At 49.7% G+C, this 144,179-nt stretch overlaps 1 non-coding gene across 1 annotated transcript; it reads left to right on the forward strand.

Moving 5' to 3' along the window:
* Positions 1-107,470: 107,470 nt before the first annotated feature.
* Positions 107,471-107,623, forward strand: LOC128943550 (5.8S ribosomal RNA). The gene has a single exon (XR_008483730.1). It is a non-coding gene; the product is annotated as a 5.8S ribosomal RNA (ribosomal RNA).
* The last annotated feature ends 36,556 nt before the right edge of the window (positions 107,624-144,179 follow it).

Raw genomic sequence — 144,179 nt, forward strand, 5'->3', positions numbered from 1 at the left:
AAGGCTTTGGTTCACTGTGAGTGTGGTAGGAATGGCCTGTCTTTAAAAGAAAAAAAATAAACTAAAAAAAAAGCTTTCTTTTAAAACTTTTTCTCCCTGTGAGAAATGACTGTTCACTTCTCAAAATTTTGAAAGGTTTATTAAAAGTTTAACAAAAATTCAACAAGAGGACTAAATAAGGGGAAAATTACAGTACTGGGAGCCTCCCCCACTTCGTGACTGGTAATCATGTGGCTGGCTCATCCACACAATGGCTGCTCTCCTTTATATATCCTTGCTGTTGCAACAGGCAGCCCCAGCTCCTCCCAAAGGCTGTCTGTTGACTCTTGGTTGCTGTCCACTGGTGTAGACTGCTTTCTTGGAACTGGATTGGAGGGCAGGTGTTGCTAAGCCATGCCTCTTAGGAACAATCTGCCCCTCCCCAAATGCCCGGACTACCAAGATCATACCAGGATAACAATGCTGGGCGGGGGGGACACATTGCAATAACATAACTATACATCTGTACAACTTCTCTTAACACACTTAGCACGTTCACCCTTTAATTGGGAGAGCCAACCATCTCATTACTCATCTCAAACACTGTGGCATTCACATTCTCTGGAAAAATCCCTCTGCCCACGATTCTTCTCCTGGGAAGCTGAGAAGCCTCAGAGAAAAAGGAAAACAATTCTTATCTCATTTGCTTCTCCTGTGTTGGGCTCATGTGCAGAATGTGTTTGGAGATTGTTTACCCACAGGTGATTTGTTTGATTGGATTCTGGTGTGAGTTATTTTGACTCATTGGCCAATTATGGCCAAGCTGTGTCGAGACTCTGGAAAGAGTCAGGAGTTTTCATTATTATTTTTTGAACATTCACTAAGAATCCTTTCTCTGTTCTTTAGTATAGTATAGTATATTATAGTATAGTATTCTTTACTATAAGATAGTATAATAAAGTAATAAATTAGCCTTCTGAGAACATGAAGTGAAATGCATCATTCCTGCCTTCGTCGGGCATCCCTGCAAATACAATATAACACTCCCAAAATTCTTGATTTACTCAAAAGAATTTAAATGCCAAAAAAAATCTTCCTATGTCAAAAGTATGTTGAAATTATTTATTTGTCTTGAAATTTGGTTCCCTGGTGGGATGGGGCTGCTGGGTCTACCTGTCTATGGGGCACTGTGGGGCTCTGGGGTTTCCTGGGTGAGGGGCCCTACACAGTCACCTGTAATGCCTGGCCACAGTGGGGTAGAGCCACTGCAGTGTCCTAGAAAAGGGCGAGTGGTTCTACCTGGCTCTGGGGTTGTTCTTGGCCACTGGGTCCATCGGCTCCAGCAGGACTTGGGTGAATTTTGGGGTGGGCCAGGTGGATCAGTTGTCCCTGGCCATCCTGAGAGCTCACCAGGGCTCAGTCGTGTTCGCTGACTCCAGTTCCAGTACTGAAGGAACCACTGAAGGCACTGCCCCAAGGAAGCCTCACAGCAGAACTGGCACAGGGCATTGCCCTGGCAGAGGGGCAGGGAAAATGTCTTGGCCATGAGCAGCAGAATGGCCAGAAAGCCCCTGGTGCAGGAGTTCCCCACCAAAGCAGGTTGAAGGCAGGTTTGGGTTGCATTCCTGCTGTCCTGGCAGTGAAATTCTGGGCAGAGGGCACAGAGGTGTCTTCTCCATGGGGCTCCAAGGTGACACGGAGATGCTGTGAGGGAGCTGAGCCCTGCCTGAGGGCAGACTCAGCCCAGCAGGAGCCCTGGGCTGACACCACGCTGGAGTCCACAGCTGGCTCAGGGGCGCCGCGGTGCCGTGAGTGGGGAACAGCTTCCCCTGAAACAGGGAAAGCTGAACCTTGGAGCCACCTGCTTCACAGCTGGAATGGTGTCAGCATCAGGGAGCAGACTAAAGAGGAGAGGGAGGCCTTTGGTGTGAGATTCTGAGGAAGCTTTATTTGTCAAAGGGAACAGGCACCAAAGAGCCTCAACCACCAGTGTGCTCAGGATTTTATACAGCACTAGAACTGCGAGTGAGCACGATCACTGAGCCAATAGGAAATCAGGGAGGGAGGAGCAAAAGGAGGGGAATACATCTCAGGGACCAATGGGGATAAGGGGGTGGAGAGTGCAGGTCACATGGGCCAATGGGGCGTCACACATGAGAAATGAGGAATTCCAGAGAGGCGAAACCTGCAGGGAAGGCGTTTATGGGAGACTGACAGGGAAGGGTCCAGAACAGGGGCAGAGTTTACAGGGATGGATAGGGAAGGCGCTGGAATATAAGATGGGGGTTATAATGATTGAAGGGTAAAAGGGGAGGGATATAACCTGGGAATAATCTTGGGGAAGTACAACATACAGGGGGTGAACTGGAACAGACCATCCAAAAAACTATGAAATAAAAGGGCACTGCAACAGCACTCGATAAAGAGGGATGCAGCACATGTTTTATGGTGCAAAAAGAAAGGATCAATCCTGTGCTATTTTTATAGGGTCTTTTTCTAAGCCTTTTTATAGGGTTTTTTAAGAACATCCCCTGTCTATCCCCAGTTGGTCAGCAACAAGTTGTTACCCTATATTGATTGGTCACTCAAACCCCTGGTGTGTACGTGCAGGAAAAGTTGTTTGTGAGAGATAGTATTCATTTTTCTATCTAAGAGTGAAAAAACAGTTTATACAGGTGGCTAGTGTTTATCACAGTCCTACAGCTCTTTTTCAAGGAAAGTAGGTTGTTTTCCACAGTCCTAGAGCTCTTTCTGAGGAAAATCAAGTTGTTTTTCACTGCTCCACAACTCTGTTCTCACTAAGAGTTGTCATCTTTCTCATGGCTTCTGTCGGCTCAGGTCAGGATTCAGTTTTTCGGCCTTTGGCTGCTGTTTCACCACCACAGAAAACATCATTACTGTCCCAAAAAATAAAAGCAGCTGAGATGCAGCTCATTGCCTTCTAGAAAGTGAAAAGAGATGCAGGTGCCTGGAGGCCCACGAGAGAAATGGTGGTATTGAAAATGTGAGAAGCAAAGTTTTATCCATAGAGACACTGCCTGACCTCAAGGAAGACCTTTCCTACCAGTCAAGACTTCCTTAGTGTCCTGGGGTGACGTTATGATGCTTGTATCCCCATTCATATGTTCTGTGCCTTTAAGACCGGCTCTGAAGAGTGGAAGTTTTGTTTGGTTTTCTCTTATCAGGGACACAGAGACGGGCAGTACTTAGGGCTGTTTTGGCTTCTTGCTTTCAGCTTGCTGCTTTGCTTGCTCTCTTTTCTGCTCTTGCTTCTGCTCTGCTTTGGCCTCTGCTTATTAGCTAGTTTAGCTAAACAGTCCAAATTCCTTCCTGGACTCTTTCTCCTCTCCTGTTTCTGTGACCATCTCGAACCTGCTCCGGACTGGGACCTGGGAACACCGAGGGTTTGCACTGTTTGGCTGCAGCAGCTGCCCCAGCGCCGGAGGGACTGAGAACAGAGCAACCACCCCCGAAAGAGACTTTCTGATTTTGTCATCTTTCTCAGAGCGGTGTCATCTGGTATTGTTCATTTTGTGTGCTAGGGGTGCTGTGTCTGTCAAATAAACAGGTTCTTTCCACTTCTCTCCGAGGAATTCTTCCCGAACCAGTTGAGGGGGTAGGGGCCGTGTGGGTTTGCTTTCTGGAGGGGCCCTCCTTTGCAGATTCTTTAACAAATTTGCCCAAAACCAGGACACTTAGGGAACAGCCTGCTTCAACATCAATTATAAATTAATGTTATATTGCCTATTATGGAAAGAAAACTAATGAGAGAAAATCTTGGAAAATGGGAAAAAATCATTTGAGGTAATTGCTCATTGAAATCTTTTTCATTAATTCCACTCCTGACAAAATTAATTCTTTAAGATAATTCTGGTAGAGGTGCAGTTCCTTTGGGTTTTGTGCACTCTGAGGAGTCCCATGGGAGATTTGGTGCCAACTCCATGAGCCTCAGTTCCTCAAAGAAGATGTCACAAATGTCCAAGAAAAGGAAGTGCGAAGCAAAGGCAGAAGACACCTTCCAGGGCCCAAGATAATGTTCTCCTCCCTACTGGATTTTTGCCCTGGTCAGATGGGACTGTCCAAGGGGGAGGGAGACTTCCTGAGCAATCCTTTGCTCTCTGGGCACTGATCAGATTGATGCCAGGAGAGGCTCCCTGGAGCAGAGGCTGGGCAGAATTAAAGGAATAAAGCAGGGATTTATTAAAAGCCCTTCAAAGGATTCACCTTGAGCAGGACAAGAGCCCAGCCGTGGCTACACTCAAAATGGATGACTGGTCAGGAGTTTTCACACTTTTCTAAGGTTTGGTCCATTTAAATATTGGGGTTAATTGTCCAGTTACAGCCTCAGGTTATGCAGTCCCATCATCCCGGTTTGCTCTCCTCAATTCGCTGTTGTTTGCACTTTTTGGACCTGAAGCTGCAACAATGTCCGGTTCTGGGGCTGGAAAAGGATTGTTTTGTCTGACTACACTGTGAAGAGAACTTGCTAACACTCTGTATGAAGTCCAGAGTTACAGACTAATGCAATACAGAATCAGGAAATATGATAGCTAAAACTGAAGGCATCAGCCTGTTCAATGTTCCCTTGGTTCCATGGGGATCCACAGTGTCACGATGGCCGCTTGTTCCCATGAGGTTCCCCAGTGTCGCCGTGGTGTCCTTGGACCCTCCTGGTCTAAGTGACCCATGGTTCCATGAGGTTCTGCAGTGTCACTGTGGTGTCCTTGGACCCACCTGGTCACAACTGACCCATGGCTCCATGAGGTTCTCTGGTGTCACCATGATCACTGTCAGAGGCTGGATGAGATCAATGTCCTGACACACCATGGGACAAGCTGTCAATCAGTCACACAGTAGGGACAGTGCTAACCCAGCCCTGATTGCCCGAGTGATCAGAAATCCCACCTGGGGGAGGCCCACAAAGGCCCGGCGGCTTAAAAACATGGAGCAAAAGGTCAGCCCCTGGTATGGACTCTGCCTTCTCCTGGGGTTTGTGTCTCACCTGCACTGGAACCCTAGGAACTGATAGTCATATGCGTGGCTTTCTATAGAGTTTCTGTCTTTCTCTCTCTCTCTCTTTCTTCTTCTTCTGATGCTCTTTATATGGAACATTTTTAGGTACCTCCATAGCTTACGTGTTCAATGATTTCTAGGTCAAATGAGCTAGGTTAATGAAGTTACTGCTATGATGAGTGTTTTATGTATAATTGGATGTTGCATTAAATCCTCTTCCAAAGTTTCTTGGTTTTTTGTACTTTCCCAGTAAAATTTTGTGTCATTTCGACCTCTTGAGAATATCTGGCTGGTGTTTATCCTGTGCACCAAACTCAAGTAAAGGAGCCTTTGATCATCTCCAGCATTTCAGTGTTTTGGGCTGTTACACCCCACAGGCTCACAATGGCCTCTTGTTTCCACACTGGCCCCTTGGTTCCATGTTACATGGCTTTGCATGGGTCTTCAGGGGTGAAGAGATAGACGAGACTCTTGCTTCATGATCAGAAGGCTGGATTTATTAGTTTATGATATATATTACATTATGACTATACTAATAGGAATAGAGAGAAAAGTTCAGGAGCTGCTAAGCTAAGAATAGAAAAGGAATCAATAACAACGGGGCTCAGCTTGTCTTTGATTGGCCCTTAATTGTACACAAGCAACATGGACCAATCACAAGTGCACCTGTTACATTCCAGAGCAGCAGATAACAATTGTTTACATTCTCTTTCTGGGGCCTCAGCTTCCCAGAAGGGGAAAAATCCTAAAGAAAGGATTTTTATGAAACATATCGGTGACAGTTCCATGGGCTCCAACAGTGCCACAATGATCCCCTTGGTTCCACAACTTCCCACAGTGTTGTAGAGAATACATTCAAAAGGAGTAGATATAAAGTTCCAATGATAGTTCTAGATTGTTTGTTTAATGTTTTATAGTTATGTAAAATTCATTATTAATTGTTTGTCAAAGATTTTATAATTATGTAAATCCCCTTACCATTGGGTATTGCCCCTGCTGCTCCCACTCTCATCTTAAATGGCGAACCAACTGAGACCATAAAGAAGATGATTACGTCACCTAATAAGCAAATATGAAACTCCCATAAGACTTAGCAGAAAAGGATTACATAACAAAAACCCCTAGAACAACGAACCACCTTGCAAATAAAGAATCAAAATAACGCCTCTAAACAGAGAGAACATCAGACAATATCAAAGGCCCTGGTCAGAACTTCTTCCTTTTGTCACCCTAACCAGAGTGGGCCAAGAGCAGTAAAAGATTATGAGCCTGAAACCAACAGGTGTCTACTCAGAGACTCTCATGAGGAAAGAAGACCCAGCTCTGCTGGACGGTGGAGCTGACCTCCTCCACCTCCTCACCGTCTCGGGAGGAGCGGTGGCGTGCACACACCCCCATGGGTCCCCTACCTAGACTGTTTCTAGTAAAGCTGAAATCACTAAAGAGCTGGTCACGTGTCATTCATAACAGTCTTGGGGACTGGTCTGGGACAGGCCACACCCAAAGAGGACTGAGGGCCTCTGGGATATCTGGCCCTATCTGGAACCGTGGGCAGCAGCCTAGGACCAAACAGTGTGGAGGATCATCGGTGAGTAAAGGTGGTGGCAGGAGTAGGAGGCAAGCAAAAGGAGTGTGTGTGAGATGGGGCCTGGCAGCCCGGAGCCCCGAAGCAGCTGTGGGCCTCTGAGTACCATGGTTCAGACTCCTGCGAGGGGACCGGCCACAAACGGAGGGAAGCAAGAGAAGCCTGAGTGAGTGAGACGCCTCCCAGGGGAATAAAGTGGGCCCCCCCTCTGGGTGTGTGGAGGAATAGAAATGTGAGTGGCACACAAGGGGTCGTGTCATGGTTTGACCCTGGCACAATGCCAGTGCCTCCATGAGAATACCCTCTCCCTGGTGTCTGCTGTGAGATGTGACCAGGAATAAGAAAAGCAGACTCCTGCTTAGAAATAAAGAAAACTTTATTAACTAAACTACAAGAAAAGAAGAAAAAAAACCATAAGGAAAATGAAAACCTTACAAAAGCATTTTCCTCCTCCCCCCTATCAAATTTCCCAATGCGATACATTCCCCCAAATCACCAACTCTCAGTCCAGCACCGTCCTTTAGAATACTCAGTCTTCAGTTCATGAAGAGGAGAGGAGTCTTTCTTGCACCATAGGCTTCCCCTGGAAACACGTTGAAACCTCGTGTGCTTCCATGTCACTCAGCACCGCCCAGAAAATCCTTTTGCCATCGTGACATCTTCCTTCCATGCCCAGTGCTCTCACCACTGTGCATGGACCAGAGCTGCTTCTAGGATTGTCTTTCAAGGATGCCTTTTCTCACTCCAAAAAAGGCACAGTCTCTCCTTCGGGACATCTGTCCCCCCACAATTTTTTCACCCCCTGGGGCCGAGGAGTACCCACACTGAATCCTCCTGGTTCTGAGGCACTGCCTCCCCCTAAATGCAGTCTCTGTGTCACAGGAAAAAAAATGGTTCCATCTATGGCCACACAAGAAAAGTCCAGCCAAAAGGCTACTCCGTCATCTCTCCCCCCACTCAAGAGTCTTCTGCACTTCCCTAGTGGCCCATTCCCTCTTATCTCATCTCTTATCTCTTTTCTCATTCAGCTCCAGGAGGATCAGCATTTGCAAGGTTTCTGTCATGCAGGAAAAGGGTTAAAAATTTCAGTCTCTGCCTGTCCCAGAGCTCTGGAACTCCCACGCTGCCCTGCCGGGCACCTTCTCACCGCACTCTCCCCCTTCTCCTCCTGGGCCGGCTGCTATCACATTCCATCGCTGGCTCTCCCTCTCTCTCTTCTGGTGAGGGGCGGGGGGGATGGCTGCCCGATGTCTCTTGGTGCTCCTCCATCCTTCCATCCTCAAGGGCCTCTTCACTTCCCATCTCTGTCCAGACCCAGGTCTACCACAGGGCTGCCCCTCCCCCACCCAGCAGCAGCAGCTGAATGGGGGAGGGAGATCCGATCTCTTTCCCTCAAAGTCCCAAGAGAGCTTCTCAGGGGCGCGGCTCTGGTTTTTAAACCCTGTGTGTTCTCAGAGGTGTGTCCGAACCTCACTGGCTACATCAAGTGCCAATTTAAAATCTGAGCACCCATTGGTTTGACCACAGCATCCCAGAATTCCCATTTCCCGGTCAAACCAGCACAGGTCGGCCTTCCCCTTTAAGGCTTGGCAGGTGCCCTCAGGGCGTGCTGAGGGTGGCAGACAAATTAGTGAGTTGGCATGCAAACCCCGAACAGAGCTCCGGGTACAAGGAGGATCGGGGCAGTGTGAGTCACGCACAATCCCTGCAGTGGGGGGACACGGGTCCCTACCAGGGTTTAGGGTGCCCCAAGTACAGCAGCAGCACTGAGTAGAGCCAAGAGGGCCTCAGTGCCCAGGGTGGGACGGCGGTGCTGGGGTTTCAGTGTGCCACAGTTCAGGTAGAAACTGTAAACCCACTGGAGACACCTGGGGGGATTGGGGTCACAGGGCAGGGCAGTGCTGGGTTGGCTGACAGGGCAGGGCAAGGCTGGACCTACCCCTTCTTCCCCCACACATAAAATGTTTAGAGCCAACAATCTCCTCCAGTGGGTCACAACAGGCAATGTTGGAGGTGAAATCCCAATTGTGGCCATGGGCACCTGGCTGAGAAGGACAGTTCTTTTTCATAGGAAGGAAAGCACAGAGCCCCAAGGTTTGGAAGGCAGGTGAGAGCCTCAGTAGGCCAAGGCCAGCTAGACTTGTCAGTAATGGCAGATTTTGTATTTAGGGAATTTTGGAGGTGGAAACCCAAATTTGGCCATGGGCACCTGGAGAAGCAGGACGGTTCTTTCCCATGGGAAAGAGAACATGGAACCTTCCGCAGTGTTTTGGGGACAGATGAGAGGTGACCATTGTGAAAGTATGGCCAGCCAGACTTGTCCTGGCAATATTCCTATTGGAAGAATCCCTGGTTATCAGGAACTTTGGAGGTGAAATCCCAATTCTGGCCATGGCTGCCTGGAGCAGAAGGACAGTTCTTTTGCATTGGGAAGGAAAGCACAGAGCCCCAGTGTTTCAGCAGCAGATGAGAAGTGACCCTCAACATGCAAAGGTCGCTTGGACCAGTCAGGCAGTCCATGGGAGGCCAAACCAGCCAGACCTGTTCTGTGTTCCCTTAGTTTTATGGGGCTCCATAGTGTCACAGTGGTGCCTTGGATCCATGGGGCCCCACAGTGACATAATGGTGACTTGATTCCATGGGTTCCAGCAGTGTCACAATGGCCCCTTGATTGCAAGAAGACCTGCAGTGTCACACTGGCCCCTGGGTTCGATGGGGTCCCACAATGTCACAGTGGCCCCTAGGTGTCATAGGGCCCTGCAGTGTCACAATGGTCCCAAGGATTCCATGAGCCCTTGCAGTGTCTCAATGGTCTCCGTAGTTCCCCAGGCCCCACAATGTGACATGACTCCTCTGTTCCATGAGCCCTGCAATGTCACAATGAACCTTTGGACCCTGGGGCTTTGCTGTGTCACAATGGTCTCCTCTGGCTCCACAGTGTCACAATGGACCGTTGATGACAGGAGGCACCTCTGTGTCACACTAGAGCTTTGGTTCCATGCAGCCCTGCAGTGTCACAATGGTCTCCTTTGGTTGCCCAGTCTCACAATGGACCACAGATGGCATCAGGCCCTGCAGTGTCACAATGGACCTTTGGTTCCATGCAGCCCTGCAGTGTCACACAGGCCTCTTGGTTTCATGAGGCCCCACAATGTCACAGTGGTCCTCCCAGGGTCACAATGGTCTCACTGGTTCCATGAGGCCTCACAGTGCCACAATGCTTTGCTTATTCCATGGAGCCTCACTGTGTCACAATGGTCTCCATGATTCCATGAGTCCCCTGAGTGTCACAATGGTCTCTGTGATTTCATGCCCCTCACTGTCACAATGGCCCCTTGGTTCCATGAGGCTATAGAATGTCTTAATTGTCTTCGCATGGTTCCATGAGGCCTTGCAATATAACAATGGACCTTTGGTTCCATGGAGTCTTGCAGTGTCACATTGGCCCCTTGGTTCCATGACACCCCAAAGTGTCAGAATGGTTTCCATGGTTCCATGAGGCCTCACGGTGTCACAATGGCCCCTTGGTTTGTTGGGGCCTTTTAGTGTCACAATGACCCCTACATTCCATAGAGCCACCCAGTGTCAGTACAGTCCTCTTGGTTGCATGAGGCCCAGCAATGTCACCGTGGTCTCCATGATTCCATGAGGCCCCACAGTGTCACAATGGCCCCTTGGTCTTACAGAGCCCCACAGTGTCACAATGGTCCCTTGGTCTTACAGAACCCCACAGTGTCACAATGGTCTCTTGGTTCCATGGCCCTGTGCTGCTACATTGCCCCTCCCCTTTTCAGGCCGCCCTGCCAGCTGAGAAATGCTCCTTGGGCCTCGGCCTTGGCCAACAGCCCCTGGGCTCAGGTCCTCTTCAGCTCATCACAAACACTGTCTACTCCAGGCACTGCTGCTGCCCAACCAGCTTCTGGTTCCTTTAGCAGCAGCCCTGGGAACTATTTTTGTTCCCTCAGTGGCACAAGATCCCTGTTCTCACCCTGCCAAAGAAAGCTGTTTGTGCCAAGTGCAGCCAGGATGAACCATTGCTGGGACTGAAGCCCCTCTCTTGGGGCCCTGCAAACAGCGCTGCAAAAGGAGCTCTTGAAGCTCTTCTGGGCCAGCGACTCCCTCTGAGTGGGGCCTCTCCGAGCCCGGAAGTCTCCTGTTTGCTGCACTCGGGGATCCTGAACAACCACAGAGCCTGGGCTGATCCCCCCACTCCTCCAGGCTCAGCCCTTTGGCCTTTGCTGGGGAGATGCCAAAGGATCCACAGTGAGCATTGCCTGCCCTCAGGGGAATTTCTCACAGGTGCCTTGCACTGACTCTTTGTGTCTGTGTGCGCACAGGAGTGCCTGTGTTGGGGAAATGTGGAAGAAATGCTGCTCTCTAAGGGGTTTGAGTGCCTTGGATAGCTGAGTTAGTCAGTGCTATAAGTGAGGTTAAGTCATAAGGTGCAAGCTAAGTTAAATGTTCCGAAGAGTTTTTCTTTTGTTGTTAAATTTAATATAAATTATAAACTAAATTGAATAATTTTTAGTGTTATTCCACTATTACGTCATTAAGCCATTGATTATAAATTAGGTCAAATAGTGTTAAGTGCTGTTCTTTTGCTAAATGCTGAAGTCTAAAGTATCAGTTAAGTCCTGTTAAGCTTTTAGGCCATATTCCTTTTATCCTTGCCCTCACTGTCCTTTTGGCACAGACACACACAGGGACAGTTCTCTGTGCATTTCTGGTTTGATTGCCTTGATTTGGTTTGGTTTTGTTGTTGCTTTGTTTCCTTGGTGTGTCTGAAGCGTCCAGTCAGGAGCAGAGTCACTCTTGCCAAGGAACTTTGTGCAGCTGTCCCTTAATATTAAATGTGATTTTTGCTGCTCCCTTGCTGGGGATTTTTTCAGCGCTCTCAAGGCCTTGTTGGTAGCAGGGTGAAGGAGCCCTGGCCCAGGCTCTGGCCCTGGGGGACACAGGGACGCTGCCAGGGGGATCCCTGTCCCCCTGTGGCACCCCCAGGGCCCCGGCCCCCTGTCCCCATGTCAGGTTCTGGCGTCGATCTCGTGGAACATCCTCTGGGGAAGGCTGTGGGGCCGGGGCTGGGGGGACCCGGGGGGACAGGGGACCCCGCTGTGCATGAGCAGGGTTGGACTGCTCTGGGGGGAGCTGTGAGGGGGGCCGGGGCAGAGTGACCTCACACAGCCCCTGTGATGTCACACAGCCCCTGTGATGTCACATAGCCCCTGTGATGTCACATTGTCCCTGTGATGTCACATTTTCCCTGTGATATCACACAGCCCCTGTGATCTCACACAGCCATCTGTGATGTCATACAACCCCTGTGATGTCACACAGTCCCTGTGAGGTCACACTGCCTCCTATGATGTCACAGATCCAACTCTGGGATGTAACCCTGGAATGTCATGCAGCTGAATGTGATGTCACAAAACCATCCTGTGATGTCACTGTCCTGTGATGTCTCAGCCTGCTCTATGATGTTACATAGCCAATTGGTGATGTCACAACCCACTCTCTGAAGTCACCGAGCCACCCTCTATGATGGCAGGATCTGCTCAATGGCCAAACACCCTACCCTATGATGTCACAGACAGCTCTGTGACGTCACAACCCCTCTCAGTGATGCCCCAAAACCCTCTATGTGAGGTCACACTGAAGCTATAATATCACAGCACACACTTTGATCTCACAGCCTGCTCTATGATGTCACACTGCCATGCCATGATATCACAGCCTGCCCTGTGTTGTCACGGAATCCCCTCTGTGATGCTGTAGCTGCTCAGTGACCTCACACAACAAACTCTGTGATGTCAGAGCCCAATCTGTGACCTCACACAGCCCACCCTGTGCTGTCACACAGCCCCTTGCTGACATCACAGCTGCTCTGTGCCTCTATGACACAGCCCCAGAGGTGCTGCTGTGACACAGCCCCCTGTGGGCCATCCCACAGCTCCCGCCAGTGCTGAGCCCCTGTGAGCTCTGTCTGTGCCCTGCTGGTGTCCCTGAGGGGCCCTGGCAGTGCCCCAGCCCTGCTGGGCTGTGCACAGGAGCTGCCCCTTGCCAGAGCTGTCTCTCTGCAGCGCTGCCCTTGCCAAGAGCTGCCTCTGGGCCAGGAGCCCAGCCCAGCTCAGCAGCACAGACAGAGCACAAAGACCTTAATGACCCTCTGGGGCTTTGGTGCTCTTTGCATCAGACCCAGTCCCTCAGAGTGTGCTCAAAAAATTCCTCAAGAACTCAATGTAAGATGGAAACACTGAAGTTTCTTGTACTTTCAGTAAATCCCTTCGAGGCAAAAGACTGAGAAAGTGTCCCCAGGTTCCAGGTAGAGCAGAACACTGGAGGCAGTGATGACAGGCAGGGACAAGCAAGGGAAAGGTGTCTCTGGTGCTGAGCAAACCTGCGCCTCTGTCCCTGCAGGCTGTCGGCATCCCCTGGCTGCCCCACCTGGCTGGCCCCTTCCTTTGCTGACAGCTCTGCCTCCTGCCTGCCTCTGCCTGCCCACACAGAGCCTTGGGCTGCTCCAGGCTCCTGCTGGGGGACGTGCTGCACCACAGGCCTGCCCTGGCAGGGAAATTCCTTTCTCCTCATGTCCAGTCTGGACCTCCCCAGCTGCCCTTGCTGCCATTATTTCCTTCTCATGCTTATATCCTCCATGAAGAAAAGCTCCAGCCTCTCTGAAACCACCCATCCATCCCTCCCAGACTATTCCTGTTCTGTCCTCAGTCTCCACACCACTGAGCCCACAGCCCACAGTCTCTACCTGCTGGTTATGGGATGAGGCCTCCAAACCCCATCTTGGGAGATTTTTGGAAAAAAAAATAAGGTCTGTGAAAATGGAAAAATAGTGGTCAAAGTTATTTTCTCCCAAATCTTGCCATGATAGAAAAGGGTCAGTATGTTTAAACTGAATAAGGGTGGATTTACATTTGTTAGAATGAGGAAATATTTTACAATTATGAAAGTGGCAGGAAGCTGCAGTTGTTTTTCCAGAGAATTGGATGCCCCATCCCAGGAATTGTCCAAGAATGGGAGCTTTGTGCAGCCTGACCCAGTGAAACCCTCTCATCCCCAGTGAGAGAATTCCTGTAGTGTGGGTTCTCTGATGTGCTGGGTGCCCTCACAAGGCTTCTGGCCAGAATGTCTGCTGAGGGCAGCCAGGCTGCTGCAGGGGCAGTGGCCTCACAGCCATCACCATGGTAGCCCTGTCCCTTGGGCCTGGCTCTCCCCTTTCCTCTGCCCCTGCCTTGGCTCTGCTGGCATGAAGAGTTTTGTCATTAATATCTTGTCCTCAAGGTGCTGGGGCCAATGGCTTCCCATTCAGGCTCCTGGGGCAGAAGTGGCTTTTCAGAGCCCAGCCAGGAATGAGCCCTGAGGCAGCAGCTCTGCAGTGGTGGCCACCAGGCCGGGCTGCCGAGGGAGGCTTCTGGCCATGGCCTGCAAGCAGCTGCTGCTGCCAAGGTGCCTTTGGTGCCTCAGGCTCTCCCTGGCACAGCTCCCAGCATGGCACTCTGCCCTTGTGCCCGAGCCCTTCCCTGTTCTGGGGCTGGCCTGGGGCTTTTCCTGCAGCAGGACCTGCCCTGCTCATGGCACAGGAAAGGCAGTTCCTGCTGGGGCAGGAGGCTCTGCCTGCAATGGGCTGCAGCAACTCCAGCAAGGCCCTGCTGACTTCAAAATTGCTGCCTAGAGCATTATATTCTAATAATTGTTATAGCTCCTTAACTGTGGAGTAAATAACTGTGCTGGTGATCTTTCTGTCTGATCATGATCAGAATAAGCCAGAGACATACTTATATAAATTAATCTGGTATTCTATCATGAATCCTGCAGGACAAATTGTGTTAGTCGAATTTTACCTGTTCAATCTTTTACACCTTTGCCAAATTCTGGGGCTGGGATTGGATCCAGCCACTCCCAGTCTCCTCTCTTAGAAGGAAATTTAGAAGTCTAGAGGCTCTGCAGGGGTTTGAGGATCCATGGAGGCTGTTGGGTGTCATTTCTCCACCCCATGTCTCAGCAGAAGTTTCTCCAATAAAGAAATAAAGCTTTTGCCTGAAGCTCCCACTGTGCCCATGACAGGAACCCCTGTGAGTGTCTGGGACATCCCGGCTCTTTGGCAGCCTGGGGACTCCTGGGATGACACCGTGGAGCCCCTGTGAGTCCCTGTGACAGATCAGTGCCTTTGAAGCCCAAGGTCCCCTGGGATGTCACCATTGAATGGCTGTGACTGCCTCTGACCACAGGGCTCTTTACCATTTCAGAAACACGTAGAAGGTGTCCATGGGGCCCCTGTCCCTGCCTGGACATTCCAGCTCCGGAACAGCCTGGAGACTCTTGGAAAGTTCCCATTGAACCCCTCTGAGGGCCTGTGACAAATCCAATCCTTAGCAGGCAACCATCACCAGGACACTGTTGCTATGGTCAGTTTCTGTGGCAACCATCACCAGGACCCTGTTGCTATGGTCAGTTTCCATGGCAAGCCTCACCAGACCCTGTTGATATGGTCAGTTTCCATGGCAACCATCACCAGCGCCCTGTTGCTATGGTCGGTCCTGTGGAAGTCCATCCGAAAATCCTTCATTTTTGCCTCACAATTGTCATGAGAAAAAGACCACCGAAAAGTTAAAAACTCTTGAGCCAGTTGGGAAGGAAAGTCTCATGCTTATTCAGTGTGTTTACAGGTATGTGTTTACAGGTGGTGTTTGCAGAACATGCCATGCTGTACTCGAAGGGGCATGCTGCCCTTTTCTGAACAATGGAACTGGACTTTCTTCCAAACTCCTGACTTGGCTGGACTGAGCTCTGGGGTGGCTCCCCCCTCCAAGAGAAGACCCCTCTTGTCTGCCTTCAAACACTGTGATGGACCAACAGGGATGCGAATCCCCTCATCAAGGAACCAAGAACCCCTCTGGCACCCTATTGGCACCCCCATGGTACCCCCCCCGGCACCCCCCTGGCAACCTCCTTCCAGAGACTGGGATTGTACCCCCTCCCAACTCGGGGAGGGGGGAAAACCTGCCCAGAGTAAATGTACCTGCGAGCATTCGGCCATGAAAACAATGGAATAGCCTCTCCCCCTCCTCCTGTTCCTATTCTTTTCCCCTCCATGGAAACCTAACTTCGGCCACCCTTCCCCCAACCGAGAACAGTATATTTGGGGTTCGGTTTCGACTGTCCTTTGAGATCTCCTCAAAGCGTGCACCAGCAAGTTTTGGTGGCGGGACCCCGAAGACATCACGTTTTGGTAGCTATACCCCTTCCCTAACCTTCTGTCCTCCCTTTTTCCTTTGTCCTACCCTTCTGTTCCCCAGATTCCCTAACCAAATGCATATTCAGCTGTGGTTATCATCAATAAAATTGCATTTTGTTGATTTGTTACTGCAAAACACCTGTGCCTTTGTTGGTTATTTTTGCACCAAAAAATCATTCATCACCCATTCATTTCGAGCGGACCTTCACAAGTCCCTTGGCAGTTCCATGGAGACCCCATGCCAGGGGTGGTTGCTATGGACACCAGCTCAGGCCTGCAGCCAGAGCCCGTTCCATGGCAACCATTTGCAGCTCCATCCCCAGGCTCATGGGATCCCAGAACCACAGAATTGGCTGAGCTGGGAGGGACCCATCAGGATCCTCCAGTCCAACTGCTGGCCCTGCACAGGACACCCCAACAATGCCAGCCTGGGCCTGGCAGCGCTGTCCAAACGCTGCTGGAGCTCAGAGAGCCCTGGAGCTGGGACCCTTCCCTGGGGAGCCTGGGCAGGGCCCCAGCAGCCTCTGGGCAAAAATATTTTCCTGACATCCAACCTGAGCCTGCCCCGACTCAGCTGCAACCTTTCCCTCCACTCCTGTCCCTACGCACGAGAGGGAAGATGTTCCCACAGCCCCAGCCAGGGACCCACTCCCAAGGTTGTGGCCATGGCCACCAGGGCTGAGACCAGCTGGGATGCTCGGTTTCCACGGGCCGAGGTTCAGAAATGGGATTCCCCGATTTCCCGCTCCCATTAAAACCGTGCTGCCCTCGCTGCCCTCGCTGCCCTCCCGCCTCCCATGGAAAGCACAAAAGGCAAAGATTCCGGGCTGAGATAAGAACAATTTACTGAGAACACCAACGAGATAAGGAACAAACAAAAACAGAAACAATATTGATAACAGAAGGGACTGTTTACAGGGAGAACTACAACACAACTCGCTGGGTCTGCCGGGCCACAAATTTCACCCTTCTTCTCAGGGAGAGAGAGAGTCCATTTCCTGCCCCTGGCAATGACCTGATGTGGGAGTGATTGTAATGAGAGGGTCATGGCCAGACCTTCATGTTTTTCCATCCTACATCATGTCATTTGCAGGGACAGGAAAAGGTACATGTGTCTTCCCAGCATGGATCATGGGGAACATGGATCATCAGGGCTCTTCCCAACATGGATACTCCAATGATTGGAGTTGGGGCAGTGCACAAAATCCTCCTGCACTTGGGGCATTGGAGGCCTTCCCTTGCCGGTGCCTCTGTTGGTGACTGGTCAAGGCAGAGCTCTGGGTGAAGCTTTTCCCGCACTGGGGACACTCATAAGGCCTCTCCCCAGTGTGGATGCGCCAGTGGGTGATGAGGGTGGAGTTGCAGTTGAATCCCTTCCCGCAGTCAGGACAGCAGAAGGGCCTCTCATCCGTGTGAATCCGATAGTGCAGGAGGAGACTGGAGCTGCTCAGAAACCTCTTCCCACAGGTGGGGCACTTGTAGGGCCTCTCCCCAGAGTGGATGCGCCGGTGCCTGATGAGGTTGGAATTGTGCTTGAAGCCCTTGCCACACTCAAGGCAGCGGAAGGGCCTCTCCTCTGTGTGAATCTGCTGGTGCTGGAGGAGACTGAAGCTGGTCTGAAATCTCTTCTGAGACTGGGGACACTCGTAGGGCCTTTCCCCAGTGCGAATGCGTTGGTGCCTGATGAGTTCTGACCTGTAGCTGAAGCCCTTCCCACACTCCCCACACTCGTAGGCCCATTCCCCAGTGTGGATGCGTTGGTGACGGATCAGGCTGCTCCTCTGCCTGAAGCTCTTCCAACACTCCAAGCACTTGTAGTGCTTCTCTCCATCATGAAGCTGCTCATGGACCACCAGCTCTGAGCTCTATCTGAAGCTCTGTCCACCTTCTTGGCTAAGGGAGGGTCTTTCCTCCTCAGAGCACACTGGGCTGGGTTTGGAGCCCCTCTTCCTGTGGAATCTCTGGGGATTTTCCTCCCCACTGGATTCCTGTGCCCTGGAGTAACTCATAATGGCCTCTTCCACGAGCTTCTGCCATGGGGATTTTTCCTCCCTGGTCCCAATCCTCAGCTTCTTGTCTGGGGGAGGAAAGACAAGAAGAGGATGGGATTTGGCTCCGTGTCAGAGGGAAGGGGAAGGAGATCCCCCCAGTGCATCCCTGGCAGGATGGGGTTGGCAGTAGGGTTGTCCGGCAGCCAGGGGCTGTGCTCAGCTGGGAGATGGAGCAGGAGAGAGGGGGAAAGGGGCACTGATTTTCTCCTCACCTGCCCGGGTGTCCCGGGGATCCTCCTTGTTCCTCACAGCTTCCTTTTCCATCTGGCAAAGGTTTGGGGATGGGAAATTCTGTTTTGGTGGAAAACAAGGAATGAGTACATTGAGTTTTGCACTGGGTTTAAGGCAAACCTGGGGAGCATCTAAACCAGAATTACAATTTAATAACAAAATGAAGATCAAGGCAATGATATAGAAACACTGCCTTAAACTGACAGAGTCAGGATAGAACCTGACACCCTGTTGGTCAGGGTGGTGGCAGCAGTCCTATTAAATGGTGGCTGCAGTCCTGTCGGAGAGATGAACGTGATTCTGTCAGAGCAGTGATCTTGTAGAAGGGTCTGGTCTTCCTCTGGATGTCCAGTGGTGGTTATGGAGCTCTTGTCCTCTGGCAATCAAGTAGGCAAGCTGCTCCTGGTATGAGGCTCAACTTCTATCCAAGCAGGAATGCTTGGATCCTCCCCCTGGGTGGAGCATCCCACATTGGGATGATGGAATTTTATCAGTCCTGCAGTGACACTCAATGGCCTATTCACAGAAGATGTCTCCCTTGGAGTGCGTTATCAGGGGTGAGTCATGGAAGAGATAAAGAACACTGTCCCACCTGTTTCTAACAGTTTATGGAGATGGTGATTGAAAACATGCATTTGGTTACATCTTACATTGCAACCTGAAACAGTGGGGTAATCCCTGCTCAGGGGGTGAACACCACCCCCCTTACCCAAACTGGCTCAGCTGTAAAACCCCCACACACAGGGGACAATGTCACACTTGCCCTGCTCCAGGGGAGGTCTCTGTCCCTTGTCACTCATCTTTTCTCTTTCTTTCCATGTCTCTCTCTAACTCACATTTATTGTTCAATAAAATCCATTTTGGATTTGGTTGTGTTATCACCTTAATTGGGGCAGAGGCATCTCTCTAACAATTTTCTTGACCATATTGCCATATTATTTTGGCACAGTGAGTTCAGGGCACTGTTCTCTGACCCCAAGTGCCTTTGAAAACAGCATGATTCCTTCCACTGAGGAGGTTGTGGTTCTTTCTGGAAGAGCTCTTGGAAACTTGGACACAGTCCCTCCTTCCTCCTGGGGAGCTTATATGGAGCTTATAAAAGCTTTATTTCTTTATGGGAGAAATGATGAGGAAAATGGCTTTTATGGGTGGCCAGTGTAAACAAAATAATTTGCTGTCTTTCCTTATAAAGTTGTTAAAATCACTGGAGGAAATGGAGCAAATGTTACCAGTGAGACTGACAAGGTTCATTCACCCCACGGTGAGGAATGCAAGGCAGCTGAAAGTCCCCCAAGAAGCCCAGCTCAAGTAGCTAAATTTCTGAAGAAGTCCTGAATTCCCAGGCTTGGGGGGCTTTACCAAGTGTGAGAATCATTTTTCTCTTTATCCCTGTCACCTTTGTGACTGCTACACAGAGCTTTCCCTTCCTTTTAATAATCTGTATTGGGCCAAATTTCCACTTTCCTTTTATCGGAACCTGCCAGCAGCTGAGCTGGAGGTGTGCAGGAAGCAATGAATATTGGAATTGCCACTTCACTGCATGTATTTTTGGTTTATTCATGTTTGGGATTTGTTTGCACTTTCATCACAAGTTACTTGTGGGAAGAGCATATATTCTTCAAAGTGATTTTGCAGAGTCAAGTTTGATTTCTGCCAAATTTATTTTGTCCAGTGCCCAGAGGATGCTCAAGGGGTCTCTGTGCCTCTCGCACTGGGGGATGCTTGGGAGGGATTTGGGGGGATTTTTCCTGTCCCTGTCACCCCAGGCCATTCCCCAGGGGGTGTCCCTGTCCCTGTTACCCCAGAGCATTCCCCAGGGGGTCTCCCTGTCCCTGTCACCCCAGGCCATTCCCCAGGGAGTGTCTCTGTCCCTCTCACCCCAGGCCATTCCCCAGGGGGTGTCCCTGTCCCTGTCACCCCAGGCCATTCCCCAGGGGGTCTCCATCATTCTCACCCCAGGGAATGCCTGGGGGGTCTCCCTCCCTCTCACCCCTGCGCCAGGGGGTGCTCGGGGCAGTCTCTGTCCCTCTCAGCCCAGGGAATGCTCGGGGGTCTCTGTCCCCTTGCCCTGGGGGATGCTCGGGGGGTCTCCATCCCTCTGGCCTCAGGCAATGCCTGTGCAGGGCTGGAGACCAGGGGCTCCGAGTCCCTCTCACCACTGAGGGTGCTCGGGGCTGGGGGGGGTCTCCGACCTTCTGGGGAGGCTGGGGGGGTGTCTGTCCCTCTCAGCCCTGCTGTGACCCCACCCAAACATCATCGGGGTCAGAGGGACAGAGACACCCCCAAATCCCCAGAAGGGCTGAACCTGGGGTTTGGTTTGGGGCTGAGGATTTAGGAAGGGGATGGAATTGGGGCTGGGGTTGGAGTTGGGGCTGAGAGTTGGATTAGAGCTGGGATTGGGGTAAAGGCTAGACATGGGATTAAATCTAGGGCTGGGGTTGGGATAGATGAGTTTGGGACTGGGATGAGAATAAATACAGAACTGTGAGTGTGTCTAAACATGGAGTGAGACTGAGACCAGGATCAGGGTCAGGTTTGGGATTGAGCTCACCCAGAGCGGCACAGGGGGGATGTCACAGTGGGAAGGTTGGGGAAAATCCTGGTTTGGGGAAAAACAGGTGTGAATGCCTTGGGTTGCGGATTCCTCCCACCCATGTCCATTTCTAGAAGTCACCTGATGTCCAAAAATCAAGTGTGAATTAAAAAAAGCCACCAGGAGTTTCCCATTTCCAGTCTCATCCCTCTTGGGTTATAGTTGGTCCCCCATCTCAGGGCTGGTGGGGATCCCATGGGTCCTGGGGATCCCTCCTCTCCAGGGTCCTGCTTTTGGATTCTGGGAGGTTCTGCGGTGCCAAGGTCCCAGCCTCCCCTTAATCCAGCCACTTGGGGTTCCCCCTTCTTCGCACCACCCTGCCCTGGATTAGGGCAAATTTGGTTGAAACCCTCCAAAAGGAGTTTCCTCTAGAATGCCGATTCAGCAGCCCCACCCTCAGCCAATTCGGGAAAATATTTCTGTGGAGAAAAGTCTAAAAAAACTTTATTTTAAAGGCAAAGCATTCACCAGCACAAAATTTGAACATTATTAAGCAATAAAACCTCCTGCTGTTCCAAAACAGATGACAAACTTCGAAAGTCCCTCCTTTGGTTGTAGCTCCGGGCACTCAGCGTCTTATCAGTGTCTTATCAGTGTCTTATCAGTCTCTTATCAGTCTATTATCAGTCTCTTATCAGTCTCTTATCAGTCCATCCAGCGCTGGAAATGCCTCCTCGGCTCAGGCCCATCCCGGTGGGCCTCAGGTGGGAGGTGCCGGTGGTGTTCTGGTTGTTCAGTCCAGAGCAGGTTTAAACAGCTCCAAAGAAAAAGAAAAACCACAGTCCAGGGAACTTCTCTGCCTCAGAGGCCTAAAAACTGACTAAAAGCAAAGGAGAGCTCCATCCCGCTGTCTGTCCATCCAGCACCTGGAATGTAGAGGAGTGAGTACAGTTGCCGAAAACAAACTGCATTCTCTTCCTCCTCCCCTTTGCTCTCAGAACCAGCCTTGAAGGTGCAGAACTCATTTCTGGGCTAAACAGACCGATGGGGTACGAGCATCATGAAGTCACCCCAGGACACACCCCTGTGAGGGTCAGGGGGTCCCGTCCCTGCCTCATCTCCAGGCTGCCGGGGTTCCCCCAGCTCTGGTATTGCCCCTTCCCTTCTCCCTGCCCCAGGGGTCCCCCGTTCCACAGCCCCGGCTCTCACGGGGATCCCCAAAACCAATGTCCCGCCCCGTCAGTACCGGGCCATCCCCACGTGGACCCCCCAGGACCCTCCCGAGGGGCGATTGCGTCTCCTCTCCCCCTGAAAAAGCTCCTCTTAGGGAGCCTGGAGATATCCGGGGCTCAAGTCCGGGATCTGCCAGCTCCGAACACTCTCCAAAGAAATCCTCCTGAAGACCCCTGGCTGGAGTTATTTGGGAATTTAGCTACTTGAGCTGGGCTTCTTGTAGGACTTTTAGCAGCCTTGTATTCCTCACCTTGGAGTAAATGAACTTTATCAGTCAAGCTGATATCATTTTCTCCCTTTCCTCCAGTGATTTTAACAAACTTTTCAAGGAAGGAAAACAAAATATTTTCTTTACACTGGCCACTCAAACAGCCATTTTCTTCATCGTTTCTCCAGTAAGTTCCCTAGGAGGAAGGAGGGACTGTGTCCAAGTTTCCAAGAGGTCTTTCAGAAAGAACCACAACCTCCTCAGTGGAAGGAATCATGCTGTTTTCAAAGGCACTTGGGGTCAGAGAACAGTGCCCTGAACTCACTGTGCCAAAATAATATGGCAATATGGTCAAGAAAATTGTTAGAGAGATGCCTCTGCCCCAATTAAGGTGATAACGAGACCAAATCCAAGGCAGATTTTATTGAACAGTAAATGTGAGTTAGAGAGAGCGATGGAAAGAAAGAGAAAAGGGGGAAGAGCAAGGGAATGACAGGGACAGAGACCTCCCCTGGAGCAGGACAAGTGTGACATTGTCCCCTGTGTGTGTGGCCTTCCCAGGGTGGGGGTTTTACAGCTGAGCCAGTTTGGGTAAGGGGGGTGGTGTTCACCCCCTGAGCAGGGATTACCCCACTGTTTCAGGTTGCAATGTAAGATGTAACCAAATGCACTTTTCCAATCCTCATCCTCATAAACTGCTATAAACAGGCGGGGCAGTGTTCTTTATCTCTTCCATGACTCACCCCTGATAACGCACTCCAAGGGAGACATCTTCTGTGAATAGGCCATTGAGTGTCACTGCAGGACTGATAAAATTCCATCATCCCAATGTGGGATGCTCTGCCCAGGGGGAGGATCCAAGCATTCCTACTTGGATAGAAGCTGAGCCTTACACCAGGAGCAGCTTGCCTACTTGATTGCCAGAGGACAAGAGCTCCATAACCACCACTGGACATCCAGAGGAAAACCAGACCCTTCTACAAGATCACTGCTTTGACAGAATCACGTTCATCTCTCCAACAGTACTGCAACCATCATTTAATGGGACTGCTGCCACCACCCTGACCAACAGGGTGTCAGGTTCTATCCTGACTCTGTCAGTTTAAGGCAGTGTTTCTATATCATTTCCTTGATCTTCATTTTGTTTTTAAATAGTTATTCTGGCTTAGACCGTTCCCCAGGTTTGCCTTCAAACCAGTACAAAAAACAATGTGCTCATCTGTTGTTTTCCACCAAAACAGAATTTCCCATCCCCAAACCTTTGCCAGATGGAAGAGGAGGCTACAAGGAAAAGGAACATGCTCCGGGACACCCGGGCAGGTGAGGAGAAAATCAGTGCCCCTTTCCCCCTCTCTCCTGCTCCATCTCCCAGCCGAGCACAGCCCCTGGCTGCAGGACAAACCCATGGTCAACGCCGTCCTGCTGGGGATGCACTGGGGGGATCTCCTTCCCCTTCCCTCTGGCATGGAGACAAATCCCATCCTGTCTTTGTCCTTCCTCCCCGAGACAAGGAGCTGAGGATGGAGACCAGGGAGGAAAAATCCCCATGGCAGAACCTCATAGAAGAGGCTGTTTTGAGCAGCTCCGCGGCACAAGAATCCAACAGGGAGGAAAAGCCAGAGTGATCCCACAGGAGGAGGGTGTGCAAGTCCAGCCCAGTGTGCTCTGAGGAGGAAAGACCCACCCTGAGCCAGGAAGCTGGGCAGAGCTTCAGCCAGTGCTCGGAGCTGGTGGCCCATGGGCAGCTTCATGATGGGGAGAAGTCTTACAAATGCTTGGAGTGTGGCAAGATCTTCAGGCAGGGCAAATACCCTGATTAGCCACCAGATGATTCACACTGGGAAATGGGCTTCTAAATGTGGGGAGTGTGGGAAGGGCTTCAGCTGCAGCTCTGCCCTTGTCAACCACCAGTGGATTCACACCAAGGAGAGGCCCTTCCGCTGACCTGACTGTGGGAAGGGCTTCAACCACAACTCCAAGCTCATCATCCACCAGCACATCCACACTGAGGAGAGGCTGTACCAGTGTCCCACATGTCAGAAGAGGTTTCAGAGCAGCTCCAATCTCCTCCTGCATGAGCGGATTCACGCGGATGAGAGGCCCTTCCGCTGCCCTGATTGCGGGAAGGGCTTCAACCGCAAATCCACCCTCGTCACCCACCGGTGCATCCATACTGGGGAGAGGCCCTACGAGTGTCCCCACTGTGGGAAGAGCTTCTCAGACCGGTCATTCTTTAACTGGCAACAATGGAGGCACCAGTAAGGGAGGCCTTATGAGAGCCCTGACTGCAGGTGGAGCTTCATGCACTGCTCCATCGCCATCCCCATTGGAGGACCCACAATGGTCAGAGCCCTGGTGACCCACATTCCTTGAGATACACAGTGGGAAGTGATATGTGTTCCTTCTTTGCCTCTTAGTGTCTTTTGATTTATCTCCCTCCCTTCATAACACAAATAATCAGGGTAAAAATCCACCCAATTCATCAAAGGCATCCAAAGCCTCACATTTTACTTGTGTTTTGAGGGAAACTTTGATTCTTGGTGATATCTGGGAGGATATGGGGGGGGTTGGGGGTATTTAGTTTGGTTTTCTTTATTTCTTGGTACTCCAAAAGATGAGAGGGATTGATCTGTCAGCTCAAAACCACTCAATGCTAATGAAAACTACTCAATCCCACCCCAAAATTCCTCAATTCCACATCCCCTGGGGATGGAATTAGATTGGGTGAAGTGGGATGCAAATCAGAAGGGATAAGATGGGCATTGGGTGGGGAAGGATGGGTGGGATGTGGTTTGGGAGGTGTGAAATGGGGGAAATACATCTTGGGAAGGGGGTCATGATATCCAGGAGTGGTGGGATGGGTTGGGGTTGGGACTGGGGAGGTGGGCTGGGGTCCGGAATGAGGCAGCTGAAGTTTGGGGATGATGAAGGGAACGGAAGTCCGTTACTGAGTGAGTTCTTGGATATTCCATGTTCGTGAAGAGATGCTGGGGTATCTCACATTTCTGAGGTGGTTTTGGTGCACTCCCCAGCTCTTGGGGGTTTCCTGAGGGCAGCTCCATGGAGCCCCATTGCCAGGGGTGGTTGCCATGGGCACGAGCTCAGGGATGTAGCCAGAGTCTGTATCGGTGCTGGAGAGCAGAGAAATGATGAATGGCCCCAGACAACTCCAGTGTGTGTTTGGAGACCTGTGAGCTTACTGAGGAGAGGTCAACAGCAATCCCCAGGAGAGATGCACCTTAGACTCCGGGTGTTCCTCACAGCTCAGGGTGAGGAAAGAAGCTTCCCCCATGGTGCATTGCAGCACTATATTAATTTATCCCAATTCTTTCCTCCCTATTGGCCCGTTGGCCTTTCCCACCCCTTTTACCCTTATATGTTCATGTTCTGGTGAGTTCTCCCTTCCCTGTAATCCCATTGGTTTTTGTCTCTGGCTATCCACTCTAGCATTTCCTATTGGTCCCTTCCCTGTGTACCACCCGTGAGCCCTCAGACCATTGGATCCCTGATGCTCTTCTCCACCCTCTCTTTTCCTCATTTATAACCTAGACCCACCTTTGGCTTTGTCTTTGGCCCTGGACCTTTTCAGCGTGAAAAGGTCCTGAAATAAAGCACATTGGAACTGCATGCCTGGAACCTCCCATGTCTTCACTGCCGCCCTTCTCCATGTGTGTGTCTGTTTGTATGTGTGTCTGTGTGTGTGTGTGTGTCTGTGTGTCTGTGTGTCTGTGTGTGTGTGTGGGTGTGTGTGGGTGTGTGCATGGGCTCTCATGTCTCCTGCCTGTTGGTGCAAGATGCTCTCAGGGAAGTTGCATCTACCACCACCGCAGACCACAACAGTGGCACCCGAACAGGGACATTCATCTGGTACCCCTGAAGAGCATCTCCAGCATGGCTGTAATCTAAGTCGCCTTTGGGTCAGCCACTAGCCTAAGACAACCTCTGAGTTTTATCTGGGCATGCTGAGGGGAGAGACCTGCAACCCTCCCAGAGTCGTGAGCTGGAGGATTGCTTTCCTTGACACACCTCCACGAGATCCTTTGTTGACACACTGCTGGTGAGTATGTTTCAGTCAGAGTCACCCTTTTCTTTTGTTTTCTCATTTTAACTTATGGGTGGAAAGACTGCAGAATGGGCACAAAACTCGTTCCACAATGGGAGATTTATATCCAAGTTACATTAGCCCTAGTTGCTCGGGAAATTCATTTTTCAAAGGGGAATTTGAAAGCTTTTGTTCATTTTCCTTTCAAATATTTTATGTTACAAAGGAATCAGTTTTATCACTTGAGGTTTGGGATATGGTTGGGATCAAGTTATTGATTTTGCAAATGGAGGGGAATTTTAAAGTGGAGAAGTTTTATTGTCTTTTTCATTCCATTTATGGCAAAAAGTTTTATCTTCTTTCATGTTCTATTTATGATTCAGTTTAAAAATCAGAGGAAATTTGGGAAAACTTTTGGGTCCCCACTTCAAAACCCCTTCCCCTTCATCTCCCCTCAAGCTCTTAAACCCTTTTCCCTGCCTGAGGAGCAATCAGCAGGTGGATGTCGCTATTCAGCACAGGGTTACTGCTGTCTCCCTCATGCCTCCCAGTCTCCTCTCACCCCTTACCCGGACGGCACTGGCCATGCTGCTCTGGACCTTCCCCTCAACTTTTCTCCTATTCCTGCATACGCTCTTTCGTCTCCCTCAGTGGCCATTACCCCACAAAATGGTGCTGGTACGTTGCCAGCCCTGCCATTTTGTCCCCTCCTGATCCAAGTTTTCCCACCCTTGCACCCCAAAATGGCCACTTTCCCACCTCTCCTCTGGCCTTTCCTGCTCCTCCATAATCAGGCTCCTCCCCTTTGACACGCTCCCCTCCACCCATGGCGTCAATGTCCGCTCCTGTATCAGGATCACCCCTTTTCATCAGTGCTACCCTTCTCGATGCAGGCCCTGCCTCTCCCCTCATGGTCTCCACCTTCTCCACCCCGGGCTCCACCCCTGGTGGCCATGACACTTCTGGCTCCCACATCACTGAGGCTGGAAGTGGACATGATGGTGACTGGAAGGCAGCCACCTAGGCTGCCAGTAGCCCACGACCCAGGGCCGCACTGGTTATCCAGGAGCACTGCTCCTCTACCAGCAGGCACTCCTCCTCAGCAGAAGACAGTGATTCCACAGACTCTAACACCAAGCCTGAGGATGACTGGGCAGGGGTGTGGGAACAAGCTGCTAGGGAAGGTGATTGGGAGATGGCAGGGAGATTGCAGACCCTGGAGGCCCCTGTCCAATCCAAAAGAGGGAGGAACCCAAAGCAGGAATTCATGCCTGAGAGGAAGTGTTGCAAGGCATGCAGAGACTGTGAGAGGGGTCCCTGTCCTACAAGAATAACGAGCCTTGCCAAAAGATGTGATGACAAGCACAAGCAGCATGGAAAAGAAAACAAAAGATGCGGTGTATCGATGCAACCAATAACCTGAAAAAGAAAACAGCTCTACACTGCCTGAAAAATACAACTTCCTATTGGTCTTGCATTCCACAAAAAAAGACAATGTTTAATTAGGTCCTACTCATCCAATTATTTCAGTTGTATCCTAATCTTATGTACTATTTCCTTTTTGAGTTAATAATTTAGTACTATTATGACTTATAGCTATTGTTATGTTAGTTATTATCCCTTATTTTGTAAGGTGCTTGCAGAAATCCATAGGGGAAGCCTTCTAATTAAATAGAAAAGAGGAGTTGTGGGGGCCTGTGAGCCTACAGGGGGGAGGGCAACACCAATGCCCTGGAGAGATGCACCTTAGGCTCTGGGCATTCCTCATAGCTCAGGGTGAGGAAAGAAACTTCCCCCATGGTGCTCTACAGCACTACGGTAATTTGTCCCAGTTCTGTCCTCCCCATTAGCCCCTTGGCCTTCCCTACCCCTATTACCCTCATATATTCATGTTCTAGAGAGTTCTCCCTTCCCTGTCTTCCCATTACTTGATGTCCCCACCTATCCACCCTGGCATTTTCTATGAGTCCCTTTCCCTGTATACCACCCCTAAACCCTTAGATTCCTGATGATCTCCTCCACTCCCTCTTTCCCTGTATTTATACCCTAAACCATCCTTTATCTTTAACCCCTGCACCCCAGAAGCATTTGACCAAAAAAAACCCCTCGATAGAACTCCATGCCTGGATGCTCCCACATCTCAACTGCTGAGCTGTTGCTGTGTGTGTGTGTGTGTGTGTGTGTGTGTGTGTGTGCATTTTTGTGTGTTTGTCTGTGTGTGTGTGTGTGTGTGTGTGTATGTGTGTGTGTATGTGTGTGTGTATGTGTCTGTGTGTCTCTGTGTCTCTGTGTGTGGGTGTGTGTGTGTATGTGTGTGTGTGTCTGTGTGTGTGTCTGTGTGTCTGTGTGTCTGTGTGTCAGTGCTGGTGCTCTCAGGGCTCCTGCCCGTTGGCACAAGGTTGTGTCCACCACCACCATAGACCACAATAATAACTCCTTTTCTTCATTTACTCTGTGGTGTAAATGAGCCATTCAGTCTAATCATGACCAGAATCAATCAGAGCTGTATTTATATAAATTTATCTGGTATTCAGTCTTTAATCCTGCAGGACAAATTGTGTAAAAGTTCAATTCCACCAGTCCACTCCTTTACACCTTTGACAAAGTCTGGGGCAGGGATTGGATCCAGCTGTACACAGTCTCCTCTTTTAGAAGGAATTTTAGAAGTCTAGGGGCCCTGCAGGGGTTTGAGGATCCATGGTGGCTGCTGGGTATCATTTCTCCACCCCATGTCTCAGCAGGAGTTTCTCCAATAAAGAAATAAAGCTTTTGCCTGAAGCTCCCACTGTGCCCATGACAGGAACCCCTGTGAGTGTCTGGGACATCGTGGCCTTTTGGCAGCCTGGGGACTCCTGGGATGACACCGTGGAGCCCCCGTGAGTGCCTCTGACAAATCAGTGCCTGAGCAGCCCAGGGTGCCCTGGGATGTCACCATGGAATGGCTGTGACTGCCTCTGACCACAGGGCCCTTTATAATTCCCAGAAAGTCCTGGGAGGTCTCTATGGACACCCTGTCTCTGCCTGTGACATTCCAGCTCTGGAACAGCCTGGAGACTCTTGGAAAGTTCCCATGGAAACTCTCTGAGGGCCTGTGACAAATCTGACCCTTAGCAGGCAACCATCACCAAGACCCTGTTGCTCTGGACAGTTTCCAGGGCAACCATCACCAGCCCCTGTTGCTATGCTCAGTCCCTTGGAAGCTCCATGGAGACCCCATGCCAGGGGTGGTTGCCATGGACACCAGCTCAGGCCTGCAGCCAGAGCCCGTTGCCATGGCAACCATTGGCAGTCCCATCCCCAGGCTCATGGGATCCCAGAACCACAGAATTGGCTGAGCTGGGAGGGACCCATCAGGATCCTCCAGTCCAACTGCTGGCCCTGCACAGGACACCCCAACAATGCCAGCCTGGGCCTGGCAGGGCTGTCCAAACGCTGCTGGAGCTCAGAGAGCCCTGGAGCTGGGACCCTTCCCTGGGGAGCCTGGGCAGGGCCCCAGCAGCCTCTGGGCAAAAACCTTTTCCTGACATCCAACCTGAGCCTGCCCTGACTCAGCTGCACCTGTTCCCTCCACTCCTGTCCCTGGGAACCAGAGGGAAGAGGCTCCCACAGCCCCAGCCAGGGACCCGCTCCCAAGGCTGTTGCCATGGCCACCAGGGCTGGGACTGGCTGGGATGCTCGGTTTCCAGGGGCCAGGGTTCAGAAATGGGATTCCCCAATTTCCTGCTCCTGCTAAAACCATGCTGCCACTCACTGCCCCCCCGCCTCCCATGGAAAGCACAAAAGGCAAAAATCCCACCGTGGGATGAGAAAAATTTATTGGGAACAGCAACCAGATAAGGAACAAACAGGAACAGCAACAACACTGATAACAGAAAGAATCAGAAAAATTAATTAGAGGGAAAACTACAACACCACTGACTGTCTCTTTCCAACCACATGTTCACTCCTGCCTGGAAAGGACACTCTTCTCCTCGGAGGAGGGAGAGAGACAGTCCCTTTCCTACCCCTAGCAACAACCTGATATGGAAGTGGATATAATGACACAACCATGGCCAGACCCTCATGTTCTTGGACCTGCATCATGTCATTGGCAGGGACAGGAAGAGGGATAGGTGTCTTCCAAGCATTGATGACAGGGAACATGGATCACCAGGGCTCTTCCCAAAGGGGATCCTCCAGTGGGGGATGAAACTGGAGCAGTGCAAGAAGCTTTTCCTGCAGTGGGGGCATTTGCAGGGCTTCCCTTACTGGTGCCTCTGTTGGTGTTTGATCAAATGAGAGCTCTGGGTGAAGCTCTTCCCACACCTGGGACACTCGTAGGGCCTCACCCTGGTGTGGATGCACCAGTGGGTAACAAGGCTGATGTTTTCTCTAAAGCCCTTCCCGCACTCAGGGCAGTGGAAGGGCCTCTCCTCTGTGTGAATCCGCTGGTGCCTGACGAGAGTGGAAGTGGTGTGAAACATTTTTGGACGCTCGAGGCACTCGTAGGGCTGTTCCCTGGTGTGGATGCGTTGATGGGTGACGAGCTCAGAGCCGCACCTGAAGACCTTCCCACACTCCAAGCACTTGTAGGGCTTCTCCCCATCGTGAAGCTGCTCATGCACCACCAGCTCCAAGCCCTGGCTGAAGCTCTGTCCACCTTCCTGGCCCAGGGTGGGTCTTTCCTCCTCAGAGCAACCCAGGCTGAGTTTGGTGCCCCTCCTCCTGAGCGACCTCTGGGACTTTTCCTCTCCACTGGATTCCTGCACAGTAGAGCGGCTCAAAGTGGCCTCTTCCATGAGGTTCTGCTGTGGGGATTTGCCTTCCCTGGTCTCCATCCTCAGCTTCTTGTCTGGGGGAGGAAGGACAAAGAGAGGATGAGATTTGCCTCTGTGCCACAGGGAAGGGGAAGGAGATTCCCCCAGTGCTTCCCCAGCAGGACGGCATTGGCAGTGGGGTTGTCCTGCAGCCGGGGGCCGTGTTGGGCTGGGAGATGGAGCAGGAGAGAGGGGGAAAGGGGCACTGACTTCCTCCTCACCTGCCTGGGTGTCCTGGGGCATTGTCTCAGTTTGAATAGGCAGGTGTCTGCTAAGGAAGGCAAGAGCCTCCCTTGAAATGGAAAAATGTAAACAACCTCCTTCCGAACTCTTATATATTTGAAATTATGGGGCTCTACTATAAAAGATATGGGACTAGGAATAACAGTTATATAGCAGGAAAATTAAAATGTAAATGCAATAGTACAAAGAAAAAACACTGACAGATTCAGAATACGACCTGACACCCTGTAGGTCACAGTCATGGTGGCAGTCCCAATAAACGGTGGCTACAGTCCGTCTGCAGTGGCAGGTGTGGCTCTGTTGAAGCAGGGATCCTTTAGGAGGGTGGGGTTTTCCTCTGAAGATCCAGTGGTGGTGGTGTTGGGCCTCGTCTTCCTCTGGGAATCCAGTGGAAAAGGCTGACTCTGGTCTTCCAGCCCTCTGATTATATCCAGGTAGGAATGCTTGCCTCCTCCCTCTGGGCGGAGCTTCTCACAATGGGATGATGGAATTTTATCAGTCCTGCAGTGGCACTCAATGGCCCATTAACAGAAGATATCTCCTGGGAGGGAGGATGGGTTGTAGAAGAGATAAAGAAAACTGCCCAATTAACAGAAGATAACTGCCCCATTAGATAGGAATAGAATACACGCCCCATGTCCGACCTAAGACAGCTGGGAAATGCTTTGCAGTATTCTGTGTCTGTGTGTCTGTGCTCATGTGTATTTTACACTCAAAGTCCCCCAAATTTCCAAGCGTTTTTCCCAGAGGTATTGGTTTGTCCCTGTGTCCATCTGCACCTCCCTGTGTCACTCTGTCACTGTCACGTCCACACATCTCTGAGCCCACTGGAACCTCCCAGGTTTTCACTGAATTCCTCTCTCCTGCCCTCCAGCACCAGCAATGCCCATGGCAGGGAGCTCAGAGCAGGAGCAGCCAGGCCAGGGCTAACGCCAGGATCAGGAGCACCTGGCAGAGGCAGGAGGAATCCCCCATTCCAGGGGGTGCAAGGGGGGCACCCGTGTCCCCTCTCAGCCCTAGGGCTACAAACCAGGGAGGAGATGCCTCAATTGCCTCAGCTGAATTGCTTCCCTTAGCCCTTGGCCTGGGAAGTCTCTGGCTGGAGGACAATCTCTAGAGGAGAGTTTCCCCAAGGAAGAGCAAAGAAAGGAATTGTTTCTTCCCTTTCCCTCATCCCTGCCCCTTGTGCTGATTTTCTTGGCATCTCTTAGCAAAAAAGCATCAGGAATGAGGTGTTTCCCAGGGTCAGTTCCTAAATAGGGCCAAAGGAAGGTTTTCTGCCAGGGAAAAAGTGACAAATGTGGGATTTGTTCAGACATTTGAAAACATGACAGTTTCTAAGCACTGGAAATCCAGAGACTATAAAAACCAGAGTTTGCAGTTGTAATGGTCCATTGTCCTCCCTCTTCCCACTGCTGATTTGTCACATCCCAACTCCAGAGGAGCAGATTATGGAAAGAAGACCTGTAGGGAGTGTTGGAGGCCTAATCCCAGAAACTAGAAGAAAGAGTGAAATCAGGAAAAGATTTCCAGTTGTTTTCTTATCATATTGTCCACAAATAGCTCTGCAGTCCATATGCAATATCCAGATGAAGAGGCACGTTCCTGGTTTTTAATGCCAAATTGCAGTACTTCGGCAATTCTTTCTGGATGAGAACAAACCACAGGCCAATAATTGACCCACTTCAGTTCCCAAATCAGAAATCATTCAACTTCTACCAAGTTGTCTTCCTCTGCAGGTGTCCCAGATTGCAAGGCAAGATGGATTCTATTTGCCATCTGTATGGCAGTTTTCCTTATCTCTTCCACAACCACTCCTCCCTCCTGGGGGGACATCTGCTGATAACAGGCTATTGAATGTCACTGCATGGCTGATAAGAACTACAGCATCCCGTTGAGAGATGCTCTGCCCAGAGGGAAGAGCCAAACATTCCTAACTGGATAAAATCTGGAGATTCTGGAATAGCAGCACAGCTTCTCCCCTGGATTTCCCAGAGGAACAGCAGCTGCCTCTTCTTCCACTGGATCCTCATAGAAAGACTACACCCTTTTCTACAGGACCCCCTGCTCTAACAGAACCACACCTGACACTCCAGGAGGACTGCAGCCACATTTCCAATTGGATTGCTACCAGTACCCTGACCAACAGGGTGTCAGGTTGTGTTCTGACTCTGTCAGTGTTGCTTTAATTTACTGCATTGTTGATTTTATCCTTTTAATTTCTTCCCCATTATATAACTGTTATTTCCTGCTCCCATACTTTTTATTTTTTGCCTGAGAACCCCATAATTTAAAATCATAACAATTCAGAAGGGGAGGGTTCACATTCTCCATTTCATGGGAGGCTCCTGCCTTCCTTAGCAGGCACCTGTCTTTCCAAACCAAGACAGCAGGACAGAAGACACTTTGATTCCTTTTGTCCCAAGTTTCTCCTGAGTTCATGACTTCACATGAACTGGAATGGTCCCAACAGCACAAAAGCAGCCACAATGAGCAGGATCAAATCCCCAGGTCACCATTAAATGTACTCGATCCACGCCTTCCACAGTCTAGCAGCAATTCCTGCCTCTGCCCCAGCTCTGGCTCAGCCTGAGCGGCATCGCTCTGGTGTGTGCGGGGCCGGGTCCTGCAGGACACAGCTCTGGGAGCCGCTCTGTGTCCCGCAGCTTCGGCATCTCAGGCGCCGCTCCACAGCTGCGGGGCTGTGGCACCACTGTTCCATGGCTGTAGTTCCTGTGCCACCACTGTTCCATGAGTGTAGTTCCTGTGCCACCACTGTTCCATGGCTGCAGTTCCTGTGCCACCACTGTTCCATGGCTGTAGTTCCTGTGCCACCACTGTTCCATGAGTGTAGTTCCTGTGCCACCACTGTTCCATGGCTGCAGTTCCTGTGCCACCACTGTTCCATGGCTGTAGCTCCTGTGTCACCACTGTTCCATGGCTATAGGTCCTGTGCCACCACTGTTCCGCCTTTTCCATGCTCACTCCACTGCTGCTCAAAAGCTGTGCTGTGCTGTTTCTGCACGGTTCCTCAGCTCCTGCACCACTGCTCCACTGCTGCTCCAACACTGCTCATCTCCCACTGTTCCACTGCTCCTTCTCTGCATTTCCCTTGCTCCCCTGTTGTTCCACGGCTGCTGCTTCTGTTCTAGTGCTGCTGCCACAGCTGTGATGTGACAGAGAGGGGAACGTTTGGGCAGCAACCACTGTGGTGTCACAGAGACTGGGACAACGGGACTGCCACAGCTCTGGTGTCGTGGAGAGGGGAATGTTGGGGTGGCTGCTGCTGTAGTGTCATAGAAGGTGCAACTGGGGCTGCCACCACTAAGGTGTCACAGAGAGGGGAACGTTGTGGCTGCCACCACAGTGGTATCACACACACACATGAGAATGCTGTGGCTGCCTCTGCTGTGGAGTCATAGAGAGGAGAACATTGGGGCTGCCTCTGCTGTGGAGTCATAGAGAGGAGAATGTTGGGGCTGCCAAAGCTGCGGTGTCACAGATAGGGGTATCTGGGCCTTCCACTGCTGTGGTGTCACAGAGAGGGGGACTTGGGGCTGCCACAACTATGATGTCACAGAGAGGGAAATGTTGGGGCTGACAGTGCTAGGGTTCCACAGACAGGGGATTTCTGGGGCTCCCACCACTGTGGTATCATAGAGAGGGGAATGTTTGGGCTGCCATCCTTGTGGGCTCAAAGATAGGGTAATCTTGGGGCTGCTACCCCTGTGGTGTCCTACAGAAGTCAATGTTGGAACTGCCAACTCAGTGGTATCACAGAGAGGGGAATGTGGGGGAGTCACTGCTGTGGTGTCACAGGGGAGCATTTGGGGCTGCCACCCCTGTGGTGTCACTGAGAGGGCAATATAGGGGTTGCCACTGTGGTGCTGTCATAGAGAGGAGAACGCTGCAGGTGCCACCTCTGTGGTGTCACAGAGAGAGAGGGGAACGCTGGGGTTTCAATTGCTTTGGTGTCATAGACAGGGGAACATTGGTATTGCCACTGCTGTCATGTCACAGACAGGAGAACTTTGAGGTTGCCACCACTGGGATGTCACTGACAGGGCAATGCTCGGTCTTGAACATCGGTGGTATCATAGAGAGGGCAACATTGGTGTTGCACCACTGTTGTGTCACAGATATGGGAACACTGCCAAACTTCCCCTGGTGCTGTGCCCACTCCAGTGCTGCTCCTCTGTGACACTGCAGGGCCTCCTGGGGACATTGTCACATTGTGACAATGGGACTATAGGGGCCCTGTGACACTCCAGGGTCTTGTAGAATCCACGGAACCAAGAGGAGACTGTGAAACTCTGGGACTTCATGGAACCATACATTGTGATACCTCAGGGCCTCATTCTTTCCAGAAATCCTTGTGACACTGCAGAACTAAATGGAACCAAGGGGACATTGTGACACTGTGGAGTTCATGGAACTGAGGGGATGCTCTGAGACTCTGGTGCCTAAAGTTGCTCAGGAACCATTGTGACACTGTGGCTTGTGGAACCAAAGGCACATTGTGACACTGTGGGGTCTCATGGAATCCAGAGGCCCTTGTGACTCAGTGAGGCCAGTTGGAACCAACAATCCATTGGGATCTCCCAGAACCTTGTGGTGTCCAGGGATCTTTGTGACATTGTGGGGCCTCATGGAACCAAAGGGACACTGGGACACTGTGTGATCTCAGGGAACCAAGGGGACTCAGAGACACTGTGGGGCCTCCTGGCTCTCAGTCATTTCTGACACTTGTGTCCATCTACAAGGGGGCAAAACTCAGCAGCTTGAGCCTGTTGATCCAGAATATTCCTATCTCCATGGAGGGTGTTCTTGCCAGTTATGGAGCTTTGTGTTCTCTCTGTGCTCTCTGGGGGAATTGCATCCTACAGGAGACCCCAGCCACTCCAGTAGCTGACACCACAGAGCCTCCTGTGGGGTGCGGGCAGAGGCATCTTTCACTCCATTATCTTGCTCAGAGCCCATCCAAGCTGGAATGTTTCCAAGGATGGGGCATTCACTGGCTCTCCATCAGGGCTAATGGAGAAAGCAGAGCACTGGGGGAGGCAGCAGGGAGAGCAGACGGTTGCTGGGTGAGCGAGGGAAGAGGATGAGTGCAGAAGGCACCGCCCACCAGGAGGCCACCAGACAGAGCCGTGAAGCCTCCCCAGATGAGGGTGACCTGCCCAGGGAGTGCCCTGCTGCCCCCGAGGACTGTGCTGCCACCCTTGGCAGAGGTGTTTGCCCAGCAGGATGTCCCCTGGTCACCCGGGGCTGTGCCGCTGCCCCAGGCAAGAGGGCGCTGTCAGCTGAGTGCGCCGTCCCTGGGGTCAGTGGTGGAGGCGCCCCGAGCAGCCTGGCTGTGTTAAATGAGCACCCTGAAGCCCCTCCGTGCCCTGCCATGGCTGCCAAGACTCCTGAAAGCACTGGCGGCTGTGCAGCTGTGCCCTCTGCTGCCCCTTGTTCTGCCCTGCTGGCAGAAACTGCCGCAACCGCCCAGGAGCAGCACGGGTTGTCAATGGAGTGCGCTGCTGCTGATCCAGAGGGTGGAGAGATGTCATGCTGCAGAGTCACATTGAACAGGCACTCTGCCACTCTGCTGTGCCCTGCTGCCACAGCTGGAACCCCAGAAACAGCACTTGGTAGCAGCAGCGAGGCGCTTTGCCCCTGCAGCCGCTGCAAGGCACCCAGCTGCCACCACTGTGAGATGCCTTGCTCCTGCAGGACAGTGCCTGGCCATGGAGTGGGGTTTGCTGCCCCTCCACCAAGCCTGCCATACCAGCTGAGGTCTCAGAAGCAGTGCCCAGCCCCTGTGAGATTCCAGCTCCTCTGTGCCATGCTGCTGCCCCTGTAGCCATCTCTGCCTGCGGTGGAACCACCTCTCTGTGCTTTGCTTTGACTGAAAGCGCCCCTACAGTTGTGCCCAGCCACGGCGAGACAGTGCCCGGCCCCGGCGGGAAAGCGCCCTGGCACTGTAAAGGGGTGCCTGGCTGAGGAGCCGTTCCTGGCTGCTATGGAGCTGCCCGTGCCTGTTGCCAAGCTTTACCTGGCTGCTGGGAGACTCCCAGCTGCTGTGGAACACCTGGCTACCATCAAGCCGTAACTGTCGCTCCATGTCCTGCTGTCAACTGCTGTGAAAAGGTGTCGGCTGAGTGGTTCGCATGGGGAAGGTCACCAGGGGGTTCCCCAGGCGGGTGCCCCACCTTGGCCAGCACCCAGCAGCAAGCTTAGAATTGGTGCAAACCAGGGGAATCAGACTGTTTAATTAAAGCATCACAAAGGCCTGAGATGGGTGTTGATGGAATGTGATTTCTGCCCAGTGCTCTGAATGTCAAAGTGAAGAAATTCAATGAAATGCAGGCAAATGGCAGGTGCTACTATGACTCTCCTAAGGCAGTGTTTGAGAGTATAGTTACAAACGGGGCATTGGTGCAGAGATTGCACCTCCTCGTGGTCCTGCTGGATACCCTGGGTAATGTAACCCAATCGATCTCTGCCCCAGCACAGAGGCAGTGGGGAACGTTTGGCGCCAAAACTGAAGCGGTCCAGCTGGAGAAAAATGGTCCTTCTCGGACGTCCCATACAGCTTTCCAGCACCGCTAGCAGTAGGTGGGCACTATCCCAATCTGCGTGGTTCGGGACAGCACCTAAGGCAAACGCTCCGTGCTATGAAAGTAGCGGTACCTTGTGGTAGGACGTGGCTTGGCATATGGCTACAGTCAGCAGAAATAAGAAGAGAGCGCTCTCCAGCTGTGGTCAATCCAGGTTTATTGAGTCCCAGGGGAAACTGACAACCGAAGAGGAAGAGGGGGAAGTTGCAGCAGCTTATAAGGAGGGAGGGACACAGGGGAGGAGTCAGTCCTTGGACGAATATGGTTTCAGAGGGGAGTGGGATACCAAAGATTGACTTAGGGAAGACACCAATGGGGATAACTTGAGGGTGGAGCCTCGACCCCTGAGCCAATCACTCGACGCTCTAGTTAGATGTTTCTAGAGAGTTCCAGAGAGAAGGGTGGGAGCGCCAAGTGACGGACAGGGCACCGGGGAGGGATTTGAGACAGGGTACATTTATCTCCAAGGCAACAGGGGAGGAGCTGGGATAACTGGCAGCACAAGGGAGGGAAGGGAGAACCAGGGCAGAACCATTACAAGATAGGGCGGAACAGAACAGTCCAACTTATACAGACCCAACACAACAGTGAGGGATTGCAGGACTCTTTTGATTCCTGAGTCAATTGAACCAGATCGCCTCAAGGAAATTACCAACTGGTGACCTATCCCAATCAGTTCCATCTTGCTAAGACTGTTCTCCAGGATTTTAACAGCCACACTGACCAAGGCTTGACCCTCAATCCAAGGCAAAGAGGCTTTATAAGAGCAGTGGGATGCTCTGAAAACCTGAAACTCCTGCAAATCATTATTCGGTCACAAAAGGAGAACACAAACCCCTGGGTATTGTATTTGTGGACATCACCAAGGCTTTTGACACCATAAGCCAGCAGCACATTCTACATGCCCTACAGGAAAGGGAAGCAGATCGCCACATCGTCAATTTGGTGAGCAATATTGTGAAAAATGTTTTTGTGATTTGTGTCAATCTGCAATGGAATCAGCAAATGCTTGTATCTGCTGTGTGGAAAATGGATGCATTCCTTGGGATAGATACAAGGAAGGGTTTTGAAACTTTCTATAGCCAAATAAAGCTTTGAAAAAGGGAAGTATGGTAAATTAAAGAGATGAGGTAGTGTCCTGGTTTAGGGTCACCCCAGGACAGGTAGAAAGATGGCTGATGCTTAGAATAAAATAGAGGAAGTTGTAAAACTAAGGGGACTGCAATGTGACTAAATGCTTATGTATAATAAAAAGCTTAACAAAATATTGTAGCGGACAGTGGTGAAGGGGCCTCCCTCCAGACGAGCACAAGAAGGACAGGAAGCCAACAACCACCTGGAAAGATGATGAAATTGCTGATTCCAGCTTACTGATATTTACTCATTTGTATTAACCAAGCACATTGGAAAATGCTTTATAAGCTTAAAAACAGTATATATACTTTACTGAATTTGTAAGTAGTGTGTGCCGTGAGTGGAGCAGTGACTCCTCGGCCACCCAGCGCTGCTTGCCCACCTTCTTTCAAATCAAAGACATAGAAATAAAATTCGCATTGACTATTGAAATTTTATGTATTAGTATGATCTTTATGACATGCCAGCATTCCCAGTATGGTGCCAGAATAATCCCAGTTACTTTCAAGCACTCCCAGGATGGTGCCAGTTACCTGCAGCTAGATCAACCCAGTCAGTCCCAGGATTATGCCAGTTGCTCCCAGTGTGCTCCCAGTTGCTCCCAGTCACCCCCAGTCCAGGGATGATGTGCATGGTGTGTTCCCACTCACTCTCAGAAACTCCCAGTGTTAATCTAGTCAGTACCAGTACGATACAGAGATGAGCCCACTGTGGTCCCAGTTGCTACCAGTATGAACCACTTGTACCCCACATGGTTCCAGTTTCTCCCTTTCACCCTGACTTTTGTTCCAGTCTCTCCCAATATATCCCAGTTCCTTCCAGTATATTCCCAGTCACTCCTGGCATAATCTGAGTTCATCCCAGTGGAAGGCCAGTTGCTTCTAATGACTCCCAGTGTGCACCCAGCATGATCCCAGTTCCTCCCACTTGCTCCTGGCATGATCCCACTTGCTCCCAGTATATCCCATTTGCCTCAACAGGGCCACAATTGCACCCAGCAGGCTCCTACTCAGTCCCAGTATGATCCCATTCACCTCATTGTGATCACAGTCTCCACCAGCAGGAGTCCAGCTGCTCCCAGTATGATCCCAGTATGATGTCAACACAAACCCAGGATAAATCCAGTCACTGCCTATATGATCACAGTATGATCCCAGTACAGCTCACTTCTTCCCAGTGATGAAACTCCTGGGATCCTCCAGCCCTCTCTGCATTCGCCCCTCCTCCTCCTGGATCTCCTGAGTGGAGCCCCAAGGGCTGGCAGCGCCCAGGCAGGGTGCCCAGCAAGACCCAGTTTCGATGTTCAGCCCCCAGTTTTCCCAGTTTGCCTCTCCTTTGGCCCGGGCTGGGTTCCCCCCGCCTGCAGCGGCTGGGAGCAGCCAAGAGCCCCGCACTGCCCATCCCAACCTGTCCCGGCTCCATCCCCGCTCCTGCCGCAGGCTGCGAGGGCTGCGGGAACGGGGCACCGAGGGTGTGGCTGCTGCTGGGGGAGGAGGAGGGAGGGAATGGGAGGAATAGGAAGATGAGGGACAAAGGAGGATCAGAGAAAGCAGAAGGAACCACAAGGTCAAGCACTCCATGAATTCGCATCCCCACCCATGGGATCTTCACCCCCCCCCTCCCGCCATCACACAGGTGACCGGTGAGGGGGGGAGCTTGGCTCAGATATCCTGGGGGGTTCTCTGGGCTGGGTTTTTTTGAGGGGATGTCTGGAGAATGAAGAAGTCCAAGGCTGAGCGGAAAAGGCCCCTTGAGGGACATTGGAGGGTCCCAGTGGCAGCTGCCGGCAGAGGCAGCCTGGAGGAGCAGAGCCCTGTGTCTCCCAGGAGCCCAAAGTTGGGAGCCCAGAGAGGGGGAAGCACCGCCATTGGCAGGAGCCTCAAGAGCCTGGAGAGGGGAAGGAGGGACTCCTGGGATCCCCTGCACTCCAAAGCAGAGAATTAGGAAAGTAGGGACCCTAGGATCCCAAAACCCCCAGCATCCCTAAATGAGGAGATGGAAAAAGGGGAAACATTTTGCTTCTTGGGACTTCCTGCAGGGGAGGGTGGGGATCAAGTAAACAGGGGACCCCCAATCCAAGTGTAACCCACACCAGCTGGGACAGGGGGCAACCCTGAAACACCAAAGGGGAGAGACCAGAGACAGGCAACTCCTGGGAAGCATTTTCAGGGCTGAACTTGATGTTTGGGAGGTTTTTATGGAGCGCAGATGGCCAGTTACTTCTAGAGATGGACTTGGGCAGAGGGACATTCAATCTCAATCTGTGCTAAACCCTTGTTTTTCCAGAACCAGGATTTTCCATTCCCAGTCTTTGGTGGCATGGAGGAAAAGGCTATGAGGAAGATGGAGATGCCTGTCTTAGGTTGCAAGATGTAGCTGGGGGTTTGTCAATTCCCATCTGTTGGAAGTGGGGCAGGTATCATCTGTTAATTGAGCAGTTTTCTTTATCTCTTCTACAACCAATGCCCCCTCTGGGAAATATCTTCTCTTAATGGGCCATTGAGTGTCACTATATGACTGATAAAAATTCCATCATCCCATTGTGAGATGCTCTGCCCAGGGGGAGGAGCCAAGCATTCCTACCTGGATATAAGCTCAGCCTTGGAACTCCACAGCCAGCCTTTCCCACTGGATTCTCACAGAAGCAGCTTTCTTCTCCACAGAATTCCCAGAGGAAGATCAGACCCAACACCACCACCACTGACCTTCAGAGGAAAACTCCACCCTTCTACAGGATCCCAACAGAACCACATCTGTCACTGCAGGAGCTCTGCAGCCACCATATAATGGGACTGCTACCAGCACCCTGACCCACAAGGTGTAAGGGTACACTCTGATTGGGTTAGTGGGGTTTTTTGTACAGCTGCATTTGTATTTTTAAATTTTTTCTAGTCAATAGCTGTTTTAACTAGTCCCATATTTTTGCCTGAGACCCCCTTAATTTTAAACGTCACAATTCAGAGGGAGGGGATTAATATTTTCCATTTCAAGGGAGGTTCTTGCCTTCCTTAGCAGACACCTGTCTTTTCAAACTGAAACAATGCCCCCAGACACGCAGGCGGGTGAGGAGGAAGTCAGTGCCCCTTTCCCCTTCTCTCCTGCTCCATCTCCCAGCCCAACACGGCCCCCAGCTGCGCAACAACACCGCTGGCAATGCCTTCCTGCCAGGGATGCACTGGGGGGATCTCCTTCCCCTTCCCTGTAGCACAGAGACAAATCCCATCCTGACCTTGCCCTTCCACCCGCAGGCAAGAAGGTGAGGAGGGAGACCAGGGAGGACAAATCTCCACAACAGAACCTCATGGGAGAGGCCACTTTGAGAGGCTCTACTGCACAGGACTCCAACAGAGAGGAAAAGCCCTGGAGATCCCACAGGAGATGGGGCTCCAAACCCAGCCCAGTGTGCTCTGAGGAGGAAAGACCCACCCTGGGCCAGGAAGGTGGACAGAGCTTCAGCCAGAGCTCAGAGCTGGTGGTGCATGAGCAGCTTCACAATGGGGAGAATCCCTACAAGTGCTTGGAGTATGGGAAGAGCTTCAGGCAGAGCAGCACCCTGATCTGCCACCACATGATCCACGCTGGGCAACAGCCCTACAAGTGCTTGGAGTGTGTGAAGGGCTTCAGCTGCAGCTCCGCACTCGTCACCCACCAACGCATCCAGACTAAGGAGAAACCTTACGAGTGTTCTGAGTGTCAGAAAAGGTTTCACACCAGCTTTCATCTCCTTCTGCATGAGCGGATTCACACAGAGGGGAAGCCCTTCTGCTGCCCTGACTGCAGGAAGGGCTTCATCCACAACCCCCAGCTCAACACCCACTGGTGCATCCACGCTGGGGAGACGCCCTACGAGTGTCCCAAGTGTGGGAAGAGCTTCACCCAGAGGTCTCACTTGATCAAACACCAACAGAGGCACCAGTAAGGGAAGCCCTGCAAATGCCCCAACTTCAGGAAAAGCTTCTTGTACTGCTCCAGCTTCATCTCCCATTGGACAACCCCCGTTGGGATGAACCTTGGTGATCCATGTTCCCTGTCATCAATGCTGGGAAGACACCAGTCCCTTTTCCTGTCCCTGCCAATGACATGATGTGGGTTCAAGAACATGAGGGTCTGGCCATAGTTGTGTCATTATATTCTCTCCTACATCGGGTCATTGCTAGGGGTAGGAAAGGGACTGTCTCTCTCCCTCCCCTGAGGAGAAGGGTGTCCTTTCCAGGCAGGAGTGAATATGTGGCTGGGAAGAGACAGTTGGTGGTGTTGTAGTTTTCCCTGCAAATAGATTTTCTTATCCCTTCTGTTATCAATGTTGTTGCTGTTCCTGTTTGTTCCTTATCTGTTTGCTGTTCCCAGTAAATTGTTCTTATCCCACACTGGGATCTTTGTCTTCTGTACTTTCCATGGGAGGCGGGAGGGCAGCGAATGGCAGTGCAGTTTTAAAAGGAGCAGGAAACAGGGAAATCCCATTCCTATACTCTGGCCCATGGAGACCGGAGCATCCCAGCTGGTCCCAGTCCTGGTTGCCATGGCAAGGGCCTTGGGAGCGGGTCCCTGGCTGAGGCTGTGGTGAGTGAGAGTAGAAATTCTCCAGACTAGAAATTCATTTTGATTTAGGTACATCTTTGAAATGTACATCTTTGAGTTAAGTCTGTAGTTTGAAAACATAGCTATTTAGTCTGACTGCCTGTTCTCATAAGAAGCCTAGGCTCAGAGAAACTGCTTCAGTGAAGGACAGAGATAAGGGGGGGGACAGAAAGACTGCTGTGAGAGCAGGTCAACCTGACCTTGGAATTCTTTCTGATAAAGAAGAACTAGCGGCAAATGTGGAAATGGCGAAATTTGTGTAAATGAATATGTATGAACCTATTGTAAAATTGTATGCATATCTATTTGAGAGGGGGATAAAAGGGGACCTGAAATTCCCAGAAGTACGCATCTCTTTTAAGGAGAGTAATCTCCACATGCATCCAGCGCTTTAATAAACACACTGGCTTTACAACTTTCACAAGATTGTGGAGTTTTGTTTATCTCCACAAAACAGGCACTGGCGAGCCAGGTAGGAGGAGTCATCTCTGTCCCCACAGGGGCAAGAGGCATAGACGGACCTCCAAAGCTCACCCTGGGATTTTCCCAGAGGAGCTCTGCTTGTCTCGGTTTGCCTCCTGTGGAGACAGAAAAGGACCTGCTGGTGTGCGGAGGATACAGTATTCCCTCGAGGGAAAAGAGAGATAGGATGGCTGAATAAGTCACTAAGAAATGTCTGAGTGCTCAGCCTCATTCCTGTGCCTGCAGGCAGACCGGTCGATAGAGCGACTGGGAGACGGGGGTTCAGTATCCAATAGAGTGGCTGCTAGCAACCCCGGGGGTGGGTGCCCAAAGCAAGAACCCCCCTTGTGGTTTGCCACCCCGCCTCACTGGGTAAGTGAAAAAACGATCAGAGTAGTGGTATTTCACCGATGGCCGGGACGCCGGTGGGCGGGTCACCCCGCACCACCGAGCACACGCCCAGCCTCCCACTTGTTCTACACCTCTCATGTCTCTTCACAGTGCCAGACTAGAGTCAAGCTCAACAGGGTCTTCTTTCCCCGCTGATTCCACCAAGCCCGTTCCCTTTGCTGTGGTTTCGCTGGATAGTAGGTAGGGACAGTGAGAATCTCGTTCATCCATTCATGCACTTCACTAATTAGATGACGAGGCATTTGGCTATTTTACAAACACATATAAATAATATATGTTCCTTTTCTGGGTTAAATAAAGATGGCTCGTCCACCTTGGACAAATCTGGTAAATTGGTTCAAATACAGTAAATTGGTCTGAATCAGGTGCTAATTGATGCGTTATGAATTAAAGTCTTTGTCCCTACTCACTATGAGCCACCTAACTGTCTTGTGGCTTCCTTATGAACCTAGCTACTCTCTAGTTTATTAAAATATAAAAGTGATACAAAATAAAAAATTGCATACAAAAATCAACATATAAAAACAGCAATAAAAATCTACAAAACATTACAAAGTATAAAAAATGCAATAATTCACTACCCTGAATCATTTAATCTTCTGGCCCTGCTGGTGAACATATGTACAATGTCCACAGATGATAGGAGTGCTTCTGTGGATAAAGTCTTTGCAACCATATTTTGCCTCGATTTGGAGAGGCCAAGTGTACTCAAAAGTTCAACGTTCCCCTCGTACCATTTCCCCCGCGCTCCAAGGGGAAAGCCCATAAAAACAACGTCCTTTGCATTGGTGAGGCTTTGCACCTCAGTTTCCAAATGTTTTCACATGTTTACTTTCTCTACAGTGGCTTCTTCCAGACATGTTTTGGAGACTACGTATCGTACTGTTGCTTCCACGACAAATGCACGTCCGTCCTTAACAAATATCAGATCTGGTTTGTACAGCTTCTTGATGGTTTCCTTTATGTGTGGTTCTTTGAACACTACCCAGTCCCTCTTCTTCGCCTCCTCAATAAGCCTTTCACAGATGTGATTGTGCCTCTTGATTTGAGCATCCTGAGTCACTGGGCAGTAGCCGATGATGTGGGTGCGGGTTTCGTTGTCCGCATCACAGTGCCTACAGGCCTTGATGTAATTTTCCTCTCTACCCCGGGAGAGAAATTCTCTCGTGGGGTAGAGGTTGGCCCTAAGTTGTAGTGCAGTGAGGAGTTTCCTGTGAGGTATGCGTCTATAGTATTGGAGCCAATCACTACTAACTTTATCACCTTTAAAGCTTTTAATTTCATGGCCTTGGGACACTAATTTGGTCCATTTCTGGAATTCTTTTCTCCGCCAATCACAAGGTTTAGGAAATTTAGTTTTCAGGGTCGGTGCTTCCCACTCTGAGGTTGTGTCTGCACTGTTGGATGGTTCATTCACCAGGAGTGCTTCCCAAATTGAGGGTATCTTCTCGCTTTCCCCTCCAGCTTGAATCCACAATTTCTTATACAGTTGTTCCATTTGATCTTTCTCTAGGAACTCCTTCATTGTTTCATCCGAGGACTGCGCAATCCAGTGCGGTCTCCGGGCCTGTACACTGGGGATCAGTCTCGCCAACTTGGTGACGCCCAAACCACCGTCCTTCGTGCTCAAGTACAAGATGGCATTGCAGGCGCACAGAGGTAGTTGCAGCCAGTCCTTGACCGCTGTTCAGATCTTCTGGTCAAGGGCTTCAAGGGCCTTGACCAGAAGATCTTTTCATTTCTGAATGGTCAGCCAGGTAGGTCAGTCGAGGGATGGTGTATATTTTGAGGATATCAAGTTTTTGCAAGGTTTAAGTGGAGCTTGATCAATTCATTCGAGCCAGAATTCAAGTTTTGTGGAGAGGTTTGTTTTTGCTAACCCAGTCCAGGGGTCAAACTGTAGGCCAAGGTATTTCTCATATTCCCCAGGGTTGATCATGTTCAGGAGTGTGCCATTGATGGTCCATGCAGTGCAGTTATTGAAGGTGTAAGAGTCCTTTGTGGGCTTGATGTAGAAGCCATGGCACTTTTCCCCTTGTGTTTTGAGACCGGTGAGATCGCAGAAGGTCTCTAATATCTTGATGTTTGTTTTCCTGTTTTCCCAGGAGTCGCTCAACAAGACCAGATCGTCGGCGAATGCCATTGCAGTTATACTACTCTGTCCTCTGTGGAATCCTTTACCACTCTCTTCCAGCTTGCACAACAGGGGGTCCATTGCCGGGTTAAATACAAGGGGTGACAGTGGGTCACCCTGCTTTACTCCAACCCGGATCTGGATTTTGTCTGTGCGTGTGTTCATTTTTGTGGTGACATACATACTGAAGTCTTTGTACATATTGTTCGTCAGGGCAATGATGTGGGGATCCACTCCCCTCTGCTGCAAAGCATGTATGATGTGATGGTGGCCTACGGTGTCAAAAGCCTTGGCGATGTCCACAAATACAACACCCAGTGGTCTGTGTTACTTTTGGCAGTCCGAACTATAGTTTGCAGGAGTTTCAGGCTTTCAGAGCATCCTGCTGCTTTAATAAAGCCTCTTTGCCTTGGGTTGAGGGGGCACACTTTGCTCAGCCTTGCTGTTACAATCCTGGAGAACAGTCTCAACAAGATGGAATTGATTGTGATAGGCCTCCAGTTATTAATGTCTTTCAAACGTTCTGGTTTTATAGATTTAGGAATCAAAGCAGTTCTGCACCCCGTCACCATGTCCGGGATCTCCCCAGATGTTAACCATAAGTTGAAGAGCTGAGCTGTACGGGAATACCTGGGATCCATCTTTTTGATGTCCCCAGGAGTAATCTGGACCTGGTGCCGAGCCCTTTCTTATTTCCTTCAAATTTCTTTCAATTTCTTTGGCCGTGATTAAGTCTCTGAAGGTTCTGTTGTCTGCCTTCCCATTAAATTCAAATTCCCCAATGCCAGGAAAATTACCAGGTGTTTCCCATCTGGCTTTAAATACTGAGTAAACATCTTGACAGTTTCCCCCTGTCAAGATGGAATAAATGCTGAAAGTGAAGGTAATTACCGTTTTTGATCACTCTGTGTTTCATCCAGTTCTGAAACAGCTTTCTTGGTTGCTTCTCCTGGGTCTCCTTCCCATTTTTTCCATGTGTAACATTTCTTACTTGGCTTATTGATTCTAGGCATTCAAAGCAGTCCTGCACTGCCTGATTAATTATTCTGAGCATCTCCTGGCCGTCCATCAATTGCTTGAATGCTCTGGGGAAGTGTTTAATTGCTCCAGCTGAGAAGCGTTCCTTGATTGTCTTTTGGTAATGAGCCTGCAGCTGCCCTGCCCTCTGCTGGTTTCTGGCGACAGTTATCCTTATCAGGGTGTCGTCTTAACTTATCCATTGTTTTCCCTCTGGCAGCTGACCTCCCTGGCAGATGGTTCTCCCCAGGTCCATTGTCCACAGTTCTTGCCTGGGATTGCTGACTCAACCCACGTTCCATTCCCATGCCCTCAGCTGCTCTCCTGGTGCGATGACTCACCACAGTTCCTCTGTCAGCTCCATCTGTTGGTTTCCTAGGCAGCAATCTTCTTTTGTCACTAATTTGCTTAGCTGTTTTGGTTGTTATGTGTTCAGTGATAAGTTTATTAATGTTTTTGTTTCCCTGGAACTGTGCCTCCAGTCTTATCAGCAGTTCTTCCTCCTCTTTTGTCCAGCATCTTTTGTGGGCTCCTCGATTTGATGTTTCTTTCACTTGGGAAGCAATGATCCTTTCTTGGTATCTTATCAACGGGTGTGCCAATCTTTTGTGTTGTCCCAGGCCAATTTTGGTTGTGAAGTCTCTGCCGCATATCTCACAGATCCACTCTCCAGCTGGAACCATTTCAGTTTCTGGACCCCTGCATTTTGCAAAATGACAAATAACACTAGGATAGTTAATATTTTCCTTTCCACACTTGGCACACCGAAAGCAAACCCTCCTTTTCCTGTGCGACTCCTTTAGATGTTCAATCAGGCTTAACACAGAGTTTACCCGGGTACCACATCAGGGACAAGGTGGATTTTTGTCAGGAACAGTCACCTTCACGATGTTATCCGGTGACTGCCCTCCATGTTCCGCAGGCACTGGAGGCAATGCCTCTGGTGTGCCTTCACTCACCTTTTCGTCGCTTCCCTCACCAAGCACAAACGGTTCACTGTCTCGTGGGAGGCTAGGATCTAAGTCTGAGTGCCCACCGATACCCTGGACAGGCGTACTGGCAGCCCCTAGAGCGCCCCCCCTCCGAAGGACAAAATCCAGATTTAGAGCCATCGAATTAGGACCACATTTATTTAGGTGAGAACGGAGTGGGTGGTCACTCCACTTCGGAGCTCTTTGCCCCTGTCTGCAACCGGGGGGCCAGGTTTCAGGCAATAAGCCACGCGGCCTTTACCAAGGAATTTGTTTCACCGAATTTGGTAGGAGTTCATTGGTGTCTTGGCTTGGAAAGACAGGAGTCTGCTAAGGAAGGCAGGAGCCTCCCCTGAAATGGAGAATGTAAACCCTCCCCACCCCTCTGAATTGCTATAAATTTTAAATTAAGGGGCTCTCAGGCAAAAATATGGGAGTAAGAAATAACAGTTCTTTAAGGGGGAAAAGAAAAAAAATGTAAAGGATGAAATAAAACAATGCAGTACACCAGAACAACACTGACAGTCAGAACCTAACCTGACACCCTGTGGGTCAGGGTGTGGGTGACAGTCCACTTGGAAATGTGGCTGCAGACATCCTGAAGTATCAGGTGTGGTTCTGTTGAAGCGAGCGGGATCTGTAGAGAAGGATGTATTCTTCTTCTGAAGATCCAGTAGGAGTAGAGACAGCCGCTGTTCCTCTGGGGAATCCTGTGGAGAAAGCCGTGCTGGTGTCTCAAAAACCTCTGGATTATATCTGGGTAGCAATGCTTGGCTCCTCCCTCTGGGCGGAGCATCTCACAATGGGATGGTATAGTTGTTATCAGTCATGCAGTGACATTCAATAGTCTGTTATCATCAGATGTCTCCTCCAGAGGGAGGTGTGAATGTGGTCACTCAAAGAGAGAGATAAGGCAAACTGCCCACTTGACAAAGGTAATCTGCCATACAGATGGTAATGGAAAACATCTTGCATGCAATCTTCAACATTATCCACCCCTTTTTCTATTTCCATCTGCACCACAACAAAAAAACCAAAACCAAAAAAACCCCCTTACACACAGTTCTCACTTAAGACTAGGTCTCCCTGTTATACACAACACCTTTCTCCATCTTTCTGCACTACCCACCAAGTGTAAACAGTCATTGAGCAAAAACCATTCCACGGATGGGTTTGTCTTTGCCTGAGGTGGGATCAATCCAAACAGGCCTTCCTAACATACCTTTCACATTTACAACAGGGACTTTATTTCCACCCACTGTGCGCAGGGGTTCAGACTGGGCAGGACCAGCTCGATTTATGGACCCTCTGGTGTTGACCCTCCAGGTGACTTTTGCTAGGTTCATTTCCCAATTTCTAAAAGTCCCACCCCCCGCACCGAGTGCCTTCAGGGTTGTTTTAAGTAGTCCATTGCACCGTTCAACTTTCCCGGCAGCTGGTGCATGGTAGGGGATATGATATATCCATTCAATACCATGTTCCCTGGCCCAGGCGTTGATAAGGCCATTCTTGAAATGGGTCTCATTTTCTGACTCAATTCTCTCAGGGGTGACATGTCTCCACAGGATTTGCTATTCCAGGCCTAGGATGGTGTTCTGGGCAGTGGCGTGATGTCATGGTTTGACCCAGAAACATGATTTCTGGGATGCTGTGGATGGGGCCAATGGGTGCTCCACCTCTGAGAACACAGGGTAAAAGCAGGGCTCTCCCCCTGGCAGCTTCTCTTTGGGCTTCCGGCGCGAAGGAATTGGGTGTCTCTCCCCCGGCCCAGTTGCTGGCTGGGCGGGGGGAGGGGAAAAGCCATGCGGCCCGGCTCGGGAGAGCAAGGCCTGGCCCCCCCCAAGGGTGGAAGGAAGAAGTAAAGAAATGCCGGGAAGCAATGGGCAGCCTGTCCCCCCCTCTTGGAGACAGACAGACAGAGAGAGAGTGCAGCCTGTGTTTGTGTGCCATCACCTTGAAATTTAGTAAACATATGCTGGCAGCAGGCAGCCCGGCTGAGGAGATGGGGGGGTGCAGCCAGGAGTCTAGCTGCTTGGAGGAGTTTTTAACCCTTTTTGGACAATGAAAACTTCACAGAACATTAACCCTTCCTAGACGAGTGATGAAGGTCTGGATCAGAGAGAGAGAGAGTGAGAGATGGTGGAAAGATGGAGAAGATGGAGTGGCATTTTATGCTGGACTCTTTTGTGTAGCCATGGACAGAGCCATGTTTCCGTGTAATACAGAGACTGAGTCCAGGGGGAGAAATGTCCCAGAGCCAAAGAAGATTCAGTGTGGGTACCCCTCGGCCCCAGGGGGTATATAAAATATGGGGGGGACAGATGTCCCAAAGGTGATGTTGCCTGATTGATAAATGACACAAAACTCGGATAAGTTTTGTGGGTGCTTTATTACGGGCCTGGGGAGCTGGGGGGACTCACGTCCCAAAAACCCAAGCCCCCGATTTCACATATGGGTGCTTCCCTCTTATACATGCGATTCACAACAAAGTCTCCAAGAAACAGTTCCCTTGTGATACATTCCTTAGTTCACAGGCAAGATCATAAATCTTCTGCTTATCTTATTCTAAGAGCATTGTATCCTGCCTTCAGACAGGTTAGCATTCTTACTCTCCTACACTAGTTTAATTATTTACTAAATTCCTAAGACTACCTGCTAGGTTACTCACAAACCCAACCCACACACTATCAACGGCTACAAAACTGCAAAACTGCTTTTAACAAACCAATTCACACACAACTCATAACTAAACTATAATTACACATTTTGCTAAATTTCATTTCTTTTCCAACATTTCCCCCCTTTTGAGCATCCTTCAGTCCTGCTGCAAGGATGCTCAATCAACAGTATTGACAATAACATCTTCATAACGAGGTGGGGAGTGTTCTTCATTCTGCCGCCCGCGGGTCATCGCCTTCAGCAACCGGAGAGATCGCTTCTTTTCCTTTTCGATCACTCCTAAGAGGCATCTATATACAATCCATATAGTCACTAAAAATACTAAAAACATTAGTGCACACTGTATAGCAGACGTAATCCAGCCAGACAGGTGAAGCCCCAAAGAATCAAATACTGCTCCTATCCAGTTATGCTGTGCTTCCTTTTCAATTTCCTTGGTTTTTGTTTCCACTTCTGCCAGTTGAGAAATATCTTTCTCAACTTCAAGTGTAACATTTGGAATGCGTACACAGCAATGATCTATTCTCCTACTCAGATAACCACAAACTCCATGCTCTTTTAACAGTAGCAAATCCAATGCCATTCTGTTTTGTAGGGTCATTCTTGATGTAGCTTGCAATTGCAAATTTAGATCTTTAAATCCCTTCTTAGTAGCTGCTGCCAACCTTTCTGTCTGTCCTAACAAGTTGTTGAGCATTTCCCTATTTCGATATGTCGCTACCGGAGGGAATAATGATTCTAATATCCATCCAAAGTGTACTCCTGAGCCAGGTTCATGCCACTGCTCCTCTAGGGATTCTTCCCTCTTTCTGAGTCCTTTCCTTTGGATCAATCTATTCTGTTTCCAGTATGGACACAATGTGGGAACCCCTAGGGTGATTTGTGTTACTGATCCATCTAGAGGTAAATGTGTGGTCCACTGTCCATGTCCCAACACCCAGACTAGATTTCCAGGGCTATGCACAGTAGTATATCTGCAATCTATAGGTCCCTCCATGGACTCTCTGCTAACCGTGTGATCATACCCCCTACACTCACATCCCCACTTTAATGCCATTTTCACCGGTACCAATCCAATTCGGTCTTCCGGTGTATCACATGCAAAAACCTCAGTACAATTCCAATCCTCTTTCTGCGGTCTGAACTCTCAGGAGATGTAGATGTGATGAGGGCCCTATAATGTGACTGATTCTTTACTCCTGACCATTGGATGCACCATTGTACGTCCCCAAGGTAATTATAGTGTTCCAAAACACTAGGTCCCCATAATGTCTTCCAACTATTCCAGGTGTCAAAATTCTGTGTGACATTCTGACAACTCATCTCATTTCGGTGGGATTTCGTTCTTATTCGTACTGTATTGCATGGCTCATCTATTGGGGTTGCAATTAAGCACCTCCTGGTATTTTGAATCCAACCATAATGATTTGGTTTCTTTTCACATTCCTCTCTAGTCATAGCCCGAATGGTCCTACACAAATCCCTCCATACATCCACTGGTTTGGGAACTGACTGGCAGGACCATGAAACATTCTTGAATGTTTCAGGCATTTTGGTTACCGGTATTATTCCCCAGGGAATTGGTTCACCTGCAGCCTGTGGTAATGGTAGGCAAGCTGTTATTTTAGTCACGTTCTGCATGATCCCAAAATCTCTAATTAATCCTACCACTAAGTTTTCCTGCTCAGCATTCCGTTCTATTGTATCATTAGCCTCCCGTCTACTCCTTCTACCGTGTCTCTGTAAGGATAACATCATTCTGTCATGCCTCCACCATGCATTTCCTATTCTAGGATTAGTGACATTCAACCACCCACAACCTTTGCCTTCCTTCTCCCACCAACTGGTCCCGTCCTCCATTCTGTCCCAGGTCAGTTCCCTATTTTGCTTCCACCATTTGACCCGTAGGTTCCTTTGATATCTTGATCTTACTAGGAAGGAACAATTTATTCTAAGGGGTGCCCCATCCCACATGTCCGCTGCCATTGATACTGGATCAACCTTTATGTTTTCAGCACGATTCCCTGTCCCTGGCAAAACCCTCATACTCACTCTTTTGTAATCAAAACTATCCCGTATCTTGACCAAACATGTATATTCTCCCGTATCGTTTGTGGTTACCTTAGTAAGATTCAGTACCGTGTTTCCTTGTTGTTTATCCTGATCCCAACCGACTCCGATCTTGCCTCGGCTTCTTTCAGCCCCCCGTTGCCATATTGCAATAACTTCACCGGCCTCAACTCTCTGGCTGTCAAATATAACACAAGTTAATTGAACATCCATCCCTTCCATGACTGTAACCTTTGTTTCTTCAACCTGTACTAGAGTAGACCCTTGAACGGGTAATAGTCTCATGATCACTAGCAGTAATATAATTAAGAAGGCGGCTTTGCGCGGAAGATCATCCGGGTTGGAGACACTATCTGGGTTTCCCATTGGAACGGTGCCTTCTTTACCCTGGTGTAATGGATCCAAGCATCCATCCCCTGGACCTTCACCGCCGTGTAGGTCGTCATCATCACCTGGTGGGGTCCGCTCCATGATTCCCGTAGCGGATCTGTGATCCACTTCTTGACGTACACCTGGTCCCCAGGCTGGATGTCGTGGACAGAATTCTCCAGCGTGAGCGGTCTATTCCACTGTAAGGTATTTCTTAAAGAATTCAAGATCTTATTAAGTGACATAACATACTCTGCAATCGCCTGGTCCCCACTCACATATACCTCCCCTTTTAATACAGTTGCATGATATGGTTTGCCATATAGTATCTCATATGGACTTACGCCTACCTTTTCCCTTGGTTTAATTCGAATCCTGAGTAGGGCCAAAGGCAAAGCTTGAGGCCAGTGCAGTTTAGCTTCCTGGCAAATCTTTTTGATTTGTCCTTTCAGGGTTTGATTCATCCTTTCCACCTGCCCACTAGACTGAGGTCTCCAGGGGGTATGCAAATTCCAGGTTATATCTAACAGTCGTGCTAGTTCCTGCACTACCCCGGCTATAAAATGCAGACCCCTATCTGATGACAATCCTAAAGGTACTCCAAATCTTGGTATTATTTCTTTTAACAAGGTTTTTACCACCTCCTTAGCCTGATTAGTTCTACATGGAAAAGCTTCTGGCCACCCTGAAAACGTACATACGTACACTAACAAGTATCTGTATCCCTGTGCCCTAGGCAATTCGGAAAAATCAACCTGCCAGTAATCTCCCGGTTGTGGCCCGACTTGCAGCTTTCCCATTTGTATTTGTCTCCTAACTACTGGATTATTTTTCAAACATACCAGGCACATTGCATTAACTCTTTTTGCCATCGTTAACATCTGATTAGAGATTATCTCATTCTTCAAAAATTTTACCAATACTTCTGCCCCCCAATGACATTTGTTATGTTCTGATTCCAAAATAAATTTCATTATGCGACTAGGTACCACTATTTGTCCCATTGGTGTAACATACCACCCAAGTTGATTTCTCTGTGCTCCTAGCAAGTTTATTAGTTTTCCATCTTCTATTGAATATTTGGGCTCCTGATTCAGGTATGGGGTAGCCGGATTCGTTCTTACCGGTACCAATGCCATTTGAGTCCATATTTCCTGTGCCACTTGCCGTGCTGTAACATCAGCAAATCGATTTCCTCTGTAAATGTCTCCTTCCGCAGTCTGATGTCCTCTAACATGCATAACTGCAACTGCTTTGGGACTATGTACAGCATCCAGTAGCTGTAGCACTTCTTCCCGGTGCTTGATGTTGGTTCCCTGTGAATTCAAAAGCCCCCTTTCCTTCCATAACGCCCCATGTACATGAACCACACCAAAGGCATATTTAGAATCTGTCCAGATATTAACCCTTTTGTCCTTGCTCAAATACAGGGTTCTGGTGAGTCCAATCACCTCTGCCTTCTGGGCCAAAGTTCCAGGTAACAAAGCCTTTGCCTCTATTACCTGATCCAATGATACCACTGCATACCCGGCATAGCGAGTCCCATTCTCGACAAAACTGGATCCATCAGTGTATAGTTCCCATTCAGGGTCTTCCAATGGTTCATCCTTTAGGTCGGGTCTGCTGGCATATACTTGTTCAATTACCTCTACGCAATCGTGCACCAGTCCCCCAGCCTCCTGGTCACTGCATAAAAACTCTGCTGGATGAACATGATTAGTAGTCTTTATTTCAATATCATCCTGTTCTCTCAGGATAGCCTGGTATTGCAACATTCGACTGGATGATAGCCAGTGACCCCCCTTTTGCTCCAAAACGGCCATGACCATATGGGGAACAAACACTTTCATTTTTGCCCCCAAAGTCAATTTCCGGGCCTCTTGAATAAGAATTATTGTTGCCGCCACGGCTCGTAAGCACGAGGGCCACCCGGAACTTACCGAATCCAGTTGTTTAGAGAAGTATCCCACTGGCCTCTTCCAGGATCCCACCTTCTGGGTGAGGACCCCCAATGCCAGTTTTTGCCTCTCATTCACGTACAACTGGAATTCCTTGGTCAGGTCAGGGAGTCCTAGGGCTGGGGCCTCCTTTAGTGCCTGCTTCAATTCCTGGAAGGCCTTCTTTTGCTGTGTTGTCCACTCCAGCCGATGCTGCTTCAAGGCCTCATACAGCGGCTTGGCTAGGAGACCGAACTTCATGATCCACAGTCGACACCATCCCACCATTCCTAGAAAAGATCTCAATTCCTGATGGTTACGAGGCAAAGGAATAGCACATATTGCCTCTATTCGGTTTACTCCCAAATGTCTCTGCCCTTGTGTGATCTCACAACCGAGATAAATAACGCTATTTTTGACCAATTGAGCTTTTTCCTTAGAAACCCGATACCCTGCTTGGCCCAGCATGTTGAGTAATTTAATTGTTAATTCCACACACATTTCCCTTTCCTTAGTAGCCAGAAAAATGTCGTCCACGTACTGCAGGACTACATACAAGGATGGGGAATTTCTTACCTGGGTTATCGTCCATTCCTCCAGCTCCTTGGCCAGTTGGTTTCCAAAAATAGTGGGGGAGCATTTAAATCCCTGTGGGAGTCTCGTCCATGTAAGCTGCTTCTTCCTCCCAAAATCAGGACTCTCCCACTCGAAGGCAAAATATTTCCTACTCTCTACTGCCAGTGGGATGCAGAAGAAAGCATCTTTAAGGTCAATCACTGAGAACCATTTAAACTCCTCCGATACAGATGTTAACAAGGTGTAAGGATTAGCAACAACTGGATGTATGTCTTTCACTATTTCATTAATAGCCCTTAAGTCCTGTACCAAACGGTACTTACCACTTTTTTTTTTTACCATTACTTACTTAATGGTAAAAAAAAAAAAAAATTGGAGTATAATACTCCAATTTTTCCTTTACTGGAAAAATTGGAGTATTATACTCTGATTCACATTCCTGTAATATTCCTTGAGCCAAAAATTGTTTAATTAACGGGGCTACTCCCCTCCTTGCCTCAAGCTTCAAGGGGTATTGCTTTACCCTCACTGGTTGGGCCCCTTCCTTTAGTTCCACCTTTACTGGCTGTGCAGCTTTAGATTTTCCGGGGACCCCTGATTCCCATACCCAGGGTACTACAGCCTGCTCAATTTCTTCTGGAATAGGAGAGGCATCCACTTCCTTGATCACAAAAATGCCTGCTATTTGTTCCTCAGGTATTTCCAATTTCACCCTTCCCCCTTCAAATATTATTTTCACATTAAGTCGGGACAACAGGTCTCTGCCAAGAAGGGGTGTGGGGCAATTTGACATATGCAAAAATTGGTGATCTAATTCCTTCCCCCCAAACCTAAGATTTAAAGGTTGTAAAAATGGTTGTTCGTCTAGCTTCCCTGTTGCCCCCACCACCTGTACTGTTGTGTCACTCAAAGGTCCCAATCGTCTATTAAGTACAGAATAGGTTGCTCCAGTGTCTACCATAAATTCTTGATCCTTTCCATCTATTTCCAGAACTACCCTAAGATCCTTTTCTAGTCAGCTTTGATTCTGATAGTTTCCCAAAACTAGTGCTTGAGCGACTTCTGCTGGTCCTCCCGTGAATCCTCCCGCAGGAGCATTCCCCATTGGACCTGTCCTTAATCCTATGTTTCCCATGCCCATACCTCCTCTAACCGGGCATTCATTTTTCCAGTGTCCCAACTGTTGGCAAAACGCACACTGGTTTGGATCCAACCTCCCCATGTTAGGTGCAAACCCAAATCCTCCCCGACCTCTTGCCAGCCCCCTCTGTCTGTGAATAGCTCCTCCCCGACCTCGACCCCTAATGGGTCTTCCTCCTGCCCCTGTCTGTTGCATTACAGCCAGAATACTAGCTTGTTGTCTTTTTGCAGTTTCTTTTTCCCTGTTGTTGTATACCTTCCACGCTACCTCCAACATTTTATCCAAACTCCGGGTGTCCTCTCCTTCCAGCTTTTGTAACTTTTTCCTAATATCCTCTTGTGATTGCCCCATAAACAACAATGCCAATTGAAGTTTTCCTGATTGATCCTCTACATCTAAATTAATAAACTTCCGAGCCATGTCTTTTAATCGTTCTAAAAAGGCAGACGGTGACTCATTCTTGTCCTGCTTGACCGAATACAGCTTAGACCAGTTCATAGTCTTAGGTATTCCTGTCCTAATTCCTTCCACCAACAATTCCTGATATCGTTTTACAGCCCTTATTCCCCCCGTAGAATTTGGGTCCCACCTTGGTTCCTCACTAGGTACCAATTCATCAACTGTTTCATTTAGTTGTCTCAACCAAATTTCCTCACGAGCCTTTTCTCTAGTGGCTCTAATAACCATTTCCTTTTCCGTGGAATCCATTATAGTATCTAATAATACCTGTAAATCATTCCAGTCCGGATTCTGAGTCTTTATTACCATTTTAACCACCCTTGCCACCCTTTCAGGATCCTCCCGATAACTCCCCGCTGATTGCTTCCATATTACCAAATCCCCTGGGGAGAAAGGCACCTTTATAAGTATCCTTACTCCCTGTGGTCCCACAGTTTCCCTTAACGGCGCAATTAACTGTGGCCCCTTCTGCCCCTTCCTCCCCTTGCGAGTCCGCCCTGCTAACGGAGTTCTTTTAACACTCTCATTCTTTTCACCATCATCACCATCACTATCACTCTCACTAGATCCCGTTTTTATAGCTATATCCACAGGGGGAGCAGGGGGCACATTAGGAGCAACCGGAGCACTCGGGCGTGCTATACAATAAGACAAATCTTCCTCAACTGAAGGATACAAATTACGCTCCTTTCTTTCTTTACATCCCACACACTCCCTTTCATCATTCACTTCTAAAATCAAAATACCACACTCCTTTTGCCATTCATCTTTCCAGTACAAAACGAAAAACAAATCCAAATATGGTATTTCATCCCATTTCTCATTTCTCCTTAAAAATTGCATCAAAGATTCCATTATCCCCAATTCCAGTGTACCATTCACCGGCCATCCCGCTTCCCCAATCTCATATTCAGGCCACCAATGATTACAATAATCTATCATTTTACTTTTATCCAATTCTTGATAATACCCCTCACTTTTCCACCGTTTCAATATACAACCGAATGGCGTATTTCCAGGTATTTTACCATTGGCTTGCACTAAGGTTTTAAAAGTTTTAAAAGACATCATATTAAAGCCTTTAATTCCACCTTTAGTCCCAGTAAACCAATACACCTTAAACCAATATACCTTCTCGCCATCCGTCCCAAACAAAAACAGGAGGCGAGTTCCGGTCCTGCATCCTTAGACGTCTTATGGCCGGAGCCTAGGCTTTTTACCAACCACCAAATCCAAATCCAATTATCACCTTTTACCAATATAAAGCAACTTCGGGCTTACCTTAATGCAGTTTGTCTGACAGGCGTGGGCGTCAGGCACGACCGATGACTCCCCGAGAAATGTTCGGTGCCGGCTTGGAGTGGATCGAGACGTGGAACCGCCCCAGCTGCCTCCGGAGTCCTGCCGAGGTCGCCAGAAAAACTGTTGCCCGATTGATAAATGACACAAAACTCGGATAAGTTTTGTGGGTGCTTTATTATGGGCCCGGGGAGCTGGGGGGACTCACGTCCCAAAAACCCAAGCCCCCGATTTCACATATGGGTGCTTCCCTCTTATACATGCGATTCACAAACAGTTCCCTTGTGATACATTCCTTAGTTCACAGGCAAGATCATAAATCTTCTGCTTATCTTATTCTAAGAGCATTGTATCCCGCCTTCAGACAGGTTAGCATTCTTACTCTCCTGCACTAGTTTAATTATTTACTAAATTCCTAAGACTACCTGCTAGGTTACATACAAACCCAACACACACACTATCAACGGCTACAAAACTGCAAAACTGCTTTTAACAAACCAATTCACACACAACTCATAACTAAACTATAATTACACATTTTGCTAAATTTCATTTCTTTTCCAACAGTGAGATACTGGGCTTTTCTGGAACTGGACACAGCATCCTTAAAAAGACAACCCTGGATGCAGCCCTGATTCTGGTTCGGTGCTGAGAGCACCGGAACAAGGATGGAAAAGGCCACCACGACACATGGAAGGACTCCCTCTCCTCTTGAGGAACTGAAAGTTGAGCATTCTAAAGGGTGGTGCTGGACCCAGAATTGATTTTGGATTGTATTGTATTGGGAATTTGGGGGGGAGGAGGAGGAGGAGAGTGTTTTTGTGAGGTTTTCATTTTCCTTGTGTTTTTTTCCTTTCTGTTGTGTGTAGTTTAGTAATTGTTTTTGTAGTTTAGTTAATAAACTTTTCTTTTTTTTAAATGGGAGCCTGCTTGGTTTATTCCTGGTCAAAATCTCACAGCAGACACCAGAGTAGGTGTATTTTCATGGGGGCATTTGGCCTTGTGCCAGTGTCAAACCTTGCCACGAGAGGCCCAGGGTAGGTCTCCAAACATACTGTGGTGGCTTCCACCATGGTCAGCACGTAGCGCTTGCCCTGGCGTGTCTGGGGCAGTGTGATGGAGTCAATCTGCCAGGCCTCCCCATACTGGTACTTGGACCACCGCCCACCTTACCAGAGCAGCTTCACTCACTTGGCCTGCTTGATGGCAGCACACATCTCAGTCATGGATAACCTGTGATATACTGTCCATGGTTAGATCCACCCCTCGTGTCCACTTATAGGTGGCATCTCTGCCCTGATGACCTGAGGCATCATGGGCCCATTGAGCTAGGAACAACTCCCCCTTATGTTTCCAATCTAAGTCTGTCTTTGACACCTCTATCTTTGCTGCCTGATCTACCTGCTCGTTGTTTCGGTGTTCCTCATTAGCCCGACTCTTGGGGACATGAGCATCCACATGGTGGACTTTCACAGGTAGCTTCTCGAACCGAGCGGCAATGTCTTTCCACTCATCAGCAGCCCAGATCGGTTTTCCCCTACGCTGCCAGTTGGCCTTTTTCCACCTTTCCAGCCAGACCCAAAGAGCATTGGCTACTATTCATGAATCAGTATAAAGATAGAGCTTTGGCCATTGCTCTCTCTCAGTAATGTCCAGGGCCAGCTGAACAGCTTTGAGTTCTGCAAGTTGACTTGATCAACCTTCTCCTTTGGTATCTTGTGCAACCTGTCAGGTGGGGCTCCATACAGCCGCTTTCCACTTCTGGTTCATCCCTATGATGAGACAGGAACCATCAGTGAAAAGAGCATAGTGTGTTTCCTCTGGGGGCAGTTGGTTATATGGAGGAGCTTCTTCAGCACGTGTCACTGATTCTTGATCCTCTTCATCAGTCAGACCAAAGTTCTCATCTTCAGGCCAGTTTGTAATTATCTCCAGAATCCCAGGGTGATTCAGGTTTCCAACACGGGTGCGCTGTGTGATAAGAGCAATCCATTTACTCCAGGTAGCGTCAGTGGCGTGGTGGGTGGAAGGAACCTTGCCTTTGAACATCCACCCCAGCACCGGTAGTCGGGGTGCCAGGAGGAGTTGTGCTTCCATGCCAATCACCTCTGAGGCAGCCTGGACTCCTTCACAGGCAGCCAAGATTTCCTTCTCTTTGGGAGTGTAGTTGGCTTCGGACCCTCTGTAGCTTCGACTCCAGAATCCCAGTGGTCGGCCTCGAGTCTCCCCAGGCACCTTCTGCCAAAGACTCCAGGACAAGCCATGGTTCCCGACTGCAGAGTAGAGCATGTTCTTTACCTCTGGTCCTGTCCTGACTGGGCCAAGGGCAACCACATGAGCGATCTCCTGCTTGATCTGGGCAAAGGCTTGTTGCTGTTCAGGACCCCAGTGCAACTCCTTCTTCTTGCAGGTAAAGAGGGTTCACAACCTGGACTGTATTCAGGAATGTGCATTCTCCAAAACCTATGGCACCCAGGAAAGCTTGTGTTTCCATCTTGCTAGTTGGTGGAGATATCGCGGTGATTTTGTTGATGACCTCAGTGGGAATCTGACGCCGTCTGTCTTGCCACTTCACTCCCAGGAACTGGATCTCTCAGGCAGGTCCCTTGACTTTGCTCTTCTTGATAGCAAAGCTGGCTTCTAGCAGAATCCTGATGATCCTTTCTCAAATACTTCCATTGCTGTGTTCCCCCACACAATGATGTCATTCATGCACTGCAGGTGTTCTGGAAACTCAGCCTTTTCCAGTGCAGGCTGGATCAGTCTATGGCAGATGGTGGGGCTGTGCTTCCACCCCTGGGGCAGTCAGTTCCAGGTATACTGCACTCCCCTCCAGGTGAAAGCAAACTGAGGCCTGCATTCTGCTGCCAGAGGAATGGAGAAAAATGTGTTAACAATGTCAATGGTGGCGTATCACTTTGCTGCCTTGGATTCCAGCTCGTACTGGAGTTCCAGCATGTCTGGCACAGCAGGGCTCAGTGGTGGAGTCACTTCATTCAAGGCACGATAGTTCACAGTCAATCTCCATTCTCTGCCAGACTTGCGCACAGGCCAAGTGGGACTGTTGAAGGGTGAGTGGGTCTTGCTGACCACCCCTTGGCTCTCCAGCTCACGGATCATTTTGTGGATGGGGATCATGGCATCTTGATTCATCCGATATTGCCAGCGGTGCACTGTCATGGCGATTGGTGCTCTTTGCTCTTCCACCTTCAGGAGTCCTACTGCAGATGGGCTTTCTGATAGTCCAGGCAAAGTGTTCAACTACTTGATGTTTTCTGCTTCCACAGCAGCTATGCCAAAAGCCCATCTGAGTCCCTTTGAGTCTTTGTAATAACCATTCAGGAGGAAATCTATGCCCAGAATACACGGGACCTCTGGGCCAGTCACAATAGGATGTTTTTTCCACTCTTTCCTAGTCAGGCTCATCTTGGCTTCTAACAGGGTCAATTGCTGTGATCCCCCCCGTCAGCCCGGCAATGGAAATAGCTTCTGTCCTCACATGTCCTGATGGTATTAGGGTACACTGCACAGCAGTATCAACTAAAGCATCATACTTTTGTGGTTCTGATGTGCCAGGCCATCGGATCCACACCGTCCAGAAAATCCGGTTTTCCCGTGCCTCTCCATGGCTGGAGGCAGGGCCTCTCTAACCCTGGGTATACATGGTAGAGGTACCTTCCAGGGGATCTGACAGATCATACTCAGCAGCTCGGTCATGGGAGGTTGAGGCTACCTTCACTTTACTGGAGTTCCCTTGATTTGTGTTTCCCTCCTTGAGCTGATGCACCTGTGCTGCCAGGACAGAAGTGAGTTTTCCATCCCACCTTCCCATGTCTTCTCCATGGTCACGCAGAAAAAACCACAGGTCAGCCTGTGGGGTGTACCCCCCCTCTCTCTAGCTGGGGAAGGGTGGGCTCTGACTCTGGCACCTGTGACTCACAGTGGTACAATGTGGGAACTGTTCCTCCTCACCTCTTCCCTCACCACCTCCCTCATCTCCTCTTTGAGGTCCTTAATCACAGCAGAGACATGAGCCTGCATCAGTCCATTGATCATACTTTCATAATTCCTAAGATTGTTGGCCACAGAATCCACTGTCTCTCGGTTTGTGTTGGCATTAATTGTTGCAATAAAGGTGGTGTATTGAGATGGCCCCAGATTTGCCAGGCTCCACAACATTCTCCCTGTGCACCTGACTTTGTCGGGGTTATTATCATGCTGTCCATCCCTCCCAAAGAGCACCTCCAATACTGCCATTTCTCTCAGCTGTTGGATCCCATCCTCAAGAGTCTTCCCGCACATTCTATGGTGCTGCTCCTGCGTTCTTTCTCTGTGAACAAACCTCTCTCTGACACTTTGTAAAAGCCACTCCCAGAGGGAAAGGGACCCTGGCTCCCTTACAAAAATCTGATTGATACCTGACTCCTGGTAAGGGTCCCAAATTCCTTGCCTCACCACTATCCAGCTGCATGCCTGTACCCATAAGGTCCCAGACCCAAAGTAACCAGGTTGTATAAGTCTCACGTCTCCGTCGTACAATGTCTTTGTGCAGATTACGGAGACTTACGTACATCAGGGACTCGGTGATGATTGCAAACTCTGGCTCCCCTGTGGGTTGTGAGGGCCCTCCCCTATCTGGGTGCTCTGCTTTCATCTTAGATCTCCTTGTTTCTACAGGGGCAACTGCTGCTGGCTGTGTCTGCCTTTGCAATTCAGCTGGAAACCTGGACAGTTGTAACATCTGTGGGTTCCGCTGCTGCACTATTAGACTTTCCCTCTTCAAGGCAGGGAGAGGTTTTCTCACCAGCTGGGGAAGTGTATTTCTTCAGCATCTGGCCCATCTCATGTATCTCCTTCACCAGACGCCCCCCACCCAATCTGGGTAGTTCACATCTGGGGTGGGCTGTGGGGCAGGGTCAGGCTCTGGGGCAGCAGCATCCCTAGACGACTCTGGTGGCATGTTAGGTTCTGGGGTAGGTGTCAGGGTGGTTATCCGGGTAAGTCACTCCTTCTCTCTAAATGCTAAATAGAGCAGGCTTATCAGCAACACTAGCCACTGTATGATATAATTAATATTCAGAGTGGAACTGAACCCTTCAAAAACTGGTGGAGCGGACCCAAAGAAATGGCTAAAGGGTTGGGAGAAGATTTCGCCCAGTGTCATTTCCTTACAGCAGGTGCCATTATTAAAGTAACCCCAAAAACATACAGTTAGTGTGTGATAGCTGTGAATCCATGTGCCTGCTGTCCAGAGGAACTTAAAAATCCATTAATTCCTCACCTTATTCACCCATAAAACAATCCAGATAACAGACACAGAAGCCTTGGTTATAGGACCCATGTTTAGATGAGGGCCTACAAATGGGAGAAATAAGACCATGATCACATGCCACCCAAACCAGGGCAAGCTGGACCACATGGTGTCACTTAATGAGGTTTCTATAGCCACACACAAAAATTAGATTACTCAAGAACTGTTATTCCCTTTTTTGTTGCTGTGCCCTCAAACCTCACGTTGGGCGCCAAAAAGGGTTTGGAAAAGACAGGAGTCTGCTAAGGAAGGCAGGAGCCTCCCCTGAAATGGAGAATGTAAACCCTCCCCACCCCTCTGAATTACTGTAAATTTTATATTAAGGGGGCTCTCAGGCAAAAATATGGGAGCAGGCATATGGATTTGCTCACACAAATTAATGCTCACACATCAATTTGCTCACCAAATTGATGATGTGGGGATATGCTTCCCTTTCCTGTAGGGCATGTAGATAGTGCTGCTGGCTTACGGTGTCAAAAGCCTTGGTGATGTCCACAAATACAATACCCAGGGGTTTGTGTTCTCCTTCTGTCAACCGAATTATGATTTGCAAGAGTTTCAGGTTTTCAGAGCATCCCACTGCTCTTGTAAAGCCTCTTGGCCTTGGGTTGAGGGGGCAAGCCTTGGTCAGTGTGGCTGTTAAAATGCTGGAGAACAGTCTTAGCAAGATCGGATCTGGATGGGTCTCCAGTTGTTAATGTCCTTTAGGCACTCTGGTTTGGTTGACTTAGGAATCAAAACAGTCCTGCAACCCCTCACCATGTCTGGGATTTTTCCTGATGTTAACCATAAGCTGAAGATCTCCGTGGTCCAGGAGTTCTCTGGGTCCATCTTCTTGATGTCTCTTAGAGTTATCCCAAACTGGGAGCTGAATTTTTGCTCATCTTCTGCCCATTTTTCTCAATTTCTTTTGCTGTAATTAATTCTCTGAAAGCACCATTGTCGGCTTTCCCATTAGTTTGAAAGTTCCCAAGGCTATCAAGTGTTCTCATATGGCTTTTAAAACTGAAAAATGTTCGATGGGTATGATTTCACAGGACAAACACTGTGTCATTCAGGATCATTTTAGCAAGTTTTCCCCTATCTAGATGGAACAGGTCCTGGACGAAAAGAAAATTACCTTTCTTAACTGCTCTTCTTTTCATCCATTTTTGAAAAGCTCCTGTTGTTCCTTTTTCCTGGGTCCCCATTTTTCCCTTATCTCTGGTTGCTATTCTTATCTGGCTGATTGATTCAAAGCATCAGAAGAATTCCTGGGCTGATTGATTGACTGTTGATTGCATCTCCTGGCCATCTAGGAAGTACTTGAATGCCTGTGGGAAGGTGTTAATTGTCCCAGCTGATACCATTCACTGAGGGTTCTGAGATAATGGGTCTGCAGCTGCCTCTCCCTCTGTCACTTGCTGTTTCCCAGCTGTTGTTATCCTTATCAGGGTAGTGACTCATCTTGGGATCTGTTTTCCTTCCAGCAGCTGCTCTCCCAAGCATCTGACTCCTCCCAGGATCTTTGTCCAAGTCCATTCTCAGGCCCTCATGTGGTCTCCTGGTTTGATGACTCATCCCTGTTTCTTTATCTACATCCTCGGCTGGTTTCTTGGGCAGCAATCTCCTTTTGTCCTTGCTTTGTTTAGCTGTTTTGCTTGTGATGAGTGTCTTGCAATGAGTTTATTGATGTTCTTGTTCCCCTCAAACTGAGCCTCCAATCTTATCAGTAGTTCTTCTTCCTCTTTAGTCAAGCATCTTCTGTTGGCTCCTTCGTTTGAAGTCTCTTTTGGGTGGGAAAGCAACCCTTTCCTGATGCCTAATCAATGAATGTGCCAATCTTTTGTGTTGTCCCAGAACAATTTTCATCTTGAAGTCCCTGCTGCATTCCTCACATACCCACTCCCTGCCTGGAGCCATTTCTGCTGTTCCCCTGCATTTAGGAAAGTGACAAACAATACTATGATAATTACTCTACTCTTTTTGACATTGAGCACACTGAAAGCAAACCCTCCTTTTCCCATGGGTTACCCTCAGATGTTCAATCAAGCCCAACATACACCTGGGTACCACAGCAAGGACAAGGTGGATTTTTTATCAGGAACAGTCACAGTAAGGATGTCTTCCAGTGTCTGTTCCCTGCAGTTCTCTGTCTGAGCTGGGGATGTTGCCGGCTTGGTGTTGTTCTCTGGCTCAGCAGGTGATGTTTCTGGTGTGCCCTCAGTCTCAAAATTGCTGTTTCTCTTCCCGTTGTCAAGCACAAACGATTCACAATTCCTCAGAAGGCAGGTCTTCAGTCCCACACTTGGCCGTGGTGCAAGCTGTTCATAGACCTCAGGCAGCCTGCTCAAACCCTCCCAGCTTGTGGGAAAATGAACACATTCAAAGTTATTCACTAAAAACTCTGATCTATAAAACCCCAAGTTCACCAGCGTAGCCAATCCATGGTCTGCCAAAATGGGGGGTTCTGATGGTAAACGTTTCAGCACTAGGTCTACCCAGTTTTTAGACAAGAGGTCTACCTGCTTTTTAGAAAATAACGACATCAAATTTCCCTTACAAAATTGAGACAAACTGTCCACTTTAAAACCCTGGGACACCAAGGCTACCTAGTCACATTTAGAGGTGTGGTTTTAAAGTGGTTCCCCATTTTATGGATCTGGATAGTAAATTTGCCACAATTTTAGGAGAGGTAGAATAAGAATGAGAGTGGACCCCCAAGGACGTAGCAATCTTTTGCCCACTTTCAAACTCTGATGTTGCAGTGTGATGTTGGAATTAAATCCCAATACTCTGGAGCCAGGTTTTGGGCAAAAAGCCACACAGCTCTTACTGTAAATTTGTTTCAGGAGGATGAAATTTCAACAGGAGGATGTTGAACTGGCCATCCCCACTGCCTCTCTGCTGGGACAGAGATTGACTGGGTTACATTACACAGGGTATCCAGCAGGACCACGAGGAAGTGCAATCTCTGCAGCAATGCCCGGTTTTGAACTATACTCTCAAAAACTGCCTCTTAGGAGAGTCATAGTCGCTCCTGCCACTTGCCTGCATTTCATTGAATTTCTTCACTTTGACATTCAGAGCACTGGGCAGAAATCACATTGCATCAACACCCACCTCAGGCCTTTGTGATGCTTTATTTTAATGAAACAGTCTGATTCCCCTGGTTTGCACCAATTCTAAGCTGGCTGCTGGGTGCTGGCCCAGGTGGGGCACCCGCCTGGGGACCCCCCTGGTGACCTCCCCCGTGTGAACCACTCGGCCGACACCTTTTCACAGCAGTTGACAGCAGGACATGGAGCGGCAGATACGGCTTGATGGTAGCCAGGTGTTCCACAGCAGCTGGGAGTCTCCCAGCAGCCAGGTACAGCTTGGCAACAGGCACGGGCAGCTCCATAGCAGCCAGGAACGGCTCCTCAGCCAGGCGCCCCCTTACAGTGGCAGGGTGCTCTCCCACTGGGGCCGGGCACTGTCTCGCCTGGGCACAGCTGTAGGGGCGCTTTCAGTCAAAGCAAAGCACAGAGAGGTGGTTCCACCGCAGGCAGAGATGGCTACAGGGGCAGCAGCATGGCACAGAGGAGCTGCAATCTCACAGGGGCTGGGCACTGCTTCTGAGATCTCAGCTGGTATGGCAGGCCTGGTGGAGGGGCAGCAAACCCCGCTCCATGGCCAGGCACTGTCCTGCAGGAGCAAGGCATCTCACAGTGGTGGCAGCTGGGTGCCTTGCAGCGGCTGCAGGGGCAAAGCGCCTCGCTGCTGCTACCAAGTGCTGCTTCTGGGGTCCCAGTTGTGGCAGCAGGGCACAGCAGAGTGGCAGAGTGCCTGTTCAATGTGACTCTGCAGCATGAAGTCTCTCCACCCTCTGGATTGGCAGCAGCGCACTCCATTGACAACCCGTGCTGCTCCTGGGCGGTTGCGGCAGTTTCTGCCAGCAGGGCAGAACAAGGGGCAGCAGAGGGCACAGATGCACAGCAGCCAGTGCTTTCAGGAGTCTTTCCAGCCATGGCAGGGCAGGGAGGGGTTGCAGGGTGCTCATTTAACACAGCCAGGCTGCTCGGGGCACCTCCAGCACTGACCCCAGGGACGGCACCCCAGCTGACAGCGCCCTCCTGCCTGGGGCAGCAGCACGGCTCCGGGTGACCAGGGGACATCCTGCTGGGCAAACACCTCTGCCAAGGGTGGCAGCACAGTCCTGGGGGCAGCAGGGCACTCCCTGGGCAGGTCACCCTCATCTGGGGAGGCTCCACAGCTCTGCCTGGCGGCCTCCTGGTGGGCGGTACCTTCTGCCGTCATCCTCTTCCCTCACTGACCCAGCCCAACCTCTGCTCTCCCTGCTGCCTCCCCCAGCACCCTGCTTTCACTGTTAGACTTGGTGGAGACCCAGTGAATGCCGCAACTTTCCCGTCTTTGTGACACTGCAGCTGTGGAAGCCCCACGTCCCTCTCTCTCTGACACCACAGCAGTGGCTGCCCCAACCTTCCCCTGTCTGTGATACCACAGTGGTGGCAGCCCCAAAGATCTCCCAGTGACACCACCGCTGGGGCAGCCTCAATGTCCCCTTCTCTGTGGCACCACATCAGTGGAAGCCCCAAAGTTCTCCTCTCTATGACACTGCAGGGGTGGCTGTCCAAAGTTCTGCTCTCTATGGCAGCACCACAGTGGCAGTTCCAACATTCCCCTCTCTGTGACTCCTCAACATTTGCAGCCCCAGTGTTTCCTTGTCAGTAACACCCCAATGGTGGAAACCTCAGTGTTCCCCTCTCGGTGACATGACAGCAGTGGCAATACCAATGTCCCCCTGTCTATGACACCAAAGCAATTGCAACCCCAGCGTTTCCCTCTTTGTGAAACCACAGAGGTGGCAGCACCAAGTACTCTCCTGTCTGTGATACCACAGCAGTGACTCCCCCAACACACCCCTCTCTGTGATACCACTGCATTGGCAGTCCCAACATTGACTTCTCTGTGGCACCACAGCAGTGGCAGCCCCAACATTCCCCTCTCTGTGACACCACAGCTGTGGCAGCAGCACTAGAACAGAAGCAGCAGCCATGGAACAACAGGGGAGCAGGGGAGGAGCAGAGAAGGAGCAGTAGAACAGTGGGAGATGAGCAGTGTCGGAGCAGCAGTGGAGCAGTGGTGCAGGAGCAGAGGAACCGTGCTGAAACAGCACAGCACAGCTTTTGAGCAGCAGTGGAGTGAGCATGGAAAAGGCGGAACAGTGGTGGCACAGGACCTATAGCCATGGAACAGTGGTGACACAGGAGCTACAGCCATGGAACAGTGGTGACACAGGAACTACAGCCATGGAACAGTGGTGCCACAGCCCCGCAGCTGTGGAGCGGCGCCTGAGATGCCGAAGCTGCGGGACACAGAGCGGCTCCCAGCGCTGTGTCCTGCAGGAGCTGGCCCCACACACACCAGAGCGATGTCCCTCAGGCTGAGCCAGAGCTGGGGGCAGAGGCAGGAATTGCTGCTAGACTGTGGAAGGCGTGGATCGAGTACATTTAATGGTGACCTGGGGATTTGATCCTGCTCATTGCGGCTGCTTTTGTGCTGTTGGGACCATTCCAGTTCATGTGAAGTCATGAACTCAGGAGAAACTTGGGACAAAAGGAATCAAAGTGCCTTCTGTCCTGCTGTCTTGGTTTGGAAAGACAGGTGCCTGCTAAGGAAGGCAGGAGCCTCCCATTAAATGGAGAATGTGAACCCTCCCCCTCTGAATTTCTATAAATTTTAAATTAAGAGGCTCTCAGGCAAACATATGGGAGCAGGAAATAACAGTTATTTCATAGGGAAGAAAATAAAACGATAAAATAAACAATGCAGTAAATTAAAACAACTATAGCAGAGTCACAACACAACCTGACACCCTGTTGGTCAGGGTGCTGGTAGCAATCCAATTGGAAATGTGGCTGCAGTCCTCCAGGAGTGGCAGGTGTGGCTCTGTTGGAGCAGGGCTTCTGTAGAAAAGGGTGTAGTCTTTCTATGAGGATCCAGTGGAAGAAGAGGCAGCTGCTGTTCCTCTGGGAAATCCAGGGGAGAAGCTGTGCTGCTATTCCAGAATCTCCAGGTTCACTCTGGCTAGAATGTTTGGCTCTTCCCTCTGGGCGGAGCATCTCCCAATGGGATGCTGTAGTTCTTATCAGCCATGCAGTGACATTCAATAGCCTGTTATCAGCAGTCCCCCCAGGAGGGAGGAGTGGTTGTGGAAGAGATAAGGAAAACTGCCATACAGATGGCAAATAGAATCCATCTTGCCTTGCAATCTGGGACACCTGCAGAGGAAGACAACTTGGTAGAAGTTGAATGATTTCTGATTTGGGAACTGAAGTGGGTCAATTATTGGCCTGTGGTTTGTTCTCATCCAGAAAGAATTGCCGAAGTACTGCAATTTGGCATTAAAAACCAGGAACGTGCCTCTTCATCTGGATATTGCATATGGACTGCAGAGCTATTTGTGGACAATATGATAAGAAAACAACTGGAAATCTTTTCCTGATTTCACTCTTTCTTCTAGTTTCTGGGATTAGGCCTCCAACACTCCCTACAGGTCTTCTTTCCATAATCTGCTCCTCTGGAGTTGGGATGTGACAAATCAGCAGTGGGAAGAGGGAGGACAATGGACCATTACAACTGCAAACTCTGGTTTTTATAGTCTCTGGATTTCCAGTGCTTAGAAACTGTCATGTTTTCAAATGTCTGAACAAATCCCACATTTGTCACTTTTTCCCTGGCAGAAAACCTTCCTTTGGCCCTATTTAGGAACTGACCCTGGGAAACACCTCATTCCTGATGCTTTTTTGCTAAGAGATGCCAAGAAAATCAGCACAAGGGGCAGGGATGAGGGAAAGGGAAGAAACAATTCCTTTCTTTGCTCTTCCTTGGGGAAACTCTCCTCTAGAGATTGTGCTCCAGCCAGAGACTTCCCAGGCCAAGGGCTAAGGGAAGCAATTCAGCTGAGGCAATTGAGGCATCTCCTCCCTGGTTTGTAGCCCTAGGGCTGAGAGGGGACACGGGTGCCCCCCTTGCACCGCCTGGAATGGGGGATTCCTCCTGCCTCTGCCAGGTGCTCCTGATCCTGGCGTTAGCCCTGGCCTGGCTGCTCCTGCTCTGAGCTCCCTGCCATGGGCATTGCTGGTGCTGGAGGGCAGGAGAGAGGGTGTCATGGTTTGGGCCTGGCACAGAGCTAGTGCCCCCATGAGAATACCTTCTCCCTGGTGTCTGCTGTGAGATGTGACCAGGAATAAGCAAAGCAGGCTCCAGCTTAAACATAAAGAAAACTTTATTACCTAAACTACAAGAAAAGAAGGAAAAAACCTATAAGGGAAAAAAAATTGAAAACCTTACAAAAAACACTTTCCTCCTCCCCACCACCAAAATTTCCCAATCCAATACATTCCCCTCAAATCACCAACTGCCCAGTCTGGCACCACCCTTTAGGATATTCAAACTTCAGTCCATGAAGAGGAGAGGAGTCTTTCTTGCACCATAGGCTTCCCCTGGAAACATGCTGAAACCTTGTGTGCTTCCATGTCACTCAGCACCGCCCGGAAAGTCCTTTTGCCGCTTGTGACATCTTCCTTCCATGCGCAGTGCTCTCACCACTGGGCATGGACCAGAGCTGCTTTTAGGGTTGTCTTTTAAGGATGCCTTGTCTCACTCCAAAAAGGCACAGTCTCTGCTTTGGGACATCTGTCCCCCCCATTTTTTTCCAACCCCCTGGGGCCAAGGGGTCCCCACAATGAACCCTCCTGGTTCTGAGGCACTGCTTCCCCCTAAATGCAGTCTCTGTGCCACAGGAATAAAACTGGTTCAGTCTATGGCCACACAAGAAAAGTCCAGCCAAAAGGCCACTCCAATCATCTCTCCCCACTCAGCAAGGCTTCTCAACATCCTTCGGGCCAGGTCCTTGTTATCTCATCTCTTATCTCCCTTCTTATTCAGCTCCGAGGAGGATCAGCATTTTTGCGAGGTCCCAGTCATGAAAGAAAGGGGTTAAAAATTTCAGTCTCTGTCTGTCCCAGAAGTCTGGCACTCCCACACTTGCTGCTGCTCCGGCCAGCCAGGCACCTCCTCCCTCGCTGCATTCCCCCCCCTTTCTCCTCCTGGGCTGGCTGCTATCACATTCATCATTGCCGGCTCTCCTCTCTCTCTCTCCTGGGGGGGAGAATGGCTGCCCGATGTCTCTTGGGGCTCCTCCACCCTTCCATCCTCAAGGGCCTCCTCACCCCCCATCTCTGTCCAGGCCCAGGCGTACCACATGGCTGCCCCTCCCCTGCCCAGCAGCAGCGGCTGGACGAGGGAGGGAAATCCGACCTCCGTCCCTCAAAGTCCCAAGAGAGCCTCCCAGGGCCAAAGCTCTGCTTTTAACCCCTGTGTCTTCTCGGAGGTGTGTCCAGATCCCACTGGCCACATCAGGTGCCAATATCAAAATCCGAGCACCCATTGGTTTGACCACAGCATCCCAGAATTCCCACTTCTTCCTGGTCAAACCACCACAGAGGGATTCAGTGCAAACCTGGGAGGTGCCAGTGGGCTCAGAGATGTGTGGACGTGACAGTGACAGACTGACACAGGGAGGTGCAGATGGACACAGGGACAAGCCAATACCTCTGGGAAAAACGTTTGGAAATTTGGGGGACTTTGAGTGTAAAATGCACACGAACACAGACACACAGACACAGCATACTGCAAAGCATTTCCCAGCTGTCTTAGGTTGGACATGGGGTGTGTATTCTATTCCTATCTGATGGGGAAGTTATCTTCTGTTAATTGGGCAGTTTTCTTTATCTCTTCTACAACCCATCCTCCCTCCCAGGAGATATCTTCTGTTAATGGGCCATTGAGTGCCACTGCAGGACTGATAAAATTCCATCATCCCATTGTGAGAAGCTCCGCCCAGAGGGAGGAGGCAAGCATTCCTACCTGGATATAATCAGAGGGCTGGAAGACCAGAGTCAGCCTTTTCCACTGGATTCCCAGAGGAAGACGAGGCCCAACACCACCACCACTGGATCTTCAGAGGAAAACCCCACCCTCCTAAAGGATCCCTGCTTCAACAGAGCCACACTTGCCACTGCAGACGGACTGTAGCCACCGTTTATTGGGACTGCCACCATGACTGTGACCTACAGGGTGTCAGGTCGTATTCTGAATCTGTCAGTGTTTTTTCTTTGTACTATTGCATTTACATTTTAATTTTCCTGCTATATAACTGTTATTCCTAGTCCCATATCTTTTATAGTAGAGCCCCATAATTTCAAATATATAAGAGTTCGGAAGGAGGTTGTTTACATTTTTCCATTTCAAGGGAGGCTCTTGCCTTCCTTAGCAGACACCTGCCTATTCAAACTGAGACAATGCCCCAGGACACCCAGGCAGGTGAGGAGGAAGTCAGTGCCCCTTTCCCCCTCTCTCCTGCTCCATCTCCCAGCCCAACACGGCCCCCGGCTGCAGGACAACCCCACTGCCAATGCCGTCCTGCTGGGGAAGCACTGGGGGAATCTCCTTCCCCTTCCCTGTGGCACAGAGGCAAATCTCATCCTCTCTTTGTCCTTCCTCCCCCAGACAAGAAGCTGAGGATGGAGACCAGGGAAGGCAAATCCCCACAGCAGAACCTCATGGAAGAGGCCACTTTGAGCCGCTCTACTGTGCAGGAATCCAGTGGAGAGGAAAAGTCCCAGAGGTCGCTCAGGAGGAGGGGCACCAAACTCAGCCTGGGTTGCTCTGAGGAGGAAAGACCCACCCTGGGCCAGGAAGGTGGACAGAGCTTCAGCCAGGGCTTGGAGCTGGTGGTGCATGAGCAGCTTCACAATGGGGAGAAGCCCTACAAGTGCTTGGAGTGTGGGAAGGTCTTCAGGTGCGGCTCTGAGCTCGTCACCCATCAACGCATCCACACCAGGGAACAGCCCTACGAGTGCCTCGAGCGTCCAAAAATGTTTCACACCACTTCCACTCTCGTCAGGCACCAGCGGATTCACACAGAGGAGAGGCCCTTCCACTGCCCTGAGTGCGGGAAGGGCTTTAGAGAAAACATCAGCCTTGTTACCCACTGGTGCATCCACACCAGGGTGAGGCCCTACGAGTGTCCCAGGTGTGGGAAGAGCTTCACCCAGAGCTCTCATTTGATCAAACACCAACAGAGGCACCAGTAAGGGAAGCCCTGCAAATGCCCCCACTGCAGGAAAAGCTTCTTGCACTGCTCCAGTTTCATCCCCCACTGGAGGATCCCCTTTGGGAAGAGCCCTGGTGATCCATGTTCCCTGTCATCAATGCTTGGAAGACACCTATCCCTCTTCCTGGCCCTGCCAATGACATGATGCAGGTCCAAGAACATGAGGGTCTGGCCATGGTTGTGTCATTATATTCACTTCCATATCAGGTTGTTGCTAGGGGTAGGAAAGGGACTGTCTCTCTCCCTCCTCCGAGGAGAAGAGTGTCCTTTCCAGGCAGGAGTGAACATGTGGTTGGAAAGAGACAGTCAGTGGTGTTGTAGTTTTCCCTCTAATTAATTTTTCTGATTCTTTCTGTTATCAGTGTTGTTGCTGTTCCTGTTTGTTCCTTATCTGGTTGCTCTTCCCAGTAAATTGTTCTTATCCCACACTGGGATCTTTGCCTTTTGTGCTTTCCATGGGAGGCGGGAGGGCAGCAAGGGCAGTGCGGTTTTAGCAGGAGCAGAAAACTGGGGAATCCCATTTCTGAACCCCGGCCCCTGCAAACCGAGCATCCCAGCCGGTCCCAGCCCTGGTGGCCATGGCAACAGCCTTGGGAGCGGGTCCCTGGCTGGGGCTGTGGGAACCTCTTCCCTCTGGTTCCCAGGGACAGGAGTGGAGGGAACAGGTGCAGCTGAGTCAGGGCAGGCTCAGGTTGGATGTCAGGAAAAGGTTTTTGCCCAGAGCTGCTGGGGCCCTGCCCAGGCTCCCCAGGGAAGGGTCCCAGCTCCAGGGCTCTCTGAGCTCCAGCAGCGTTTGGACAGCGCTGCCAGGCCCAGGCTGGCATTGTTGGGGTGTCCTGTGCAGGGCCAGCAGTTGGACTGGAGGATCCTGATGGGTCCCTCCCAGCTCAGCCAATTCTGTGGTTCTGGGATCCCATGAGCCTGGGGATAGGACTGCCAATGGTTGCCATGGCAATGGGCTCTGGCTGTAGGCCTGAGCTGGTGTCCATGGAAACCACCCTTGGCATGGGGTCTCCGTGGAGCTGCCAGGGGACTGACCATAGCAACAGGGGGCTGGTGATGGTTGCCATGGAAACTGACCATAGCAACAGGGGGCTGGGGAGGGTTGCCATGGAAACTGTCCAGAGCAATGGGTTCTGGTGATGTGTGCCTGCTTAGGAACTGAGTTGCCACAGGCACTCAGAGGGGCTCCATGGGAGGCGCCTTGATATTTTAAGATTTTCTAAGATATTGATATTCTTGTAGCGAACTTTCTCACACACTTGCTGTAAATAACTCATTGTTTTGCATTCCTTTATGGAGGAGGAGAAAGTTGATGGACTCTTGGTTTGTCTACTGTCATTGGAGAGGTGGCACTGTCACCCTCCAATCCACTGTCACTCTTGGGAAACTATAAATGTTGGAGTCAGAAAATTAACTTTCCTTTTTTTTTCACCATGAGAACAGCGATGTGTGCTTGTGTTCTTTCATGTCCTATAGCAACACATGGGGACATTCCAAGAGTCTCCAGGATGTTCAAGACCTGGAATGTCCCACGCAGAGACAGGGGCTCCATGGAGACCTCCCAGGGCTTTCTGGGGATGGTAAAGAGCCCAGTGCTCAGAGGCAGTCACAGCCATTCCACGGTGATATCCCAGGGCACCTTGGGCTGAAAAGGCACCGATCTGTCACAGGCACTCACGGGGGCTCCACGGTGTCATCCCAGGAGTCCCCAGGCTGCCAAAGACCCAGGATGTCCCAGACACTCACAGGGGTTCCTGTCATGGGCACAGTGGGTGTGGGATCTCAGTCTCTCAGAACTGGGGTGCAGGGTGAACAAGACCCCCCCTGGGGGGCTCGGGAGTCCTGGAATGCTGCCAGAAATGTCTGGTGGCTGGACTTTGATCCCACATGGGAGATGACATCAGTATGAGGACGGGAGGATTTCACTGGGGTGAATGGTGAAGGGACAAGTTAATTGGAGTGTGAGATACAGAGTTTAAGATCCCTGTACAGGGGGGTCTAGAGAGGCAAGATGGAGGGATTGGGGCGTGCCCTTCTCCTTCTTCTTCTTCCTCTAGGCCTCCATCTTCTGTGGTGATGTTGGCACTCCGGGATTGGACCTTACTAGGGGAACACTGGTTAATATGGGTAGAGGGTATTAGAGAAAAATGATAAATATTATATACGTAACTCCAAGTATAAAAATAGGTGACCGCCCCAGGGGCTTTCAGTGTGTGCCCATGGCTGACTGCTGAGCAGAACTCTGTCAGGCCAAGAGAAAATCTTTTAGATAAGCAATTAATAAACACCAAGACCAAGAACAAATCTGAAGCTTCCTCTCGTCCTTTCGAACCCGGGGGCCCAAGGCCATCTTTGGGCTTTTTCCCCAGACCATCTAAACAGCACCGAAATCGGACAACTGGCGTCCACTGTGCGGGCTATCTCCCACCAAACCTTTCGGGGGGGGGAAAGCCCTGAAGAGCTGAAGAGCCAAGAGAACAGCACTGATAACTCCTGAGGAGAGAAGCCTGAAGAAAGAAAGAAGAAAAAGAAAAAACCGGCCGGGAGAAGCTGCAAAAATCAGCAGTCACTGAGAAATCCCATCTCTCAGCTTCTGCTGAAGACAGCTCGTAGCAGAGCGGCCTGGACTGGGACCAGAAAGGCGCCTCTGATCCATCCCTCGTGATCTGCTGGACGGAGAACAAGGGCCTCCAGACCACGCTGACGACAGATTCGGTAAGAAGGCCAAAATAAAATCATGGGGGCAACACTCTCCCAAGAACAACGGGAAATCTTATCCACCTTACAAAGTGTAGCAGAATTATATACAGAAGGGATCCCAAAGAAAGAATTAAAACAGCTGTTATTATGGGCAAGGCTCAATTATCCACTTGCAGAGACATATCTGCTGTTCGAAGTAGGGTTTTGGCAAGAAATTAATAGGCATTTATATATTTTAGCAACAAAAAAAGATGAGACAGCGTTAAAGCTACTCTCGCCGGCAAGAATCATGTTACAAGGTATTTCACTGCAGTCTAAAAGACTGGAAAAGCAGCGAGAAGCTGCGGTACCCTCAGAGAAGGGGGCGGAGTGGCAGAGCTCCGGGAAAAAAATTACTCTGGCTTTGAAAGGCCAGGGGGAAAGGGCTCTCGAAAAAAGAGAGCAGGAAAAAATATTAAAACCCCCGATCAAAAAATGCAACAAACCCCAAGGGCGTCCTGAAACTCCAGAGAGTGTGGAGGAGTCAGGAGCAGAAGGGGGGGAGCAGGAAGATAAGGGATCGGGGGGGGGGCCTGTTCGCGGTGAAAGCGGCGACGCGGCGGCGGCGGCGGACGCGAGCAGCGCGGGTGAGGATGAGGAGACGCGCGCGGAGGGCGAAACTCGCAAAAACCGGGGTGTAGACTCACACGCGAACGCGGAAGGCGGGCTGAGGGAAAATTTGCAGCCTCAGAGGGCCGCCGCGGCGGGACGCAGGAGGCGCGCGGTTGTGACGTCAGAGCCGGTGCGACGGTCAGCTCGAATCGCGGGTAGAGCCGGGGTGCCGGCGGGAGAGGCGAACACAACGTCAGAGGAGGAGGGGTCGGATTCCGGGACAGACCGAGGGGCTGGGACCTCGGAGGTGAGACAGGGGGGAGACGATGATGACGTCACCTTGGGGGACACCGGAAGTAGCTCAGAGAGTACGCATGCGCAGAGAGTAAGACGCGGGCGGGCCCGAGCCCGGTCCCCTGTGACGTCGCGGGTGAGGAGGGGCCGTGCTAGGGATTCTACGTCCCAGGGCTCCACACCGTCTCCAGATCTGGCGCCTTTGGTCCAGAGCCTTGGTGTCTCAGTTCCTTCCCTTCATGGGAGACGCCGAGCAGGAAGAGGAAGTGGGGCAGTCGAGATTGCACCGTCATCCGAGCCAGGGAGGCCGGTGACAGCGCCACCTAGTGGCAGGAGGGCAGAAGTGCACGACATGCCGGGTCGGCTCGGCGGAGCCACAGCGCCATCTCGTGGCGAGACTGCAACAATGCAGCAATTTTTTCCAACAATATATAAAAAGAAAAGCACCTCGAAGAAAACAATGTTAACACGACAAAGGGATTATCCATCCACTTCGGGATTTCATGAAGATGATGAAAGCTCAGATGAAGAACAGCTACAAGGGGAAGATGTCATAAGGATCACAGCATCGGAAGGTGTCCCAACATGGATGCTATCAGCAGCAGAAGCAGCAAAAAGCTTCTTGCATTCATTCGATGCAGTAAAGAAGAAATATCAACAGGATCCTCGAGTTTCCTTTTCGGATTTGGGAGCAAGGCCAAAAACCTCAAGGCGAAAAATGAGACACTATGAATCACCGATGACATCTACAACACCATTATTCATGCAAATCCCAATGGAGTCTGATGAAGAGGGGTTTCAAGAGCCGGTGAAGACAATGGATTGGAGGCAAATCAGAGAAGCATTGGAAAAGGAAAAGCATTTATTCCCGGGATCAGGGGATTTGACAATGCCAGTGACATATGATGCCCAGGGACAGAATCCAAGGTGGGAAAGGATGGGTCATGAGACACTCAAAGACTTAGGGAAGGCAGCTCAGACTTTTGGGCTGAACTCACAATACTTCAAACAGCTATTAAGAGGGACATTCTCTATGTATGATCTCACACCATATGACATTCGAAGTATTGTGGCAATGATCCTCACTGACACACAGAGTCTTGTCTGGGAAAAAAGGTGGAGAAAATATCTTGCTGAGTTGCGGAACAGATACCAAGGTGGGCCGAATGCGAACCTCACAGAAGGGCAATTAGCAGGGGATCCTCCAGATGATAATCCAGGGGAACAAGCAGCGCGGCTTCCACGAAGAGTGTTAAGCGACATCAAAGAAGCAGCGCGATTGGCAATCATGCAAATTACGCCGACAGGAGCTCCGGATGTCCCGTTCTCTTGCATCAGGCAAGGTCCCACAGAGCCATTCATGTCATTCATCGACCGACTCACGCAAGCCGTGGATCGACAGGTGACAACAGAAGAAGTGAAGAGGCCTCTCTTGGAGAATTTAGCTTTCGGCAATGCCAACCCGGATTGTCAACGGGTGATTAGCACCATGCCAGGACGGCCATCCTTGGCAGAGATGGTGGAGGCATGCAGCAAGGTGGGGACGCCTCAGCACGTCGCAGCGATTGTAAAGGATGAATTAAAAGAGGAATGGGAGAAACAGCTAAAGGGACGCTCAGAAGGGCAATCAGAGGACAAGACATTGGAGAAGATGTTCGAGAAATTACTTCATCAACAGGACGAAAATATCAACAAAGTTCTTGCGGCAATGCAGAAAAGGAACAGACCCCAAGGAGGACAGTGCTACGGATGTGGGGAATCTGGGCACATGAAAAGGAATTGCCCACGGACACATATACCAACGCCAGCCCAGAGAGCGGAAAGACCAATTTGCGCACGGTGCGGAAGAGGAAGACACTCTGTGAAAGAATGTTATTCCCGGACAGATGTGGAAGGAAATCCGTTGCCGCATCCGGGAAACGGGGAATTGAGCGCGGGAAATCCCCGGCGCGCTCCGACACAAATACTGGCGGTGTCACAAGAACAGACAGGGCAGTCATCAGTGAGCGACAAGCAGATGCCCTCAGCAAAACCCTCAGTCGATTCCACAGTGACCCAGACCTCCTCCCACCAGGGGCACAGTGTGCATTGGCAGCTTCAAAACTAGTATGCTTTCTAGATGAAAGTCATGCGGAGATACCAACAGGTATCTGCGGGGACTCATACAAGAAACAAGATTTTTTGATAGTTGGACAAGATAAGTGCAGTATTCTTGGGCTCATTGTCTATCCGACAGTTGTCTCAGCAGACAAAAATACAGAGTTAACAGTTTTGGCAAGAGCGCTTCGTCCACCATTGACTGTACCGGAAAATACTGTGGTTGCGAGAGCCTTTGCATTGCCACCACATGCAGTTGGAGAGGTCATGTCAATCTTCGACGAAGAAGGTCTCCCTATGAAAGAGCATGTTGAAGTACATACAACATGGGTGAAGCACATAGGTCGAGACCGACCCACGCTCACGTGCCAATTGACGTGTGGGGACAGGACAATATCGATCAGAGGTATGCTCGACACAGGGGCGGATGTAACAGTAATATCGTACATCTTTTGGCCACGCAATTGGAGCTTGGTCGCGCCATTGGGCTCTCTCTCAGGCATCGGGGGAGCATCTCTGTGTCTGCAAAGTGAGAATTCCGTCGTTGTCACGGGACCAGGAGATAAGACGGCGATCATTCGTCCTTTTGTCGTTCAAAAGCCGATCACAGTCTGGGGTCGAGACCTTTTGGCACAATGGGGCGCGAAGATCGAAATGGATTTTTAATAGGGGTCACTGCAGCACTCGCCACACTGAAGCTGACATGGAAAACAGATGATCCAGTTTGGGTGGATCAGTGGCCTCTTGAGCGGAAAAAATTGAGTGCTTTGAAAGACCTGGTCCAAGAACAATTGCAGAAGGGACACATCAAGCCAACAGACAGCCCTTGGAATTCTCCGGTGTTTGTCATCAAGAAAAAGCTGTCGGGCAAGTGGAGGTTGTTACACGACCTCAGGAAGATCAACGAAGTCATAGAAGACATGGGGCCACTTCAGTTGGGACTTCCATCTGTCTCGATGATTCCCAGAGATTGGCAGCTTGTGGTCATTGACCTCAAGGATTGCTTTTTCAGTATCCCACTCCATCCAGATGATGCTCCGAGATTTGCCTTTTCAGTCCCGAGTATCAACAGGGAAACGCCTCTGCAGCGGTACCATTGGGTCTGTCTTCCACAAGGCCTGAAAAATTCTCCGACGATCTGTCAATGGTACGTGGCGCGAGCTTTGGCACCAGCACGAAAGAAATTTCCGAAGGCGAAGATCATTCATTACATGGATGATTTGCTCATCGCAGCATCAACACGACAGGAGCTGCAAGAAGCTCGTGACTGTGTGATCGCAGAGGTGCAAAAGGCAGGTCTGGAAATCAGCATTTCAAAGATTCAAGAGGTTGCACCTTGGAAATATCTAGGGTGGAAAATCTCAGAGAAAACAATAAAGCCTCAAAAGGTGGAGATCAGCACGAAGGTCAACAATTTGCATGATTTGCAACAACTTTTGGGAGAAATCAACTGGATGAGACCAGTTTTGGGAATCACAAATAGTGACATTCCAGCACTGCTTGATCTCTTGAGAGGAGACACAGACATTCGTTCTCCCAGGACACTCACACCAGAAGCAAGAAAAGAGTTGGAGAAAATCTCGGATGCGATACAGAAAAGGCAGGCACATCGATTTGTTCCATCGTTGCCTTTTCAGTTGGCAGTGCTGGGGAAGAAAACGCAGTTCCATGGTTTGATCTTCCAATGGGATGAATCACAAAAGGACTCTTTGATAATCATAGAGTGGATTTTCCTACCGCACAGGCCCGCGAAAACGATTCTCACAGATCTGGAGATGGCAGCACAAATCATCATAAAGGCGAGAACAAGGCTGCTGACAATGGCAGGAAGAGAATTCTCAGTCATCAGGTTACCTCTGAAACGAGACTACTTCGATTGGGCAATGCAACAATCGAAAGACCTATTAATCGCATTGTTAGCGTTCCCAGGAGCTTGCACAATCCACTTTCCCCAAAACAGAATACTGCAGTCGCAAATATGCTATAGAGCAAAACCACAGGTAAGTGAAGAACCTTTGGACGGGATCACCGTGTTCACGGATGGCTCGGGGAAGACACACAAGTCAGTGATCACGTGGAGAGACTCAACGACAGGGGATTGGGAATCAGACGTGAGGATGGTTCAGGGCTCTCCACAAATTGTGGAGTTGGCAGCCGTTGTCCGAGCATTTCAGTTGTTCAAACAGCCTCTCAATCTGGTGACAGATTCCGCATATGTTGCGGGTGTGGTCAAGAGATTGGAGGGTTCACTCTTGAAAGAAGTCAGTAATGAAGTTTTATACTCATACCTGACAAGCTTGAAAACACTGCTAGAGAGCAGGGAAAGAGAGTATTTTATCACACACATTAGAGCGCACACAACACTTCCAGGGTTTTTAGTGGAAGGGAATGCTCGGGCGGACAGGTTGACAATGCCCATTTTGCAAACACTGCCGGACATTTTTGAGCAGGCAAGGTTAAGTCATGCGTTCTTTCATCAGAATGCGCAAGCACTGATGGAGTCCTTTCGTCTCACAAAGAGTCAGGCGAGGGAGATCATTAGTGCTTGTCCAGACTGTCAGCTTGTGCAGCCACCTTCTTCTACCGGGGCCATCAATCCGCGGGGGCTGCAAAGTCTTCAGTTGTGGCAAGCTGATGTCACAAAATACCCATCTTTTGGGAAGCTCAAAAATGTTCACGTTTCTGTAGATACATTCTCAGGTGCAGTCTTTGCTTCAGCACATGCTGGGGAAACAGCAGACCATGCTTGCCGACACTTTCTGCAGGCATTTGCAGCATTAGGTGTGCCTCAGGAGATAAAAACAGATAATGGTCCAACATACACAGGCAGGGTGCTTGACAGATTCCTGAAAAGGTGGGGTGTCAGACACACGTTTGGTATTCCGCATTCACCCACAGGTCAGGCAATCATTGAGAGAACACATCACACCCTAAAATCCCTTCTGGACAGACAAAGAAGGGGTGAGCCAGAGGCAACACCTCACATGAAATTAAATAAGGCACTGTATGTGCTGAATTTCCTAAATAGCTCATCCTCGGAACCTGATCCACCGATCGTGAGACATTTTCTAAACAACACACAGGCAAAGCTAAGGGAAAATCCTTTAGTTTTGATCAGGAACCCGGAGACCGGACAAATAGAGGGTCCTTTCAGACTAATCACTTGGGGAAAGGGTTTCGCTTGTATCTCCACAGATCGAGGTCTGAAGTGGGTGTCAGCACGGCACGTGAAGCCATTCCGAACGCGAGAACACGAGAATGCTGATCCGAGAAACAAAGAGACGAGTACTCAGACAGAAGTCGAGACTCAGACTGCGAAAAACGACCCAGAAGAGAAATAAAAGAAACTAAGGACTTTGGGGGGCTTTCACATAAAAGCAAAAAAAGGTCTTTTGGTGCAAACAGAAGGGGGAGATGTGGGATCTCAGTCTCTCAGAACTGGGGTGCAGGGTGAACAAGACCCCCCCTGGGGGGCTCGGGAGTCCTGGAATGCTGCCAGAAATGTCTGGTGGCTGGACTTTGATCCCACATGGGAGATGACATCAGTATGAGGACGGGAGGATTTCACTGGGGTGAATGGTGAAGGGACAAGTTAATTGGAGTGTGAGATACAGAGTTTAAGATCCCTGTACAGGGGGGTCTAGAGAGGCAAGATGGAGGGATTGGGGCGTGCCCTTCTCCTTCTTCTTCTTCCTCTAGGCCTCCATCTTCTGTGGTGATGTTGGCACTCCGGGATTGGACCTTACTAGGGGAACACTGGTTAATATGGGTAGAGGGTATTAGAGAAAAATGATAAATATTATATACGTAACTCCAAGTATAAAAATAGGTGACCGCCCCAGGGGCTTTCAGTGTGTGCCCATGGCTGACTGCTGAGCAGAACTCTGTCAGGCCAAGAGAAAATCTTTTAGATAAGCAATTAATAAACACCAAGACCAAGAACAAATCTGAAGCTTCCTCTCGTCCTTTCGAACCCGGGGGCCCAAGGCCATCTTTGGGCTTTTTCCCCAGACCATCTAAACAGCACCGAAATCGGACAAGTGGGGGCTTCAGGCAAAAGCTTTGTTTCTTCCTTGGAGAAACTCCTGCTGAGTCATGCGATGGAGAAATGGCACACAGCAGCCACCATAGAACCCATAAAACATTCTAGGACCCCTAGAATTCTAAAATTTCTTCTCAAAGAGGAGACTGGGAGTGGCTGGATCCAATCCCAGCCCCAGATATTGACAAAGGTGCAAAAGTTTGTCAGGAGGAATTGAACTTGTCCCACAGGATTAATGATGGTATACCAGACCGATTTCTAGAAATACAGCTCTGATTGATTCTGATCATGATTAGACAGAAAGATCTTGATCAGAGTTATTTCCTCCACAGCATAGGAGATCTAACAATTAGAATATTCTGCTCTAGGCAGCAATTTTGAAGTCAACAGGGCCTTGCTGGAGTTGTTGGAGCGCACTGCAGGCAGAGCCTCCTGCTCCAGCAGGAGCTGCCTTTCCTGTGCCATGAGCAGGGCAGGTCCCACTGCAGGAAAAGCCCCAGGCCAGCCCCAGCACAGGGAAGGGCTCGGGCACAAGGGCAGAGTGCCGTGCTGGGAGCTGTGCCAGGGAGAGCCTGAGGCACCAAAGGCACCTTGGCAGCAGCAGCTGCTTGCAGGCCATGGCCAGAAGCCTCCCTCGGCAGCCCGGCCTGGTGGCCACCACTGCAGAGCTGCTGCCTCAGGGCTCATTCCTGGCTGGGCTCGGAAAAGCCACTTCTGCCCCAGGAGCCTGAATGGGAAGCCATTGGCCCCAGCCTCGGGGACAAGATATTAATGTCAAAACTCCTCATGCCAGCAGAGCCAAGGCAGGGGCAGAGGAAAGGGGAGAGCCAGGCCCAGGGGACAGGGCTGCCATGGTGATGGCTGTGAGGCCACTGCCCCTGCAGCAGCCTGGCTGCCCTCAGCAGACATTCTGGCCAGAAGCCTTGTGAGGGCACTCAGCACAGCAGAGAACACACACTACGGGAATTCTGTTCTTGGGGTGGGGAGGGTTTCACTGGGTCAGGCTGCACAAAGCTCCTGTTCTTGGACAATTCCTGGGATAGGGCATCCAATTCTCTAGAAAAACAGCTGCAGTTTCATGCCACTTTCATAATTGTAGAATATTTCTTCCTTCTAACAAATGTAAATCCACCTTCATTCAGTTTAAAGATATTGACCCTTTTTCTGTCATGGCAAGATTTGGGAGACAATAACTTTGACCACAATTTTTCCATTTTCACAGACCTTATTTTTTTCCAAAAATCTCCCAGGATGGGGTTTTGGAGGCCTCATCACAAAACCAGCAGGGGGAGTCTGCAGGCTCTGGGCTCAGTGGTGTGGAGACTGAGGACAGAACAGGAGTAGCCTGGGAGGGATGGAAGGGTGGTTTCAGAGGGGCAGGAGCTTTTCTTCATAGTGGGAATGAGCCTGAAGAAGACATAATAGCACCAAGAGCAGCTGGGGAGGTGCAGAGTGGGCACCAGCAGAAAGGAATTTCCCTGCCAGGGCAGGGCTGTGGTGCAACATGTCCCCAGCAGTAGCCTGGAGCAGCCCAAGGCTCTGTGTGGGCAGGCAGAGGCAGGCAGGAGGCAGAGCTGTCAGCAAAGGAAGGGCCCAGCCAGGTGGGGCAGCCGGGGGATGCTGACAGCCTGCAGGGACAGAGGTGCAGGGCAGGGACAGCCTGGGCTGCACAGGGATGGGCAGCAGCTGCAAGACAGCCCTGCCAGAGCCAACTTGGGCAGCACTTTGGCCATGGCTGCTGGCCCTGGGCCTGAGGCCATGTGAGAGTCTGTCCAAAATATCCTTCATTTTTGCCTCACGGTTGCCATGAAGAGAGACCATCAAAAAACTAAAAACTGATGAACCAGTAGTGGGGGGGAAATCATGTGCCTCTTAGCTCTGTTTCCAGAGGTGTTGTTTGCTATACGCAACACTGAACTTGAAGGAGCACCCTGCCCTTTTTCCTGAACAATGGTCCTGGAATTTCTCCCCGCCTCCTGGCCTGGCGGGTTTGAGCTTTAGCGTGGTCCCCCCTCCAAGAGAAGACCCCTCTCGCCCGTCCTCAACCATCGTGATAGACAAGTAGAGATGTAGGCCTCTTCATCAAGGACCCAAGACATGAAACCCCTGTGTGAGAAGGCTCCCTCTCACCTTCTTTCAGAGACTGGGACTGAAACCCTCCCAACTCGGGGGAGCTGTGCAGAGGGCAGGGAGGAAAGCTGCCCAGAGCAAGCACAGGTGCAGGCAGTGGGCCATGAAAACAATGGTTCTCGCTTGCTGCCTGGCTCAACTTTGTGCACCCCTGAACAAATACTATTCTTTCCCCCGAAGACCTTTGTTTCGGTTGTGAAATTCATTCCCCCTTCCCCCAACAAAAAATAGTATAACTTGGGGTCCAGAAGAACTGTGCCTCCAAGATCTCCCCGGACGTGGCCTGGCAGACTCCATTGGCTGGATCCCGAAGGATAACGCAGCACCACGTTTGGTAGCTGTAACCCACCCCTCCTCTTCCTCCCTCTTTTCCTTATTTTCTCCTTTGTTCCCCCGGTTCCCCTCACCAATGCATTTCTCTTGTGGTTATTTCAAGAAAATTGCACTTGTTGATTGTTACTGCAAATCCCCTGTGCCGTGTTGGTTTTTTTTGCACCCTGAGATCACCCCTACAAACCATCACATCATCCATTCACTAGGACGGATCATGGTAAATGGTCTCCATGATTCCATGGGGCCTTGAAATGTCACAATGATCTCCATGGATCCACGGTGCCCCTTAGGATCACAACGGCCCTTTGGCTCCACGAGGCCCTGAAATGCAACAACGGCCTCTTGGTTCCACAAAGCCCTGCTGCTTCACACTGGCCCCTTGGGACCTTGGGACCATGCAGCCCAACAGAGCCGCAATGATGTCCTTGTTTCCACGAGGCCCCACAGTGTCACAATGGTCCCTTGGATCCATGGTACTCTGCAGTGTCACAATGGCCCCTGCATGTCACAAGGCTCAAAAAAGTCACAATGGTCGCCATGGTTCCTCAAGACCCCACAGTGTCACAATGGCCCCATGGATCCATGGTACTCACAGTGTCACAATGATCTCCTTGGTTCCACAAGTTCCTACAGTGTAACAGGCTCCACAAGGGCCTGCAGTGTCACCATGGCCCATTGGCTCCACAGTGCCCCACAGTGTCACAATGGTCTCCATGGGAAGGAAACAAGTGAGCCCCAATGGTGCAGGGGCATATGAGAGGCAGTCACTAGAGGCCAAGGCTAGCCAGACTTGACTGTATTAGCAGATTTTATCTGGGAGCAACCCTTGGATACAGGGAATTTTAGAGGTGGAATCCTAATTTCAGCCATGGGAGGCTAGACAAGAAAGACAGTTCTTTTGCATAGGAATAAAAGCACAGAGCCCCAGTGTGTCATGGTCAGATGGGAAGTGGCCTTTGGCATGGCTAATTCAGTGGGACCTGTCAGACAGCCCACAGGAGGCCAAACCAGGCAGACCTGTTCCATGTTCCCCTGATTTCATGGAGTCCCATACTGTCACAATGATCCCCTTGATTCCACGAGGTCTTGCAATGTCACAATGGTTTCTTGGTTTCATGAGGCCCACATGGCTCCATGCGGTCCTGCTGTGTCACAATGGCTCCTTGTTCCCATGGGCCCCACAGTTTGATCATTGACCCTTGCTTCTAATAGGGCCTCTGAGTTGCACAATGGCCTCCTTGATTCCATGAGGTTCCATAGTCTCACCGTGGTGATCTTGGACCCGCATTGTCACAACTGACCCATGGTTCCATGAGGTTCCGTAGTGTCACCGTGGTCGCTGTCAGAGGCTGGATGAGATCGACGTGCCGAGACACCTTGGGATGCTCGGAATGCCCGTGTGGGGCCAGGGCCGGGTCATGCCTTGGTTTGTGGTGGGACAGAGCCCCGCCCCAGCCCTGGCCTGGCAGAGCTGTCAATCACACAGCAGGGGGTGATGTTAACCCAGCTCTGATTAGCCCAGCTGTTAATCAATCAATCACACACTAGCAGCTGGTGCTACCCTGGCTCTGATTGGACAAGCAACTGGCAGTCCCACCCCAGGGCCGGGCCCATGAGGGCCCAGGGCCTTAAAAGCCGGAGGACGAGGACAGCCCAGGGTGTGGATCCTGCCTGTTTCTGGGGTTTCTGTGTTAGTGATGCTGGAACCTGAGCAGTTGGTGCCTATGTGCATGTCCTTGTCCTTCTATGGATCTTCTGTCTTTCTGTTGTTTGCTATTTCTTTTTCTAATCCTACTTACCTGGAACCTTTTTGGGTAACTAAACATCTTAAGGGATAAAGGTTTTTAGATTCAATTTGCTAAGTTATTGAATTTAATGCTATGGTAAGGGTTTCATATTGAAGTGGATGTTGTATTAAACCCTTTGCAAAAGTTCCTTGATTGTCTATATTTTGCCAGTAAAATTTTGGGTCCTTTTGACCTCTTAGCTCCATTGATCAGAGCATGGTGCTGGTGTCAGTGAGGCTGTGGGTTCAATCCTGTGTGGGCCATTCACTTAAGAGCTGGACTTGAGGATCCTTCTGGGTCCCTTCCTATCAAGAATATTCTTTGCATCTGGCCATGTTGATAATATCTGGTTGGTGTTTCTCCTGTGCACCAAACTCGAGTCAAGGAACCTTTGGTTACCCCCAGCATTTCAGTGTTCTGGGGTGTTGCAGCCCTGCAGGCTCACAATGGCCTCTTGTTTCCATGAGGCCCCACAGTGTCACACTGGCCCCTTGGTTCTATGGGCCCCAACAGTGCCACAGTGATCCTCCTGGTTCCACAACTTTCCACAGTGTCCCACTGGCCCCTCAGTTCCCTGAGGATCTGGAGTGTCACACAGGTTTATGGCATTTGTCCTTGCTGCCCTTCACATCCCCCTGGCCCACAAACAGCCCTGAGCCAGCTGTGAGGGACAGGCCCTGCTGTTCCAGGCTGGGCTCAGGGCTTGGCCTTTCTGCTTCCTGCAGCCAAGCCAGGCCTTGCTCAACACTGCAGTTCCCTGCTCAGAGCCTTGGGCTCCCTGCAATCCTGGCCTCAAGGATCTGCTTTCAGCAGTCCCTGGACAGCCTTTGGCACTCCCTGCCCTCACTGGGGCCCAGCCATGCTCCAAGGCACTTGGAGTTTTGCTGCTGACTCCTTGAGCAGCTTCTTCATCCTTCTCTCCGTGCCTGAGGCTCCTGGACCCAGCTCCAAACCCACCATGGGGATCATGAAAATACAGAATGTCCTCGGGGACTCTTTGTCTCCCTTCCATTGTCTTTGAGTCTCCAGGGCTTGCGCAGTGATTGGAGTTAGTTTGGAGTTCTGTTCAGGAGGAAGATTTCAAAGTGCACCTCATGATTTTTAGTTTTTTAATCATGAGTATTGTTTTTTATTTTTCGGTTCATTGAAGAGCTGATAGACATATTCCCCAAGTGATCTTGATGCTGAATGTCTCCTTAGGAGGTCTGGGCACAGAGAAGAATGACACCCTTGCAAGCTGACTCTGTTTGGACAACCTGCTCCTCATCCCCAGCCTCACCATGTCTGACATCATCCACCTGCAACTAACATCCAAAAATATAAAAAAAAATTAGTGCAATTTATTATTTATTTTTAATATTTTTTTCAATTAAATGTATTTATTGTATTTATTTCTTATTTGTAATAATAGTTGTTTCATTTTTATTACCTAATTTTATATTTATATCAAAAATCTATGCGTGTTTAGCAACCAATAAAATTAATGGTAAGTGGTTCTAAGTATCACAATTCCCTTCATTCACTAATTCACGTCTATTAGTTATTAATTTTTACCCTTTCTGCTACTTCGCCTTATGTTTAGTCGTTTTGTAATCTTTTTAATCATGTTTTTCTCACACATGGTTCAAGGGGGCACTTGGGCTTACATGGAAATAATTTTGGGGCACATTTGGGGCAGTTTTGGGTCTGGGGACGGAATTCAGAGAGAACTTGAGCGTCGGGAGAACACTTGGGGGAGCCGGGTGGGAAATGGGGGGTGGGGGGAGGCACTCAGGGATTCTGAGGGACAATTCGGGGTCCAGGGAACCCCTTGGGGATGCAGGGGGGCCCTTGGAGATCAGGGAGGGGAATTTGGGGCCCTTCGGGGTCCGGGCGGGCCCTTGGGGGGCTCTAACGGGGCTCTCTGGGCGCGCGGGTGAAGGCAGAGCGCTAATGGCGCCCTGCAGAGCGCGGGGGTGACGGGAAATGAAGTCCCGGCTGCATTCAAACGCCACGAGCGCCGCGGAGCATGATGGGAGCTGTAGTCCCGGAAGTAGCTCCACTGCAGCACTTGGGGGTCCAGGGAGCCAGTTGTGGGTGCGGGCGGCCACTTCGGGTCCTCAGGGGGCACCTGTGAGGAACCTATGGTGCCGGGAAGCCGTTGGGGAGCACCTACAGAGTCGTTATCTGTCCCTTTGGGGCACGGAACATGACGGGACTTGTACGGCCGGAACGGGTTATGTCGGGGCTCTGGGGTCGCGGGGCATATTGAAGATGGTGGTCCGGCTATAAAGACGCTCTACGGTGCGCAGAGCATCACGGGAGATGAAGTCTCGGCTGCAATGGCGCTCAGTGGATGCCGCGGTGCATGATGGGAGCTGTAGTCCCGAAAGGACCCATTGCTCGCTGTCATCTTCACCAGCCCATTCCATCATTCCAGAGGCTGGTCCATCACAAGGGATGTCCTGAATCCACTCGGTGTCGGCTTCTTCCCCAGGTGTCTGTAAGGTTGCTTTGGCAATGAGTACTACACTCTGATTAAATTCTTTCATGAGGCACCTGTGCCAATAGCACCCATTTCCAAGCTCAGGACAGTGTTCCAGGCAGTGACATGGGACACAGGGTCTGTCTGCAGTCATCACTTGTCGTGGTGGGTTTGGGGTATAGTCAGTCTGCCAGGACTCCCCACACTTATATTCCAGCCCTCAGGAGCAAAATCCTCCCCAAAAAGGTTTTTTATTTGGGAGGTCAAAAACTCTTTATTTGATATTTCTGAGCCCAAATCCTCCCTAAATGAGTGTTTCTTAGCTCCCTAAACTGGTGTTTCAGACACCAAAATATCCTTAAATTGATGTTTCTCAGCCCAAAATCTCTCTAAATTGCTGATTCTGAGCTAAAAATAGCCCTAAATTGCTTTCGTTGAGACTCGGAGCTCCCTAAATATTTTTTCTCCCGAGCCAAAAGCCTCCCAAATTCAGTGTTCTGGAGCCCCAAAGCCCCCAGAATTAATCATTCTCTGCCCCAAAGCTCCTGAGCTCACCGTTCTGGCTCCGAAGCTGCAGACACAGGGGTTTCTAAGCCATGAAGTTCCCAGATCAGTGTTCCAGAGCCCTGATGCCCCTCACTCACGCCCTGTGCCCGGCGTGCCATCAGCCCGTGGGGTTCATCCCAGCCTGGGAGGCTCCGGGAGCGATGGGCGGGGAGCGCTGGCTGTGCCCATTTCCCACCCCCAGCCAAGGAACCGCTCCCTGACCAGAGCGGGGAAACCTCATTTAGGGGAAATCGGTGTAAAAGCAGGAAAGGAGCGGGGAGAGAGGGAGGAGCCCGTGGGGGCGGGAACGGGTCGGGCACAGTGAGCAAGTGAGCTGTATCTATCCCAGTTTTTAAGCAGTGCTTGCGCCCCAGCGCAGAGCGGCTTCTTCCCAGACCTGCCCCAGGTAAGCGCCTGCCCCTTGCTCCCGGGTTTCCTCAGGGCTTGCTCCTTCTGCTCCCGAAATTGATGTTTCTCAGCCCAAAAGTTCCCTAAATCGCTGTTTTGGAGCTCCAAAGCTCCCTAAATAGGGACTACAGAGCCCAAAATCGGCTTAAATTGGTTTTTTGGAGCCCAAAAGCTCTCTAAATTGTTCTTTTTGCTCTGAAAATATCCCCAAATCACTCTCCCTGATTCCCAAAGCTCCCAACATGATTTTTTCTCAGCCTTGAACTCCCCAAATCAGGGTTTCATAGGCCTGTGTGTCCCTAAATTGGTGTTTAAGAGCCCCAGTGCTCCCTAAATCAGTATTTCTGAACTCAAATGCTGTTTCAGGTCCCAAAAACGTCCCCAGGTGGGTGAGCCCCAATGCTCCTGAGACTCCTGTATTCTCAGCTGTGAATGTCCCCAAATACCAATTTTTGAGGCCAAAAGTGTCCTGAAATGGTATTACTGAGCCCCAAAGTATCCTCAATTGCTGCTTTTGAGCCCCAAGTGTCTGGAGACTGAATTTCTGAGCCCTGAAGTTCATTAAATTGGTGTTCCTGAGCCCTGAAGCTCCCCAAGTTGCTTTTCCTAACCCGCAGAGCTTCCTGAGTTCCCTTCACCTGAGCTCCAGGTGAAAAGGCAGCGCTTGGGAGGTGGAGCACACGGGCCAGCAGCCAAGCAAGGCAGCAGCACCCGCGGCTGTGTGAGCAGGAGCCCCGCCAGGGGAAGGGCTGATCCCTGCCCAGCACGTTGACACCACACCTGCCCAGCCACAGGGGGCTGTGGCACTCAGGAACCACTGCCCTGGAGGTCCCTGGGGTGGCAATCCTCCTCCAGCTGTCCTTCAGTCCCGGTGGGATTTCCTAAAGAATATCAGTGTCTGCAACAACAGAAGCGTGACCCTGTCCAAACAGAACTGTCTGCAGCAGAGCAATCTGCACAGTCTGCAGCCTCCCCTGTGGGCAAGGCCAGTGCAATCACTGTTGGCCATGCACAGCAGTGACACCCCCTCCTCACAAGGCCTCTTGGGCAGTGACCGTCCCTGGGCTGGGCACTGCTGAGGGCCCTCAAGTGCTGAGATCAATTCTGCCAGAGGGGATTGAGTGGGAAAAGCTCCCTGGACTGTCCTGCGGCCTTCACTGAGTTTTGCTAAGGCCTGAGGGAGCCCTGCTGCCCTCCAGGGCCCCAGGGCTTTCAGTGTCTTTGTCTCATCAAGGCCTAGCAGTGCAGCAGAGGGTGGGGGACCAGTCAGGAAGGGTTGGAGGGAGACCACAAAGTAAATATTTCATAGAATTCCTATTCAAAGCCGATTGTCCCTTCCCACCCACAGTCTACAGACACTAATCCAGTTCCTAATTCATTCCTACATAGAGAAAAAATCGTCCATTCAGGCCTTATTTATTTATTTAATGTTATTTTTGACCAATAGCAAAAATTGTTGCCATGACTCTTGCTACACATTAAATGGGAGAAAAGTAAAAAGTAAGTACCATGTTGATTAGGCCCAGCCTGGATGCCATGAATACATTATGACCAAATGTTTGTTTCTTTGATCTTGGGGGATCAGGAAATATTTTTAGTCTGAATATGTAATAAACAATTATTTCATGGAGTGATTAGAACTTAAAAATATAAAATATAAATATTAAAACAATAGCTCACCTTAGCACCCCAGACAAAGCATAATGAGATTTCACCACCACTCATACAATGCTCCTGGATTTAACTCACATGCTGGTATTAATGTTGTATTAGACTCAATGCATAACTCAAAATGTCTAATTTATTGGGCCTCTGTTGGCAGACCAGACTCTGTTGGTCTCTGGGCAAGAGACAGCACTGACAATGCAGAAGAGAGAGTTTTTTGTGAGTTTTTTTTTGTTTTCTTTTGGCTTGGTTTTTTTGTTGTTGTTGGTTTTGTTTGTTTACCTTTCTCCTCTCTCCCTGCAGCGCCTCATTTTCTTTTCCTTTATCCTCTCCTCTTCTGTCTTTCCTCCTTCATTTTCTTTTTCCACCTCAAAGCTTCCACTTTGGCTCAGGATTGCAGCTCTGGCCCTGTCGAAAATAATTCTCCTGTCTAAAGCAGTTGTCAGGGCTCCTTCCAAATATGAGAGACAGAGAGAACAATGTGTCTCTGACTGTGAGAAGTGGGGTGACCCATCCCTGGAAGCACAATCATCTTTCCATGAGCGGTGATCTGAGCTAATGTCTGTGCTCATCAGTGATCAATGGCAGAAGCACATCCAGGACAGCTCCACATGCACATCACCTACTCATTGTTACTGTTTGAGAAGCCATCTCGCTATTGCTCTGCTTTAGGAGAAAACCTCTCAAACTCTGAGCATTTTTTGCCATTTATATGCTTTCCCTCCTTTCAGACCAGAGCAAAACAGCAAAATGTAGTGGGAGGAGATGGAGCAGGGTTCATTCCTGGGAAATCACCCCTGGCATTTCCTGTCTGATGCCTTCAGTTAGACCTGTGGGACAGCCATGGGCCCTGGGGCTGTGACTTCTCTTGGGTCCCTGCCAGCATTTCTCTATTTCTAATCCTCCCCTCTTTTCCTCATCTGGGTCTATCCTCTCCTTGAGCACCAGGAAAGCTTTCTTACATGCAGCAGCTTTTGGCAAGGGGTCCCTTAATTCAGTCCAGGTCCTCCTCCTTCTCTGGAACGTGGCCAAAGAAAACAGAAGGTCCCAAGGAGCAGAAAGCCCAAGGAAATGGAGTGCAAGAAAGAGGGAGAGCAGAGCACAGCAGTGAGCTGTGCCCTGAGCAGACCTTTCCTCACTCCTGAGCAGTCCCTGTTTCTGCCTTCACCTCGTCCCTGCTGCTCTGATGGATGTACTCAGAAGGGACAGGTGGCTTTGTTGGAAGGGTCAGCAGGGCCCTGCTTTCTGCAGCCAGCTGTGCAGAAGAGGATATTTGGGAAACTTCCCAGTCTGACCCTTCCCAAGGCTCTCTGGCCATCACACTCCAGCCACCAGAGGTGTTCAATGTTGGGAGGAGCCCCTCCACAGCAGTGGCTGCAGTGCCCCAATGGGCCCTGCTGGACTCCCCACACCCAGTCCCTGTGTCCTCCCTGGTTCCAGCCCAGGTTTCCCAGAGCAGTCTCAGCTGTCTGATTCCATAAAGCCATTTATTCCCAGTGCAGTGACACAGGAACAGCCTGAGCTGTTCCCCCAGCAAGGGAGCCCCTCAGTTTTATCCCCTCAGTCTGCATGCCCAAGGCTCAAGTCTGGCTCTTCCTCCCGGGCCCTCAGCTCCTGCTGGGTCTCTCGGTGCCCCTTCCCCAGCGGTGCCACCACTCTTGGTGCCCTTTGTTGGGCTCTGTTGGCCATTCATGAGCTCTTGTCTCAGGCTCCCACCTGGAGCTCAGCTTGCATCAGGCACTGCAGCTGCCCCAGCTACCTGCACCAGGTGTGTTCACAGCCAGGAGAGGGGAGAGTGGGAGTGAGGTGATTTCAGTTTTGTCTTTGTGACCCAGCTTGCTGCTCTATTGGGAATTGCTGAAAAAGCAAAGCAATCGTCCCCAAGTGGAGTCTGATTTGCCCATGGTGGCAGCTGGAGAGGGACGTCCCAGGCTTTATGTGAGCTCTTCAGTTGTATTTTTTCCTCCTATCCAGTTGAGGAGGGGGAGTGAGAGAAGTTTGATGGACATTTGGCAGCCAGTCTGTAAATATTCTCAGTTCAGTCAAAGAATGAACAGAGACAATTTCTCACAAACTGAACCTAACAATCCTAGGAAAAAAAAAAAACCAAACAATTATTATCTCTCTTTCTATAACCATTGTTTATAAAAATGGTTTGTTAGAGTGTACTATTCATAGTGCATCAATAGTGTGAGAGGTTTTCACCTTAAGACCAATCAGGTCTTACGTCCACTACTGTTCCTATATGAACTGTATATTTCTTAATACTGTACATGAATAATAAAGTGTCTTTCATGCCTTCTGCATCATGGAATCAGTGGTAATTACTCCCTGGTCGGGACACCTCCTGCGTCGACTCCAGCCAAGGTCACTTGTCCTTTCACCATAGATTTCTTCATAGCTGGTCAAGATAACCTCCAGGATTTGAGTCTGAAGGAATGGAAAATGGTCCCTTGCCTCTGAGGAAAATATGACTGGGGTTGAACACCAGGTTCTGCACTCTGCAAAAGCAGAAGGTCTTAATTTTTGCCAAGGAAGATGAAGTGTGTGTCTGCGAGAATTCTCAGAGCTCCAGGGCAGACAAGATGGGTTAGGGACCAGCTGGGAGTGCAACAGAACATCTTATCAACGGCCTTATCTTCTCTAGTGCTGAGATGTTGCTCACCACAGAGATTTTGCCCCTCTTTTCCCTTGCATTGCAGAGTGAACCTAGAGAAAATGATACGGGAGACCACAAGCAAGGACTGAATATCTTGGAAAGAGCTGTGTTCTGTTTAGACAGTGATGCAAGGCAAAATCAGTAAATTAAAAAACCCTGAGTAGATCAGAGGTTTGAGTAGTATGAGGGATCTATGTGTCACAGAAAAGCTCTTAAATGCATTTTTAAAACCTAAGGGGAAATATCATAGTGAAGCTTCCTCTTGTTCATTTTTCTTTTTCTTTCCAGGTGAACCTAATGGCCCCAAAAGAGGGAGTTCATGGCAGCATGACCAAGGAGGTCAATTTGAGTTCATAAGTAAGTGTGGACTCATGGCTCCCATTGCTCTTGCCTGTGCCCATCCTTGGGAACCTTGGATGGGATGTGTTATCCCTGAGAGAAGTGAAGCCAGTGGAGATCTCTCCCCTGAGCACGTTGCCTGCAGAACCCCTTCCAGAGCACAGCAGAAGGCCTGGCCTTTGGGCTGGGATCAGTTTGGTCAGAGGGCTGACCTCCTTTGACCAGGGACACATCCTACTCTAGCAAGGGATGTTGCTGAGCAGGGCTTTGAGGGTCAGGCTGAAATGAATGTGCCAAGGGACAGTGAAGGGGCCTGGGAGGTTCCTCTCCACTCCTGGTGTGTGGCAGAAGAGTCTCACCCTCTCATGGGTGGCTGTGCTCTGGTGGGACTGAGGCACCTGTATGGTGCCTGAGTGCTGTGGCAGCTGAGGCAGCTCCCTGGCCCAGGAGAGCCTCAGTGGGCCCGAGGGTCAGGGACCCCCAGCACTGCATGGGGCTCCTGGGCCAGATGTGGGATGTGTTCTGCCCCAGAACCTGCTCAGTGCAGCCCTGGAGTTCCTTGGGGAAAGGTCCTTGTTAAATATCCTGTCTTTGATTTTATTTTCATGTGCACCTGATGTCCAGTGTCTGTGGCTGCTGGCTGTCTGGCTCAGAAAGGTGTAGAAGCGCTATTCAAAGAGCTAAGTAAGTGTGCTGGATCCCATTGCTTGTGTCTGTGGCCATCCTGGGAACCCTTGGGATGGGATGGGATGTGTTATCCCTGGGAGAAGTGAGGCCAGTGGAGATCTCTCTCCTGAGCACATTGCCTGCAGAACCCCTTCCAGAGCACAGCAGAAGGCCTGGCCTTTGGGCTGGGATCAGTTTGGTCAGAGGGGTGACCTCCTTTGACCAGGGACATGTTCTACTCTAGCAGGGGTGTTCCTCACAGTTGGTAATGGTTTCAAAGACACAGCACATCCCTTCTGGGATTTCCTTTCCTTTCTTTGAGCACTAAAAGAGGAATCTCACCCTGGGTTTAGCTACAAGGACAAAAGTCAGAAGCCTTTCTGTGCAGGTGAGTGCCAGTCCTTGCCCACACTACCTGGAAACTGAACCCTGCGAAGCAGGAAGGAGATCCAGAGCTCTGTCCTGCATGAGGGCCCAGTGCAGTCAGATTGAGCAATCCCACCTGTCCATAAATTCCCATTTCCAAAGGCCTGCAGCCAGTCCTTTGTTACATTGCCCGTCCCTATGCAGATGCCCAGGATGCCAGGGTGCAGAGATGTCCCAGCAGGGGGCTTTTCCCAGCACAAGCAGAAGGAGAGGAAACAAAAAACCAACCTGTAGAAGACCTAAGAAGAGACCTGTGGGAACCCAGAACATCCCTCTGGCAGTCCAGGATGGCTAGGACCCCTGCCAGGGGGCTCAGAAGCCCTGGCACAGAGCCCAAAACACCAGTGGATTTGATTATGACCCGTGGAGCAAATTACAAACCTTATATGAAGATCAGCAGGCCACAACAGTTTAAGCAGAATATTAGTGAAGTTATCATGGGATGGAAAAGTAGATTTTGGGGTTTTTGGTATGGGGTTCAGGAGGCAAGATGGAGGGAACTGGGTGTGTCCAGCCTTTCTCCTTCTTCTTCTTGGCCTCCATCTTCTGCTGTGATGTTGGCACTTACTGATTGGTTTAGAGTAGAAGCTTACTGTCTAACATAGGTGATAGGTATTGGAAAGTAATTGTAAACATTGTACACGTAGTTTTTAGTATAAAGACATAACACCGCCCCGGGGGCAGGCAGAGTGCCTCAGACTGTCCTGCTGAGCTGACCTCGGCAGGGCAGAAGAAAATTTTTTATAGATAAGATAAAATAAACAACCTTGAGACTGAGAAATGAAGAGCCCTGACTCCTTCTTCAAGCGTCAGGCTGGGAAAAGAGACTTTGAACTTTTCTTGGGGTCACTCTGAGCAGCAAGAGACCCTGAGACATTGGCATCCCTGGTGGGCTCCAAGAGGGCACCCAGGTGGGCTCTTGGCAAGCAGCCACGCCACAGCCATCAGCCGCTGAAACCCAGCCCGAGAAGGAAAGGAAACAGGCACTCTCAAGGGAAAAATCCAGAAAGAGCATCTCGACCTCTGCTGAGAAGATTCATTTCAAGCTCGACCCGGAAAGAGGAGGACCAGAAGCATGCCTGGAAACCCTCACCTGCGAGCTGCTGGACGGTGACCAGGGCAAACTCCGGACTGACCTTGCAGATCATTCAGCTTTTGGTAAGAAAAGTCAAAATTGAGAACATGGGGGGGACATGCTCCCAGGAACAAACCAGCATCTTGTCAGCCCTACAGGGCATGGCAGCCACACACCCTGTGAAAATCTCTGAAAAAAGATAAGACGGCCTTGAAGCTTTTATCCCCAGCAAGGGTAATGTTAGAGGCAATTTCGTGGAATTCCGCGGGGGCTGCCAGCTATCAGCAGGCAGCAGTATTCTCTCGAGGATGGGGGAAGTCATCCTGCCATCAGCAGGCGGCAGTTGCCCTTACTGACGAGGGAGGGGCAAAGGTAATCCCTAGCAAACAGGTGTGGGAGGAATTGGCATCATCTCCAGAGTGCCCAGGGTCCCATGGGTCCCCAGAACGCCCAGAACTCTCAGGGAGAGGAGGGCGGAGGGGGTCGGGGAACCCGGGGCAGAGCCGCTTCTCGGCGACTGGCGAACCCGTGCCACGGCGGCGCCGGCCGGGAGCAGCCCGGGGGGGCCGCAGAGGAGGCCGTGGGGGCTGCGGAGGCCGGCGGGGGCCCACGGGGGCAGCGGGGCAGTCGCAGGCACAGCAGCGGCGGAGGCGATAGCGCGCACGGCGGTACCCGCGATCGCAGCAGCGGGCGGTCGGCAGCGTGCAGGGCACGGCCGGCGGCTGCGGGGGCAGCGCCGAGCGGGGCCGGGCCGGGCGGAGCGCGGGAGCGGGAGGCGCGGGGCAGGCGGCAGCGGCGGGCGCATGCGCGATGGCGGCGGCGGCGGTTTCACGCAGGGGGTGCCAAAGCCGCGCGCGAAGGGCAGAACCCGCGCGGCTGCGATGGCGGCGGGCAGCGGCATCCGGGGAACGCGCACGGGCCGCGGCAGCCGCGTCGGGCGGGACTGAGGCGGACGGGACGGGACGGGACGGCTGCAGCGTCCCTGCGACCGCCACGGAGCGCGGCAGGCGCCCGGTGATGACGCACAAACCCGGCAGCCGCAGCGGGGCGGGTTTTTCCCCAGTGCGCAGACGCGGCACGGACGCGGCCGAGCGGGGACCGGGGCAGCGCCGGTGTCGGTCACGGGCACAGGGGGCGTTCCCCAGACCGCGCCTGCGCCCAGAGAAGCGCAGGGGAGGCGCGGTCGGGGCGGGAGCATCCGCACTCCCGTGAGGGCACCGGCAGAGACCGGGCGCGGTCTGGGTGCAGAGGGTGCCCGAGCGACCGGCCCTGCTCCGGTCCCACGGCAGCGGGCACGCAGCCAGCCCCGGCAGCCAGCACACAGTTTCAGCCTCCATCAGAATCTCAAGCGGGAGATTTTTCGCGGGTGCAGCGCATGTTATGTGAGGCGCACCGAACTCTTCAACAGCCCGGTCCCACAGAAGTGACGGAAACAGCATTTACCAGATGATCAGGCTTCAGATGCAAAAGATGGACATGTAAAAAAGCTGTCCAAAATCAGTGTAAAGTGAGAAAGCACACAGGCCTTTTCCCAAGATACAGAAAAAAGGGGAAACCAGTGCAAATCAGGGGTATTCCAAATATGAGGTAGATGGAAATCTTCTATTGTGAAAAATGCCTCTCAGGGAGGGAAACCACCATAGAAAGATAGAAGTATTAGTAGTGATTCAATTACCTGAAATGTCTCTGAAGACAGAGCATTTGAGAAATATCAATCAGATCCTATCTGTGGCGTCACCAGCTGATTCTCCAATGGTCCAGAGTTTTGTTGGTATTGAGTTTGTAAACTTTGTTATTTTTGGATTTTATAGGTGATACTGATAAATAAGGATTGTTACTAATCCTATATTAATACTTTAAAAAAGTTGTCATAACCCCTTCAAACACTTCCTGTTGATAAGTTGATTTTATAAGGAGAATTCTCAGAATTTATAAGAATTATGATCAAGGTATTGTTGTAATATTTACAGCCAGCTTTCATGTGTTTCACTGTCTCTGTGTGATCATCTACAAGACACGTGTCTCTTCAGAATCTTGTCTTTTTGTTTCTTAACTACTCATGTTTTGTGGGTTTCTTTTAAATCCAGATTGCCAGTTTCATGGTTTTCTTCAGTTATTATTTCTTCAGTTATTATAGAGTACTTCATCCAAGAATTCAAGAGGTTTGCTGTGTTTAAAGAATTTCTATTCTGACAGAAGTTTTGGAGGGATTCAATTCTTTAATGGTTTGATTGATCTTTAATCCTAAGGTTTCCTATTCATAATTGCTGGTTTTAACAGTCTTGTTTTAAAATGTATTAAGTGATGTCCATCAATTACAGATTGAACTCTGGCCAAGTTCTAGCTCTACTTGAATGGAATGTTTGACAATCAGCCCAGATGTTTTCTGCATCAAAAAGTATTCAAGTTCTTTTGGCTTGGCAATTTGACCATGTATGATAGCTGAGCCTGTTTTCAAAGGGAGTTTGGAGAAACATGAATCTTGACACGAGTTCTCCAGCTCTCTGTTGTTTTAAAGTTCATCAGCTGTCGCAGACTCTGGGATGACAGTTCAGTGTTGTAGTGACTGATAATGGTGTGATTGCAGATGTGTCATTGGTCATGTGCATTATCTGATTCATTTCTAATTGCTGTTATCTTATATTTCCCTATGCAATATTGCATAGAGACTGAAACAGAACAGACCAATGTTTTATTTTCATATATGCAAAAAGCCAATCATATAATGTGCATTTTTCACAGTGCTGGTAGCACGTAGCTGCGACCCAGCTTTGTCTCCCCTTCCCAGGGAAGTCCTGCTCCATGACCTTTATCTGCCTCCCCAGCAGCTCAGTGGTAGGAAAAGCCACTTGAAGTGGCTGGTGGATTCTCCCTCAGTTTTTTGGCAGAGGCTTTGAGCCAGGAGGTTCTGTGGAGGGATGCTGGCTCTGGAAACCTCTCCTGAGCTTGCAGGTGTGGAGTAAAACTCCCTGCTGGGCCAGTGAACAGCAAGTTATCCTCTGATCCATCTGGGACCCCCATGGCTTGGGGTCAGTCCTTGCTGGGGAGCTGCTGCTTGGGAGAAATAGCCACTCCCTTTTCATAAGTTGAGAGAGATTTATTAAACCTTGTCAAAGATGCAACAGAAGACTGAATAGAGAAAATGTTATGGCGCCAGGAGCAAAGGATTTTCCGCACCATGTGCTCACCCACACAATGGAGGTTTTGCCTTTTAACCCTTTAGCCCCTCCCAAAATTCTGTCCATTGACCCCTTCTTCACTGTCCAGTGGTGGAGTTTACTTCCTCAAATCTTGATTGGAGGTCAGATGTCACTGTAGTGACAAGCCAACCCTCCCAAATATCCCAACCCTGGCTGTCCCTTGATAACAACTGCGGGGGTAAAAAAATTTTTCTTAACCTCTATACATGGTATTTGTCTGTTAATTGTGAGAGTCAATCATTGTGGCATTCACATTCTCTGAACAGAAACACATAATTCTCTCTCTCAAGGTTTTTTCTCCTGGAGAATCACAGAGAAAAGAAAGAAAACAATTCTTATCTCTATCATGTGGAATGTGTTAGGAAGATTATTTACCTGAAGTGATTTGTCAGTTGGATTCTGCTGAGCATTGTTTTGTTTCCTTGGCCAATTGGAAAAAGCTTTGTCTTGGCTGTCTGGAGACAGTCACAAGTTTTCCTTAGTATTCTTTGTAGTATAGTATGCTTCTTTAATATAGTGTAGTACAATGTAATATAATATAGTTTAATAAAGCAACTGTTCAGCCTTGTGAATCAATGGAGTCAGCTGCCAATCATTCCCTGCAGTGGGGCACCCTGCTTTTTGATAAATCATCACATTACTCATCTCTCACACTGCTGCTCCTCCCCAAGTCCTTTGCTCTCCTGCACTCACACTTCTCTCTGCCAATCTATGGCTTATTAAACAGTCTGCTGGCTTTGTCTCTCCTGTGGCTGCAGGCAGCATCGATTCCTGCAGACATGGAGAGAGCTGTGGCTGGAAAAATTAATGGAGGGGAAAGAAACAGGGAAGGAGAAGGGCTCTTGTGAAGATCACACTGCCCTCCTGAGGCTCCCGGGGGAAAAGGCAAAGTTGCTCCAAGACCCCAGGCTGTTCTCTGATGACATTTTTTTCATTGAGCCAATGGTAAGTGATAGCTGAGACCTCATTTTCCTCCTCTTCTTCCTCCTCATCCTCCTCCCCCTCTTCCTCCTCCCATCCACTCTACCCCCGGCTGCAGTCACTGGGCAGATCCTCAGCTGGCTCAATGTGCTGGGAGGGAAGACATTGAGTTTCTGATGCACCTGCAGAGCTCGCCTAAAAATGCCAAATGCTAAAAGCATTTCTGCCCTGGAGGCTCAAGGCAGGGCTGGGAGCCTGACAAGGCCAAGCTGTGCTGCCAGGGCCTGAGCTCAAGGGCACTCTGTGCATGTCCTTGCAGTGTCCACAGGGAGCAGTTCTTGTAGGTAGGGGCTCCCCCTACATGTGAGGTTCAGCAGAGGCTGTTGGAGCACTGCCAGCTCACACACTGACCTGAAGCTTGCAATGTTTTGCTGGGAAAGTGAGGCCAAATTCAGCCTAAGGCTAATCATAGAAATGCCAATCCCCTCCTGTAACCACGCCTTGCACTATTTCTGAGTGTCCCTTCCAGTGTCCTCTGTGAGCCTGGACACAAGGGTGGAAGGTTGAAATGGGCCTTTGGAGTTGTCCTGCACACAGGGACAGAAAACCTTTTCCTTTTCTGTTTCTGCAAGCAAACCACCACGTCCTCGTATCAACTAGAGCCCTGATTCTGAGTACTGGCATTGTGAGAGACGATGAAGGCCTGGTGTCTGCACAGTGCAACATCCCTTCTCATCTTGGAGTAAACGCTAGAATAATGCCAGCCTCTGCTTTCTTTCAATACACGTTAAACTAATATTTTTATTTCCAAGGTTCTGGTTCTGGGCAAATTTGGGAGAGAACCCCCAAAGGGGCTCCTCTAGGAAAGCAGATTCAATCGGCCCCTCCCCCAACTGGTCCTGGAGAAAAGACCTCCTTGAAGTGGAAAAAACCTGTTTATTAACCAATAAACCCTAAACAGTATTAATCAATAAAACCCCTTGCTGCTCCAAAAGAGATGACAAACTCAGAAAGTCCCTCCCTGGGTTGCAGCTCAGCTCACTCAGTCTCTGATCAGTCCCTCTGGGGCTGGAAATGTCGCAGGCCAGGCCCGGCCCGGTGGCCGCAGCTGGAGCTGCCGGTGCTCTTCTGGTGTTCAGTCCACAGCAGTTTTGAACACGTCCAAAGAAAAGGGAAAAAAACCCCACAGTCCAGGGAACTTCTTTGCCTCAGCAAGCTAAATTAACTAAAAGCAAAGGAGAGCTCTGTCCCGCTGTCTGTCCATCCGCAGACAATGCAGTCCAGGAGCAGGAGTGTGGAGGAGTGAGTGCAGTGTCTGAAAACAAACTGCTGCTTCTTCTCTCCCCCCTTCACTCTCTGCAACAAGTCTTAAAGGTGCAAAACTTATTATTCAGCATAAACAGAATAAGACGATTTGGGATAAAAGCATCATATAGTCAACCCAGGACAGGGATCATGTTCTCTTCTTGTGAAGAGCCACCAGTGCACAGTGGCAGTTGCATCCCACTGTAGCTGACAGCAGCATGATGTGACCAAGAGCCTTTGTCAGAGTAGCAGGAGTATTGTGGAGAGTGGGAGCTGAACAGCTGAACATTGAGAGCTTCCAGCGCTGTGTTGAGCTGGGTTTGGAGTGTTTCCTTGGGCTCCTTGTGTTGTTCACTCATTACTAATGCTCTAAACAGAGGCTTACAGAAGTGTGGTTGAAAACAAGAAATGTGAAGTTTGAAGAGAACTGTTTTGCTGTCTCTTTCTGCTGTAGGAGGGAGAAATTGGGCTGAATTGTTTGGCCAAAATCAAGGTGACCTTCAAACCCCTGGAAGCACTGGAGTATGGAAGTGTGGCTTACTGCAGCATCTCAGGTACAGCTCCTTTGCCCTGCTTCTCTCCCCCTCAGTGAAGCCATGGTGCAAGCCTGAGCCCACTGGGCTCCCATGGAAGTGCTGGGAAGAGTCCCTGGTCAGCAGGGCAGTGCTGGCACATCCCCCCTGACCCTGCCGCTCCCAGGGAGTCTCCTGTGCCAGGCCAGGGCTCAGAATGCTGTGTGTGCCTGACTGATCCCAGAACAGCCCAGGCAGTGCAGGGAGAGGTTTTCATGCCATGGCTTTGCCAGCATTCCCTCAAAGGCCAGAGAGCTGCAGAGCAGAACAGCTTTAGTGAACAAGCACTCAGCCCCTGCAGGCCCCTGGCCTCCAGGATGATGGGTCCATTTGACATGGATCCATCATCAGGCAGCAGGCGCTGAGTTAGAAATGTGTTCCCTGAGCCTGGATCACCTCCCAGTGCCCAGACAGCAGCAGAGCAGAGGTGACTGAGCCCCCCTGAGCCCAGGCTGTTGGTAGAAGGAGCAGCCTTGGCCAGCACCTGCCTCTCTCCCTTTGTGGGAATTGAGCCCTTGCAGCTCTGTCTGTGGAAACAGAACGCAGTGCTGAGTGTCAGGAGTTGGGGACTTTGGCAAAAATGTCCTGTGTTCCTGGGCCAGGGATTTTGGCAATTCCCAAACTCAGTAGGAGCTTTGTACCTTCACTGAATGGATTTCAAAGCTCCTCTAAGTGCATGGGAAGAAAACCACAGAATCATAGTATGTTAAGGATGGAATGGACCTTAAAGGCCTTTGGGCAGGGACACCTCCCCCTAGAGCAGGTAGCTCCAAGCCCCATCCAGCCTGGCTTGGAACACTTTCAGGGCTGGAACCTCCACAACAGCCCTGGGGAACCTGCTCCAGTGTCTCACCACCCTCAGAGTAAAGAATTTCTTCCTAATATCAAAGCTAAATTTCCTTTCTTTCAATTTATGCCTGTAACTCCTTGGCCTGTCACTACAAGGCAGCAGAGATGTTTTAAATTCAGCAGACTGGTGGCTGAAATTGGAAAGCAGCCCAAGGAATGGGTTAGAAATTAGAAGTCAGCCCCGAAGCTGAGGGAAGAGGAGGGTCCATATCCTCTCCTGCAGCATCAGGAGCTGGTTGCATCCAGCTCAGAGTCAGGGACTAGCACTGAGGCAGCCTGGAAAATACAGTATAACAGAGGGAATGATTGTACTGCAATGGACATCTCTCCCCAGGCTGTGAGAGCAGGCTGCCCCTGCTCTCAGGAGAAGGCCAAGGATCCTTGGTAGAATTCAGCTCTCCTACTCTGTACATTGGGAACATTTCTATTGACACCCCCCACGTCTATGAGGTGAGCAGCAGGGCTTGGGGTGGATCCTGATGGCTCCTGAGGGAGGAGCAAGCCTGGTGGAAGTGTGGAATTGCTGCCGACCTGGGCACTTGTGAGCAGGGAATATTTGATGTACTGGTGAAATCTGAGAGGGTCTGAAAGGTGTGTCTGTTGTTCATGAAGGCCCAGTTCCTTCCTTGGGAATCAGCTGGGAGGCTTGCTGCAAAACAACCCCTTGGCACATGAAACAAAGCCTGGGTCAAAAAGGGATGTTCAGAGGCTTTTGTGGCAGTGCCAGACACAAGGCACCTTTGGACTGGGCTGTTCAGAAGCAGCTGGAAGAAACTGGCTGCCTTTGAGCTTCAGTCCACTGCAGACAGCTTCCAGTCAAGTGTCTCCTGCTTATTGCTGCAAGTCACAGGAAAGCCATCCAGCCTCCTGGCTCAGTGCTGGCCCTTGCAAAGGGCTTGGGAGTTCCTTCCCTTGCTGACCAGTCCCTCACCACACTTCAGCCTTGGTGCATCTCTGGCTCTAGAAAGAGAAAAGTGTTCCTGGGAATAAAGCAAAGCATTTTTCTACCTATTTGCCTCCTCCTCAATAGTGTCAAGTTTGCAAAAAAAAACCAAAGAGAGAGCAGCTGAAAGAGGTAGAAAATGAGGCACTACATCATGCCAGACACTTCCAAAAGCTTGGCTGTGGGATGCAAAGACATGCTGAGTTTTCTTACCAAAAGATGATGTTGTCTATACATTTTGATGCTGATGCCTCATAATCAATGTATTGTTTTCCTGACATGGGAAAAGGTGAATGAGTAGATGGTGCTGTTGGAGCTGTGCTCAGTGGGGCAGCAGCAGCTCTGGGGTGATTCCCTACGCACGTTGCTCTCAGGGCCAGGTCTGAATGAACTTGGTGATGCTGACCAGAGGTGCACTACTCTGTGTCCATGGGATAACCCCAGGGTTGTGGACTCCAGTTCTGTGGAGTTGCCGCTGCTTTGCATGAAAACTTAAAGGCAGAACTTGTCCTGTTGTATTTTTTTGCCATTCAAAGCATTGTCTGCTATTTCTGGGTATTAATTGCATCATTAGACAATAACTCACAAGAAGGGAAGATTCCACATGTATTTCCGCTTTGCTTTCTTGCTGCTGCAGGTGGAACTGATTAACCTAGGAGCTATTGATGCTCCCTTCGCCTATAGCCCTTTAACTGCAAACGTGGGCTTCTGCTTCAAGTTTGCGCCCAAGGAGGGCATCATTGCACCAGGTGGGAACCAGACTGCTCAGATCTCCTTCAGTGCCACCATAGTGTGGAGGTTTGAGGAAGAATTCCAGTTCAGTGTGGCTGGATCTCCTATGTCTGCAATCCTGACTATCAAGTAAGGACAGTCAAAGCCAGGCACGTGCCTGCACGTCCTCAGCACAAGAGAAAGGGGCCGCTTCATGTGAGCGGTCCCAGCCCCTCCACGGGTGCAGGATCGGTGCTGAAAGCCAGACAACTCTTAGCGGTGAATCACTCGGCTCGTGCGTCAATGAAGAATGCAGCTAGCTGCAAGAATTAATGTGAATTGCAGGACACATTGATCATCCATACTTTGAACACACTTGTGGCCCTGGGTTCCTCCCAGGGCTACGACTGTCTGAGCGTTGCTTGATTATGAGTCGCCATCCGGCGGCCACCACGGTGGTGCGGCTGGGGTCACCTCGCAGGCAAGTTGACTGTGGTCAGCGGCGGTGGTGATGGTGGCTCGCCGGTGCCCGGAGGGAAGGCGGTCAGGGGTTTGGCAAGGGATGCGTTTCCCTCGGCGGCCTCAATTTTTTTCCTGTGACTCAGCAGGCGTCATCATCGTCACGGCCGTCGTCATCATTGTTGCCACGCAGGGCCTTCATCCCCCTATATGCAGGCTCAGGGACTGCTCTGTAGCTCCCCACTCCTGGAGTGAGCCACTGGGGCAGAGTTTGTCCTTGCAGCGCCCGTGCTGCAGTACAGTGGTGGTGGCAGCTGAGGAGAGTGAGAGACGGCGTTGAAAGCACCACCGTGGGCCAAGAGAACGGAGAGGGGAAGAGGGAGATGAGGCGCAGACCTCACCCCCAGCCTCCCCACCGCGCGGGCGGCTGTCTGCAGCTGGGTACCAGGGCGGTACCGTGCCGGGCTGCTGTGCTGCCGAGCGCGCGAAGCGAGAGCGCTGGGGACAGATGTTCCGACCCCCTCCTCCTTTTGCCTTCCCTCCTCCTCTTCGGTCGTGGTCTCGGGGCGCAAATAGCACCATGGCTTTTCTCTCTCCCTCCACCGAGGCCATCACGTGCCACCTGGTCCCCCATCAGGGCTGTCTCTGCCACACTCCCTTTTCGGTTCTCATCTCCGGGATGGGGCTCTCCGTCTCCGCTTCTCTCCCTCTGGCTTTGTTTTCCTCTGGCACGCTGGTGCCAGTGGGGAGGAAGGTGAGGGTAGTAGGTGGGAGAAGCTGGCTGGCTGTTGGCCTGTTGGCATGCCACTTCTTTAGGAGCAGCATGGGCCGGGCGGTGCGGCCCAGCTTTCGGCTTGCAACCTCAGATCAGACATGGTGACTGAATTTAAGCATATTAGTCAGCAAAGGAAAAGAAACTAATGAGGATTCCCTCAGTAACGGTAAGCGAAGAGGGAAAAGCCCAGCACCGAATCCCCGCCCCGCGGTGGGGCGCGGGACATGTGGCATACAGAAGTCCCCTTCCCTGGCAGTGCTCTTGGGGGACCCAAGTCCTTGTGATCGAGGCCACAGCCTGCGGACAGTGTGAGGCGGTAGCGGCCCCCCAGTGCGCCGGGGCCAGGGCTTCTCAGAGTCGGGTTGCTTGGGAATGCAGCCCAAAGCGGGTGGTAAACTCCATCTAAGGCTAAATACCGGCACGAGACCGATAGCCAACAAGTACCGTAAGGGAAAGTTGAAAAGACTTTGAAGAGAGAGTTCAACAGGGCGCGAAATCGTTAAGAGGTAAACGGGTGGGGCCCGTGCAGTCCGCCCAGAGGATTCAACCCGGCGAGTTGCAGTTGGCCGGCTCGGGTTGGGCAGATCCTCGCCTCCGCCTCCCCTCCGTCCCCCGGGCGAACCCCGTCAGCGGGGGCGGGCTGGGCGGGGCGGGCCAGTGTGGGGACCGCTGCCCAGCTGGTGGGTGATCCTGGCCGGGCACATTTCCTCCACGGCTGTGCACCGTGACCGGATCCGGGTCGGCTGTGAAGGCCGCCGGTGGGCAGATGGCCCAGTGCCGCGCAAAGAGCGGCGGCGGGTGTTACAGCCCTCGGGCAGCAGGTCTCGCCGAATCCCGGGGCCAAGGGAAAGGACCGCCGCCGTGCCCTCTTCCCACCCCATCGGCAGCGCTGTGGCAGGGGGCATCGTTTCCCCCCCTCTCACGGGGGGGCGGCATCCTCGCAGCGTGATGTTTCTCACAGGGGTGTGGGGGCCGGGCCCGTCGGCCCATGGCGCTGCTGTCAACCGGGGCAGACTGTCCTCAGTGCGCCCTGACCGCGCGGCGCCGCCGGGCCGGGCTCACGGGCCGCATTGGGGCACCTGGAGTCCATGGCGACGTCGACTACCCACCCAACCTGTCTTGAAACACGGACCAAGGAGTCTAGCACGTGCGCAAGTCAGGGGCCATTGTCGAAAGCCCGCGGCGCAATGAAGGTGAGGGCCGGCGCGCCCCAGCTGAGGTGGGATCCCGGGACGCGTGTCGCGCCTGGCAGCCCCGGGGGCACCACCGGCCCATCTCGCCCGCCGCCCCCTCGCGGGGCCGGGGAGGTGGAGAGTGAGCGTCCGTGCTAGGACCCGAAAGATGGTGAACTATGCCTGGGCACGGCAAAGCCAGAGGAAACTCTGGTTGAGGTCCGTAGCAGTCCTGATGTGCAAATCAGTCGTCCGACCTGGGTCTAGGGGCGAAAGACTAATCGAACCATCTAGTAGCTGGTTCCCTCCGAAGTTTCCCTCAGGATAGCTGGCACTCGGCAATGGGCAGTTTTACCCGGTAAAGCGAATGATTAGAGGTCTTGAGGCCGAAACGATCTCAACCTGTTCTCAAACTTTCAATGAGTAAGGGGGCCAGCTCGCTGGCGTGGAGCTGCACCATGGAATGCGAGTGCTCAGTGGGCCACTTTTGGTAAGCAGAACTGACGCTGCAAGATGAACCGAACGCTGGGTTAAGGCGCCCAATGCCGACGCCCATCAGAGCCCAGAAAAGGTGTTGGTTGATCTAGACAGCAGGACGGTGGCCATGGAAGTCGGAATCCGCTAAGGAGTGTGTAACAACTCACCTGCCGAATCAACTAGCCCTGAAAATGGATGGCGCTGGAGCGTCAGGCCCATACCTGGCCGTTGCCGGCAGTATGATGCCCGCGGGGGCTAGGCCGCGACGAGTAGGGCCGCTGCGGTGCGCCTCGAAGCCTGGGGCGTGGGCCTGGGTGGAGCCGCCGCAGGTGCAGATCTTGGTGGTAGTAGCAAATATTCAAACGAGAGCTTTGACGGCCAAAGTGGAGCAGGGTTCCATGTGAACAGCAGTTGAACGTGGGTCAGTCGGTCCTAAGCGATAGGTGAGCGCCGTTCCGAAATGGTGGGCGATGGCCTCCGTTGTCCTCAGCCGATCGAAAGGGAGTCGGGTTCAGATCCCCGAATCCGGAGTGGTGGAGACGGGTGCCATGAGGCGCCCAGTGCGGTGACGCAACTGATCCTGGAGAAGCCGGCGGGAGCCCTGGGGAGAGTTCTCTTTTCTTTGTGAAGAGCCGGGCGCCCTGGAATGGGTTCGCCCCGAGAGAGGGTCCTGCACCTTGGAAAGCGTCGCCGTTCCAGTGGCGTCCGGTGAGCTCTCGCTGGCCCGTGAAAATCCAGGGGAGAGGGTGTAAGTCTCATGCCGGGTCGTACCCATATCCACAGCAGGTCTCCAAGGTGAACAGCCTCTGGCATGTTGGAACAATGTAGGTAAGGGAAGTCGGCAAGCCGGATCCGTAACTTTGGGATAAGGATTGGCTCTAAGGGCTGGGTCGGTCGGGCTGTGGCGCGGAGCGGGGCTGGGCGTGCGCCGTGGCTGGATGCGCGCCGTGGCTGGACGAGGCGCCGCGTGCGGATGAGTGCGTTCCGCGTGGCCCCCCCGGGCGCCGGGCGTGCGCGCGTGCAGTGGTGACTCTGGACACGCGCCAGGCCCTTCCCGTGGATGGCCCCAGCTGCAACGGGCACCGCCTGCTCCCCGCTCCGCCCGCCCTCCTCCTTGCCACGGCCGGCGACCCAGCGGCAGCCACCGTCATTGTTACCGCTGGCGGGCTTCCCGCAGCGCGCAGCCGGCACATGTGCAGCCACGCCCAGCCGAGCGGTTCGTGCCAAGTAGGGTCCCCGGGGGGGGTCCCCGGGCCGGCCCCCCGCCTCAGTCGGCGCCTAGCAGCCGGCTTAGAACTGGTGCAAACCAGGGGAATCCGACTGTTTAATTAAAACAAAGCATTGCAAAGGCCCAAGGCAGGTGTTGACGCGATGTGATTTCTGCCCAGTGCTCTGAATGTCAAAGTGAAGAAATTCAATGAAGGGCAGGTAAATGGCGGGAGTAACTATAACTCTCTTAACACATTGCCTTAGCAATGTCCATGAACACAATCCCCAAATGTTCATGCTCTCGCTTTGCTGTTTTCACCACAAGCTGTAGCAACTTGAGGTTTTCGGCACAACCTGATGCGCAAATGAAACCACGTTGCCGGGGGTTGATGGGACATGCTTTGGACAGCCTCGCAGTAGCGATCCTGGAAAACAGCCTAATCACCACTGAACCAATAGTAATAGGCCTCCAGTTATTGATATCACCAAGCTTCTCTGCATCCGAAGACTTGGGTATCAAGACTGTCCTGCAGTCCCACAGCGCATCTGGAACAGTACCGGTGATAAGCCAGAGGTTGAACATCTCAGTCAACCAGGAAAACTTCAGGTCTTTTGCAATAATCTGACCCAAAGTGATCCCATCTGGCCCGGGAGCGGAGGTTTTACACATCTCTTTCATGTTCTTATCAATCTCTTTTTTAGTAATTAGGGCCTCGAATGTGGTGTTATCCGCCTCCTTATATGGAGGGAATTTCAGTAGGCCACCAAATATACCCGATGTATCCCACCTACTCCTTAAGTGATGGTGGACAACACTTGATGGTAATCGGCACTGAGAGGCTTCTATGCCGTCCAGGAAGACACGCGCGAGGCGCCTTCTATGTAACTCGTACAACAGTTGGAATGTCAAGAATTTTCCCCTCTTAATAGCTCTTTTGTGCATCCAATTTGATGGAGTTTTGGATGCTTTTTGGCCATGGGATGCCTGCTTCTTTCGACCCTTAAAGATAGATTTACTTTGGCTAGGCTCCCCCAGAATACCGAGAAACTCTTAATACACATCATTCACCACCTGACCTGGATCTTGCTCATCAAGAATTTTCTTGAAGGCCTCCCGATACACGGTGAATTTGCCAACCAATAATCATGCTTTGATCACCTCACAGTATTGGAGCTTTAACTGTCCCTCCTTGGGCAACTTAGCAGACTCGGGAAGATGTTCAATCCCAGTGGCACCTACTAGTCCTTCATGATCATTTACAAACGGACCTCTCACTAGAAGGTGCCTTTTATCACTAATCTGCTTTGCCATTTTAGTTGGAATATGCTCCACTATAAGTTGGTTGATATTCCTCTTACTGGGAAACTTGTCCACCAATTGTACCAGAAGAGCCTCTTCCTCCTCAGTCCATACCCATTTTGTGGGCCCCTCAGGCCGATGACTCTTTGGCATGGGAAGCAACAATCCGCTTCACATTTCGCACAAGACGATGTCTTATCCTCTTGTGTTGACCCAGGCCAATCTTAGTAGCAAATCCACGTTGGCACACCTCACAGACCCATTCCCCAGTGGGAGCCACACACACCACCCCCTTGCAGCATGGGATGTGACAGGAGATACTGTGGTATTTTAGATTTTGTTTACCACATTTTGAAGACCTGAAAATGATCTTTCTCTGCCCGTGCGCCCTTTTGAGATGGTCAATCAGCCCCAACATCCTTGTAAACCGGGTGTCACAATGAGGACGAAGATGGTTGTTTGTCAGGCATGGACATGACAGGTGGTCTTGGCATTGTACCATCACCTTCAGACCCGTGAGGAGCCTCAGGTGTTTTGGGCTCTTGAGTACCTCCCATTGCGCTCTCAGCCTCAGGTGTTTTGGCTTCTTTGGTACCTCCCACCGCATCTCAGCCTCATCCTGGGCCATCCCCATAGGGGAGATCTCATAGGGCTCAGGGAGTTCCTCCAAACCCTCCCAAACATCCACATGATGTACACCACCTTCTTTAACAATTCTGGAGTTAAAAAACTCCAAACTTACAAGATTGAATCCCTCTTCCCTGGGCACAAAGAGCATAGATGGTAATTTGGCATCAGTGACCCTTAGATCTAATGGGTCAGTCTGAGTGGTAGTCCAGATCAAACGTAAAGCCAGTGATTGTATGATTTTGTCAGTCTGGTAAGCAATAAAATGACAAGTCCAAGTGAGGGTAGAAGTAGTTAGCAGCCAACCCTCTCTCAAGCTACCAACTGTGTCCAACAACAGCCCGTGGACAAGGCTCTGTGCAACAGTGAACTAACTGTGCCAACATTTTGTTTCAGCGATTCGTGAAACTATCGTTGGGTGGCGAGTCCAACGACAGGGAGGGCTGATATGCGCCCTCTCTCACACTGGGGCAGAAGTCGACTCAGTTACCACAAGGGTATCCGGTGGGACCACGAGGAGGTGCGACTTCCACAGCTATGCCCAGTTAGTAACTATGCCCTCATCAAATTGTATATGTTCCTTTTCCGGGTTAAGTAAAGTGGCCCGTCCACTTGATGTCCAGATCGGAACTTGTAACCCAAATATGGGCTAGACGCGGTTATGAGGGATGAATCCCTCCCACCCAAAACCGATTCCACTGTCCAGCGGACCCAGTCAAGGGAAGGGGCCTTGTTTATTTACAATGCATTTACAGATACAATCGATCTAGCTTTGCTTACAAATATATGTACAATATCAACGGAGGCGAAGAGTACTTTGGATGCTAGGGCCCGCGCGGTTCTCTCTAGCCTCGTTTTAGAGAGACCAAGGGCGGTCAGCAACTCAGTATTCTTGCCGAACCATTTACCACGGGCTCCCATAGGGAAGCCAACATATTCAATTTCCCTTGCATTTGTCAATTGTTCGATCTGCTTATGAAGGCGCTGATATTTTTTGGCCTTTTCCAAGGCAGCTTCACTCAGTGAGATATCAGAGTGCTCGTACCTCACTGTCACATCAACCACGACTGCCTTTGACCCTTTAACAAAGATTAAATCTGGTTTAAACAATTCATTTGCCTCATCCCTGATGTGTGGTTCCTCAAACACTGCCCAACACTCCCTCTTAGCCTCTTCGCTAAGAGTTTCACAGATGGCGTTATGTCTCTTAATCCTGGCTTCCTGAGTGATGGCGCAGTTCCCGACAATGTGGGCTACGGTCTCATATCTAGCTCCACAATGTCGGCAAGATTGAACAACATTCTCTTGTCTACCCCTAGCCAGGAATTCCCTTGTCGGGTAGACATTAGCTCTTAATTGTAGGGCCGTAATTAATTTACGGTGAGGTATGCCCCCAAACCGCCTTATCCAGGCGTTACTGATCTCATCATTTTCAAAATTTTCAATTCCATGACCCTGGGAGACCAGGTGGATCCATTTTTGAAATTCTAGTTTCCTCCAATTACACGGTTTTGGATAACAAATTTTAGGAGCAGGTGCTTCCCATTCCAGCCGGGCTTCATCATCACCCCCCAACTCTACCACTGGTAGAGGCTCCCAAATTGATGGGACGGACTCTTGTGTCCCCCCTGCTTTTAACCACAATCTTTCAAATAACCGTTCTAGATGGATTTCCTTCAAATAATTCACAAGAGTCTCATCCGAAGACTGAGCCAATCTATGCAGTCTTCTCGCCTGTATACTTGGAATAAGCGCCACCAATCTGATGAGACCTAAACCGCCATCTTTGAAACTCAAGTACAAGATCACATCACACGTACTTTGCAGAAGATGAAGCCATTCCTTGACCGTATTACGAATCAGTTGGTCAAGGGATTCGAGGAGGCCCACCTTGACTTCAGTATGGTCAGCCAGATATATCAGTCTCGGAATAGTATAAGTCCTGAGTATATCGACTTTCTGAAGGGGTTTTAAAGGCGAACGACCAATTCGATGGAGCCAATCTGTGAGCTTCTCTGATAATCTAGGGTCTGCGAAGCCAGTCCAGGGGTCAACCCATGTGCCAAGATATCTTTCTGAGCAACCTGGGTCGATCATGTTAAGAGGGGATCCATTAATTACCCACGCGGGACAATCATTGATAGTATACGAGTCCCTTGTCGGCTTGATGTAAAAGCCGTGACATTTTTCACCCTTTGTACTGAGGCCAGTAAGATTACAAAAGGCCTCCAAAATTTTGATATTACGACACATGCCTTCCCAGGAATCACTCAGCAGCACTAGGTCATCGGCAAACGTCATGGCCGTGGTTTTCCAACCCCCATGATGGAAACCTTCACCTTCACGTTCAAGTTTACATAGAAGGGGGTCCATCGCTAAATTAAACAGCAGAGGTGACATAGGATCACCTTGCTTGACACCTGAGCGGATGTATATGGGATCTGTCCTTCCCCTTCCAACGGAAATGTACGTCCTGACATCACGATACATTTCCCTCGCTAACTCAATCACGTGTGGATCCACACCTCTCTGGACCAGACCCTCAAATACATGCTGATGACACACGGTGTCAAATGCCTTAGCAATGTCCACGAACACTACCCCCAGATGTTTGTGCTCTCGTTTTGCTGTTTTTACCACAAGTTGTAGCAACTTGAGGTTTTCAGCACAACCTGATGCGCAAATAAAACCCCGTTGCTGGGGGTTAATGGGACATGCTTTGGACAGCCTCGCCGTGGCGATCCTGGAAAATAGCCTAATCACCATTGAACCAATAGTGATAGGCCTCCAGTTATTGATATCACCAAGCTTCTCTACATCTGAAGACTTGGGTATCAAGACTATCCTGGAGTCCTGCGGCGCATCTGGAATTGTACCGGTGATAAGCCAGAGGTTGAAGATCTCAGTCAACCGGGAAAACCTCGGGTCTTTTGCAATAATTTGACCCAGAGTGATCCCATCTGGCCCAGGAGCGGAGGTTTTACACATCTCTTTCAATTTCTTATCAACCTCTTTCTCCATAATTAGGGCCTCAAATACCACATTGTTCGCCTCCTTATAAGGAGGGAAACCTAAAAGGCCACCAAATGTACCAGATGTATCCCATCTATTCTTAAAGTGATCGTGGACAACGCTTGATGGTACCTGGCACTGAATGGGTTCCGTGCTGTCCAAGATGATACGCGCGAGGCGCCTTCTATGTGACTTGAACAACAACTGAAATCACAAGAATTTGCCCCTCTTGATAGCTCTTTTACACATCCAATTTGGTGTAGTTTTGGATGTTTTTTCGCCACGGGGTGCCTGCTTTTTTCGACCCTTACAGATAGATTTGCTCTGGCTAGGCTCCCCCAGAATATCGAGAAACTCGTTATATATGTCATTCATCACTCAACCTAGATCTTGCCCATCAAGAATTTTCTCAAAGGCCTCCCGATACACGGTGAACTTTCCAACCGATAATCCCGCTTTGATCATCTCACGGTATTGGAGCTTTAACTGTCCCTCTTTCAGCAATTTAGCAGACTCGGGTGGATGTTCAATCCCCATGGCGCCTACTAGGCCTTCATGGTCTTCTACGGAGGGACCTTTCACTAGACGGTGCCTTTTATCGCTTATCTGCTTTGCTGTCTTCGTTGGAATATGCTCCGCTATGAGTTGATTGATGTTCCTTTTACCGGTGTACTTGTCCACCAGTTGTACCAGGAGAGCCTCTTCCTCTTCAGTCTATACCCGTTTGTGGGCCCCTCGGGCCGGTGACTCTTTGGGATGGGAAGCAACAATCCGTTCCACATTCCACACAAGAGGATGTCTTATCCTCTTGTGCTGACCCAGGCCAATCTTGGTAGCAAACCCTCGATGGCACACCTCACAGACCCACTCACCTGTGGGAGCCACACACACCATACCCTTACAACGCAGGATGTGACAGGAGATACTGTGGTATTTTAGATTTTGTTTACCACACTTCACACATCTGAAGATGATCTTTCTCTGCCCATGCACCCTTTTAAGATGATCAATCAGCCCCAACATCCTAGTAAACCGGGTCTCACACTGAGGACAAGATGGCTGTTTGTCCGGCATGGACACGACCGGTGTTTTTGGCGTAGTACCAATAGCTATGGACCCATAAGGAGCCTCAGGTGTTTTGGGCTCTTCAGTATCCCCACTCCTACTTTCAGCCTCAGATGTTCTGGGCTCTTCGATACTTCCCTCTGCACTCACAGCCTCTTCCTGGACCAGCCCCATAGGGGAGATCTCATATGGCTCAGGGAGTTGCCCCAAAAACTCCCAGACATCTGCCTGATGTATACCATCTCCTTTAACAATTCCGGAATTAACAAACTCTAGACTTACAAGATTGAAACCCTCTTCCCTGGGCAGAGAGGGCACAGATGGTACTATGGCATCGATGACCCTTAGATCTAATGGTTCAGTCTGAGTGGCAGTAGAGATGTAACGCAAAGCTAGAGATTGCACCATTATGTCAGTCCGGTAAACTAAAAAAGTGACCAATCCAAGTGAGGGTAGAAATAGTTAGTAGTCGACCCTCTCTCGAGCTACCAAATTTTATCCAACAGTAACGGCCCGTGGACAAGGCACTGTGCAACAGCGAACAAGCTGCAGCAGACTCTTTGTTTCAGCAAATCGTGATACTATCATTGGGTGGTGAGCCCAACAATAGGGAGGGCTGGTAAATGCCCTCACTCACACTGGGGCAGAAGTCGACTTGGTTACCACAAGGGCATCCGGCGGGACCACGAGGAGGTGCGACTTCCGCGGCTAAGCCCAGTTAGTAACTATGCCCTCATCTTAAGAGAGTCATAGTTACTCCTGCTAAGGCATTTGACACCGTCTGTCATCAGCATGTATCTTTCACTAAGCTTAATTAACAAAAGAAATAAAAGGTACATCTTTAGAACAAAGTTACTTTGATATCTACCATCACTCAGCAAGAGGTTTATTGTTATGGACACATAATATTGGCTTTTTGCAGATATTAAAATGGATTTTATATCTGTGGTGTTAAAGTAACTTTGTTATTGTCTGGGTTTGAAAAGCCAGGTGTCTGCTAAGGAAGGCAGGAGCCTCCCCTGGAATGGAAAATGCAAACCCCCTCCCTCTGAATTGTTATAATTTTGAAATTAAGGAGCTCTCAGGCAAAGATATGGGAGCAGGAATAACAGTTCCTTTTAGGAAAAATTAAAAATGCAAAATCCACTGGTGCGTGATCAGGTCAGACCTTCACCTGAAGCTCTTCTCACATTCCCCACACTCATAGGGCCGTTCCCCAGTGTGGATCCTCTGATGCTGAATCAGGTTCCCTTTGTGTCCAAAGCTCTTCCCACATTCCACACATTTATAGGGCCATTCCCCGGTGTGGATGTGCTGGTGCTTCACGAGGGTGGAGTTGCGCTGGAATCCCTTCCCACAGGTGGGACATTGGAAGGTGTCCTGGTTTAGGACAAATTAGGGGAAATCTCCAAAAGGGAGCCCCCAAAAAAAACAAACCTCCAACCACCCCTCCCCCAATACCAGGTTCGGGAAGGAGTTTCTCGGAGGAGCAAAGTGGAAAACAAAACCTATTTATTGACAAGTAACAAAAGAACACTCCCCAACACAAGAAAAGAAAAGAAACCAGGCAGTGTTGTGGAGGGCGTTGAGCTTCTCTCGCAGACTCCGGGGCTCTCGGACGTCCCAGGTCAGGTCCGGAGCCGGTCCAGTATCTTCAGGGGAGGGTAAGAAAGAGGGAACAAAAGAAAAGGAAAAAAAACAGCGCAGAAAGCAAAAAGCAGCAAAGAAAACAGCTATCAGCTAGGGGCCAAGGCAGGAGCAAGCAAGCAAGCAAGCAAGCAAGCAGCGGCAAGGCAGCAGCCAAAAAGCCCAAAGCCCCAGTGCCCCGGTCACACTCACTCCTCCCTCCCCGCCCCGCCGCGGCAAGACGGCCGGGGGGGGGAGAGAGAGAGAGAGAGAGAAAAGGCACAGCTGCCAGACACAACACACGATATTGGGATAAAGGCTGTCACACCACGACACTCCACCCCTTATCCCATATCGTGAACATACAATAAAAAAAACTTTCATTTCACTTACTCACACCTTTGACACTTACGCATTCCTCTCATCTTACTTGCTCAGACCTTTGGCACTTACAGTCTCCTTCTGTCTCACATTCAACAAACAATGACATTCATATATGAGTCTCATCCCACAATCAGGTCTCCCTGAGGTACACACCGTGTTGTTCCATCTTTCTGCATTATCCACCATGTATAACCTGGTCCTTGAGCAAAGACAATCCCACGGATGGGTGTGTCTGTACTCGAGGCAGGGTTGATCCATACTGTCTTTCCCAACAAACCTCTGACATGGGCCACCGGGGCTTTATCCCAATCTACTATATTAAGGAGCTGAGACTGAGCAGGACCCGCTCGGTTGCTGGAACCTCGAGTTTTAACTAACCAGGTAGCCTTTGCCAAATGCTGCTCCCAGTTTTTTAAAGACCCCCCACCCAATGCTTTTAAGGTGGTTTTTAACAATCCATTGTACCTTTCCACTTTCCCTGCAGCTGGTGCATGATAGGGGATATGGTATACCCACTCAATGCCATGTTCCCTAGCCCAAGTATTAATAAGATTGTTTTTAAAATGAGTTCCATTATCCAACTCAATTCTCCCGGGAGTACTGTGCCTATCGTGGACCTGCTTTTCAAGGCCCAAGATAGTGTTACGGGCTGTAGCATGAGACACAGGGTAGGTTTCCAACCATCCCGTGGTGGCTTCTACCATGGTTAGTACATAGCGCTTGCCTTGGCGGTTTTGAGGCAGTGTGATGTAATCAATCTGCCAGGCCTCCCCGTATTTGTACTTAGACCACCGCCCCCCATACCAGAGGGGCTTCACCCGTTTGGTCTGCTTAATGGCAGCGCACGTCTCACAGTCACGAATAACCTGAGAGATACTGTCCATGGTTAGATCCACCCCTTGGTCTCGTGCCCACTTATAGGTGGCATCTCTACCCTGGTGGCCTGAGGCATCATGGGCCCATCGTGCTAAGAATAACTCTCCCTTATGCTCCCAGTCGAGATCTATCTTCAACTCCCCTATCTTTGCAGCCTGATGTACTTGCTGGTTGTTTTGCTGCTCTTCATTAGCTCTACTTCTGGGGACATGGGCATCTACATGGCGAACCTTCACAGGTAACTTCTCTAACTGAGTAGCGATATCTTTCCACTCTTCCGCAGCCCAAATTGGTTTTCCTCTGCGCTGCCAGTTCGCCTCTTTCCGTCTCTTCAGCCATCCCCATAGAGCGTTGGCTACCATCCAAGAATCGGTATACAAATAGAGCCTTGGCCACCTCTCTCTCTCTGCAATACCTAGGGCCAGTTGAATAGCTTTGATTTCAGCAAATTGACTGGATTCACCCTCTCCTTCAGTAGCCTCGGCAACCCGTCGAGTGGGACTCCATACAGCTGCTTTCCACCTCCGTTTCATCCCTATGATGCGATAAGAACCATCGGTGAATAGAGCGTAACGTGTTTCTTCTGCTGGCAACTGATTGTGTGGCGGAGCTTCCTCAACCCGGGTCACTGGCTCTTGTTCCTCATCCACGACACTAAAGCTTTCACCTTCGGGCCAATTCATAATTATTTCCAGAATCCCAGGGCGATTTAACTTCCCAATTCGAGCGCACTGCGTAATGAGGGCAATCCACTTACTCCAAGTAGCACTGGTGGCATGGTGGGTAGAGGGAACCTTTCCTCTGAACATCCATCCCAGCACCGTTAGTTGGGGTGCCAGAAGGAGTTGTGCCTCTGTACCAATCAGCTCCGAGGCGGCTTGGACTCCTTCATAGGCGGCCAAGATTTCCTTTTCTGTTGGAGTATAGTTATCTTCAGACCCCCTGTAGCTCCGACTCCAAAATCCCAATGGTCGGCCTTGGGTCTCGCCAGGCAGCTTTTGCCAAAGGCTCCAGGACAGACCATGGCTCCTGGCTGCAGAGTAGAGCACGTTCTTCACATCTGGTCCCGTCCTGACTGGACCAAGGGCTACAGCATGAGCGATCTCCTGCTTGATCTGGACGAAAGCTTGCTGCTGCTCAGGGCCCCAGTGGAAGTCGTTCTTCTTGCGGGTAACCAGATAAAGGGGTCTCACAATCTGACTATACTCAGGGATGTGCATCCTCCAGAAACCTATAGCACCTAAGAAAGCTTGTGTTTCCTTCTTATCAGTTGGTGGGGACATAGCAGTGATTTTGTTAATAACATCCGCAGGAATCTGACGCCGTCCGTCTTGCCACTTCACCCCCAAGAACTGAATTTCTCAGGCAGGTCCCTTGACTTTGCTCTTCTTAATGGCAAATCCGGCTTTCAGGAGAATATGAATGATCTTCTCTCCTTTCTTGAACACTTCTATTGCCGTGTTCCCCCAAACAATGATATCATTGGAGCCTCACCCTCTTCTAGTGCAGCCTGGATCAGTCCACGACAGATGGTAGGACTGTGTTTCCACCCCTGAGGCAGTCGGTTCCAGGTATACTGCACTCCCCTCCATGTAAAAGCAAACTGAGGCCTGCATTCTGCTGCCAGAGGGATGGAGAAAAACGCGTTAGCAATATCAATGGTCGTGTACCACTTTGCTGCCTTGGACTCCAGCTCGTACTGCAGTTCCAGTACAGCCGCACTCAGTGGTGGAGTCACTTCATTCAAGGCACGATAGTCCACAGTCAATCTCCATTCTCCGTCAGATTTTCGCACAGGCCAGATAGGGCTGTTAAAGGGTGAGTGGGTTTTACTGACCACCCCTTGGCTCTCCAGCTCTCGGATCATCTTGTGGATGGGGATCACGGCATCTCGATTCGTCTGGTACTGCCTGCGGTGCACTGTTGAGGTGGCAATTGGCACTCGTTGCTCCTCTACCTTCAAGAGTCCTACTGCAGATGGGTTCTCTGATAGTCCAGACAAGGTATTCAATTGTTTAATACCCTCTATCTCCACTGCAGCTATTCCAAAAGCCCACCTGGATCCGTTAGGATCTTTGTAATAGCCATTCCAGAGGAAGTCTATGCCCAAAATACACGGAGCCTCTGGACCAGTCACAATCGGATGTTCCTGCCACTCCTTCCCAGTCAAGTTCACCTCAGCTTCCAACAAAGTCAACTGTTGTGATCCCCCCGTCACTCCAGCAATGGAAACAGGTTCTGTCCCCACGTGTTCCGATGGCATTAAGGTACACTGTGATCCAGTGTCAACCAATGCTTCATAGTCTTGTGGCTCTGATGTGCCAGGCCATCTGATCCACACCTTCCAAAAAACCCGGTTTTCCCGTGCCTCTTCCTGGCTGGAGGCAGGGCCCCTCTAAGCCCGATTGTCCTTCTTTCCTTGGGTGTATGCCTTAGAAGTTCCTTCAAGGGGATCGGACATGTCATCGTCATCATCATACTTAACATCTCGGCTACGAGCAACCGGAGCTGCTCTCTTTTTGATGATAATTCCTCTTTCCTTCAAATCACGCACCCGTTGTGCCAAAGCAGCGGTGGGTTTTCCATCCCATCTCCTCATGTCTTCTCCAGACTCACGCAGAAAGACCCATAACTCTGCCCGTGGGGTGTACCTTCTCTCCCCATCAGAGTGCCAGCATTGGATACCAGGGCCTCTAATTTGTACAGCCAAGATTTGAATAAGGTCCTCCTTAATCTCTTCCCAGAGTTTCTTATGATTCTCCTCAATTTTGTCCTCTAGTTTCTGCAGTCGGGTTTCCACAGCTTTTGCCCTTCTGCTCGGCGGGAGGTTTCCGTCCTCCCTGAGCTCGCCTTAGGACACCTGCGTTACGCTTTGACAGGTGTACCGCCCCAGTCAAACTCCCCACCTGCCGCTGTCCCCGGAGCGGGTCGCGGCCGGCGCGCGCCGGCCGCTTGGCGCCAGAAGCGAGAGCCCCCCTCGGGGCTCGCCCCCCCGCCTCACCGGGTAAGTGAAAAAACGATCAGAGTAGTGGTATTTCACCGACGGCCGGGACGCCGGCGGGCGGGTCGCCCCGCACCGCCGAGCGCGCGCCCGGCCTCCCACTTATTCTACACCTCTCATGTCTCTTCACAGCGCCAGACTAGAGTCAAGCTCAACAGGGTCTTCTTTCCCCGCTGATTCCGCCAAGCCCGTTCCCTTGGCTGTGGTTTCGCTGGATAGTAGGTAGGGACAGTGGGAATCTCGTTCATCCATTCATGCGCGTCACTAATTAGATGACGAGGCATTTGGCTATTTATAAAACACATACAATTGTATATGTTCCTTTTCCGGGTTAAGTAAGGTGGCCCGTCCACCTGATGTCCAAATCAGAATTTAGAACCCAAATATGGGCTAGACGCGGTTATGAAAGATGAACCCCTCCCACCCAAAACCGATTCCACTGTCCAGCGTACTCGGCCAAGGGAAGGGGCCTTGTTTATTTACATTATATTTACACAGATACAATCGATCTAGCTTTGCTTGTAAATATGTGTACAATATCAACGGAGGCGAAGAGTACCTTTGATGCTAGGGCCCGTGCGATTCTCTCTAGCCTCGTTTTAGAGAGACCTAGGGCGGTCAGCAACTCGGTATTCTTGCCGAACCATTTACCACGGGCTCCCATGGGGAAGCCAACATATTCGATTTCCCTTGCATTAGTCAATTTCTCAATTTGGTTATGAAGGCGCTGATATTTTCTGGCCTTTTCCGAGGCGGCTTCACTCAATGAGACACCAGAGTGCTCGTATCTCACTGTCACATCAACCACTATTGCCTTTGGCCCTTTAACAAAGATTAAATCTGGTTTAAACAATTCGTTTACCTCATCCCTGATGTGTGGTTCCTCGAACACTGTCCAACACTCTCTCTTAGCTTCCTCGCTAAGAGTTTCACAGATGGCGTTGTGTCTTTTGATCCTGGCATCCTGAGTGATGGCACAGTTGCCGACAATGTGGGCTACGGTCTCATATCTAGCTCCACAATGTCGGCAGGATTGAATAACATTCTCTTGTCTACCCCTAGCCAGGAACTCCCTTGTCGGGTAGACATTGGCTCTCAATTGTAGGGCCGTGATCAATTTACGGTGAGGTATGCCTCCACTTCGCCTTATCCAGGCGTTACTGATCTCGTCATTTTCAAAATTCTCAATTCCATGGCCCTGGGCTACCAGGTGGATCCATTTTTGAAATTCAAGTTTTCTCCAATTGCATGGTTTGGGATAACAAATTTTTGGAGCGGGTGCTTCCCATTCTGGCCGGGCTACATCGTCACCCTCTGACTCTACCACCGGTAGAGGTTCCCAAATTGATGGGACGGACTCTTGTGTCCCCCCTGCTTTTAACCATAATCTCTCAAATAACCGTTCCAGATGGATTTCCTTCAAATAATTCACAAGAGTCTCATCTGAAGACTGCGCCAATCTATGCAGTCTTCTCGCTTGTATACTTGGAATAAGCGCCACCAATCTGATGAGACCTAAACCGCCATCTTTGAAACTCGAATACAGGATCGCATCACAAGTACTTTGGGGAAGATGAAGCCATTCCTTGACCGTATTACGAATTAATTGGTCAAGGGATTCGAGGAGGCCCACCTTAACCTCGGTATGGTCGGCCAGATATATCAGTCTGGGGATGGTATAAGTCCTGAGTATATCGACCTTCTGAAGGGGTTTCAGAGGTGAGTGACCAATTCGATGGAGCCAGTCTGTCAACTTTTCTGATAATCTGGGATCTGCGAAACCAGTCCAGGGGTCAACCCATGTGCCAAGGTATTTTCCTGAGCTACCTGGGTCGATCATGTTGAGAGGGGATCCGTTAATTACCCATGCGGGACAATCATTGATGGTATATGAGTCCCTTGTCGGCTTGATGTAAAAGCCGTGGCATTTCTCACCCTTCGTACTGAGGCCAGTAAGATTACAAAAGGCCTCAAGAATTTCGATGTTACGGCACATGCCTTCCCAGGAATCACTCAGCAGCACTAGGTCATCGGCAAACGCCATGGCCATGGTTTTCCAACCCCCATGATGGAAACCTTCACCTTCACGTTCAAGTTTACATAAAAGGGGGTCCATCGCTAAGTTAAACAGCAAGGGTGACATAGGGTCACCTTGTTTGACACCTGAGCAAATGTATATCGGGTCTGTCTTTCCCTTACCAACGGAAATGTACGTCTTAACATCACGATACATTTCCCTTACTAACCCAATCACGTGTGGATCCACACCTCTCTGAGCCAGACCTTCAAATACATGCTGATGGCACACGGTGTCAAATGCCTTAGCAATGTCCACGAACACCACCCCCAGATGTTTATGCTCCCTTTTTGCTGTTTTTACCACAAGCTGCAACAGCTTGAGGTATTCGGCACACCCTGATGCGCAGATAAAACCCCGTTGACGGGGGTTAATGGGACATGCTCTGGACAGCCTCGCCGTAGCGATCCTGGAAAATAGCCTAATCACCATTGAACCAATAGTGATAGGCCTCCAGTTATTGATATCACCAAGCTTCTGGACATCAGAAGACTTGGGTATCAAGACTGTCCTGCAGTCCCGCAGCGCATCTGGAATTGTACCACTAATAAGCCAGAGGTTGAAGATCTCAGTCAACCGCGAGAACATCGGGTCTTTTGCAATAATTTGACCCAGAATGATCCCGTCTGGCCCAGGAGCGGAGGATTTGCACATCTCTTTCAAGTTCTTATCAACCTCTTTCTCAGTAATTAGGGCCTCAAACATCGCATTATTCGCCTCCATATAAGGAGGGAAACCCGATAGGCCACCAAATGTACTAGATGTATCCCATCTATTTTTAAAGTGATCGTGGACAACGCTTGATGGTATCTGGCACTTAACAACTTCTGTGCTGTCTAAGATGATACGAGCGAGGCGCCTTCTATGTGACTTGAACAGCAACTGAAATCTCAAGAATTTGCCCCTCTTAACAGCCCTTTTACACATCCAGTTTGGTGTACTTTTGGATGTTTTTTCGCCACGGGGTGCCTGCTTTTTACGACCCTTACAGATGAATTTGCTCTGGTTAGGCTCCCCCAGAATACCAAGAAACTCTTTATATACGTCATTCACCACACAACCTGGATCGTACCCGTCAAGAATTTTACCAAAGGCCTCCCGATACACCGTGAACTTTCCAACCGACAGTCCCGCTATGATCATCTCGCGGTATCGGAGCTTTAACCGTCCCTCTTTCAGCACAGCAGACTCGGGTAGATGTTCACTCCCCACAGCACCAACTAGGCTTGAGCATGAGTTGGGCCATGCACAGCATCTGCATACGCTCGAAGCTTCTTCGCCATATCGAGCACAGTCTCATATGTATCATCCCGCTTCATTATTGCTAGGGCAGAAACGTATTCAGGTGGCCCAAGTCGCACAAGTTTCCTCCACATTACAGGTGTGCATGGTACCAGGTCTGGATTCCTAGTTGTTATATCATCTGAGAAAATGAGCTCTGCCACCGCCATCTCTCTCAGGCGTTGGATCCCCTGTTCTATGGTCTTCCACCGTGTCTGCTGTATATAGAGATCATCTGCACATAAGTATCTTTGTGCTACACTATCCAGGACCCATTCCCAGAGGCTGTGAGGGCTAGCCCTGCTCATCATACCTTGATCGATGACAGGATCATGTGACAGGGATCCCAAATGCCTCGCTTCAGTACCATCCAAAATCGTAACCTCCCCTGCGGCATCCCAAAAGCGGACTAACCAACTAATTATAGATTCATCAGGTTGTCGTCTGTAATCCTTTCTCAGGCCTCTGAGGTCCTTCAGAGAAAAGGAGTCAATATTAGCTCCAGAATCTGTGCCCGTTGATGTGGCCTCTGATTTTGGTGAGGGTCCTTCTCCTGCATCATCATCCTCCACCTTTCGATCAGTCTTGCCTTTACACTTTCCACCTCTTGTATTAGCTGCAACAGCCATGGGTTGAGGCCTATTGTCTGATTCAGCTGCTAGCCTGGAGCCTGGGATGTTAGCTGCAGCCTGGGTCACTGGGATAGTGACTAACTTATTTCCCTGTTCCCTTTCTGCTATCTGCTGCTCCACAGTATCTAGAAGAGTACGGTAAACAAACGCCAAGGCCCAGCTCACTGCAGTAATCCTTTCCTCCTTAGTATTACCATGGCACTTCTCCCTCAAATACTTTGCCACCTCGACTGGGTTCTGAATTTGATCAGATGGAAAGTCCCAGTCTATAGGATCAGAAAATTCCTTTAAAGTCTGGCCCATATCCTCCCATTTCCCACTCCAGTCAAGATTTTTCCTGCTTTGTTTTACTCCTGAATCAGGAGTCTCTCTAACCCCTCTAGAAATCTCAGCTTTCATTTTATATACACTCCAGACAGTATAGAAAAGGCTTAATAAATTAAATGCCAGAAAGATGGTTTCTTTTAAACTCAGGGGAAATTCAATATTTTCTAATAGAGATGTCAACAATTTGGGGGAGAAGAAGGAAGACAAAAGCTGAGAAGCCCCTTCCCCTTCCTCTCCCCAAACAAACTGAGTACACAGCCATAACAACAACCCATACATTCCTGAAATGAAGTCCAGCATTTTTATAAACCTCCAACAAATCATCACACATAAGACCAGCCCAATGACTATTCTGGTTAGTGCCCCCCGCTTACAAGAGCTACTTATTAGGGACAACACCAGAGCTATTTCTGGGTAAGGAAATAACCCTAGGGACCACAAAGGTATTAAAGCTTCAAAAACCCCTAGGGACCAGAAATACCGGCAAGCTTCCACCCCAAATGACATTATGAATTACCAATATGCCCACAAAACAACCACAACCAAAATATTATAGGTTTTTTTTCCACAGTCTTTGGCCTCCGATTTTCCTGGCCAACGCACCAAAAAATATATTGTCCTGGTTTAGGACAAATTAGGGGAAATCTCCAAAAGGGAGCCCCCAAAAAAAACAAACCTCCAACCACCCCTCCCCCAATACCAGGTTCGGGAAGGAGTTTCTCGGAGGAGCAAAGTGGAAAACAAAACCTATTTATTGACAAGTAACAAAAGAACACTCCCCAACACAAGAAAAGAAAAGAAACCAGGCAGTGTTGTGGAGGGCGTTGAGCTTCTCTCGCAGACTCCGGGGCTCCCGGACGTCCCAGGTCAGGTCCGGAGCCGGTCCAGTATCTTCAGGGGAGGGTAAGAAAGAGGGAACGAAAGAAAAGGAAAAAAAACAGCGCAGAAAGCAAAAAGCAGCAAAGAAAACAGCTATCAGCTAGGGGCCAAGGCAGGAGCAAGCAAGCAAGCAAGCAAGCAGCGGCAAGGCAGCAGCCAAAAAGCCCAAAGCCCCAGTGCCCCGGTCACACTCACTCCTCCCTCCCCGCCCCGCCGCGGCAAGACGGCCGGGGGGGGGGAGAGAGAGAGAGAGAGAGAAAAGGCACAGCTGCCAGACACAACACACGATATTGGGATAAAGGCTGTCACACCACGACAGAAGGGCCTCTCCTATGTGTGACTCTGATAGTGCCGGACAAGATGTGAGCTGGTCAGAAAACTCTTCCTGCATTTATCACACTCATAGGGCCTCTCCCCAGTGTGGGTCCTCTGGTGCGTGATCAGGGTGGAGCTCTCACTGAAGCTCTTCCCACACTCCCCACACGTGTAGGGCCGTTCCCCAGTGTGGGTCCTCTGGTGCCTGATCAGGTTGCAGTTCCTTCTGAAGCTCTTCCCACACTCCCTGCACGTGTGGGGCTTCTCCCCATCATGGAGCTGCTCACAGAGCACCAGCTCCGAGCTCTGGCTTGATCTCCGGCCGCCTTCCCAGCCCAGGCTGGCTCTTTCCCCGTCAGATCCCCGCCAGCTGAGTTTGCAGCCCCTCCTCGTGCGGCATCTCTGGGGCTTTTCCTCCCCGTTGGCTTCCTGTGCCGTGGAGCCGCTCAAAACGGCCTCTTCCACCAGGTTCTGCCGCGGGCATTTGTCCTCCCTGCTCTCCATGCTCAGTTCCTGCTCTAGGGGAGGAAGGACAAGCACAGGATGGGATTTGCCTCCGTGCCAAAGGCAAGGGCAAGGAGATCCCCCCAGGGCTGTGCTGCAGCCGGGGCCGTGCTGGGCTGGCAGATGGAGCAGCACAGAGGGGAAAGGGGCACTGACTTCCTCCTCACCTGCATCAGTGTCCTGGGGCATCTTCCTCTTCCTCGCAGCCTCCCAGGGCTTGGCAATGGCAAATCCTGGTTTGGGGAAAACAAGGGATGAGCACGTTTGTGCTCGGGGAGCGTCGGGGGGTAGGACAGTTGGGACGGACAGAGACGAGAGATCTCTGAAGCCAGGTCGTGGAACTTGCGGTTTATTGCAAAGGGCGTGGGTGCAGGGCCCTGCTTGGAGCTGCCAGCCACAGCTCGGAGCAGGCCCGAGAGAAGAGAGGGGCAGAGAGGATGAGAGGGTTAGAGAGTAAGAGGGGAAGAGCGTAAGGGAGTTAAAAAAGGTAAGAGAGTAAAAAGGGTAAGAGAGCAAAAGGGTAAGAGAGAAAAAGCATAAGAGAGTGAGGTTCCCGTTACAATACAATAAATCTTCTTCTGTGTTGAATATTCTATTTCTCACTAACCAATCTAGTACAAGATACAAATCCTATAGCATTTACATACAGCCTGAAAGAATCATTACATCACCAGACTGTGTTATATTTTAAGTCTTAAAAAGTACTGTTTGGACACCTTCTGCTGAGCTAGTAGGGTCTGCTCTGACCCCTGGACCTGTCTCCAAGCAGAGGGAATTGTTTCATCAGAAGGGGATTGCCTTCAGTCAGGCCACACCATTGTTTTCCATTTGTTCCATAACTAAGGTCTCTACAAGCTTGCTTTCATTCCAATCTTGCTAACAGTTTCTATATTCTCAAAATTTTTGCCAGACAATCATATTTATCATATTTATTGTGATAAATAGGTATGATTCGTGCTGATAAAAATGGAAACAGTAATCAATATTGATACAGTAATTAATATTTGAGAATAATAAAACAGTTAATAGTTAAAAGTTGTAATGCCAAAGAAGAGAGGAAAAGGAGGGACTCCACCCACCCCCCCCTTCCCAGCAGATGTTCTCAAGGACCACAGGAAAGAAGCTGAAGATACAGTTGCTAAAAATGACCAAGAACCTGGTTGGGTCCAAGAAAATGCTAATTATAAGGGACTTATTGCTTTGATATGTAGATGCACTGATACGTTAGTTTTGGCTTACATTGTACTGGCTTGGTGTGCATGTGTAACCCAAAGGTGAATTAAAGGACAACGAAGAAGACTACAGAGCCTTCATCAGTGACGACCCCCAAAGACTTGTGCGACCACCAAACCGAGTGGTGGCGCATGCGTGGTAAAGGTGGTGAGGAGGGTGGAGACAGAAAAGTGACGAACCGAAAATAGGAGGAGATGGCATTCACATATGGCATATAAGGGGTGATTTCCACTTGGCAAGCTTGTACGTGAGGTGGCAAGGGTCATTGAACCCTGCACTCCGTACCCCGCGGTATCTTTTGCTTATGCGCTATTATTGGAACCAAATTATCCCTTATTTTAATCAAATTATATTGTATCCAATTTTATATTTTTCATCTTAATTATTTCATTAAAATTGTTACTACTTTTAATATTGTTTGGGTTTTTTTTTTTATGATGGAATAATTGGGCAAACATAACATTTATGAAACAGGAAACCCTGTTTCACCAGCCCCAATACACATTGAGTTTCAAGGTCCCTCCGCCCAAGTTCATCTCTACAAGTCCCCAGCCATCTGTGCTTCACAAAAATCTCTTAAACACCAAGATTCAGCCCTAGAAAAGTGTCCCAGGAGTTCCCTGTCCCTGGTCCCTCCCCTGTGGTGTTCAGGGATTCACCCTGTCCCAGCTGCTGGGGGTCACGCTTGCATTGGGGGTCCCCCTTCTCCTCGGTGCTCGCCCTGCCCAGGCTACTGGCAGTCCCAGCAATGCCAAAAGCTCCCCCCTCTTTGCTCCCCCCATTTCGGGATGCCGGGGCTGTTTGGGCTCCCGGGCTCCCTTCTCCCCTCATTCTCTGCTCTGGGCTGCCGTGGCTCCGAGGAGTCCCCCCTGCCCCTCTCCAGGCTCTTGAGGCTCCTGCCAATGGCGGCGCTCCCCCCTCTCTGGGCTCCCCACTTTGGGCTCCTGGGGGACACAGGGCTCTGCTCCTCCAGGCTGCCTCTGCCAGCAACTGCCACTGGCACCCCCCGATGTCCCCCCACAGGGCCTTTTCCACTCAGCCTTGGACTTCTTCATCTTCCAAACATCCCCCCAAAAAAACCAACTGGGAGTGACTGGGAACATGCTGGAGGGAACTGGGCTACACTGGGACATAGTGGGAGGGACTGAAACAAAAGTGAGGGGGGGAAGAGAGCAATTGGAACCATGTGGAGCACAACTGGTTCATACTGCCAGGGACTGGAAGCACACTGGGCTCATCTTTGCATTATACTGGGACAGACTGGACTAATACTGGGAGTATCTGAGAGTGACTGGGAACACACCCTGCACATCATCCCCCATACTGGGCCTGACTGGGGGCAACTGGGAGCATGCTGGGAGCAAATGGCATCACACTGGGACTGACTGGGCTGATCTAGGAAGCAACTGGAACCATGCTGGAAGCAGCTGGGACCATACTGGGAGAGACTGGAAGCAACTGGGATTATACTGGGACCATGCTGGGAGGGCTGGCATGTGACTGGGATCAAACTAGAGCTTACTGGGATCCTATTGGGGTTGAAAGGGAGCAACTGGGATCACACTTTGGGCTACTGGGAGCAGCTGAGAGAAACTGGGATCATGTTGCAAGCAAACTGGAGGAACTGGGAAGGACTGGATACCTGCTGGAGGCAACTGGGATATACTGGGCATGACTGGGGGATCATACTGGGAGAACTAACACCTTACTGCAGCCACTGGCAGTGCCTGGAAATGACTACAGACATGCTGGGGGCAACTGGGATATACTGGGAGTGTCTGTTGCCATACTGGGGGGACTGGAACCACACTGGAAACAACTGGGACTATGCTGGGGAGAACTGGGACCACACTGGGGGCAACTGGGAGTGAGTGGGACCATACTGGGGGGACTGGGATCATATGGGGAGTGACTGGGACTACAGCAGGGGCAACTGGGTTTAACTGGGACCATACTGGGAGTCTCTGTAACCATAGGGGAGTGATGGAAGCACACTGGGAACATCTGGGCCCATGCTGGGAGCAACTGGGATCACACTGGGGGCACTGGCATCAGCGTGGGAGTGACTGGGAGCAACTGGGATGAGACTGCAAGTGACTGGGATCATACTGGGAGTAGCTACACTCATACTGGGATTATACTGGGTGTGAATGGAACCTGACTGGGGCTTACTGGGAGCTACTGGGCCCATGTTGGGAGGAAAATGTGACACACTGGGAGCAACTGGGAACAGCTGGAAGGTACTGCAACCATGCTGAGAGTACTGAGACTGTAACTGGGATCATACTGGGAGCAACTGGGGCCACTCTTGAGCAACAGATAGAAACTGGGATTATGTTAGAGGAAACTGGGAGTAACTGGGAAAGACTGGGATCATTCTGAGGTAAATAAAACATACTGGGAGTGTCTCTAACCATACTGGGGCACTGGAACCACACTGGGAACAGCTGGGATCATGCTGGGCTCAACTGGGACAATGCTTGGGAAAACTGAATCTACCCTGGAGGCAGCTGGGCACAACTGGGACCCTGCTGGGAGGGACTAGGACTATTCTTGGAGCAACTGGGATCATAATGGGAGGAACTGGGAGCATCTGGAATTATGCTGGGATCACACTGGGATCACAGTGAGAGCAGCTGAGTCCATACTGGGTTACCCTGGGATCTCATTGAGAGCGACTGGAATCATGCTGGGATTGACTGGGAGTGGCTGGTTTTGTGGATTTTGGGGGGTTTGGATTTTGGGGGATTTGACTGGCATTTTGAGGGGGAGTTTTTCTGGGGCTTTTTGGGGTTTATTAAAATTTTTGGGGGCTTTTTTAAATTTTGGGGGTTTTACTGGGATTTTGTTGGGGGGTTTTGGGATTCTCAGAAATTCTGGGGGTTTTATTTGGATTTTTAGTTGATTTTGGGGACTTTTATTGGAACTGCGGTGGCATTTAGCAGGATTCATTAGGGATTTGGGGTTTTTTAGGATTTTTGGTGGGATTTGGGGAGATTTGTGTGGTTTTTTGAGTGTTGCTAGGATTTCTTTGGATGTTGGGGGAGATTTTGTGTGACTTTTAATGATTTTGGGGACATTTTTGGGGGATTTGCAGAGTTTAATCAGGATTTTTTGGGGTGATTGGGATTTCAAGAGATTTTGTGGGCTTTTATCGGGATTCTAGGGTGTTGTAATGGGATTTTGAGAGACTAAATTGGGTTTTAGTGGGTTTTATTGGGACTTCCATAGCTTTTAAGGAGATTTTGGTGCCTCTCAGCCCTTCCCCAAACTCAGGGAATGCCCCAAAGCCCCCCTAAAATTCCACTAAAACCCAACAAAATCCCCCAAAAATACCAGAAAACCTCAAAACCCCCAGAGAATCCCACCAACTCCCAGTGGAACTCACCAAAATTTAAAAAAACTCCCCAAAATTTCAATAAATCCCCCCCCCAAAAAACCCCCCACAACCCCAACAAAACACCTAAAATCCAAAACGCCTTGTGAAAAATACATGTATTTTATGATTGGCTTTTCGCAAATATTAAAATGAATATTATATGTGTTGTGTTAGAAAGCAATGCTGTGTAAATTTTCTTAAGTACTGTGTTAAATATAGTTTTAGGTTATAAAAATTGTTAAAATAGAAATTATGCTATGGAAGATGCTTTGTTTAACAGAAAGGGCTTGCAGCGAGATAGCAGCCATAGGACACCTAGATCTTTCAAAGAAAAAGAATTTATTGCCTTCTTATCAGAAGAAACAAACTTCTTCCTGCCTCGAAGGCGCTGTTAGGATTAGAGGGGAGAAGCTGATGAAGACCAGACGTAATCCTCTGTTTGAGCGGAATTTATGCATCATGCATGAAGTGTATGAAAATGCAACAGGCTATTGTTCTTAAGGGTTAATCCTTTGTTAGCAGGGGTCCTTTTTCGGGCTCGTGATGCCCAGAAAAAGGTACCCGGACATCTGTAACTCTTTGTTTTGATTGTCTCATATTGTCCTAATTCAATTTGTCCAAATTGTTATTACTCTAATTGTGTTACTATTCTTTTTAACTATTTTATTACTATTAAACTTTTAAAAATTTTGAAAACAAGTGATTGGCGTTTTTCACAATTTTGGTAGCAGAGGATGGTTGCTAACACCTCGCTGCCGGTGTTTTAGGAAAGTCAGAGTAGGGAAGGTGCGCCCTGCCCTATTTGGCAGCCTCGCTCTGTTTCCCCTGAAGTGATGGACAGACGCAGGTGATGATCTGTGGACAAAAGGAGGCAATAAAACAAAGAGAAGGGGAAAAGGCTCCCTACAACCGCGGTAATTGGCCACCTAAGAGTAGTAGTGCGCACGAAGAACCCGGGAAGGAAAAAGGATTGGTAAGTATTTCTCAGGGGGGCAGATACGGCGGGATGAATATGTGTGAATGAGAGGCAGGCTGGTTGTCCCAGACCTGCCAAGTGAGTGACGAATCTCCCATGCTGCATTTTCGTCTTTTCGTGAGAAAAGCGGCCAGTAAAGAGATGAAGCAAGTGGTAAGAGAGTGAAAGAATCCCCCGGGGTAACTGGGACTGGGTCTCAGGGAGGGGTTGGACCCCTCGGAGGTAGGAAGCAATGTTTCCTAGCCCAATCCACTAGGAAACGGGACAGGAGGGGCCCCTAAAACCTGCTGGCTTGAGGGATTTATATTCCAAGAGCATCCAAGAGCAGGGTTGAGCCGAATTCTGTCGAAGTGAGGATATGCCCAAGAACACTCAGGGTGGGACAACACAGCCAGATTAGGAGATGAAAATTTTGCCCAACAGAATCCGGGGTTGGACAACACAGCTAGATTGAGGGAAAAATTTTTGCCCAACAAGATCCAGGGTTGAACAACACAGCCAGATTGAGGAATAAAAAACTGCCCAAGAACATCCAGGGTTGGACAACACAGCAAGACAAATTAAATGCCCAAGAGCATCTGTAGTTGTACCACACCGCTGGGTTGAGGGACAGAAAATGCCCAAGACCATCTGGGGTTGAACAACACAGCTGGATTGAGGGAAAAATACGCAAGGGCATCTGGGGTTGGACAACACGGCAGGACTGAAGGAAAATTACCCAAGAGCATCTGGGGTTGGACAACATGGCAGGATTGAGAGAAAAATTGCCCAAGAGCATTTGGGGTTGGATAACACAGCTGGGTTGAGTGATATCCAATAGCACGGGGACTCGCCAGTAACACCTAAACTTGTAATAGGTGATGTGAAAGTAAAAGGTACCTTATTGTTGTTTTGTGGTGTGTGAGAGTGAGACCCACACAAAGTCAGCCTCAACTTCCCGGGCAGGTGGGAAGGGGGAGGCAGTGGAAAGAGGAGTGAGTGACCTGCACACCAGGCTGTAGCTCCCGGGTAGCTGGGGGCTTCTGGGCCGAAGAGGAGTGAGTGACCTACGCACCAAGCCAGTGTTCCCTGGGTGTGTGAGGGGCCGTAGCTGAAGAGTGTGAAAGACACGCAGACAGCCTCACAGGGGAACGGAGACCAGAGGCAGCCAGAGTCAGGGCCCTTCTAGGGGGCCTGGTGACACTGAGACCTGGAGGTAAACCCCAAAGCGAAAGAGGGGGCGTCAAAGACCTGTGATTTTCTAGCAATAAGGATCCCCTTTGTGTCTTGACAGTGTGAAAGAATGTGTGAAAGTGAATGAGAAATAAAAGTGAGTGAATGTAGACGAATGAAAGTATAGGTAATGTCGATTGTGCATTTTAAGCCTCACCATATCTCCTTGGAGGGAGGTGGATTGTATTAAAAAGCAGTGTGAGAAAAAAAGATTTTTAGGTGTAAGTAGTTGAAAGAAAAGTGGTATTTAAGTTGTTAGTAAGAAGTGAAAAATGGAAGCAGGGGACGAATAGATAGAATATTGAAAAATGAGACAGAAATCCAGTAAGGTGGATACAGGAAAGAAAAGCAGGAGAAAAGAATTACCAACAGAAATACCCCAAGACAGCAGCACTTTGGGAGTTATGTTAAAAAACAGAAATACAATTCCTTGCAAAATACAAGGTGTGCAGAAGTTGATGAGAAAAAACATGCAAACTTGTGAATGATATACTTAAAAAGAGCATTAGAAAATTTAACACTAAAGAAAGGAGTTATATATTGATTCAAGGTATGCCTTTAGAGTAGCACATACCTTAAGAAAAATTTAAAAAGGGAGATTACTTAATTAAAGAAGAAAAAGATTAGTACATGAGAAACTTATTTTTGAGGTTTTAGAGGCATTAAAATTACCTAACAGAGATAGCAATAATACATATTAAAAGACACCAAAAGGTAAAAACCCAGAAATAAGAAAAAACAATTGGCAGATCAAGAAGCTAAAAATGCAGCAGAAAATAGAGCTCAAAGAGTTAATATTAACTCCAAATGAAGAAAAATTGGAAATTCCAAAGTTTAGAGAAGCAAAAGAAAGGGAATTAAAACAAGATAGGTGGCGAACAAGATAAATTGGGGAAATAGAAACTTCTTGATGGAAGACAATTAGATAATAAAACCCTTATTAAAGAATAGCAGAGGACATGTATCAAAAAGTCCAGTGGGATACTCAGGCTTTGTGTAATCATTTTTTTAAAAGAACTATGGGTGCACTGCGACTTTAAGAGTAGAAAAACAAGTACCTGAAATGAAATAAACAGGGCCAGGAGACTTTTTCTCCTTTTTAATGCCTTTAATAAAAGTGATCAGCTCAGGATTGGGCGGCCCAACGGGTCTGCAGCGTCCCGTCGTCTCTCAGGGCGACTCAGAGGAAGAGGATATGCACAGCTCTGTCCACTAGGGGCAGAGCTGGGGGATCCAGTCCTCGTGGGAGCCTTTAGAGCGTGGTAATCCCCGCCAGATGTTCCTTCGGTCCGGGTCTCGCTCCCTCCCAGACCTGGCCCGGGGGATCTCGAAGACAGGGTGAGGAACAATAAAGGTTTCCAGTACCTCTGCAGGCCCAGCGCTCCGCTCCTCACATCCAGACATCACTCCAGTCTCTCAACTCTTATTTGGCTCGTTGTTTTTGGGGTCTTCTCAGTACAGCGGGGGGCCCACACTGCATTCTGGTCTTGGAGTCACTTTGCATAATCCCTCCGACCTTCTCAGGTGTCTTCACTACTCTGAGAAAGGTACAACTTAGCCTCGGGCTAAGGCTCTGCTGATACAAAAGGAGCAATTAGCCACAACGACCCGTGATTACAATAACAAAACACGCAGAACTTGGACAGGGCCAGTGATCTGGCTGCCTTTTTGTAACTTTTTATCACAAAAAAAATATTAACCGAATTTTTGTTCATAACATGAAACATGTATTATTTGCCAAAAGATAAATAAAAGGGTGATGAGGAAAACAATATGAGAAGGTCGTGAGTTAGCTCGTCGACCATTTCAAAGCATCCAAGCAGAAGTTTAGATTTAAGTTAAGCTCTGGATTTATTTGTAAAAACCGATTAATCCAGAAGAAAAAAAGTATACCACATGATGGGGAGGGGGGAGGCTGTAAGAAAATAACCGTTTTGAAAGGCAATAAAAACAAAACGGAGAAAGTATAAAGCTGAGAACAAATTACCTCATCCATTCCCTTTCGTTCCCCCACTCGTTCGCACCAGCCCTCCCAGCCCCTGTGCCGGCTCCGGCACAGTCCGTCTGCCTCAGTCCTGGCCCCCTGGCCCGCGGCCGCTCCGCAGTTCGTGCCGGGGGTGGGGGTCTGTCCTGCCGTGTGCACCGTGGTTACCGCGCTGACCGCACCGAAAGAGAGTCCCATCTGTCCCATCCCCGGCTGCCCTGACTCTGTCGGCTCCCGCCGCTGCAGCCAGGGTCAGTCGGCTGCTTTGTCTCGGCCAGATCAGCCACCATCAGCCATGTGGGGGCTATCCACGCTCCAGCTCGGTCTGCACCGGAACAGCCCCTCGGGCGATCGCGGCTGCAGACCCCGCCTTTGGAGGACCGAGACCCTGAGCTGTGCCGAGTCTCCCCGTCCTGCCCTGAGCTCCGTTCCCTTGGTAACCACAGCTCCAGCTGCTCAGGGGAACTCTAAAAGAATCACTTTATCGAGACACTAAAAGTTCAGTTAAAAGAAAGCCCTCTCCTGATTCTTCCTAAAAATACGGGAGAAAGGCTATAGAAGATAAAAATCCAAAAAGGATGAGATAAAGAGATTGGTCTATTTCCATTACGAAAGGTTCTCATAAGAGCAGACGGATCAGAGGTTGTAAATGCTCCTTTGACTTCGTCTGAGGTCTGAAATTTTAAGAAATAAATAAAAAAGATATTTAGAAGATCCCATAAGCATAGCTGAACAATTAGACCAATTTTTAGGTCCAAACATTTATACTTGAGAAAAGATGCAGTTGGTAATGAAAATAATATTTTTCTCAAGAAGAAAGGCAATCAATCAGAGCAACTGAAATAAAAACTTAGGAAAAAGATAATCTGTGGGGACCCCCAGAGAAGACAAAATGCCAACTGTACCTCCTGAGTAGAGTTAAAATAATGAAGAGGGGAGTAAACACATGAATAGTTATCGTAATTACATAACCAAGAGAATAAATAAGACAGCATATCAAAGGTGAAATGCGAAAACAAAAGATTTTTGAGAGACAGCTTTTAGAGGGGAAAGAAGAAACTCCAACTAAATAGATAAACAAACTTGAGAGAAAAAGGGAAATGGTCCTAAGTAAGCGAAAGATCTGAAAATCTTTAAGAAATGAGCACGTAAAAAAAAATAAAAAAGTCATAAGCTCTAATTTTTTGGCGGGGGGAACAAATACCCTCAGGAGCCTGTGATAACTTTAAACATGAGTCCCCAAGAAAAGAATTGGAATTTGTAATGGACACAGGGGCAGAGAGAACTCGCCTGTTAAATGTTCCAAAAGGTTATAGTGTGAACAAACATATAGAGAAAGTAACAAAAGCAAAAAGAGAAAGTTTTACATTTCTAATCATTAAAGATGTAGTAATTGAGAGAAGAAACTAAAATTTAGATGGGAGATGTGTTATTAGTCCCAGGGGCAGGTAGCAATTTATTAGGAAGAGTCTTACAAGTGCAATTAAGAATAAGAGTTATAACAGAAAAAAGGAAAATGACAGCTAGAGTTTTGAAATTAAGCCAAGAAGATGAAAAAAAAATCAACAAAGAAGTTTGGGCTGGAGAAAGAAATAAGGGAAGATTAAATATCGACCCCATTAGGGTTACAATTGAGAGAGAAGAAAGAGAGAAGTTGAAGTAGAGAAGTAGTTGAGAAACTCTGAGATGTTAGAATGTGAAGTGATGACATCTTAGTGCTAGAAGAGAGCAGAAGTGTGAATGAAAGTTTTTTGCATGAAAGGCAGAGAAGTATCTTAACACATGGTTGTTAAGAGGTTATTCAATGCCACACTGGAGTCCAGAAAGGCCTTAGCAGAACGGGCCCTCCTTGAAGAGAAAAGAGGATAAGTTGCCTAGAGAAAGAAAAAGAATGTCAGGAGCACCTGGGGACGCCAGGTTTGGAGTTGTCAAGGCTGGGAGGTGTCTGAGCGCTCCCTACGATCGGCGGGGTCTCGGGGGCTGTGGCGGGGACCGATCCATGGAGGTGACCCGCGGCGGTGCTGGCAGCAGAGGACACAGGTTTGCCGGCCAGGAGCGGGCTGGCTCCGTGGCAGAGCTGCCGGGGGGGGGGGGGGGGGCTCCCAGACTGTCGGGGTCCCGAGTCCAGGATGGCAGCGTCGGCCCGGGAAGTAGGCCGAGAGAGAGAAGGAAAGAGAAAAGGAGAGAAGAGAGAGAGAGGGTAAAAGAGACCCAGGGCAGCCCCCAGGGTCCCCATGCCCGGGGCTGTTCTCCCCTGCTCCAGCCCTGCAGCCCAGAGGCAGCACCGGGGGTAAGGCCAAGAACGGCACTGATAGCAAGGCCGTGAAGAGAGGGGGAGGGGGACTAGCACTAAAAGATAAAATCAAAGCAGAGATTGCTGACTCTCCAAACCTCACAAAGCGGTTTGTTTTTCTTAAGTAAGAAGTTTTTTTTGTTTTTTTCTTTTGTGTGTTTTGTTTACTGTTAACGAGAAGGTTTTTTTTCCTGAAGAAGAAGAGGTGGCTGTAGAAAAAGCTTTTAGCTAAACCCAGAAAGTTTAGAAAGAAAGCGAATAGTAAGAGTTAATGCAGTATTATCTTTCTTTTATTACTATGCTATTAAGAAATCCTTTCCAGGTACTACTGAAGCAACAATCAGAATCACAGAAAGAAGGTGAATTCATGCCAGCAGAATCAAAGGACTTGTGAAGGAACCTGAAGAATGGACTATCACATTTAAACCGAGTGATACTGAACTGACTTTCCAATGGGGACTGAGTGGTAATAGTTTGGGAAAACCCAAATGATCCGAGAAATGTACAAAGAATAACACTGAATTAAGAAATAAGATAACGCTTATATCACTGGTTTCAAGCACTGCCCGAATAAAACATCTCCTTGGGGAAGAGAATACTTCAGATAGAAAGATCAAGACTGTTTTTTTTTGTATTCTGACCTTAGCCTGAGAATTGTACAAGGGAGAAAGGGAATTGCCATTTCCATTAGTAAACTTTATTTGATTTGTTCCAATACTGGACATGCTAGCTGGGTTATAAGTAAATGCTTAAATTGTGAGAGTAATTAGTATTGTAGTTGACAAAACTGATGCTCTTATTGCAAAAAAGTGTTAAAGTAATAACTTAGTTTTGTGGATGGGAATCATTAGTGCCTGTTGAATGAGAGATACCTGAGGAAGGGTAAGAGACCACAGTTAAAAGGTGTCAAAAACAATTTGCCTAGAGATTAATTAAGAGAAAGTAACAAGAAAATAGAGGGCAAGACCAGATTGGCCTCTGCATTCGCCACCAAGAAGATCAAATAAACCTCCTGTGGGTTGCAACCTCACAGGCATGGGAGGTGGGAGTATAAGCCATACTGGACCTCTGTTATTCCCATTTCTGGCACTCATTTGTTGTCTTTCCCTTTCGGGATACCAGCAAGATTGTGTCAAATGCTACAGAAAGTATCACATAGAAAGAAACCAAAGTTCCTCCTTTATTACACACACCTATGTCAACAGCCACTGTTATAACCCATCCAAATTAAGAACCTGTAGGCAAAACGGAGTAAATTATTAGATTACAAAAAACTTAAGAAAAAGGGAAAAAGTGGTAATAGATTTGGAATTGAATGTCTAAAAGGAGAGAGATAGATTTGTTTTAAATTTAATCTTGAAGATACGGTTCAAGATTTAGTAAAAAAAAAAAAAAAATGAAAAGCTAAAACCAGCACAGCAATCTAACTCTGTATTGACTCCAAATTATCTGTTGAATCGTATTACAAGACTCCAAGCAGTTATAGAAATGATAGCAAATAACGCTGCCCAAGCATTAGAGTTAATACTAAGTCAGCTAAGCCAAACAAAAACTGTAGGGTATTAGAATAGGTTGGCTTTAGACTATTTATTGGCCAAAGAAGGGGATGTTTGTGAAAACATCAAGATATCAGATTGTTGAAAATTGATGACCACAGGAAAGTCATTCTAGCAAAAGCAAAAGAAATCAAAGAAGAAAAATATATATGCATATAATAACTCAAGTACCAGTCCAAAACTCAGAAGACAATGTTAAAATCTAGCTAGTGGGGTAATGTTTTAGAACAAATTAATGTGATAAATAGGTATGATTCGTGCTGATAAAAATTGAAACAGTAATCAGTATTGATACAGTAATTAATATTTGAGAATAATAAAACAGTTAATAGTTAAAAGTTGTAATGCCAAAGAAGAGAGGAAATGAGGGGCTCCACCCACCCCCCCCTTCCCAGCAGATGTTCTCAAGGACCACAGGAAAGAAGCTGAAGATACAGTTGCTAAAAATGACCAAGAACCTGGTTGGGTCCAAGAAAATGCTAATTATAAGGGACTTATTGCTTTGATATGTAGATGCAGTGATACGTTAGTCTTGACTTACATTGTACTGGCTTGGTGCGCATGTGTAACCCAAAGGTGAATTAAAGGACAATGAAGAAGACTACAGGGCCTTCATCAGTGACGACCCCCAAAGACTTGTGCGACCACCAAACTGAGTGGTGGTGCATGCATGGTAAAGGTGGTGAGGAGGGCGGAGACAGAAAAGTGACTGTTGGAGATGAAGGGAGAATCGACCATAGTTATGCATCGAAACTCAACTTTATTGATCAATCAATCACCTTATATAACAATACTAACGAACTTCATGAATATTCTGTAATCCAACTCCATGATAGGCTAACAGAGAAAACTGTAACCACACCTTTTGTTTTAGAATACCTACAATTGTTTATCATAAGCAGAAACCAAAACAGAAACCCGAAACTACAACAGAAACTAGTGTTCCCAAAACCTCTGCATCTGTTCCCAGGATAACAGGCCTTCCCAAGGACGGTGTTCTGCTTGCCATGGGAAGACAAGCTGAGAACTCCATTGTTTATAGAATGATGCCTGAGAGAGTCTAATTGTTTACACAAATCAGAAGGCTGAGAGCTGTTAGAAACTGCTTTTACTTTTACCTCTTACTTTTCTCTCAATTGTATGTTTCATGGCCTTTTTCTTTAAGCCATTCTTGAACTAACCTCTCCACATCTCCCCCGTTTTTTTTCTTCGAGAGAAAAGAGGTTAGTTTGCCAGGTCTTCTCAATAGTTCTACTGATCATATTTTGGATACAGCTGCAGAAGCAAGGCAAGATAAATAAAAGCAATAGAAGTACACCTAATATCCCTATAGCATATATTACAAGATTTCTTAACCATGGTCCCAATCCTAAACTCTTAAGCCATTCATCAATTCCCAATCCTTCTTCTTCCTTAAGGCTGTTAAGCCCTAGTCGTAGCTCTTTTAACTTAGCATGAATAGATACAGAATGATCAGTTAAGTTCATGCAACACATCCCTTCAAACTCTTCACAACCATGGCCTTGTGCTAGCAGTAAAAAATTCTATAGCAGCTCTATTTTGTAAAACAGCGTAATTAACACTTTGTACATCTGCAGTTAGCATATCTAATATCTGTGATGTCTTATTTAATTCATCCTTAGCCCAACACCCTATTTGTTTTGCTAAAGTCATTGCTTTGCTTGCAGCACCCCATGGTAGGAGAGCTGAAACCATCACTTGTTTACATTTACTCCAGAACAACGGATCTCCTATTTGACTACAGTCTAAGTTATGTAAGCTGTGCCTTTCCCTGCTTGTCTTATGACTTAGCTGCATTAGCACAGATATGTTAGGGTGGAATAATGATAACTTGCCTAAATAACAAGATCTAACCTTTTTTTTTTTTTTAAAAAAAGTGTTCTGGAAGATATAAACTTAGAAAGCAGCAATAAATTAATGCTCTAAGAACTTTAGAATATATGAAAGTAATTTACAGAATTAGCTGCTTTGAGGAAATTATGCCTAAAATAAATATACTAAACAGAATTATTAAAATAAAATTAATTTCAGTTACTCATTCATCCTCTGTGAAGCCTAACAAGACTAATTATAGCAGACTTATTTGCAAAACATGTAAAATCACTTAAATCTAATTCAAATTTATCTATAACAAAATTTACCTGACTTTAAATTCTACACACCTCAACCCAATATAATCCAAACAGAATCTAGCTTTACCCAGACTTAATAACACTCAAACTAAACAGAAACCAATTTCAACAGAACTTAACTGGCTTCAAATCCCACACAACTCAAATCTATATATAATTTAAGCTTTAGCAGACCTCGAACTTGACCAAAAAT

This window comes from Melozone crissalis, unplaced genomic scaffold (genome assembly GCF_028551555.1).
Source record: "Melozone crissalis strain CALT ecotype California unplaced genomic scaffold, PUWL_Pcris_2 ptg000046l_1, whole genome shotgun sequence".
Lineage (NCBI taxonomy): Eukaryota > Metazoa > Chordata > Aves > Passeriformes > Passerellidae > Melozone > Melozone crissalis.